This window comes from Triticum aestivum, chromosome 6D (assembly GCF_018294505.1).
Source record: "Triticum aestivum cultivar Chinese Spring chromosome 6D, IWGSC CS RefSeq v2.1, whole genome shotgun sequence".
In the NCBI taxonomy this organism is placed as follows: domain Eukaryota; kingdom Viridiplantae; phylum Streptophyta; class Magnoliopsida; order Poales; family Poaceae; genus Triticum; species Triticum aestivum.
In genome coordinates, this window is record NC_057811.1 from 22,832,584 (window position 1) to 22,976,762 (window position 144,179).

Here is a 144,179-nt window from a genome sequence, read left to right on the forward strand (position 1 = left end):
CTTGCTCTCCACGGATCATTATGTCCGGTAGACCACATCGGTTGTCATGCTCCAGATTGACAGCTGCACAAAGCTAGCCAGATCGGTTCCAATTAATAGGCAAGATGCCCGCATACACAAAGCTAGCTAGATCAATAGAAAATTAGCAATACACACGTACACATCAAGGAAAGCTAGCCTTGCTAGCTACACAAAGCTAGCTAGATCAATAGAAAATTGGCAATACACACGTACACATCAAGGAAAGCTAGCCTTTGCTAGCTAATAAACTTGCGGCCGGCCGGAAACGCAAACTAATCGCACGAATTGCACACAGGGAGAGTTGATTTGATTTAATAAATCATGAAACCTAGATGTGCATTACCTATATGCTGGCGGTGGCTTCAGCTAATGGTTGTCCAGCTAGCTGTGAGACGATCCCACGGTGGTGAAGCCTGTAGGGAAGTAGAGGCGGTCGCGGCGTGAGGATGGAGCCTGATTGCTCAATAGAGAAGATATTGGAAACCTTCTTTAGGGTAAAATAACCTACGGGGAATTAATCAATATAAAAGGCCCATGAAAAATTTGTCCATGGCATAGGTGGGTAATTCCCATCAACTCTAATCTACCGGCTGTGGTTATTTAATCTGATAATGAAAGGTCGGATGTTTCTATTATTGTGGGATTTTTAAGTTAATTATCTTTATTTTGGTGACCGCGTCAAGTACTTTTTAATATAAATAGATACACAGATCAAAGTAATTGTTCTTTGACAAAAAATAATACGTGCTAATAAAATAGACTTTAGATGGATAGCACCTAATTCGTTTAGGCCGGAAATATCCTGCCATGAAGTTGATTATCACTAGGTGAAACTGAAATCACTCACGGGTGAGTCGGCCGCGGGAGCAGACAGATGAGTCGGCCCGGTGTTGTAAGCCGGTGCGGACGAGCAAGTTGTCCTCCGAGTTGTAAGCCGGCGCGGATGCGTGAACCGGCCGCGAGGGCGGACGGGCGAGTCGTCCGTGGCGTTGTAAGGCGGTACAGACAGGCGAGTCGGCCGGCGCGTTGATGTAAACCGGACCGTGATATGCGTGTCCGTGAAGCTGCGCGGCACAGCCGAACGTGCCTCCGCGGTATAATACCACCTCTTTTTCTTTTAATAGTTGTCCTGCATAAAAATATTACAGGCCAGAGTAACTGTTGTCGGATGAATTAACATGTACTGATAAAATACATTGAAAAAATAACACCGGGTAATTTGTTGGATAATCTCAGATGAAAAAGATAATCGGATGGATGCACGTCTAACGTGGCACCAGCACCCACACCCACGTGGGTCTTCATTTGTCTTTTCCTTCTTTTTTTTGAGTAATGATTGCCTCTTTTCTTTTATACGAAGACAAATCAGCGGTCAGGTACGTAGCAGATGCAAGATTGTCCATTGGGATTCAGTCAAACTTTGACCGCTGGTATCTTTGAGTATCAATTTTAGAACCTCTGGACAATACCTCGGCTCCTTGGACTTCACGTATGGCCATCCATTAGGCCTAGTGTTTGTCAAACCTTGATTCCTGTGCCAATAAACAATATGCTAAAGCTGTTTTTTTCTTTCCTGTCTTCCGTGCATGCGCTTGACCGAAGCGCTCTTTGTTTTTCTCTTCCAACTGCATCCATCAGCCAACTCAAAAGCAAGGGCACGCGGGCCACACGAGCGCGCGGTGACCCGGTAGAGGCGGGCGCAGAGGATAAATGCCAGGCCGGAGCAGAGGCAGCAGCTCAGCGCAACCATGGCGCGAGGCCTCAGGGAGACGCGAGGCGAGCCGCGGCCAGAAAAGCGCCGGGCGGGGCTGCGCGGAAGCCGGCCACAGGTGAAGGGCAGCCAGGCAGCTAGCGGCTCTCCCCGACTGCAGTTTTGAGGCGAGCGTCCGCGGTGGCTCAGACGCGGCAGTTGAGGTGAAGGGCAGAGGCGGCTCAGAGCGGAGAAAAGCGGAGACCGGCCACGGCTGGGAGGCGGGCGAGGCAAGACTGCACCCGTGACCCAAACTGGGTCGTGGTTGACCTGCTCTTTCCTTCTGGTGCACAGAGTAGTACTCGGACTAGTGCAGCGGAATTTCTTGATCGTCTCTGATTGCCGGCTTGCAGCGGTTCTTCAAAACGATCTAGCCAGGCGGATCACTACGGCGCCTGCGGCGGCCTACACAACCCTAGCTCCCAAATCTTGTGTATGCCGTTTCGACTGCTCATCGCTGATGTAGATCTGATCACGCCGGTTCTTCTTCATCCGGTTAATTGCGAGCTTCTCGATCCCTAGAGAGTTCCCTCCAAGAACTCAACACCACCGTGCACGGCCCCATGGTGGACGCCAACTGTCGTGGAATTATCATGTCAGATGTCCTAGTGTGAGGACTTAGTCGTGAGGCCAACGCATCTATGCGGTAGCTTGAAGGGGTTGGTCGGAATTAAGAGATGCACGGCGGATCAACACACAAGACAAAGATTTAGATAGCTTCGGGCCCCGAGAAACATCATCCGGTAATAGCCCTACATGCTGTTTGTGGCTAGATCTCATTATGCTCATGAGAGAGTCGTCGCATAAGCTGCCTCCCTCTTTGTGTCTAGCCCTAGAGATTGTTTCTTCTTGCTTGTCCCCTTTGGGCTGCCCTGCCGGCTCACTACAAGGAACATACTGTACTACTATCATACTCCCTCCGTTCCAAAATATAAGTCTTGGTAGAGATTTCCACTATGGATCACATACAGATGTATCCAGATACATTTTAGAGTGTAGATTCACTCATTTTGCTCCATATGTTGTCCATGGTGGAATCTATACAAAGACTTGTATTTAGGAACGGAGAGAGTACTTATTAAAGAAGAACAAAAGAGGAACATGCTAAAGAAGAGCAAGCAGATTTTGGATAATAAAATGTTCGTTGCGCAGTGCCCACATATGATGAACCAGAGCGCATTAAGAAAGCAACTCCCTGTAGTCTCTCTATATGTGGTGCATGTGCTTTTTCGAAAGTAAAGTAGGAATATTAGCTGACCAATTAAATGTTATCTGTTTTAGTAATATCAGCATCATATCAGATTGGTACTTGAGCAACAAGTTTGGAATTGTGAGTGGCACGTTGTTTAGCTTGATGGATTCAGGAGCAGTGCTAAGCAGGTACGATGATGGTACTGAATATAAAGGCATGTCTGCATGCAAGTCGCGTGACTTTTGTCATTTGGGTCAGTCGACCATTTCAGGCGGTTGGATGAAGATCCTACATCTCCTAACCCTTCTTCTTCCTCGTCTCTGACTCTTCCCAGACAGAACACCGCACGGGCCGCCGCCGGACCATCGGCCCCCACCGCCTATGTTCCTCCGTCACCCCCACCCCCCACCCGCATCAAGTTTTCTTCGTTCGGCGAGGCCCCACCACCCCCCCACAACCAAAGTCCCCACCCGAGCCCCTTCGTTCGCACCGGCGAACTCCGACGAGCTCTAAAAAATCGACTGACCCAATTTTGAAATTTAGTCTATTGTGATTTAACTAGTGTGGAATATAAAAGGCGAAAACCATAAGCATTGGGAGTATAGTGTTGAGCGTGCCATGGCGGATCTGAAGGTGCAAACCGGACAAAGGCAACTTCGCAACCAATGTTTGCTTTCAACTAGCAAGTAAGTGATGGACAAGAAATCAGAGTAAAGCAGTGGCGATCTATTTTTTAACTGCGATAAATAAGTTGAGGAGATACGAAAGAGTACCGCCTCTGGTGCGGCGCCGTGTATGCATCTGCTGAGAATTTGACGGTGCTGCGGTAGCGATGGCTGTTGGCGACGTGGAAGCAGATATAGGAGGGTAGACGGTGGCGACGGGGCGCGGTGGACGAGACGGTCGTAGGAGCGGCGCCGGCAAGGTGGACGACGGCAGGGATGAAGCGAGAGGACGGGATGCAAGGATCCCGGTCCGAAGCTGTGGATGAGAGAGGTCGATCTCTTGTAATGGACGACGACATCGGGGTATCAGCTCCGGCATGGTGGAGGAGGACGGCGGTGGATGGGGTGGCGGACGGAGGAGGCTGGGGTGGAGAGGGTGTTTTGGCGCCCACGGAGTACAAATGTGGAAATGGAGGTGGAGAGGAAGGGGGAACCATGTCTTCAGGGCGCGCTTGTCTCAAATGCGAGGAAATTTACAAACTTAGCCCCTGTTTCAAATTTCCTACATCACAGCAATATGAGTCGGTTGGGGATAGGACGGTAATCTTGCATACACCGAATATTTGCCGACGAGAGTTTGTTTTTGGCGCCCACCGTGTATGAATCGGGAAGGGAGTCGATTTCGGCCAAGGACACACTGTGTTTTGGCGCCCACCGTGTATGATCCGGGTGAGAGGCGGTTATGTCATGTTTGAGTGAAATTACAAACCTACCCCTATCGAAACCTATAGAAATCGAGCAGATAGGCCTTGCGTGGCAGGGATAGGCAGTAGTAATTTCCATCTCGCGGATTTTGGTTTCGGGCGGTTACTGCGACTTTCCCCGCTTCGTTCAAATTTTGCAGAGTGCATGTTTACCGTGCCAACTTAATTCGAATCCCGTTTGTATTCTATTTTTTTCGGGCGGGATCCATTTTCGATTGGAATAAAATTCTATGTACATCATTTTATATATATATACTTTCAAAAGCACAACACACTTTATACATAAATATGGTTTACAAATGGCATGATCTCAGATTCATAAGATTGTATCCATCAATTTGGATTTTCAAATATTTGAATTCACTTTATGTTGAAGTCCAATGTATGCATTCCTCGCTAACTGTCTTCAATTAATGTGTGTTTCATGCGGTTTTTTTTACTTCTCAAACATGTATAATGTGTTTCACACACGCAACATATAGTGTAATCCCGTTTAGACATTAATTGCATATAAACCATGCATTGTTTCTAATTAAAGAATCTATGGATCACCAATATTGATAAACTATATAACATTACACGTGTCCCCAAATTCAAATGAATATTCATGTTTGATACACCAATTTGCGTTATGATATTATCGATGTCATGATCTCCAGTTTAAATATTTGAATCCCATTTAATCCAGATATTCGTCTCATATAACTATCACTCATGCTTATATAGGACTATCTCTCTAGACCTATACGCGTTCATCGTCTCTCGGGTATCTCTCGTGCTACCTGTATGTCGACAATGATCTTTTATCTTCGTAACACACTGACGGTACTCTCTCCCTCGACCTTCATCACTCTATATCTCTCTAGGTATATCTCGCTCCCTGCTATGTGTCTCTAACTATGATTCTCCATGTGGAATCTCTTTCTCTCACACAAACACAAAACTTTGTCTTCCGGGGTCTCATTTCTCTCTACTATTCCCCTGTGTGCCACTCGCACACCCCTCATACAGAGATGTCTTTCGCTCCTTAGGTATGAGAACCTACGACTCTTCCTCTTAAATATCTCTTTCTCACACACAAACACAAACTCTGTCTCCCAGGGTCTCATATTTCTCCACTGTTCTCTTGTATGTCGCTCACACACACTCTCTCTCCCTAGAGATATCTTGCGTTCCCTCATATGTTTCTCTAGCTATCACTCTCGTTTTGAAATATCTTTCTCTCTCGCAGACACAAAACTCCGTCTCTCGGGATCTCATTTCTCTCTGATATTTGTTTGTATGTGAGTCAGATGCACCCTTTCTTCATCTCTCTCACACCCACACCCATAACTCAACCTTCTGATCCACTCGACTCCTATCTCTAACGCACACTAGCTAGCATCTTTATCTTTCTATTTATCTGTTTCTTCATCAACCTTCTTTCATTTAGAGGTTGATCTCTTTTGCACAATCGTTGTTCCTCACTCCCTCTGCTCGCCATAGATGCATGCTCCAGCCCACGCCACTATCTCTTAAAGACAAAAACACATGCTCAATTGTCGGGCCTTCTTCCCTGCATTCTCGCATGCATGCATATTGTCATACCGATCCGTCTCTCCCATGTCATTGATCTTAGCTTATGACTTATGTCTTCTTTCTTTTATCTCGATCATGCACGCGCATACACACACATCTCACGTATACATGTATACCTCTCACACATGCACGTTGAAGGTCTCTATGTCTCCATACGTAGTTAATTACTCTCAACCCTAACGCCGCATCGAATCGTTCTCTTCTTGTGTGCACATAACTTCCGCCTGGATGGGTAAAACACACACGCACACTTAACAATCTCCTTGTAGCTACCCCCCTCTCACTCTTCCCCTATATCCCCGAAACCAATAAGACCATCCCTTCGTTTAATTCCCGCCTACATGCACCATCGATATATAGTAGTCTTCCTCGGTGTCTCTCGAACAAACACGTTCTCTCGATGTCGACTACTCTCACGCGCACACACCTTCTCTTCTCTCTCTACGGGCATTTTCTCTCTCGCACCCCATCGTTGGTGGCCTCTGCCATACACATCACCTCTCTATGATGAAGCCATGCACACTTAAATTACATCTGCCACCGAGGACCCCGCAACACACACACACACACCCACACAAAAACAAACACACACACGCACGCACGCACGCACCCACCCACCCACCCACCCACACACACACACAGTAAGACTCCATCACACACACACGCACACACACACACTAAGACTCCATCTCTCTCTCTCTCTCTCACACACACACTAAGACTCCATCTCACACACACATGCTCTAGGCGGAGCATTTGTTCCTACCACCCTTCATCCACCCTTACCCGTATGATAAACAATCACCTTAATTTACTTGAATAACATGGACAAATTCCACTTTACTTTAGTAGTTAGCAAACTTATCATCTGTACCCTTATAAAAAACCGAGTTGGTGATGATGGTGTGCCTGCCATCTTGTAATATAGACCGTCTGATCTATATCTGACGGATAGAAAGCAAACTATGATAATTTTACAAAAGATAGCCGCACCTCTCTCCACATCCTTATCTCCCACACCTCATTGCTGAGCAATTAAAAAAGAAAGTCTCCGGAACAATCTAGCATGGTGGATGTCGGTGTCAAAACCGGTGGATCTCGGGTAGGGGGTCCCGAACTGTGCGTCTAAGGCGGATGGTAACAGGAGGCGGGGGACACAATGTTTACCCAGGTTTGGGCCCTCACGATGGAGGTAATAACCTACTTCCTGCTTGATTGATCTTGATGATATGAGTATTACAAGAGTTGATCTAGCACGAGATCGTAGAGGCTAAACCCTAGAAGCTAGCCTATGATTATGATTGTTGTTGTCCTACGGACTAACCCTCCGGTTTATATAGACACCGGAGGGGGCTAGGGTTACACAAAGTCGGTTACGAGGGAGGAGATCTACATATCCGAATTGCCAAGCTTGCCTTCCACGCAAAGGAGAGTCCCACCCGGACACGGGACGAAGTCTTCAATTTGTATCTTAATAGTCCAACAGTTCGGCCCAAGGATATAGTCCGGCTGTCCGAGGACCCCCTAATCCAGGACTCCCTCAGTAGCCCCTGAACCAGGCTTCAATGACAATGAGTCCGGCGCGCAGATTGTCTTCGGCATTGCAAGGCGTGTTCTTCCTCCGAATACTCCATAGAAGATTTCGAACACAAGGATCGTGTCCGGCTCTGCAAAACAAATTCCACATACCACCGTAGAGAGTATAATATTTCCACAAATCTAATTTGCTAACACATTTTGTAGCGTGACATCACGCCATGGCCCAGTCATTATTCGAACCATTTTTCTCAACCAGCTACTACACATATTGCGAGGCGGTTTTCTTGGCACGTCTTGTCGAAGCAGAGACCGTGTCCCCCTTATCAGGGGATTCTCATCAATACGGGTGTGGGTAACCCAATCGTGCCCGCTGGTATGACTCCTCGATTTTAGGCAAGTTCCAAACGGCCACGCGGAGGACGCTTGATATTCACCCTCTTTATAAAGAGGCCAAGGCCTGTCCTTTTCTTCTCGCGCTCGATCCTTCCCTTCCCCCACCTTGAATTCCAACACCCAAGGCTCAGGCTAAGCGTTTTGGACCTTCAATCATGTCCGGATCAAACCTTCAAGGCCGGTGGATGGCCTCCTCTGTCACAAAGGAGGACATCAAGAAGCTAAGAGAAGCCAGGTATCTGACCGCCGAAATCTTGCACAGGCTGCCTGCTCAAGGGCAGGTCATCCCCACTCCCGAACCCAACGAGAGTGTCGTATTTGTCTCTCACTTCCTCCGAGGGCTAGGCTTTACTCTTGATCCCTTTGTTAGAGGGTTATGTTCTAATACGGGCTCGATTTCCATGATCTGGCTCCGGATTCCATCCTTCACATCTCGTCGTTCATCGTCGTGTGTGAGGCCTTCCTCCGCATCACCCCGCACTTCGGCTTATGGCTCAAGACCTTCAATGTGAAGCTGAAGATTATCGATGGGCGACACGCAGAATGCGGAGGTGCCATAATAAGCAAAGGCGTCGATGCTCCATGGCCAAAGGGATCCTTCCCGGAGATGTCCAACTTATGGCAGCGGGAGTGGTTTTATATCACGGCTCCCCGAAGTACTAAGTGGGTAGCTGCCCCCACCTTCCGTTCGGGCCCCCCGCCAAAACTGGCGTCATGGGTCAACAAGGGGCTGGATTGGGGGCCGGTTAATGACGTGCCGACGTTGCAGAGTCGCATCCGAGATCTCCTCAAGAGAGATGTCAGCCTTGTCAAGGTAATGCAAGTCATGCTAGTTCATCGGGTCCTGCCATGCCAACGTCGACCTCTCCGTATGTGGGAGTTCAACCTGGAAGGACCGCGAACTATTCAACAATTCTTCGGCGTGACGCTCGAAGAGATGTATAGATTGTTCTTCAGATCACGAATAAAGTGTCCGGATTCCACCGAGGATGCGGGTCTAAACTGCAATCGTGCAGACACCCAAGTAAGTAATTCTTCGGCCGAACATGTTGTCTCTTTATTTATCACAACATCATTCTGAAAAGTCGCTCTTTGACCAGGACTGGATAAAAATGGCAAAGATGATCAGGTGTTCGGCCCCCCTTCCCGAAGGCTCAACGGATCCAGTACTAGCTAGAATGCTTGAGCTCGCGCCTTATCAAGTGCCATCAGGGGAAGATAAAGGGAGGAATAAAGAAGTCGAAAGCGGGCCTCACTCATTACTCATCCAAACCGGGGGAATTAGTGTCTCCGCGAAGGAGGATAACCGGGGAGAAGAATCTAAAATTCCCTCTCCCCAAGGAAGGAAGAGGACCGCCTCTGAAGACTTGGAAACAATGGTTTCCAAATGAGGGAAGAAACCTTCGCCAGGGGGCCCTGCCCCAGAGGGCATCCTTACCGCACAGTGCCCGCAAGGGGCTCAGCCCTCCACCGAGTTGTAAGTAAACAAAAGTACTTTTGGTAAATATATCCTGCTTCATTTCTGAGGACAATAACCAAGACGTATGTCTTGTAGTTCGGATCGTAGCCCTTCTCAACAGAGTTCGTCTTCGGGGGATTTTCTTCCGGAGATGATGGAGAGTGAAATGACTCCCCGTGCCTCCCCGCCTCATGAGGCGGACGACCCTGAGGTGTCGTCACGGAGGATTTCTCCTGATCCACCAAGGCCAGAAGGTAACCCTTCGGCCACCCGAAGTCCGGAGTATTCGGCTCGTAAGGAGAGCAATAGAAAGAGTCCGGGACTGTCCGGTGCACGACCGGACGCACTGATGAGTCTTCCGGAGCGAGCGGCTATCTCAGAGGCGCATCGTACTTTAATGGGTCCGGTGGTTGAGAGGATTTCATCTGCCGAAAGTGGGTTGCATGGAGCTTTTATGAGCCTCCTAAGAGGCTTTGAGGTACGCAAAGTAATATATATATATATATATATATATTTGATAGTACCGCACACGCTAGGTGTGCCCTATGCAGATAGTAGCCCCTGAGACTCTGGTTGCTGTCGAAAAGGCGGCAAATAGAGGATCATAGTCCCAGGTAATGATCATGCCGCTTTCATGTTCAAGCAGCTGAGGGTCCGGTGGCTAGCCGGACTGATTAGTTTGCTGAACTGAGGCGGCAACTTGATGCGGCAGATGCCGACATCGTGCTTGTAAACAAGCGGCTTGGCGAGGCATAGGGTATGTATTCTCCGGTGGTTAATAGGTATTAAGAGGAGCATGACGCTAGTATCTATAATATTCTGTGACTGCAGATGGAGCTGCCGCCGTGGAGACCCTTCGGGCGGAGCTTGCCCGAGCCAAGGAACAAGCCAGGAGAAGTGATGCAGCCGCCCTAAAGGCGGTCGAAGAGTTAAGAGCCAAAAAGGCTGCTCATCGCCAGAGCGAAGATAAAATAGCCAAGATGGCTATTGAGCTAAAGGATGCCGCCGACCGGTATGAGCTTCTTGAAAGGGAAAGCCAAACAAAAACGGCGGACATGGAGAAAGCCATGGTAGCAGCCAAGGAAACCCGCTCTAAAATCAGAGCGGCGAAGGAGGAGCTACGTCAAGCCGGAGATATCACGGCTGGGAAGCCCTTTTTGTTGCGGACGAAGTTCGGAGATCCAAAGTATGCCCTTCTGGATCAATTATGGAGTTCTGCAGACGCGTACTTGGATTTGGCAGCGAGTGCTGCTGATGCGACCGAGTGTTTCAAAGATAAAAAAGAACACGAAGTGGAGAAGTTGTTCTGGTCGCAGTTCAGTGCTCCAATGTGTCCGCTGCTGTTAAATAAGCAAATGGCCGAGTGGGCTGAGCTCCATAGGTTGTCCGGGCTTGCCATGAGGTCTGTTGTTGATCATCTTTGGCCAGAAGGACCAAGTCCGAATAGTTATTTTGGTTTAGTGCAACGATTTCTTGGTGCTGTGCCGCATATTGACGCTGTAAAGAGGTCGGCGTGCATAGAGGGTGCGCGGATGGCTCTTGCCCGTGTCAAGACATACTGGACAAAGATGGAGGCCACCGCTATTGCAACCCAGAATCCGGCCGTAGGCCAGGTTTCGGCCGAGCACTATTTTGAAGAAGTCCTAGAAGGTGCTCGTTCAATAGAGGCTCAGTGCTCGAAGAGTATCATGTTTGAGTGACATGTATCCCAATTGTAAAAACAATGCTATTTGGATTATAAAGGCTATGTTTATACTTTTGCCTCAAAGTATTATGATGCCTCCTGTGCGGCCGTTTATGTATGTATATAACCTGAAAGTTTGCAGTCGTTGGCTTCAGCCCCCACGCATATAATGCGGGGGTGTTCGAAAAAGTATGTGTTCGCACTTGATCCAACGTCTTGGTCCATTAAGGAGGTGATAGCGCGGCGAACAAGGCAATCGGACTATATTGCTTTAACACTTTCACTTAGCCATAGGAGTTTGATAGTGGGGCTACTATATAGCCCCTGGTACTTCCGCGCTCGTCCGAGTACGGGGCGTGTACATACATGACCGGGAAAACCGACCCTTCGTTAATGCGGAGGAATCGCGAGGATTCCGCTGAGTCATCGAGTGGTTGACCAGTCTCGTGCTTTATCATGACAGTCAGTTTTCGGCTTTCTCTACTGAGGTGCTCATCTGGATGAACCAGGGCACAATCGCAGTAGTTCTCCCGGTGCTACCTTAGCCGATATAACGGAATGTAAGGTACCAAAACACGGGAGCCGGGCAAACCCAACTATTGACCAAAGACATGATTCGGAGCTGATGCATATAAGGCCAAACTCGCGACGCCGAACACTCCCTAAGGTATTCAGACTTTACCAAATATACCGGGCGGAGTAACGCCCTTAATAATGAGCCCTGAATTTCTAGGTACGTGCATTAGTCTGACGTGGCGAAATGCCAATAACGCCAGCATCCCTCTCGGTTGTGTTGAGTATCCGGGGGGTGTAAAGCAACAAGAGACAGTAAGAAAGGTTTACACAGGGTCTTAATCTAAAAAGAAACCTTTGAGCGGGGCCCTGCCGCACGTCTGCGCCTGTGTCTCCGTTGTGCCGTATCCTGGAAGGGTGTAGCACGATTATCATCTGTAAAAGAGAAAAACTTAGGTGAAAGTCTTTGTGCGAAAAATTGATTATTCTTAATAGACCATTAAAATTCAATCTAAATAAGGTCAAGCCGAACTGTAGTTCTTTTTACATGCGGGAAGCCCTTAGCACCACCTATGGGGGTATATCCATATATCCAGTCTCTGGTTTATCTGAGCTATTACAGCCAGTGGTGTGCCGGACTCGTCTAACCGTGTCCACGGTCTTGACGACCGATCATTTATTCTGGTTGAAGAGGCCGTTCAGTGTTCGGCTGCTAAAGCCGCCACACATTCTTCCACACGTAAGGAACATGTTGTGTTTCCGCTAACTATGATGATGCCACGTGGACCGGGCATCTTAAGCTTAAGATAAGCGTAATGCGGTACTGCGTTAAAATGAGCGAAGGCCGTTCTTCTGAGTAGTGCTTGATAGCCGCTTCGGAATGGAGCGATGTCGAAGGTTAACTTTTTACTTCAGAAGTTGTCGGGAGAACCGAATACAACTTCTAGTACTAGAGAGCCCGTGTAGCGGGCCTCTTTGCCCGGTATTACTCCTTTAAAGGTAGTATTGCTTTGGCTAATTCTTGTCGGGTCTATCCCCATTTTGCGGACTGTGTCCTGATATATCAGATTAAGACTACTGCCGCCGTCCATAAGGACTCGGGTGAGATGGTATCCGTCGATTATTGGGTCTAGCACCAAGGCAGCCAATCCTCCATGCCGGATACTAGTCGGGTAATCCCTGCGATCGAAAGTGATCGGGCAGGCCGACCAAGGGTTGAACTTGGGGGTGACAGGCTCCACGGCGCATCCGTCTCGGAGTGCGCATTTGCTCTTCGTTACGTGAATCATGTTCACTGTTTTGACTTTTGGTGGGAATTTTTCTGTCCCCTAGTGTTTTGCTGGCGAGGCTCATCCTCGTCTGCACTTGGTGTCTCCCTCCCCTCGTGTTCGTCATTTAGCTTGCCGGCCTGCTTGAAGAGCCAGCATTCTCTGTTGGTGTGATTTGCAGGTTTGTCGGGGGTGCCATGAATCTGGCATAATCTGTCTAGAATCTTGTTTAGGCTGGACGGTCCATCTCTGATGCCTTTGAATGGCTTTTTTCGTTGACCGGATCGTGAGCCCCTGAATCCGGCATTCACCGCCGTGTTGTCTGGGCTGTCTTCATTGTTTCGACGCTTGCTTTTGTTGCGTCGTGGTTTTCTATTGCCATCCCTGACTTCGGATGTGCTTGGGTCGCTGGTGCCGCTACGGGCCAGCCAACTATCCTCGCCCGCGCAAAAGCGGGTCATAAGGCTTGTTAGGGCTGCCATTGTCCTTGGTTTTTCCTGGCCGAGGTGTCTGGCGAGCCATTCGTCCCGGACACTGTGTTTGAAAGCCGCTAAGGCTTCGGCGTCCGAGCAGTCGACGATTTGATTCTTCTTAGTGAGGAATCTGTTCCAAAGCTTTCGGGCTGACTCTCCAGGCTGTTGAATTATGTGACTTAAATCATCTGCATTCGGAGGTCGGACATAGGTCCCTTGAAGATTAGCCCTAAAAGCATCCTCAAGCTCTTCCCAACTTCCAATTGAGTTTTCGGGGAAGCTCTTCAGCCAATGCCGAGCTGGTCCTTTCAACTTGAGGGGAAAGTATTTGATGGCGTGGAGATCATCTCCGCGAGCCATATGTATATGAAGGATGAAGTCCTCAATCTAGACCCTAGGGTCTGTCGTTCCATCATACGCCTCTATGTTCACGGGTTTGAATCCCTCTGGGAATTCGTGATCCAGCACCTCATCGGTGAAGCATAGGGGGTGCGCGGCACCCCTGTATTTGGATGTGTCATGGCGTTCTGACGGTTGTAATGTTCGGTTTTGATTCTGTGCCGGAGCGCGCTTCCTAGATTCGTAGATGGACCTGGTCATATCGGCTTTTTGATGCAAGTCCTCATGTGAATCGTGTGCTGACTTATCTGAGACATCGATAGCCGCCCTATCGCGGCCACGGGGTGGTCGATCTGGCTGATCGGCCGTTTTATTTTTGGCTATATAGGCTCTAAAGCCCCGTCGTCGAATTCAGGCAGCAGCTTGCGCTCTGGATAGCTCTTTGTGTGGCGACTGTCACCGTACTTTTCTTCAGTGTCGAGCACTTTGTTCCATCTATTGTTGAGTGTGTTTTGCGCGGCCTTGAGCCTTTGCTTCTTCTTCTTTAGACTCCTTGCCGTGGCAATAAGCCTTCTATGGAGGTTCTCTTGCTCCAAGTGCCTTTCCGGGATGATGTGTGCATCGTCATCCGGACTGTTCTCCTCTCCAGAGACAGGTTGATTAGCTTTATCCTCGGCGTCGCCGTGATCGGACAGCGGCTCCGTACTATGTTCGCCGTCCTCTAGCTCGTCCTGCTCTGTCGCTGGGTCCATGTGGTCGTCGTTTCCTCTGGAGTCGACCGGGGTATTATTCTTTTTTGCGCTGTTATCGTTGTTTTTGCCGAGGCGGGATTTGGAGCAGCGCCTACGTCGTCGCTTTGGTTGCTTCTCGAGGGGATTATCCTTTGCCGCGTCCTTCCATTCCTTGTCATTGTTTTCATTAGGTGTATCCACCATATATATATATATATATATTGTGCGATGAAGTGGTTGTCCAGCGCCCTGTGGGCGGTGGTTCCTGTTCTTTTCCTGCGTCATCGTCCATCCCGTCGATGTCTTCGGAGTCGAAATCAAGCATGTCGGTTAAATCGTCGACAGTGGCTATTAAGTGAGTGGTGGGTGGGGAACGAATTTCTTCGTCATCCGCTTCCCACTCCAGCCGGACACAGTTCGGCCAAGGGCCTCCTGACAAGGAGAGAGACCTTAATGAATTTAGCACATCGCCCAAGGGCGAGTGCTGAAAGATATCCACGGAGGAAAACTCCATGATCGGTGCCCAATCAGATTTGATAGGCACTGACGCAGGCGGTTCGGAGCCCGTGGCCGGGGACGAATCCAAGGATCCAGCAACACAAGTCTCGTTGGAAGTGAAGTCAGTATTCGGCTCTATCGCCGCTGAGTGTGCGGCCTCCGTGGCGGAGTCCATCCACCCATCCTCGGATGGCGCGATCTGCTCCGGATCAAGGGCCGGAGTTGCCATAGGGGTGATCTTCCGAACACTGTCCGTCAGCAGAGCTAAGTCGTGCTCGTCGTGACTGTGCGGCGCACCTGACATGGGCTCGAATCCGTCGAAGATCGAGTCTCCGCGGAAGTCGGCAGTATAGTTTAAGTTTCCACACCTGGCCTGACGGCCGGGGGCGTAGCTTTCGAGCTGCTCCAGATGGCCAAGCGAGTTGGCCTGTAGTGCGAAGCCGCCGAATACGAAGATCTATCCGGGGGGAAAAAACCTCACCCTGGATCGCATCGTTGCCGATGATCGAAGGAGCCATCAAGCCTTATGATGACGACACAGTGGAACTCTCAATGAAAGCACCAATGTCGGTGTCAAAACCGGCGGATCTAGGGTAGGGGGTCCCAAACTGTGTGTCTAAGGCGGCTGGTAATAGGAGGCGCGGGACACAATGTTTACCCAGGTTCGGGCCCTCTCGATGGAGGTAATACCCTACTTCCTGCTTGATTGATCTTGATGATATGAGTATTACAAGAGTTGATCTACCACGAGATCGTAGAGGCTAAACCCTAGAAGCTAGCCTATGATTATGATTGTTGTTGTCCTACGGACTAAACCCTCCGGTTTATATAGACAGCGGAGGGGGCTAGGGTTACACAGAGTCGGTTACAAGGGAGGAGATCTACATATCCGAATTGCCAAGCTTGCCTTCCATGCAAAGGAGAGTCCCACCCGGACACTGGCTTCAATTTGTATCTTCATAGTCCAACAGTTCGGCCCAAGGATCTAGTCCGGCTGTCCGAGGACCCCCTAATCCAGGACTCCCTCAGTGGCCGCTGCCGCCTGCCGGCACCGTCCATCCCCATGCCTCCGCCCATTCTGACCACCAGTCACCACCACGCTCCACTCCTCCTCACCTTATCTCTCACCTTTCATTTTTTCGATGACATTCTCGAGATACCAGTTTTCCGATAAAATTCTCGAAATATCATTAGTTTTTACACATGGGATTACTCCTGCATGGGTAAATCACAACATGTGTTTTGTAAAAAAATGCATATTGATGTTCCGTGCAATGCACGAGCATCTTGCTTGTAATTATATAACGCAAATCACGAGCAGGAAGTGACATTTTTTACACAACCAAGGTAACATGGCCACGTAAATCACTAGCTAAAGTAAATACCATTATACTTATATCCCGATGCAAAAGGTTGAGTACATGTCCGAAGAGTAGAGTCGCACACACGCACTCTGTCTCTCAGAATCTCACACACACACACACACCAGTTACGTGACGGCCACTTAAGCAGACACGTATCTTACAATTTGTGCACCCGCGGGTACACGTGATGCTGCGCATTTATTTAAGCCGGAGGGCGAACCCAAATTGTAGCTGCATTCATTCCCCTCCCGCCGCCTCTTCTCTTGTCGCCGTCACCCGGATGAGGATCCCCTGACATGAACAATCCTACCATTCTATCACTGACATGTGGGACCCCCAAGTGTGGGTCCCACCAGTCAGCGAAGGAAAGGCAGGGTAAGGCAGTGATAGCCACATCAGAGGATCCATGTCCCGCCCGGTAGCCATGGCCCGGACGAAGGTAACAACATACACCATACTCCCGCCGGAGCGGCTCTTTAATCTGGAAATTTTAGTGGTCATGCATGCATCTTTTTGTGCTAGCACTCCTATATAAGGGTTGACCGGTTGCTTCCCGTGGACGTGTGCGGGTGGTGGAAGAGGAAGGAGAAGGGAAGCGGGTTTTTACCACAATTTCTTAGGAAACTGAGTGCAATAATTGAGTAGTTTTGCAAACTACCAGTACTACACCTGAAACGGTTCAAAACCTATACTCCCTTGCCAGCGCGCGCTTCCCGCGTGAAACGGTCAGCGTCGCCCTGGAGCGTTAGTGCCGCATTAATGCCCAGCCAGAGCGGAGGTGACCTCTCACTAGCGCCGCCTTTGAAGCGGTGCGACGGTCGAGAGAGCGCCGCTTCCCGGTGCACCGACTGCTCCGCGTCGAGGCTGGCCATAGGCCCCGTTTGGATCCATGGTTAGAGTTAGTTTGAGCTAGTTGGGGTTCAAATAGCCCTAAAGTATCCAAGCATGAGGGTTTAAATTGGAGCAAGTTGCACCGAACCCACCAAAAAAAACTATCCCACCCAAGAGGTGCTAACTAGAGATAGTTCTCATTGGGACCACTGAAAAATCACTTCTCTCTCTCCATCAAGTGCATTTATTGTCAATCTAACCCTGTCACCCAAACACCTCTTTAGCTACAGTTAGTTCAGGGTTAGTCATGAGTTAGTCTAACCTCTAGCTAAGTTAGAGTATCCAAACAGGAGCGGTATAGGACATGCAAGTTGCTCAAAGCATACAGTACGTGAAAGGATTTTTTTTCTTTTTGAAAACGGAATGTGAAAGGAATTTTTTTTAGAATGCTCTTGGTATGTCGCTAACATGTGATGAGTTAACCGACCTCAATAGACGGCAAAAATGCCAGCCCGCCGCACGTTGAGAGAGACGAGGAGGGACAACCGATACGGGCTGCTGGATTACTAGAGATAGGTGTCGCACGGAAGGCAAGAAATATGGTGATAGCGTGGGTTAGCCATGTACTAGTATGATGTAACTACACTGGGCTGCCGTGTTTCGTACTCTTCCAGTCCACTTTGGAGATGATTGGTTGATTTTATAACGATGAATAATATAAAATATTATGAGTGCAGACGCTCAACCCCGAGGTTCCTTGCTCCTTCTCGGTCGTCGGGAATCTATGTTCTTCCACTCTATTTTTTTACGTGAGCTTTGTTCATCCTTTTGCCAACACGCGACACATCTAGCATCAAGGTGCACGTGTCATGCAAGGATCGTTCCATCTATATGAAGAACACGTGGGACTGGAACTACGAGACGGACATGTACCCAGGAGTGGACGTGCGAACCTGTGTAATGTAGCGTAGTAAGTGAAGTAGAAAGGCACAAATAGTATGAACATGCGTGGCATATAGACATTTGTCTCTTACTACCACTAAATGTTGTACATGCAATGCCCAGTGATGTTATGGAGTACGTGACTAAGGACTCTACTACTACTATATTAATTGGAGGCACATTTTAGGTTTTATATTTGTTTACGTGTATACCCCGAGACCTTCCAACTAGACGTGTCTTTCTCTCCGGGTCGCACTTTGTATCGTTCATACCACTAGTACAGTAGTACTACTACGTGTGGTCTCCGACCCAGAACTGGAGAGGCTCTACCACGCTGTTCATGTCCCACTCCTTTCGCTAACGTGTGCGACATCCAGCACGTGCCGTGTGTTTGGCACTCCTTCATCCTAAGAGTTGAAACGCTAGCATTCATTAGAAATAAAAAATAAATATAAATCACTAGTGATACTATACCACACAGTTTCCTTGCTCCTCGATATCGGAAATAATACTTCCGCTCGCCGACATGTGGGACGTCGACCATCCTGGTCCACTTGTCATGCCCGCAGAACTCCAAGGGAGAGTCACCCCGGTCGTCGCGCCGCAGTAATTACTAAGGAACCGTCAAATCACAGGCCCAACCTTACCCACTGTGAAGTTGCTCGGACGAAGGAACCATCATGACTTCGTTGAATTCCGCTTCTTGAAGAAAACTACTATACCAGCAGTACTGCTAGCTACGGTAGTTACTCCTGCAGAGGCCTCCTTTGGCTCATAGGATAGGAATTTTATAGGAATATGAAAATCATAGGAAGTGAGATGACATGCATCTCAATTCCTATAGAGAAAGAGATGCCATTTGATGCATAGGATAGGAATTTTTCCATTGAGTCTAGGCTAATGTACTGGTAATTTGCTCTAAAAACTACAGTAGTAACTAGTAGTACTATTACATGCTCGTAATTAATTAAACAAACGCACGGGTGACACAGACATACACACTAACTACTAGTACTACTACTTCTCACATGCTGGCCAGACGCCGTCGTTCTCCTTCCCGGCTTTGTTGGCGACACCCCACCGTGCTTGGATCTCTGTCGACCTCTCCGCAGCAGCGCGTGCGTCCTCTTCTTTCTTGTGGCGGCGGGCCTCTCTTTTCTTGAGTGCTTTCTGACTTTTCCGCTCCCTCTGTGCGGCTTTGGCCGCCTCTTGCTCTACTGCCCATTCGGCCTTGGTAGCTTCAAATTCCGCCCACATAGGTGTGAGGTCGCGATGGTGATGAACTCGGCACGGCGGGATGCCACTGCTTGCCTACCATTCTGTGTGCGGTCGTGGGCGGCGAGGAACTCGGCGCGGCGGGATGCCATCGCTTCCTTACCGGTTAGTGTGCAGCGCGGTGGCATGAACGACGCTTGGTGACAGCTCTGGGGTGGAGTGGCCGGACAACCGTAAAGTGCATTGGTTTGTCAAGAGCTCAAGGACAGAAGACGAAGGAAATTTGGATTCCCCTTCAATCCTGGTCATTTATTACCGAGTAAAATGCATTGGCGGTCATTGAACTTGTCTTGATATCTCACTTTTATCATTGTATACGAGATATGGTGATTATACGGTCACTGGCTCAGTGTATAGCTCCGTATTTGTCTGGTTGACCAGTCAAATAGTCTGCATGCGCCTCATCAGCTCGTGTTCTTTATCTATCTATCTATGCGGGCCTACCTGTCCGTGGAGAAAGAAATAAAAACCAAAATTATGCGTATGTGACATTACTGTTTAGACATTTGCTGGAGGGCTCCGCGAACACCGAGCATGTATTCACCTGGCTCAACACCAACGGTCATACTCGGGACTCGGCGCCTTGCTCATGTATATCGTCCATCACAACGACAATCTATAAAACAGTCTAGCTAGAGAGGGTACTATGGTGCGGAGTATGTACTATCGTGAGCAACCGATCATAGTGCCACTGCACACGAGTGTGTGTCTGATCGATTCATCCATTATTCGTAAGTTATGTATGGTTGTGTGGTGTCTAATGGTGGTTGTCGAATGCTAGCTGGCGACAAGAGCGGTTGCATGGACGCCTGGTTGTCAATACGTGCCGCATACGCTTCAAAGGATTGTCATCCATGAGTTCACATTTTACCACCACGCCAGCGTCTGACCGCCCTGGCCTACCGCAACCCCTTCCATCGCTAGCGCGCGCTTCCCGCCTGAAACGATCACCGTCTCTCTAGAACGTCAATGCCGCATTCACCGGCCTTAACTGCAAGTGCAGTTGGTGTGTCACTGACATGCGGGCCTGATGCCCGTTGGGCCCACATGTCAGTGAGACAACGCACCTATGGTTAAGTCACTGAAGCAGCGCCCGCATTCACGCCCGACGCGACCTCTCACTGGCGTCGGCATTGCAGCAGCGCGACGGCCGAGAGAGCGCCACCCGCGCGGCATCCCGATGCAAGTGACTGCTCCGCATTAATGACAGAACGGCTGCCGACGAACCTACTCCGGTTCGAGCTGTCCATCCGTCTGCAGCGGCTCATTGCCATTCGCCCGCTATATTAACTTCAGCCCCAGCTCCCAGCCATAGCCAAAGACCCACGCTCATATTGGAAATATGCCCTAGAGGCAATAATAAATAGTTATTATTATATTTCTTGTTCATGATAATAGTCTATTATTCATGCTATAATTGTATTGTCCGGAAATCGTAATACATGTGTGAATACATAGACCACAACGTGTTCCTAGTAAGCCTCTAATTGACTAGCTCGTTGATCAACAGATAGTCATGGTTTCCTGACTATGGACATTGGATGTCATTGATAACGGGATCACATCATTAGGAGAATGATGTGATGGACAAGACCCAATCCTAAGCATAGCATAAAAGATCGTGTAGTTTCGTTTGCTAGAGCTTTTCCAATGTCAAGTATCTTTTCCTTAGACCATGAGATCGTGCAACTCCCGGATACCGTAGGAGTGCTTTGGGTGTGCCAAACGTCACAACGTAACTGGGTGACTATAAAGGTGCACTACGGGTATCTCCGAAAGTGTCTGTTAGGTTGGCACGGATCGAGACTGGGATTTGTCACTCCGTGTGACGGAGAGGTATCTCTGGGCCCACTCGGTAATGCATCATCATAATGAGCTCAATGTGACTAAGGCGTTAGTCACGGGATCATGCATTACGGTACGAGTAAAGAGACTTTCCGGTAACGAGATTGAACAAGGTATTGGGATACCGACGATCGAATCTCGGGCAAGTAACATACTGATTGACAAAGGGAATTGCATACAGATTGATTGAATCCTCGACACCGTGGTTCATCCGATGAGATCATCGTGGAACATGTGGGAGCGAACATGCGTATCCAGATCCCGCTGTTGGTTATTGACCGGAGAGGCGTCTCGGTCATGTCTGCATGTCTCCCGAACCCGTAGGGTCTACACACTTAAGGTTCGGTGACGCTAGGGTTGTAGAGATATATGTATGCGGAAACCCGAAAGTTGTTCGGAGTCCTGGATGAGATCCCGGACGTCACGAGAGGTTCCGGAATGGTCCGGAGGTGAAGAATTATATATAGGAAGTCAAGTTTCGGCCGCCGGGAAAGTTTCGGGGGTTACCGGTATTGTACCGGGACCACCGGAAGGGTCCCGAGGGTCCACCGGGTGGGGCCACCTATCCCGGAGGGCCCCGTGGGCTGAAAGTGGAAGGGAACCAGCCCTTAGTGGGCTGGGGCGCCCCCGTTGGGCCTCCCCCCATGCGCCTAGGGTTGGGAACCCTAGGGGGGGGATCTTCCCCCTTGCCTTGGGGGGCAAGGCAACCCTTCCCCCTCTTTGGCCGCCGCCCCCCCTTGGAGATCCCATCTCCCTGGGACGGCGCCCCCCCAGGGGGCCTATATAAAGGGGGGGGAGGGAGGGCAGCAACCTACAGCCTTGGGCGCCTCCCTCCTCCCTTGCAACACCTCTCTCTCTCTCGCAGAAGCTCGGCGAAGACCTGCCGGAGACCCGCTGCATCCACCACCACGCCGTACGTGTGTTGAACGTGGAGGTGCCGTCCGTTCGGCACTCGGTCATCGGTGATTTGGATCACGGCGAGTACGACTCCGTCATCCATGTTCATTGGAACGCTTCCGCTCGCGATCTACAAGGGTATGTAGATGCACTCCTTTCCCCTCATTGCTAGTATACTCCATAGATGCATCTTGGTGAGCGTAGGAAAATTTTAAAAATTATGCTACGATTCCCAACAGTGGCGTCATGAGCCAGGCCTATGCGTAGTTACTATGCACGAGTAGAACACAAAGCAGTTGTGGGCGTTGAGTTTGCCAATTCTTCTTGCCGCTACTAGTCTTTTCTTGTTTCGGCGGCATTGTAGGATGAAGCGGCCCGGACCGACCTTACACGTACGCTTACGTGAGACAGGTTCCACCGACTGATATGCACTAGTTGCATAAGGTGGCTAGCGGGTGTCTGTCTCTCCTACTTTAGTCGGAACGGATTCGATGAAAAGGGTCCTTATGAAGGGTAAATAGAAATTGGCAAATCGCATTGTGGTCATACGTAGGTAAGAAAACGTTCTTGCTAGAAACCTACAAACCACTAAAAAAAACTTGCAACAACAATTAGAGGACGTCTAACTTGTTTTTGCAGCAAGTGCTATGTGATGTGATATGGCCAGAAGATGTGATGAATGATATATGTGATGTATGAGATTGATCATATTCTTGTAATAGGAATCACGACTTGCATGTCGATGAGTATGACAACCGGCAGGAGCCATAGGAGTTGTCTTTATTATTTTGCATGACCTGCGTGTCATTGAATAACGCCATGTAAATTACTTTACTTTGTTGCTAAACGAGTTAGCCATAGAAGTAGAAGTAATCGTTGGCGTGACGACTTCATGAAGACACAATGATGGAGATCATGATGATGGAATCATGGTGTCATGCCGGTGACGAAGATGATCATGGTGCCCCGAAGATGGAGATCAAAGGAGCATAATGATATTGGCCATATCATGTCACTATTTGATTGCATGTGATGTTTATCATGTTTTTGCATCTTATTTGCTTAGAACGACGGTAGCAAGTAGGATGATCCCTTATAATAATTTCAAGAAAGTGTTCACCCTAACTGTGCACCGTTGCGAAGGTTCGTTGTTTCGAAGCACCACATGATGATCGGGTGTGATAGATTCTAACGTTCGAATACAACGGGTGTTGACGAGCCTAGCATGTACAGACATGGCCTCGAAACGAGGAGGAACGAAAGGTCGAGCATGAGTCGTATAGAAGATACGATCAACATGGAGATGTTCACCGATCTTGACTAGTCCGTCTCACGTGATGATCGGACACGGCCTAGTTAAACTCGGATCATGTTTCACTTAGATGACTAGAGGGATGTCTATCTGAGTGGGAGTTCATTAAATAATTTGATTAGATGAACTCAATTATCATGAACTTAGTCTAAAATCTTTACACTATGTCTTGTAGATCAAATGGCCAACGTTGTCCTCAATTTCAACGCGTTCCTAGAGAAAACCAAGCTGAAAGATGATGGCAGCAACTATACGGACTGGGCCCGGAACCTGAGGCTCATCCTCATAGTAGCCAAGAAAGATTATGTCTTAGAAGCACCGCTGGGTGAAGCACCAATCCCAGAAAACCAAGACGTTATGAACGCTTGGCAGCAGCGTGCTGATGATTACTCCCTCGTTCAGTGCGGCATGCTTTACAGCTTAGAACCGGGTCTCCAAAAGCGTTTTGAGAAACATGGAACATATGAGATGTTCGAGGAGCTGAAATTGGTTTTCCAAGCTCATGCCCGGGTCGAGAGATATGATGTCTCCGACAAGTTCTTCAGCTGTAAAATGGAGGAGAATAGTTCTGTTAGTGAGCACATACTCAGAATGTCTGGGTTGCATAACCGCTTGTCTCAGCTGGGAGTCAATCTCCCGGATGACGCGGTCATTGACAGAATCCTCCAGTCGCTTCCACCAAGCTACAAGAGCTTTGTGATGAACTTCATATGCAGGGGATGGAAAAGACCATTCCTGAGGTATATTCAATGTTGAAATCAGCTGAGGTAGAGATCAGAAAAGAACATCAAGTGTTGATGGTGAATAAAACCACTAAGTTCAAGAAGGGCAAGGGTAAGAAGAACTTCAAGAAGGACGGCAAGGGAGTTGCCGCGCCTGGTAAACCAGTTACTGGGAAGAAGTCAAAGAATGGACCCAAGCCTGAGACTGAGTGCTTTTATTGCAAGGGAAGTGGTCACTGGAAGCGGAACTGCCCCAAATACATAGCGGACAAGAAGAAGGCCGGCAACACCAAAGGTATATGTGATATACATGTAATTGATGTGTACCTTACCAGTACTCGTAGTAGCTCCTAGGTATTTGATACCGGTGCGGTTGCTCATATTTGTAACTCAAAACAGGAACTACGGAATAAACGGAGACTGGCGAAGGACGAGGTGACGATGCGCGTCGGGAATGGTTCCAAGGTCGATGTGATCGCCGTCGGCACGCTACCTCTGCATCTACCCACGGGATTAGTTTTAAACCTCAATAATTTTTATTTAGTGCCAGCTTTGAGCATGAACATTGTATCTGGATCTCGTTTAATTCGAGATGGCTACTCATTTAAATCCGAGAATAATGGTTGTTCTGTTTATTTGAGAGATATGTTTTATGGTCATGCCTCGCTGGTCAATGGTTTATTTTTGATGAATCTCGAACGTGATGTTACACATATTCATAGTGTGAATACCAAAAGATGTAAAGTTGATAACGATAGTCCCACATACTTGTGGCACTGCCGCCTTGGTCACATTGGTGTCAAGCGCATGAAGAAGCTCCATGCAGATGGACTTTTGGAGTCTCTTGATTACGAATCATTTGACACGTGCGAACCATGCCTCATGGGTAAGATGACCAAGACTCCGTTCTCCGGAACAATGGAGCGAGCAACCAACTTATTGGAAATCATACATACTGATGTGTGCGGTCCAATGAGTGTTGAGGCTCGCGGAGGATATCGTTATGTTCTCACTCTCACGGATGATTTAAGTAGATATGGGTATGTCTACCTAATGAAACACAAGTCTGAAACCTTTGAAAAGTTCAAGGAATTTCAGAGTGAAGTCGAGAATCAACGTGACAGGAAAATAAAATTCTTACGATCAGATCGTGGTGGAGAATATTTAAGTCACGAATTTGGTACACACTTAAGGAAATGTGGAATAGTTTCACAACTCACGCCGCCTGGAACACCTCAGAGAAATGGTGTGTCCGAACGTCGTAATCGCACTCTATTGGATATGGTGCGATCTATGATGTCTCTTACCGATTTACCGCTCTCATTTTGGGGCTATGCTTTAGAGACTGCCACATTCACTTTAAATAGGGCTCCATCGAAATCCGTTGAGATGACACCGTATGAATTATGGTTTGGGAAGAAACCTAAGTTGTTGTTTCTAAAAGTTTGGGGATGCGATGCTTATGTCAAGAAACTTCAACCTGAAAAGCTCGAACCCAAGTCGGAAAAATGCGTCTTCATAGGATATCCTAAGGAAACTATTGGGTATACCTTCTACCTCAGATCCGAAGGCAAGATCTTCGTTGCCAAGAACGGGTCCTTTCTAGAGAAGGAGTTTCTCTCGAAAGAATTGAGTGGGAGGAAAGTGGAACTTGATGAGGTGATAGTCACCCCTTCCGAACTGGAAAGTAGCACAGCGCGGGAAAATGTTCCTGTGGTGCCTACACCGACTGGGGAGGAAGTTAATGATGATGATCATGAAGCTTCGGATCAAGTTACTACTGAACTTCGTAGGTCCACAAGGACACGTTCCGCACCAGAGTGGTACGGCAACCCTGTCCTGGAAATCATGTTGTTAGACAACGGTGAACCTTCGAACTATGAAGAAGCGATGGCGGGCCCGGATTCCGACAAATGGCTAGAAGCCATGAAATCCGAGATAGGATCCATGTATGAAAACGAAGTATGGACTTTGACTGACTTGCCCGATGATCGGCGAGCCATAGAAAACAAATGGATCTTTAAGAAGAAGACGGACGCGGATGGTAATGTGACCATATACAAAGCTCGGCTTGTCGCTAAGGGTTATCGACAAGTTCAAGGGGTTGACTACGATGAGACTTTCTCACCCGTAGCGAAGCTGAAGTCCGTCCGAATCATGTTAGCAATTGCCGCATACTATGATTATGAGATATGGCAGATGGACGTCAAAACGGCATTCCTTAACGGCTTCCTTAAGGAAGAGTTGTATATGATGCAGCCGGAAGGTTTTGTCGATCCTAAGAATGCTAACAAAGTATGCAAGCTCCAGCGCTCAATCTATGGGCTGGTGCAAGCATCTCGGAGTTGGAACATTCGCTTTGATGAGATGATCAAAGCGTTTGGGTTTACACAGACTTATGAAGAAGCCTGTGTTTACAAGAAAGTGAGTGGGAGTTCTGTAGCATTTCTCATATTATATGTGGATGACATACTGTTGATGGGAAATGATATAGAATTCTTGGAGAGTATAAAGGCCTATTTGAATAAGTCTTTTTCAATGAAGGACCTTGGAGAAGCTGCTTATATATTAGGCATCAAGATCTATAGAGATAGATCAAGACGCCTCATTGGTCTTTCACAGAGTACATACCTTGACAAGATATTGAAGAAGTTCAATATGGATCAGTCCAAGAAGGGATTCTTGCCTGTATTGCAAGGTGTGCAGTTGAGCACGGCTCAATGCCCGACCACAGCAGAAGATAGAGAAAAGATGAGTGTCATCCCCTATGCCTCGGCCATAGGGTCTATTATGTATGCCATGCTGTGTACCAGACCTGATGTAAACCTTGCCGTAAGTTTGGTAGGAAGGTACCAAAGTAATCCCGGCATGGAACACTGGACAGCGGTCAAGAATATCCTGAAGTACCTGAAAAGGACTAAGGATATGTTTCTCGTTTATGGAGGTGACGAAGAGCTCGTCGTAAAGGGTTACGTCGACGCTAGCTTCGACACAGATCTGGATGACTCAAAGTCTCAAACCGGATACGTGTATATTTTGAATGGAGGAGCAGTAAGCTGGTGCAGTTGCAAGCAAAGCGTCGTGGCGGGATCTACATGTGAAGCGGAATACATGGCAGCCTCGGAGGCAGCACATGAAGCAGTCTGGATGAAGGAGTTCATTACCGACCTAGGGGAGATTCCCAATGCGTCAGGCCCGATGACTCTCTTCTGTGACAACACTGGAGCTATTGCCCTTGCGAAGGAGCCCAGGTTTCACAGGAAGACCAGGCATATCAAGCGTCGCTTCAAATCCATTCGTGAAAGTGTTCAAAATGGAGACATAGATATTTGTAAAGTACATACGGACCTGAATGTAGCAGATCCGTTGACTAAACCTCTCCCTAGGGCAAAACATGATCAACACCAGGACGCAATGGGTGTTCGATTCATCACAATGTAACTAGATTATTGACTCTAGTGCAAGTGGGAGACTGTTGGAAATATGCCCTAGAGGCAATAATAAATAGTTATTATTATATTTCTTTGTTCATGATAATAGTCTATTATTCATGCTATAATTGTATTGTCCGGAAATCGTAATACATGTGTGAATACATAGACCACAACGTGTTCCTAGTAAGCCTCTAATTGACTAGCTCGTTGATCAACAGATAGTCATGGTTTCCTGACTATGGACATTGGATGTCATTGATAACGGGATCACATCATTAGGAGAATGATGTGATGGACAAGACCCAATCCTAAGCATAGCATAGAAGATCGTGTAGTTTCGTTTGCTAGAGATTTTCCAATGTCAAGTATCTTTTCCTTAGACCATGATATCGTGCAACTCCCGGATACCGTAGGAGTGCTTTGGGTGTGCCAAACGTCACAACGTAACTGGGTGACTATAAAGGTGCACTACGGGTATCTCCGAAAGTGTCTGTTGGGTTGGCACGGATCGAGACTGGGATTTGTCACTCCGTATGACGGAGAGGTATCTCTGGGCCCACTCGGTAATGCATCATCATAATGAGCTCAATGTGACTAAGGCGTTAGTCACGGGATCATGCATTGCGGTACGAGTAAAGAGACTTGCCGGTAACGAGATTGAACAAGGTATTGGGATACCGACGATCGAATCTCGGGCAAGTAACATACCGATTGACAAAGGGAATTGCATACGGATTGATTGAACCCTCGACACCGTGGTTCATCCGATGAGATCATCGTGGAAAATGTGGGAGCCAACATGGGTATCCAGATCCCGCTGTTGGTTATTGACCGGAGAGGCGTCTCGGTCATGTCTGCATGTCTCCTGAACCCGTAGGGTCTACACACTTAAGGTTCGGTGACGCTAGGGTTGTAGACATATATGTATGCGGAAACCCGAAAGTTGTTCGGAGTCCCGGATGAGATCCCGGACGTCACGAGAGGTTCCAGAATGGTCCGGAGGTGAAGAATTATATATAGGAAGTCAAGTTTCAGCCACCGGGAAAGTTTCGGGGGTTACCGGTATTGTACCGGGACCACCGGAAGGGTCCCGAGGGTCCACCGAGTGGGGCCACCTATCCCGGAGGGCCCCGTGGGCTGAAAGTGGAAGGGAACCAGCCCTTAGTGGGTTGGGGCGCCCCCCTTGGGCCTCCCCCCATGCGCCTAGGGTTGGGAACCCTAGGGAGGGGGGATCTTCCCCCTTGCCTTGGGGGGCAAGGCAACCCTTCCCCCTCTTTGGCCGCCGCCCCCCCTTGGAGATCCCATCTCCCTGGGCCGGCGCCCCCCCAGGGGGCCTATATAAAGGGGGGGGAGGGAGGGCAGCAACCTACAGCCTTGGGCGCCTCCCTCCTCCCCTGCAACACCTCTCTCTCTCTCGCAGAAGCTCGGCGAAGCCCTGCCGGAGACCCGCTGCATCCACCACCACGCCGTCGTGCTGTTGGATCTCCATCAACCTCTCCTTCCCCCTTGCTGGATCAAGAAGGAGGAGACGTCGCTGCACCGTACGTGTGTTGAACGCGGAGGTGCCGTCCGTTCGGCACTCGGTCATCGGTGATTTGGATCACGGCGAGTACGACTCCGTCATCCACGTTCATTGGAACGCTTCCGCTCGCAATCTACAAGGGTTAGTAGATGCACTCCTTTCCCCTCGTTGCTAGTATACTCCATAGATGCATCTTGGTGAGCGTAGGAAAATTTTAAAAATTATGCTACGATTCCCAACAGCTCATTCTCCTCCGGTCCCTTCCTTCTGTTGGCACCACTCCAACCATGGCCTCCAGGCACTCCAAAGCTCTCTTGGATGTACTGTCGCAGGAGCAGACGAAGGACATCGGTGGCTCCGCTCTGGGCGTGCTCCAAAGCTCTCTTGGGCGTACTCTCGCAGGGGCAAACGAAGGAGATCGCCGGCTCCCCCCCGGCCGCCCTCCGCCGCCACGACCACGAAGCTGGCGCAGCCGACAGTGAGGAAGAGTAGTACATGGTAGGTCGCCACCGCTCTGGTCCCAGGAAGGCCACCGCTCCTCCACTCAGTCGACGCCAAGCTTGGTGGGATAAAAATCGGCGGTCGATTAGCCGCTTGACGGTGATGTGGAGGCGGAAATCTTCATAACCTTGTGCTCCGGAGGAGGAGGTTATCGAGGCGGATAAGGAGGAGGCAAAGGCAATGGCCGACTTTCTCGGGTTCATGGCCGGACATGGTGGTCGGGGCCCGGCGATCATTTAGATTAGGTTTACAGTAGGTTTTAGTACGGTTTGTGCGAAATATGTAATGAATTTCGTCCAGTTTATAGGAAAAGTTCTCAAAATGTAATGAATTTCATCCGGTCAATTTGAAATTTGCTTTGTTTGCACGAATTTCGTCCGGTTAGTTCATATAGTTGTCCAAAGGTACGCGGGCAGCATTGGATGGTATCCATCAGTGTCCTCGGACAGATGCCGGTGTAAATTTGAGGGCCAACGCTGGAGATGCCCTAACTATCATGCTATAATCGCTAACAATGCTCCATTATTTCGCAGGGAACATTTATCCCTCGATCAAAATCAGATCCGTCGTGTTTCGCACTCCTCCCACGTAAGAGTGTAGACTCTTGCTTACATAAAAATGGAGCAAGTGGACGGCACTGTAGCACGTCATATCACTCAAACTAGCCCGCCTAACGCGCGGGAAAGCACCGCCCTCGTCATTTTGTTCTGGATTTCTATCAATCGATCGCACGAAAATGTTACGCTTTGCAAGTTCAAAAGGAAAAGGCGGCACACTTACAACTCGTACGCGTCGCATTCACGTCGCACCCCCGACAGTCCGGCCCGCACGCCGCTCGCCAGAGGGGACACACGTTCTCTTGCATTTTCACTGACATGTGGGACCGCAATTGAATAAACCGTCGATAGCCAAAATCTAATCGCTCGGCGGGCATCGGCTGAGAGGAGAGAGACGGGGGAGGGAGAAGAGATCGCCGGCCCGCCGTGCATGGACTCCAAGAAATATGTGGTGATAATGTGAGGTGGGCCATGCGGGAGTCCGCACCGCTTCCAAGCCCGCTTCTTACCGCCCTGGCCCACCAGAACCCCTCCCCCACCCCACCACCTCCCTGCGCGCGCTCCCCCCTAAGAGGCCAACTGCCCACATTCATAGCAAGTAGTACCAGTAAAATTCTGGGCTATAAAGGGCATGTACAATGGTTGATAAGATGGTCTTATCATAAGTCTTGCATGTAATTTAGAGATGATAAAAAAACATGTGTACAATGGATCATCTCTTAGCCTTATCTTCAATAACTAGTTATTCCTAAAACCATGGTGAAACATATTGTGCTAAGAGATCATCTCTTGTCTTCTCGACAAGCCCGCTTATGTGGAGGAGAGAGAGGCATTGACAAAGTCAAGGAGTGGGATCTGCAGGAGCCCGTCTCTACACGTGCTCCTAGGTATAAAAAAACTAATTCTAAAAAAAGAGGCATAAAAAACAATTGTGTCTAAAAAAAGAAAGGTAAAAAACATTCGAGAGGAAATAGATAGAGAGAGAGTGAGAAAAAGTTGTATTACATGAGGAAGGAGGGAGTGGTGCACATGCCAAGTTCACTGGGCTGCCGTGTTTCACACTCCTCCGCCGTAACAATGGAGACAATAGGTTTCATCAAAAATAAACAATGAATACTCATTGCTCGTCCACTATATCGGAAAGAATACTTTCATTCGCCGACATGTGGGACGTCGACCATCCTGGTCCACCTGCCATGCACAAAATTATCCCGGTCCACCTGCCATGCACAAAGTTAGTCGGATGAAGGAACCATCATGACTTCATTGAATTCCGCTTCTTCATGAAAACTTACTCTACCCACAGTACTGCTACCACACGCGGAGACTGGACGGCACTGTACCACGTCATATCACTAAAACCCACTAGGCCAAACTAGCCCGCCTAGGATTTGTACTCCCTCCGTTTCAAAGTTAGTAGTACAAAGTTGACTCATCTATTTTGGAACGGAGGGACGTCTCTGTACTACTATGATTTTGTGTTGTACGTCTCTGTACTTTCGCTACGATTTTCCTACCCTATGAACCAAATGAGGTCTGAATGTATCCGTGTCGACTATTGTCTGATCGATCGCTAAGCCTACAATTTTAGGAGCTTGGGCTATTGGCCGATCAACGACGGATCAGTATAAGCGTACCACGAGCTCATCAGCCCCAACATTTCTCTTCGGTGAGTGTTTTGCAAGTACTATAGCTCGCACAGTAGCTAGCCTACTAACACCAAGAATCATCAAATAAGCCCTGCGTATATGATAAACAGTTCAAACTTACATCTAAGCATGCCATATATTACATCAAAAGCTGGTGAGGATACATCTGTTTCCATAACTCGGAGAGGGTTCGCATGATTCACTATCAAACAAAAGTAGCAAGTACCGCCCACACAAGACAGTGCACTAGCCCTAAGATGGTTTGATAACACGCATCGTTCTGGTAATTAAACACAGGGCAATGCAAACTACCCTGAAGGATTAGCGCGACCAACTATTTCTTGTCATCGATCTCTCGGGCAATGACCACAGCACGGACAGCGGCATGGGAATCGATCTCTGGGGCGATGTCCACTGGACTGACCGTGACATCGGAATCGATCTCTGGGGCTATGTCCACAGGATGGACAGTGGCATCGGAATCGATCTCCGGGGTGATGCCAACAGGACGGACCGCGACATCGAAATAATCTCTGGGGCGTTGTCCATAGGACGGGCCGCGACATCGGAATCATCAAGGACGTCCACCGGGACCTGCACAACCCTAACATATTAGCAAGCACATTGCAAATAATCAAAAACCACAACTTTCGGTAATAAGCCATTATTTTTACATTGTGCAGCTCACCGGGGGATCCCATCCCTCTGGGGCCATCTCCTCGTCCTCGATGGGGGCCATCACCTTGCCAGGGGAATACTGCTTCTCAATGGCGACTATCTCCTCAAACTCGGCCATGAGCCTCGCATAGGTGGCCATCGGAGTTTCTGGGGTAGGCACGGTGGGGCCCTTGATGTTCTTCCAACTTTCTTTGAGGAGCTCGTCCGCCAACGTCGTCAACTCTTTGGCCAGTGCTTGTTTCTTGGAGTTCTTCGTCTCCATGGGTTGGCCCGCCAACATGGTCAACTCGTTGGTCGGTGCTTGCTTCCTGGAGATCGCTGTCTCGAGTGGGTTGTTCGCCCGCAACTCTTTGCCTAGTGCTCCAGGATCCATCAATGAACTGACAAACAAAAAGCAATCGAAAGGAAACTACAATTGTAATGAAAACAGGAAAAGAATAGGCTATGAGAATCGGTCGGTGCTTCGCAAAAAGAAGATTCTTGGAATGAAAATATAGCAGCATCACTGATTCGCCCACCTTTCCTTCGTTGGTACAGAAGAAAAATGACAGAAGTGAGTAGCCTGGAGTGAGGTTTTCTTCAAGAAAGGGGAGAAAGGGCTTCAACGAGCATTCCAGTGAAATGATGGTTGCTTCGTCCAGTCCAACTTCGAGGCCACTTTACCACTTCTGGTAAAGGTGTGGGTTTTGTGATATGATGGGTCATGACGGCCACACCGGGGTGACCGGTGAGTTTCGACTGTAGCACCTCGCTGTGATTTGGTGGATGGCATGCGGGCCCGGATGCTTTGATGTCCCGCATGTAGATAGAGTGGCTAGTCATATAGGAGTGGTCAATATTGTGCACCACGACCAAGGTGGAGAGGAAAATGAGAGAACTACATAATTAATGCATGAGTTTAATTAGGGTAGTTTTGAAAAGTACGAGATACATTCCTCCAATCGCAAAATGCCTTGGTTGATGAGATTTGAGATTTGAGCCCTATAAACCAGAAGGGAGATTTGAGATTTGAGATACTGCACGCGGTGTAGTCTAGTCACTTGTTGGAATCTCTAGAAAGACTTATACCGCATGATTCTTTTTTTTGAAAATTTAGACTGTAGGAGAGTTTCCTACTGCATATATATATATAAATGGGTGGTGGTGTTACATGGTATTTACATGAAAGGGGGAAGGGGGGTTACATAGGGGGGTACAAGGGGGTGGAGGTGGCTAGAGAAGAGCAGCAAGAATCGTGGCCACTAAATGTTTCTTATGTGGTGGTAGCCTATGGCTAATATTAGAGAAATCTTTTTTGAAGTGTGTCCTCCAGGAGGCGACCGTTGGGGTCACGTGTCGAAAATAGTTGTTGTTGCATTCCTTCCACAGACTCCAGGCAGCCACCAGAAAGATGTCCATGATCATCTTGCGCCCGTGCCTCATTTTTAGGTGTGAAATCATATCCAACCTATTGCCCTGCGGTGGCCAATGGATCCCCAAGAGGTGCCAGCATGATCTAGTAAAGGTGCTGCGAAAGAACAGATGTTCCACAGTCTCCTCAACGTGTTGGTTGCAAAGAAGACAATCTAGGTTGTCCCCAATATTGTAGTGTCGTCTGCTCAACATGTTGCGTGTATTGAGTCTGTCAGAGAGCAGAAACCAGCCAAACACTTTGATTTTTGGGATGGATTTGGCCTTCCAAAGCCATTTGAACCCCTCATGGGCCGGAAGACAAAGGTGTAATAGGCAGAGGTCTTGAAAGTCCGGGCTCCCCATGCACAAATCCACTAATCTCTTGAGCCATCCAGAGTGAAATGAGAGACCTCCCGCTGAATTTGACGTAGCTCGTCATGGGCTTGCATGGAGAGCGGTAGGTGAAAGGTTGCAGCCAAATCCATGGTTGCCAGAAACTCTTGAACTGAAATATCTTCATTGGCAGCAAAGGAGAATGCTCGAGGGAAGGATGTGGTGTAGATGGAGTTATTCCACATGTCCTTCCAGAACAGAGCCGTAGAGCCAGAGTTGACTTGAACAGTTGTAACCCCACGGTATGTAGGCATGAGTTTAATGAGGTCTTTCCACCAGAATGATCCAGAGGGTTCAGCTGCGTGTGGGACAATGCCATTGTAATAAGTGTGCCAGATGAGGTTTACCCATGGAATGTCATGACGGTTGTAGAACTTGTGTAGCATTTTGAGCAGAAGGACATCATTTTGGATACGTAAGTTTAGCACGCTAAGCCCACCACATTTCTTGGGTCAGCAAATCATGTCCCATGCAGCCAGGGGTGTGCACTTCTCCCCATTTTCGGTCTTATTTTTCCACAAATAATACCTTCTGATTTTATCCAGATGTTCTATTATCTTAGGGGGGATTCTTAGGGTCCCCATGGGATAGATAGCAAGTGCCGTGATGAGGGAGTTCACAAGAGCCAATTTTCCGGCATATGACATTAAGGACATAGCTGCGGTAATTCTGCGTTCAGCTTTGCAAACCATAGGGGCCATATCAAGGACCGTCGGTTTGGTCATGCCAAGTGGCAGGCCTAGATAGGTGAATGGCATGCTGGCAATGGCACAACCAAAGAGGTTTGCGAGGGTTTTGCACTTTTCGTGAGGTGTGTGGATCGGAATCATGGTTGACTTATGGAAATTGATTTTGAGTCCGATCGAGGTAGCGTAATCTGTCAGAATTTGCTTCATGCGAATGATCTGCTCCTGGCATGCCGGCATGACAATGATGGTGTCGTCCGCGTATTGAATTACCGGAAAATTGTCGTCAGATGTGGGTGGGATTGGGTGTTGCAAGAGATTGTTAGCCAGAGCATCATTCATGGCCATTTGAAGCAAGTCAGCGGCCAACACAAAAATCAAGGGCGACAAAGGATCACCTTGTTGGACTCCACACCTGCATTGGAATTGGCTGCCCGAGGTCCCATTGAGAAGGACTGAGGATTTCCCAAAGGCAAAGATGCATTCTATCCACTGGAGCCATTGCTTGTTAAATCCCATTTTCTTCATAATTTGCAGCATAGCCGAGTGTTCTATAGTGTCGAATGCCTTGGCAAAATCCAACTTCAGTAAGATAATTTCCCGTTTGGAGGCATGACATTGGTGTATGTATTCGAAGGCCCAGGCCAAACAATCATGTATGGATCTACCATGTAGGAAGCCATATTGGTTGCCGTGGACAATTTGAAGGATGATTTTCTGGAGCCTATTAGCAAGAATTTTGGTAATCATCTTGAGGCAGCAGTGAAGGAGCGTATGGGCCTATAATCATTAACTGTCTCGGGGGCATTTTTCTTAGGTATCAGAGTGATGAATCCATAGTTGAGGCTTTCCAAATTTAGTTTGCCCGAATGAAATTCCTCACAGAGCTGATAAAAATCTGTTTTGATGATCGGCTAACACGCTTTTAAAAAAGCCCCGTTGAAACCGTCAGGCCTAGGGGCGCGATCCGCCGGCATTTCCTTGATAACTGCATCTATTTCAGCATGTGTGAAAGGAGTGGTGAGGCTATCAAAATCCACCTGTGATCTAAAGAGCTTGGACAGGTTGAATCACATAGGTTGAGGGTTAGATTTGCCTAGGCGATCTTTGAAGGCCTCAAAAAGAATTGACTCCTTGCCCACATGATCGTCAACTGACGTGCCATTCGTCGTTTGTAGGGTTGAGATACAATTTCTTCTGTAGCTTTCCGTTGCCACCGCCTGGAAAAACTTTGAGTTTTCATCGCCAAACTTAATCCATATGATAGTGCATCGTTTTTTCCAATATTCCTTCTGGTATTGCAATAGTCGGTGAAGGTGTTTTTTGAGAATGGCCAGGAAATTCTTTTCGGGTATTGTGAGACTGCAGCGGTCCGCAATGGAGTCCAATTCAAGGATGGCTTTGTTGGTGTTATCAATGGCAACTTTGAGGCGGGAAATCTTTTTACTCCACTGAGAGAGCGCATGACGAACAGACTTAAGCTTTTGACATAGTCTAGATGCAGCATTCGAATTTTTCCCATGGCGAATAGGTTTGTTCCAAGCCTGCTCAACGACATCCATAAACCCAGGGTGCGCGATCCAGTATGTTTCGAACCTAAAGATTTTGCTTTTAGGAATCGTGGTCTGGATAACCACCGAGCAAGGGATATGATCTGAAACCGGTCTACCCAGTGGATTGACAATCGTATTGGGGAAGGAGGCAGTCCAATTTAGAGAGGTGAAAACCCAGTCGACCTGTTCAAGCAGTGGGTTCTGTTGCATGTTTGACCATGTATAACTTCTGCCTTTGCTAGGAATTTCACCGAGGAAGATCCTGTAAGTGCATCTAGTGCCCCTTAGTGATTTTGGTGTATTGAAGATTTATAGGTTAAGGGACTAATGTGTTTATGAGTGTACACAGGTCTATAAGTCTATGAGGAGTTTGATATTTACAGAGAAAGTCGACCCCTAAAAATGAAGTTCTTCGACTGAAGACTTTGGATTTCTGAAGACTTTGAAAGTGAAGAAATTAGTGTGACCTTGAAGACTTCGTATTCATTTGAGGAACATGAAGCGTGAAGACTTTTGTTTTCGTAGTTTCATTTTCTCTTTCTTGAGTCATAGGAAACACCGTACTGTTAAAGGGGGTCGAGGAAATACTAAGGAAAAATTTCCATGTGATGCTCAACTAAAAATCCTACACCTACCAATCCCTTCGAGTGAAGCCATTGGAAATCTCATACAGTTCAGTCATATTCTTCAGTGACAGAGACGAAGTTCTTCTGGTCTCTGAGGAATTTGTTCTGACTGAGGAGTTAGGAATTCACCAGTGCGGATTGCCTACACAGTGAGGAACATGATAGCCCTGAGGAATTTGATACTCAAATTTCCGACCGTTGCTGTGCTATGCGCCAGCTGTCCCAGAATATCTACCCACCTAACAGTCATATCATTGAAGGGCATTTATGTCTTATCATGACGGGCTGCTCCCTAGGCTATAAATAGCCGCCCCCTACAACCACTAGCTGGTTGGCTGCTCCGAGAGAAACTGACACTTGTCATTTGAGAGCATCCCATCCTCCGAGGACTTTGAGCGAAAATCATCGAGTGAGTAAAAACCCAAACCCAAACACCTACAAACCCAATGTGATTGAGCATCACTGAAGAGATTGATCTTGCGTGGATCCAACGCTTGTTACCTTTGAAGACTGTGCTTCTTCCAGACGGTTAGGCGTCATGGTCTAGAGCATCCAAGAGGAAATTGTGGATCGCCGAGTGACCGAGTTTGTGAAGGTTTGGAAGTCACCTAAAGACTTACCACGAGTGATTGGACGAGGTTTGTGTGACCTTAGTTCAAGGAGAATACGGTGAGGACTGTGTGTCCTCAGGTTTAAATACCTAGCCGCTCCAACCAGACGTACAACTGAGACAGCAGTTGGAACTGGTCTACCAAATCATTGTCTTCACCAAGCCAAATGGTTCTATTTCCTCATCTTTCATTTCCTCATTACTGTGTGGTATGCTTGTTCATATCTATGTTTGAAGACTTTGACTGAAGACTTTCTCAATTTCCTCAGTTCAATTTCTTCAGTCTGTTTGTCTTCATCCTGTGTTATCCTGTGTTTACGCTTTCTGTACTCTGTGCTTGTCTTCATTTCATCATGATGACTATGCTTGTGTTTTGCTATGCATACTTTTGAGTACTTATTCCGCTGCAGGTAGTTCTTCGCTAAGGAATTTCCTCACCCACAAATTCCTTAGTGAATAATTCATAAAAATCGCCTATTTACCCCCCCTCTAGTCGATATAACGCACTTTCAATTGGTATCAGAGCAAGGTACTCCCTTGTTCTGTGTGATTTTGGTTTAACCGCCTAGAGTTTTAGTTATGTCTACCGCAGGTATGAAGAAAGTGACATGCCCCATCTTTGACGGTCATGATTATACCAAGTGGAAGGCCATGATGAGGAAGCGCCTCATGGCGATGAATAGCGATCTGTGGACCGTCACTGAGATTGGTCTTACTGATCTATGCAAAATTGCGGACGCTGATGATATTCGCAAGTACACTCGACTTGACATCATGGCGAAGGATATCATCTGTTCCTGCCTATCTAGAGATGAATTCAGGCGCATTATGCATCTTTGCAATGCAAAGCTTATCTGGGACCGCATCTCTGACGTCTATGAAGGTCATCAAACTTGTCATGATCCCTGGTTTGAGGATTTCAAGGAATCACTCAAAACGATGACACTCGAACCAGAATCATCATCCTCCTCACCATGCCTTATGGCAGATGGTGAAAAGGTAACTGAATGCTATCTGTCTGAATCTAGTGATGATGAATCTGATGATGAATTTGGACCCAGTTATGTCAAACTTGCTTCCCTTGCCGCTAAACAACAAAGAGCTTTGGAAAAAGTTCATAACATGCTTAGTAAGAGTGATGATATGTTGGGTGAAGAAATGGATCAGTCAAAAGCTTTGGCTGAAAGTCTTCAGAGACTTCATACTAAGTATGACACCCTTCAAGATCAACATAACACTCTCTTATCTGATCATGAGAAGCTTTCTTATGAATTTTTTCAAAGAAAGCAATATCTTGAAAATCTAAGAGTGAGTTATGAAGATCTTCAGAAGGAGCGCGATTCATTACTTGCTCAACAAATCAGCGCTGCTCAGGAAGAATTTGTTCCTCCATGTTTGAAATGCATTGAACGTGAATCTGCTAATTCTTCACCTGAATGTTCAAATGCTTCTAATGCTACAAATTCTTCAACTGTCTCTGCTATCACTAATTCCTCATTTGAGGACATTGCTAGTATCACTGACGATGCAGGGCTGAAGGAATTGTACATGACAGGCATGTACAAAAGCCTCAAAGGGCATCAGACTCTTTGTGATGTGCTTAAAAGGCAGATCCTCAACAGGAACCCTAGGAAAGAGGGTATTGCCTTTGAGAGGAAACACAATGCTGATGGTACATATTGGAAGCCTGAGCAGTACCCCAAAACCTCACGGGTTGTTGCAAAGGGACCTCCAGTTGATCCATCTAATTTATCTGGCTTTACATGTGAATCTTCTTATTCTTCTGATGAGTCATTTGACTCCAACTATAAACTGTTCAAAAATCAGAATGGTGAAGTATTTGCTAGATATGTTGGCACTAACTACAGGAACAGTTCTCCTATGAAGAAAATCTGGGTTCCCAAAAGGTACCTTGAAAGTCTTCAGGTGAATGTCCTCATGACACCACCTGTGAAGAATAAGGACCCCAGATCAAATTCTTCATATGGACCAAATTCTTCATATGGATCCAAGTCCTCATACGGATGAAATTCCTCAAAATGATCAAAGTCATCATATGAACATCATCGTGTTAACAACTCTGTTTCGCAGGGAAGAGCCAAGGGCTATGAATATGAGCATTATTATTCTAATCATTATGTTCATAAGTCCTCGAAGAATTTCTCTGCTTATTCATATGCTTACCCTAACTCCTCTTTTGTGAAACGAAATGGATTGGCTTCTATGCCACCTTTCTCATATGGAGCTCGCAGAGTTATGAACTCTTTGCCACCCCTTCAGATGTGGGTGGTGAGGAAAAAGAACTAATCTCTTCTGCAGGGTCAGGTCTCCAGACGTGCTTAAACGTCTGAAGAATTTGCTGGAGACCTGAAGAGTGCCTGAAAGGACGCAGGCTAATCATGAAGAAATGAACTTTCATTTCTCACGTCCTCATACTGTTTTAACTGTTGCATTGCTTGATGAAATTCGTCTGATGAATTGTGATGTCATATTCTTCACTGATGAAGTATATGAAGTTCGTAAGCTGCACTAATTCATCTGCAGGATGATCAACCCAAAGCCACTGAGTGGGTCCTCGATAGTGGATGTAGAAATCACATGACTGGTGACAAGAATCTATTGATGGATGCACCTTTGTCACCATCGCATCTGAAACATATCATCTTCGCTGACAAATGCAAAAGTCTGGTATTGGGGCTAGGTAAGGTTGCGATAACAAAGGATCGACACATGGACAAAGTCATGCTTGTCGAGTCCTTAGGATACAATCTTATGTCTGTCTCAATGCTTTGTGATCTTGATATGGTAGTTGTCTTTGGCAAGTATCGTTGTGTTGTGGTTATGGAAGCTGACAATTCCAAAGTCTCCGAACGCTTTAGGAGAGGAGACTTGTATATTGTTGATTTCTCTACAGGACTGCAACCAGCCGTGTGCCTACTTGCAAAAGCTTCAGAAGGGTGGCTATGGCATCAACGACTTGGTCATGCAGGCATGAGGAATTTGCACACGCTTGCGAAGAATAAGCATGTCATTGGCATTGAGAATGTCAAATTCCTCAAGGATCACCTGTGTGGAGCTTGTGAAGCTGGAAAGATGACCAAGGCTAAGCATCCAGCGAAGACTATTATGACCACTACTCGACCATTCGAATTGCTTCACATGGACCTCTTTGGTCCTAACCATTACTCAGCTGTCACAAATGACGCATCTCTCTATGGTCTTGTTATTGTTGATGATTACTCTCGTTACACATGGGTACACATTGTTACTTACAAACATGAAGTGCAGGACGTCTTCAAACGATTTTCCTTGAGGGCTTCAACCAACTTTGGTGTGAAGATCAAGCACATCAGAAGTGACAATGGAACTGAGTTCAAGAATTCTGGTCTTGATGACTATCTTGATGAACTTGGTATTACTCATGAGTTATCTGCTCCTTACACTCCTCAGCAGAATGGCGTCGTGGAGCGCAAGAACAGGACTCTTGTTGAGATGGCTCGCACTATGCTTGATGAGTACAAGCCGCCTCGTCACTTTTGGATTGAGGCAATTTATACTGCGTGCCACATCATCAACAGGGTATATCTTCACAAATTCTTCAAGAAGACTGCCTATGAACTCCTCACTGACAAGAAACCCAATGTGAGTTATTTCAAAGTCTTCGGTGCTAAATGTTGGATTAGAGATCCTCATCACAATGCTAAATTTGCACCGAAAGCACGTGAAGGTTTTATGCTTGGTTACGGAAAGGACTCGCACACCTACAAAGTCTTCAACAACGTTCTTCACAATGTTGTTGAAACTGTAGATGTGTGGTTCGATGAAACTAATGGCTCGCAAAGAGAGCACCTACCCTCTTTGATAGATGAACCAGCACCTGAGGAAACTATCAAGTTCAAGGCTACTGAGGATGTCATTCCTACCGAAGAAAATGTTGAAGAATTCATTCTAGTACGAGAAGAACGTCGAGCTAATGCACCTGAAGAAAATGCTGAAGAAAATGGTGCTGAAGAAAATGCTGATCAAATTCCTCGACGACAACCAACTCATCCTCGCGTTGCAAAAGAAGTGTAAGTTGAAAAGATCATCGATGACATTGAAGCACCAGGTCCTCTCACACGCTCAAAAGCTTCACATTTATCTAACTTTTGTGGGCACTATGATTTTGTGTCTATCACAGAGCCCACTAAGGTAGATGAAGCATTTCTGTAGCCTGAGTGGATTCAGGCCATGCTAGAAGAGTTACATCAGTTCGAGCTCAACAACGTTTGGGAACTGGTCGATCGTCCAGATCCTCGCAAACACAATATCATTGGCACAAAGTGGATCTACCGCAACAAGCAAGATGAAAATGGCCTTGTGGTGAGGAATAAGGCACGGCTAGTAGCTCAAGGCTACACACAAGTTGAAGGAATTGATTTCGATGAAATTTTTGCACCTGTTGCTAGACTTGAAGCTATTCGCATATTACTTGCTTATGCTAACCATCATGATATCACTTTATATCAAATGGATGTGAAAAGTGCATTCCTCAATGGTAAGCTTGATGAAGAAGTATATGTTGCTCAACCCCCAGGTTTTGAAGATCCTAAGCATCCTGACAAAGTCTTCAGACTAAATAAGGCTCTCTATGGCCTCAAGCAAGCCCCTCGGGCGTGGTATGATACTTTGAAGGAATTCCTCATGAAGAAAGGCTTCAAACCCGGTTCAATCGACCCTACTCTTTTCACTAAATCATATGATGATGAATTGTTTGTGTGCCAAATATATGTTGATGACATCATCTTTGGCTGTACTGACCAACGTTATAGTGATGAATTTGCCTATATGATGAGTGAAGAATATCAAATATCTATGATGAGAGAGTTGAAATTCTTCTTAGGTCTTCAAATTCGTCAACAGTGCAATGGCATATTCATATCTCAAGAGAAATACCTCAAGGATGTACTGAGGAAATTCGGCATGCAAGATTGCAAAGGCGTCAAAATTCCTATGCCCACAAATGGCCATCCGTGCACTGATGAAAATGGTATTGACTTCAATCAAAAGGTATACCGCTCCATGATTGGTTCTTTATTGTATTTATGTGCATCTAGGCCAGATATTATGCTTAGTGTTTGCATGTGTGCCCGATTTCAAGCTGCACCGAAGGAATCACACCATAAGGCTGTGAAGCATATTCTTTGATATCTAGCTCACACACCAACACTAGGATTATGGTACCCCAAGGGCTCGGTTTTTGATCTCATTGGATATTCTGACTCTGACTATGCTGGTGATCGTGTGGATCGCAAGTCAACATCTGGTACATGTCATTTCCTCGGACGATCATTGGTCTGTTGGTCCTCGAAGAAACAGAACTGTGTATCACTGTCTACTACTGAAGCTGAGTACATTGCAGCTGGCTCTTGCTGTGCTCAATTGATGTGGATGAAGCAAACTCTCAAGGACTACGACGTCAACGTGAAGAATGTGCCACTCTTCTATGACAATGAGAGTGCCATCAAGATTGCTCACAACCCAGTTCAGCACTCGAAGACAAAGCATATTCATATTCGTCATCATTTTCTTCGCGAACATGTGTTGAAGGGCGACATTTCCATTGAGCATGTGAAGACTAAAGAACAGCTAGCCGATATCTTCACAAAGCCCTTGGATGAGAAGAGATTTGGCAAGTTGCGGTGTGAGCTAAATATCTTAGAATCTTTGAATGTTCTTTGAAAAGGACACTCATCCTAACACTTATGCAAAATTGATGACTTAGATGTGCAACACATGAAGAAACGTTTTTCTTCAAGCAACGAAGAATAACACTCTAAGTGTGAAGAAATTAATGAAGAAATTGATTCTCAGAACCCTACGACAATTGTACGCGTTGTCTGAAATCATCATTCTTATACGGTGGGTCACGACACCACCAAAAGTTGAAAATCTTCAATTTGAGTTTTTCCTCAGTTTTGAAATTCCTCAGTTGTTCAAATTCCTCACTTTGCAAAATCTTCACTGTTTCCGTTGTTTTTCTTCATTGGCTATATATATATATGAGTTTATGTCCTCTACAGCATTCACTTATGGATATTTCTTCAAGTTGGTTTTTCTGCTAAGTGAATGTGATCGGACCCTTCCCCCTCTATGCTATACTCAACCCAATCTCTTCACAAATTCTTCATGTGCGTTCTATTTGAAACTCGTTCAAAATCTTCACTGTGTCCTTGTCAGCTGAAGAATTTGCGAACGAAACTTTTAACTTATCTTATCCAAAATTTTCGGCTTTGCCGCTCAAACCGTTCCGCATCCCACGATATACTTATCTATTCACCCACGATCTAACACGATCTCCACTTCTCAGTACGTGGGTGACACATGTCAAGCGAATGAGAAGGGTCAGGGGCATGTTCGTCCAATTTCTTCGGGCGAACAATTTTTCACCGTGGCTATAAATACCCCCTCTTCCCTTCCTCACTTCTTTTACTCCGCTCGACCTCTCTCCAGCTCAAGCTTCCCAAACCCTAGCACCGCCGCTACTTCATCGTCGCCGGTGAGGAAGAGCTTCACTGCCTCGAGCTCGTCGCCGCCGTACTCGCGCCGGCCGCGGAAATCTTCACTCCGCCGCCGCCGTAGCCATCTTCCTCCGCCGAGTTAGGGCGTGGAAGATCTGCACAGAAGAACTTCACTTCTCCACCTCTCAGTTCGTCGTGTTCTTCGTCCAGGGTAATTAAAAGTTACTTTTACTGCCCCTTTTGATTAAAATGATTCCTACAAAATCCTCAAAGGTGTTTATTCTTCAAATTTTTCACACACTAAACACCTCACATCTCATCTGTTCTTGATTCGTTTCCCTAAGCATCATTTTTCTTCAAGATTCCTCAATTGTGTGGATCTTCGATCTATACAAATCTGGAACCTAAGACAAAGAACGCTTAGTGAAATTCTTCAAGACTCAACTGGTCAAATTCCTCAAACTTGTTCTTTTTGAAAAACCTTCTGAGAACGCATATGACCTCTCCCAATTCCTCGCAACTATACTCTGTTCACAGGTACTCATGTCCGCTGCTGAATCACTAGGTTCTCATCAACTTAACTCATTTGCAGCGTTCCTCGAAGAAAAGTTGCATACTTCTTCAGAAAGTTCAATTGTTCAAATTCCTCAACTGAAGAAAATGGCAGATGGAAAGAGGCCTGAAATTAATACTGCCTTTGAAATCCCTGAGGACATTTATGCTGGGTACTGCACACCCCCTGAGGAAGATAAAAATCAGCGCAAGGTGCGCATTCAGAGGATAGAAAGGATATGGGCAAAAGAGTGGAGGGAGTACAGGTATGTGACTCCAAAATACATGAAGAAATTCGTTGTTACTCCTCCATGCTCAAGACCACCATTGGCACCTGGCCAAGAGGCAGATCCCACTAGCATCAAGCGCGGTGAGGATTTTCCTGAAGAATGGGCCAAGTGCCAGGCCAAGTTGGCCAAACAGGCAAAAGATGCAGTGAAGAAATTCAACGAAGACTCTACTGCTGCTGCTGCTGAGGCCTCTGTAAGGCCAAAGAAATCCATGGCAAACAAGCCTGCGCACAAGCCAAGTGCCTCTTCTTCAATGCCCTCACGGCCAATTTCCTTAGCTAAGCCCTCGCGGCCAATTCCTCAAGCCGCTCCTGCTCCTCCAAAGTCCTCAGTTGCTCCATCAAAATCCTCAGCACCTGTGCATCTCGCCACGTGCCAAAGGACTACAGGCATCTCCATTGCCTCAGGAGTTTCAGCTAGTTCCTCAGCTGCACCAAATTCTTCAACAGGACCATCTCTGCTGAAGATAAAGACCACTGCTGGACGAGGCTCTTGCCCAAGTCCTCATAAGAGGCAGGTCGCCTTCCAAGTACCGTCTGAAGAAGACGAAGCTGACGATGAAGAACTTGCTGAAATCATCAGAGACAGGCAAGTCAGGGCCGCTAGAGCCAAGGGCACAGATGTGCCACTGCTTTTGGATCCAAAGTTGATCCTCGACTACGTTGACCTCTGGCACAAGGACCCAAACACTCCTATGCTTGACTTCAAGCTGACTCCTGGTCAAAGTCATATGCTGACTGCCTTCATCCAAGAAGAAAAATGGAAATTTGAGAAGGCCAGACAACTCAAGAAAGCTCAGTACAGGAAGGAAAAATTCCTGAAGAACAACGTTGTCTCTATGACAACTGATGAACTTGTGAAGATCCAATCTGAAATGAAAGTCCTCAGCGATGATTTCAACGCTTACTATGCTGATTGGAAAGGAGCCAAGGTCAGGTTTGTCAAACTGACTAAGATGTTCACGTCAAATGTTGCAGCCCCATCGCAACAAGAAATTCCTCAGGCTGAAGCATCTGCTTAGCCAACTGAAGAACATGCCAGCACTGCTGATGACAATCAGGCTACTGAAGAAAATGTGAGTTATAGGGCTGATGACTGCATTCCAGCCGCTGAAGAAATTGCCAGGGCACCCACTAGTGGTGCGCCTAAAGAAAATGAAGAGGTCAGGGCAACTGCATCAGTTGCGCCTGAAGAAAATCAACCACATTCCTCTGCTCCTCCTGCGCCTACTCCAACACCAATCCTTCCATCTGCATCAGATGTGAAGAAGACCAAGGCTGCAGAGCGTGCAGCAGTGAAGAAAAGGAAAGCATCAGCTCCTTCAGATTCTTCAGCACCGAAGAAGATGAAGAAATTGACAAGCTCATTTGCTCATCCAATTGATGCTGTTCCAGTTTCCTCCATGCCATCAAAGGAAATCATCCCTTTTGATGAAGAATATGTGATCCCTAGCGGATCTGATGAAGAAAATCCTTCTGCTGCTACGTCAGAGCAGATGGATGAAGAAATTGAGGTGGATAAAATCCCTTCAACCCCCACAGTTTCCTCGCCTATGCCTCAGTTTACTGCTGAAGAGGCTGGCGTTGAAGAAATTGAAGAAGATGTGGACATTGGCTGTACCACACCAGTGATGAATGATGACTTTTGGGAAAGTCAGCACCCCAATTCTCCATTCTTCACTCCACTGCAGCAAATTCCTCAGTCCCAAGCAACTACAGTTCAAATGGGATCTGATGAAGCTCATGAACACATTCCAGCCGCTAGTGCTGAAGAAAATGAGAATGAAGAATTGAAGAACCAGGCTGCCATTGAAGAGGAACCAGAAATTCCTCAGCCTGAAGAACCTGAGATTGCGATTCCTGAGGTCATCATGCAACTGACTGACACTCCACTTCCCAAGCCAAAGGATCCATTCTCAAGGAAGCAAAAATTCAAGGCTGATGCCTTCTTTGGCGAGCACGTATTCTTCACTGATTACAACCCTTATGACTCTGCTCGCATAAGGAAGAGGCATTTCTGGATTGCCAGCCAGGCAAATTTCTATTCCTCAGTGCTGTTCAACAAAGACAAAGTCTTCGATCATGAGCACATTCCTCACGTAGATATGGAATCTCTGCCATGCTTCGGGCCAGTCCTCAGTGTTCTCTACGACGCTGGACTGTTAAATTTCTGAACTGACATATGTGATTGGAATGAAGAGCTAATTCTTCAATTTTATGCAACTCTGCACATCACCGACAACTCTGAAGACGTGAATTCATGGGTGCTGGACTGGATGTCTGAAAACACTCACTACAAAGCACCAACTACTGAATTGCTTCGTGCTTTGCCTCTCAGTCCGCCCCTTGAAGGTGCTTGTTACGTCCATAATGAACCTGAGCTTACCGATCACTATATGCAAGTGCTGATGAAGCCTTTGAAGCTAGGTCAGGCCCCAAGAACAAAATTCCTTGTGAAGGAATTGCTGTATGTGCCTCGGACTGTCTATCGCATTCTGACGAAGACATTGAGTCCTATCAAGGGCCACGACTCGAATGAAGAAGTCGTTGGCATCATGAAGAATCTGCTTTTCAATATCATTCATGGCGTTCCCGTCAAGTTCCATGATTTCTTCATGAGGACTCTGGCCAATGTCGCAATGTCACCATTTGAGTTGAAGCCTTATGCACCGTGGATTATGAGATTCATCAGAACAAGGTCTTCACTCAACTACAAAGCTGATACACTGAACCATTGCAGCTACTTGCCCCAGATTGAAGTCCTCAAAAGGACATTTTCCTCAGCTGATGAAAAGGGCAAGGCTACTGCTGTAATTGATGAAGGCATTCGTCCATTGGATGGTCAATTTCGCAAGGCTGCATCCTACTCCACCAATGATGACTCTGCCACCCATGACTCTGCTGCCAACGCACCCAAGCAAAATCCTCAAGGCACAGCACCCAGGGTGATGACTGACCGTGAGCTTCTCCTCAGTCTTCACCAGAAGGTTGATCGCAATCATAAATGGGTCAAGCGTCAGTTTGGTTCAATTCTTCACAACATGACTGCTACCCATAATGCAGTGAAGAAAAACCATTACTACCTTCATTAAACCCTCAACCGCACCTGGGCTATTCTGTCGCACATATATGGTGAAGAAGGTCTAAAGAAAATGGGTCTCAAGGAAGATCTTGACTGGGCTGCACCTCCTCCGAAGAAGTACAAGAAGGTCAAGGTTCCTTCCTTGGTGGCCAGCTCCTATTCTTCATCACGTGACACTGATGAACATGAAGACTTGGACGACACTACGGCATGCCCTACTACAACAAACGACCCCAACAACGCTGACACTCCTTCATCACCTTGATATTCTTCAGGGGCGTTAGTCCTCATTTTCGACCCTTTTGGTCATTTGATGACAAAGGGGGAGAAATTTGAGTTAGTCTTCAAGCGGGTCTCTCTTATATGGGCGTTTTTTTTCTAAAGTTACAACTCTCGTTCTTCTGATGACTTTGTTGGATCGAGTTGTAAACTTAAACTCTATGGTGGCCTGATACTTTTGCTGTTTCTTCTGCATGCTTATTCCTCGTTAATGTTATTACACGCATGCTGAATTACATCAGTCACCATATTTCATCATGCATTTCAAATTCTTCATATATTATGTCAAATGCGTGTATGAATTACAAGATATAGGGGGAGATCTCCATGATTAAACTCTTCAAGTGTGCACTGCTTCAAAAGCAAATTCCTCACTATGCACATCTTCAGGGGGGGTTCTTCTATATCTTGCAATCAAATTCCTCAATATCAGTATTTACACTTCATATGTTTATCCGCATTGAAAACTTAACCTATATTGTCATCAATCACCAAAAAGGGGGAGATTGTAAGTGCATCTAGTGCCCCTTAGTGATTTTGGTGTATTGAAGACTTAAAGGTTAAGGGACTAATGTGTTTATGAGTGTACACGGGTCTATAAGTCTATGAGGAGTTTGATATTTACAGAGAAAGTCGACCCCTAAAAATGAAGTTCTTCGACTGAAGACTTTGGATTTCTGAAGACTTTCTGAAGACTTTGAAAGTGAAGAAATTGGTGTGACCTTGAAGACTTGGTATTCATTTGAGGAACATGAAGCGTGAAGACTTTTGTTTTCGTAGTTTCATTTTCTGTTTCTTGAGTCATAGGAAACACCGTACTGTTAAAGTGGGTCGAGGAAATACTAAGGAAATATTTACATATGGTGCTCAACTCAAAATCCTACACCTACCAATCCCTTCGAGTGAAGCCATTGGAAATCTCATACAGTTCAGTCATATTCTTCAGTGACAAAGACGAAGTTCTTCTGGTCTCTGAGGAATTTGTTCTGACTGAGGAGTTAGGAATTCGCCAGTGCGGATTGCCTACATAGTGAGGAACATGATAGCCCTGAGGAATTTGATACTCAGATTTCCGACCGTTGCTGAGCTATGCGCCAGCTGTCCCAAAATATCTACCCACCTAATAGTCATATCATTGAAGGGCATTTATGTCTTATCATGACGGGCTGCTCCCTAGGCTATAAATAGCCGCCCCCTACAACCACTAGCTGGTTGGCTGCTCTGAGAGAAACTGACACTTGTCATTTGAGAGCATCCCATCCTCCGAGGACTTTGAGCGAAAATCGTCGAGTGAGGAAAAACCCAAACCCAAACACCTACAAACCCAAAGTGATTGAGCATCGCTAAAGAGATTGATCCTACGTGGATCCGACGCTTGTTACCTTTGAAGACTGTGCTTCTTCCAGACGATTAGGCATCATGGTCTAGAGCATCCAAGAGGAAATTGTGGATCACCGAATGACCGAGTTTGTGAAGGTTTGGAAGTCACCTGAAGACTTACCACGAGTGATTGGACGAGGTCTGTGTGACCTTAGTTCAAGGAGAATACGGTGAGGACTGTGTGTCCGGGACTGTGTGTCCTCAGGTTTAAATACCTAGCCGCTCCAACCAGACGTACAACTGAAGCAGCAGTTGGAACTGGTCTACCAAATCATTGTCTTCACCAAGCCAACTGGTTCTATTTCCTCAACTCTTTCATTTCCTCATTACTGTGTTGTATGCTTGTTCATATCTGTGTTTGAAGACTTTGACTGAAGACTTTCTCAATTTCCTCAGTTCAATTTCTTCAGTCTGTTTGTCTTCATCCTTTGTTATCCTGTGTTTACGCTTTCTGTACTCTGTGCTTGTCTTCATTTCATCATGATGACTATGCTTGTGTTTTGCTATGCATACTTTTGAGTACTTATTCCGCTGCAAGTAGTTCTTCGCTAAGGAATTCCCTCACCCACAAATTCCTCAGTGAAGAATTTATAAAAATCGCTTATTCACCCCCTCTAGTCGATATAGCGCACTTTCAGAGCCAGTCCTCAGAAGGTGGGATATCAATATCAAAGAGCCATTGAGTAAACTTGTCACGTTGTTCCCCCTGGCACGGACCATAAACATTAATCAATTTCCACCGATGCGCTGACTGAGTGGAAGTAAATTCTATGCCGAGAGCAAAGGGTTCTGATAAAAAGACATCGCCTGAAAACATGCTACTAATCCAAATCGTTATTATGCCGCCCGAGGCTCCTTGCGATGGTATAAAAGAAAACTTATCAAAATGTCGAGGGCATAAAACTTTGAGCATAGCGGCATCAAAAGAAGGCATTTTGGACTCCTAGAGACAAATAACGGTGCAGCCACTAGCATTAATCGCGTTTGAAAGAGCTAAATGTTTATCGGGGGAATTAAGACTGCGAATATTCCAACAGAGCACATTCCAACTCTGCAAAAGTAATATCGATTGAAGAAGCAAAAGAAAAGTACGCAGATAGATTAGGCGGAGGAGGTGGAGTCCTCGGACCCCTTGGTGAGAGCTGCATCAGACAGCTCCTCAGCTGGGATGGCGCACAGTTGGGTACCCACTGCCTGCATAGTAGCTAGTGGAGTAGGAGGTGGGACTGCAAGATCTTGGGCGTCAGATGCCTATACTGCAGAGGTGTGCTGTGAAGTGTCAGTTGCAGCCGAGGGGATCAGACGAGGTTTAACCTTGGACTTCGGCTGGCGAGAATCAGAAGGCTGTGGTACCCTGAAGCCATCGTATTTGGTGGATCTGTTGCTACGTCAGAGATTGGATGTATTAATGGGCACATACATCTTTCCTTTGCGGTGCTTCTGAGTGTTGGTGTTCATGGTGGAACTCTCTGAAATCAAGCTGGTCTCAGACAGCGCGCTGATCAGCGTATCTATTTCAGAAGAAAAGGATTCAGGCATCACATCAGTACTGGCGGGGGAGATCTGATCATCAGACTGACCTGCGACAGGTTTGACAGTTTCAGTTATCTGAATACCTTCAGACTGCACAGCAGCAGGCTCAACAGAATCAATTGGATAAATATCGACCGCCTGTATCACTCCAGGAGCAGGCAACTGTAAAAAGCTTAGGCTAGGCAGAGGGCTCATTCAGCTCATTGAGGACCACAGAAGAGCCAGTGGTTGTGTTGGGCACTTGCCTGAACTGCAACCCACCCGAGTTGACAGAAACCTGAACTTCCACCTGCAAGTTGGATCTCAAACCGTAGCCACTGCTCCAAGGGCCCCAGGTGGCCAGAACCGAACGAATTGCGGAGAACAGAGCATTGTTGAGCAGTTGGTGAGGAGTTGGGTCAGCAAGTAAGAGATTCATGAGCATTTCTCCATGGGTGGAGATTCCAAATCGCAGCCCTTCATTGTGCATTTTGACAATGACAATAAGAGATTCTTCAGGAAACACTGGCATCATCTCCTGATGGGCTGGGTTGTCCACAATCACCAAGGCAAAAGCAGACTCCGAGTGATCCGAGCTGCCCTCATCAGAGACAGTGATCGAGTCATTCCAGGCCCGAGTAGCAGTGTCTTCCAGGTTGTTCTCAAGAACCAAACCATGTTGCACTGTCAGCCCCTGCGCGGCCAGCCAAGCTTGAAAGTTCATCAGGTAGGGTGGCATTTGGACAACTGGTGGAGCTGGTGGCGCCTGCGATTCACCCCAACCATTGTGGCCTTGCTGACCACCATTGGCCGGAGCTTCATTCTGAATAAGCCAATTATGCACTTGTTGTTGATAAAGCTGCTCCGCAGTGAGCTCTGGACCGAACTGGGGATGCGGATTGCCGTCCGGAGGAGGTGGTTCTTCGCCTGCAGGTGGAACTTCAGGGAGGAGCGCATTCCAATCATTGCTGCGCAAGATAGTGATTTGGACTGTCCAGCAATCCCGTGCACCACCCAGTTGCCACACTACAAAGCTTTTAGGGACTAGCCGCAGACTGATAACTCTAGCTTTGATCAACATAAACCTTCTATCCTGATGAGGGTTATACCAAGACACCAAGGATCCAAATCCCCCTAAAGACTTACTAATGTAGTAGTCTGTTTGATAGTCACAGGGGAAACCAAAAAACATCAACCAAATCTCAGGACCGAAGGTAGTGGTGCACCTATTGAGAGCCTCATGATGCAGCACAAAAGTAATGAGCAGATCTTCTTCCTCTAATTCCAGAGGGGTGGCAACAGCAGTATCTCGGAGGAAGGAATCCGCAAATCCAAAAATCCCAATACCCAGAGGATGATCACTGGATTCAGTGGTGAAAAGTTGGGCTTCATGAAGCAAACCTTGGATAGCAGTGCGGATGGCGGCCCGGCGGTGCAGAGGAACATATTGACTGGTTTCAGCAATGGCGAGGTAGTCGTGATTCAACGAAGGAATCGGGCCGACCACCATCCCACTCCGGACGACGCGATCTGCAGGCCCTGGCTCGACGGCGAAGCCCGGCTGTGACACCCAAAATTTTTTATTTGGCTTTTTCAAACTTTTATTTGATTTGAGGGAGGTTATTTAAAATTTTCTTCTAAAGAACCCTCCCTCTCAAAACCTTTCTTTTATGACAAGTATTTGGTTTAAATTCACCCAAGACTTGATTTTTGGTCTTGGAGGTTTTTCCATCTTATGTTGACTAATCACAAATGTTTTTCATTTGGAAAGAGTTTTTGAAAATCTTTTTAAATAGCCCTATGGCTTTTGGAGTGATCTTTTCCCCTTTCAAAAATCCACTCTTGCCATGACATGAGTGGAAATCCCCTCCCAAAAGCCGTCCCCCTTCTTTGTGTCAAGATATACTTCAAATCCAGCAAGTTGAACCTCCCCATGATTCTTCTTCCATTTTTTTTCTTATCAAAAATAATTTCTGCCTTCTACTTTGGCTCTTGGAGATTTGCAAAGGAACTACCTTTTCTCCTTTGAGTTTTGCCTCCAAACCCTTTTCCCTGGCTAGTCCTTAGAGCCCTCAACCAAGATCCATGATGATCCACTGATCTCCAGTTCAAAAATTTCAAATTGTGCTTGCTGCAAGTTTGGACCATATTTGCCAAATTTGATGAAATTCAATTGTTTTCTCCTCCTAAAAATCTGAGAAAATTCAGGAAGCCTCTGGATACATTGAGAGGTCACCTCACCAAGCCCCAGCTCCAGAAATTTTTTTCTTCCTGCCAAATCATTTCGTCGAACACCTGAAGGGCACTGTTACTGTCAATGTTCAGAAATTCAGTGATACAATTTCAGTGAGCACTGTCGTTTTCTTCAGAACCCGTTATCGATCTCGCCAGTAGCCGCGGTGGCGCCGTGCGCCTCGTGCTTCCTTCTTATCCCTGCGCCGCACGATCGCCTGGAGGTTTGCGGGCGTCGGCGACGAGCAGGAGGAGGTGCACCACCCCGTGAGCGACGGCAGCAGCGGCCTTTGCGGCTGCCAGAGAGAGGCGCAGCGTTGGACGGCGCCGTCCAGCGCCGCCCAAGCCACCAGAGGCCACCGCGTGGCCATCCACTCACCCATGCACGCTGCAGTCCGTCGTCGTGAACTGGTAGGCGCGGAGCGCGCTCCCTGCCGCCGCCGTGCCCGTACGGCCATCCCGTCGAGGATCGGCGCATTACGCCTAGCCCGACCGAGGTTTAGCGGGGGAACGGCACCAGTGATCCTCCCTGATGGTGCCTAGCCTCCTAGACCCCCTGCCCAACCTCTGCCTCGCCGTAATCGCTCGCCGGAGCTATCCCGTTCACGGCCACCCCCTCGGATTGCCTATAAAAGGAGGCCTCGAGCTCGAACTCGAACCCACACCACCTCTACACACAACCAATACCACGCCAAGCCACTGGAAGAGCCCCGAGGGAGCCTTCTTCCCCAACTCCGGCCGCCTCGACCCGCCACGGGATCCAGCGCGATTCACTCCCATGCGTGCACCCCCACCCCTCAACTCTTGCCAGTAGTCTCCTGATGCTTCCACTCTTCTGACCCGCGCATCAATTTGAAGCTTGCTGCACCCACCGGAGTACTCCACCATCGCCCGAACCACCGTCCGCCGGAGAAAGTGTCGCCGTCGACGTGGTGCTCTCCGACGGCCAAGTCCACCACCCACCGATGCGGAAGATCAACCTGAACCTGTTGGTACCCTCCGATCTCTCTGCCTCGCAGTAGTTCAACGCCAGCGACCACCGCAGCCTTCGGGCGCCGGCGAGCTTCGTTGGGAGTTTTAAACCAGACGGGTGGGACCCCCCCCGTCAGCCTCTCTTCTTTACCCCCCTCGAACCGTTTTCTGATAGCGCCTTCGGGCAAAATGCGTTTTCTCTTTGGGCTGGCGCATTTCTTTCCGAACCGTTTTCTGTTTTCTCAAACAAGTCCCTGGATCTTTTCTGTTTCATCACAGATCAGTCCTTGGACTAAAACCCTTATATCTTTTTAATAAAAGATGATTTTTGATTGATTCTTTGTCTGTCAGTCTTGTATTTTTGTCTAGTTTTTTATAGTATTTATTTGGAAATTTTTTGGAACAATTTTTATGCACGCGACGATTTTCACGTTAGTGTACGGTTTCGTTATACCGTAGGTTCCGGAGGAGGTGACGGAGCCGCGAACTTCGCCGAGCTAGACTCCGACTTCTCCGAACCAGGCAAGCATGTTTGAACCTTTGATATGATAGGTGTTTTGCATGTTTGCTTGAATGGTTTGTGCATGGCATATGAGCATCGGTGAGTATTACGTTGCATGCAAGGCAACCAACCATGTGTTTCGAAGTTACTGTGATCTTTGATGAGAGATGACCTAATCATGTGGTGACATGAAAGGTAGTAAGATGGTAGTGTTGTAGCATGCCAGTCTTACGTCATCCGATAAACTCCGACGTTAACGTGGACTGAGCCATGTTACCGTTCTTCCCCTTTCGTGCTGCCACATGTTTTCTACAAAGAATACGGTTTAGTAAGTTGTTAACCTCTTTCCTTGTACACACCAAATAGAAGGGCCGGGATGAGGGTTCCATGGCCCTGGATTAAAGCCAGTCATCCGGTCAGGGGGCATGGGTGTTTCCGGTTGGGACCGAGAGGGGGGCACCCCTTAGAGCGCGCGGTATAAATTTGATCCCATGCTACGCGAGGTTGTAGCCTCCCCGTCTCAAAGTTTTTCTTGAACGTTGCCGAGGGTGATTCCTGGCATTGGAATGTTGAATGGGTGTGTACTGGTTAGATGTGTTTCTCCTAAAACACCGTAAACGGAACTAGTCCCTTGTGACTACTGAAATCCGTTGGCTGTGGTTAAATAGTACAAACTCTGCAGAGTCAAATCCTTCCAAATCATCGTGTCCATGGTCAAGGACCATGGCCAGTATATCCATATCTATGTCAGTCCTCGTGGTAAATCCCCGGTGAACAAGCTTGAGTGGTAAACCCGGTTGAATTGTTATTCCTGTGGATGGACTAACCTTTTATTTATCTCGTACCTGAATATTCCCTTGAAATGAATTAAATTCATGAGCTACTGAGATATTAAGTCATGAAATATAAGCCCTTTATGTGATGTCGCTCAGACGTCCGACTGTGGCGCTCTTGTCATTTACTTTCAATATAAGCCCTTTATGTGATGTCGCTCAGACGTCCGACTGTGGCATGCTCGTTATTTACTTTTGATATAAGCCCTTTATGTGATGTCGCTCAGACGTCCGACTGTGGCACGCTCGTTGTTTACTTTTGATATAAGCCCTTTACGTGATGTCGCTCAGACGTCCGACTGTGGCACGCACCGTCATTTATTTTCCATTATAAGCCCTTTATGTGGTGTCGACTTGACGCCCGACTGCGGCATTGTTATTTCATTTGTATCCTTTCGAGGAGTCATTCAGACACTCGATTGGCCTTCACTACTACTTTGGGATTTTCGGGAGGACTACCGCCCGACTCCCCTTTCATTTCCCATGCATTGCTATCTCATTCTTTGAGTGCGCTTTGTTAATCTGTTCATATGCATCATGTTTACATCCGTTATATCTTATGTCCGAACTGTCTTGCGAGTACTTTCATAGTACTCACCTGGCTTGTTGATTTGGCCAGATGTTGACGAAGGCGATCTCATGGATGAAGAGTTTGATAGTGAGTCCGACGCCTAGAGGAGTCCCAGTAAGTCCCGTGCGATCCTGGATATTGGTCACTTGTATTATATATGCTTCCGCCACCCACAATAAGTATCCTCGAGCCTCACTCCGACGCTCGAAGAGCTGTTAGATTCAGGAGTCATGTCACCCACTTCACTGTGATATATCCACCACCGCTTTTATTGCGAGTCAGTAGTTATGCCTCCCTATCCGCCTTTATGTATTATCGGCGTGCTTGTAATAAATTGTTGAGCAGTCTCCGCTCAACCTTGTATTATATTTAGTACTCCTGGTTTTTCTTCTGTGATCAAGAAATTGTCTACCAGTGAGGAGGATTCTTCTCCACTGGTCCGTAAAAGGGATCGGTTTCTCAATAAATATTTTTGTTGGAAAACCGGTCGTGACACCGGCGGTAGGAACGGCACCGGGTTCAGGGGATAGTTCGCCATGGTGGAGAGGGGGGGCGAGGATGGGAGCGATGATGGTGACTGCGGTCGAGTGACAGAGCAGAGCGGGGGCGTATCAGTATTCGAGGCAGAAGTTGGAACATGAGGGGTAGGAATGGAAAGAGTAGATTTTTGGGGCACCCATTTCCATTGCCTCGCTCTGCGGCGTTTAAGGCAAAATCGAGCCACGTGGCCATAGAAGCCGCAGCTATTGCATCAGATGGTGGTCGAGGGTTTGGTAGTTGTGGAAGTGGTAGAAGTAATAGGCATTGAAAATCCTGGTTGATTGATATGATTCTCGATACTTGTGGATTTCAAGCTCAAATGGGACGGCGGATTAGCGCGTAATGGGCAGAGGGTTACCTTATGATCAGGTGCAGAACAATTAATGCAAATAATCCTGGCGTGGCAGGCAATCTTTTTGTGACCCCATTGTAGGCATCGTCCACACAGGTTTGCCCAATTAGCAGATAAATCCGAAATCTCCTCTTCTGTGTATGCGGCCTGGGCCAAGTCTGCCTTGTGTTGGGCCGAAAGAATCGGGGGCCAATGCTCATGGGCCGGTGCATATTTGAATGCCGAAGAGAGGAAACTTTGCGGGAGAGTGGGATATGCCATGTTGACTCTGCATTTAAAGGCGCCCAAATGGAGAAAGACCGGGATTTGTGATTCCTCTAATCTCGCTAATTGGAGAAATTTGTCCAATAAGGAAATAGGTTGATCAGTTGCCACAATTGTGGGTGTGGCACGAAAAGATCCAAAATTGAGTTGTTCGTCCTGATCAGGAACAGTAGCATGAACAGATGAATCCGGTCGTTGATCATTCCCAATAGCAGAGGTACAAGCTTCACCCGAATCCTTATTGGAAAACCGCATAAAATTGAGCGGAACCAAATTAAACTTTGCAAGCTGCTGCATGGAGTTGGAGACAGACTGGGGTTCGTAGAGCCCAACTTGGACTGAATAGCAATAGGTCTCCGACCAGATAACTCTGGTAATTCCTCATGAGCATGCCAACAGGATGCAGCACCGGAGCACGGTTAAAACGACCATTGAATAAGTGAAAGTGGCAAACGAAATCAGGTCAAACCCGGTCCTGAAGACTGTATATGAAGTGGCCAACTTTGTTATTAGCAACAAAAAACCGAAATGCTCGAGGAGAGATTTGGACCATGTTGAGACCAACACGATAGCCCCCAGTGCAGCATTGAAGAGCAATACAAACGGATTCCACCGTGAGAGGGAACGAGGCAGAAGAAAACGAAGCCACGAAAAAGAATTCCTTGACGTCTCGAGAGGGGGAGAAATGCACTGTAGATCCAAACTTGCGTCTCACCTGATCGGCCAGGGCAAGGCCCAGGGCAAAATCCCAATGGAGTAAACCCTCCATCATCCAGAACTAGAAGGATCGCAATGGGGCTTGGTGGGAGGAGGAGAGGAGGTGGGAGGTGGGAGAGCCATTTTGTTTACCTCCCGTTTTTTCTTTTTGATCATTCACCGCATGATTCTTTGATTCTTTGCTTCTTCTTACTACTACTTACTACTACTTCGCTGACATGTGGGACAGCCAGCAGCATCCGGGTCGATGTAATACATGTCATGCACCAGATTAGAGTGAGGAACGGAAGGGGGCATCACCCTGGTCGTACCGCCTGGCCCCTGTTTGGATACTCTAACTCGGTTAAAGGTTAGAGTTAGATTCTAATCCTAACCCTGAAGTAACTCTAGCGAAAGAGGTGTTTGGATGACAGGGTTAGATGGAGCACGGATACAGTGAGGTGCCTTCATGGGCGGTGCGAGAGGGAGGGAGGGACAGGACGAGAAGCTTCGAGGAAGTGGGGAGGGACCTGCTGCGGGGAGAGCAAGAGAATATTGTGTGTTTTAGGGGCTGTTTGGTTTGTGACTAACTTTGCCAAAGGTTGCCACATCTAAGGTTAGGCAAGTTTGACTAACTTAGGTGAGTGTTTGGTTCAAGCCACACCTTAGTCAAGCCACACTTGAACCCCACATGGCATACACACAAAAAGTGTGGCAAAGATTCCCTTAGGCTTGCCAACTTTTGGCTCTCATTTTGATGAACTAAGCTTAGGCAAGGTTGGCAAAAATGTGTTGCAAAGTGTGGCCATGTTAGGACTAGAACCAGACAACCCCTTAGTGTCCCGAGAAGAACTAACCCAAATAAGCACCTCTTGGGTGGGTTAGATTTTTTTTGGGTTAGTTGAGTTCAAACTAACCCAAACTAACTCTAACACATGGATCCAAACAGTAACCCAAACTAACCCTCCTGTTTGGATATTTTTGGGTTAGTTGAGTTCAAACTAACCCAAACTAACTCTAACACATGGATACAAATAGTAACGCACTGTCAAATCGCACAGCCCGAGCTTTCCAGCAGTAAGTAAGTTGAATCCGCTACTCCCTCACCCTCCTCGCCTCTCTGTCAAACCGCCTACCCGAAAACTGGCGCGCGTACTGCCTTGGAAAAGCCCCGCCCTCAACTTTTAACTACGCGAAAATAGTTTGAGGTTGTTCGTTCTATATAAATACTAGTACTGTATGTTTATTCACCCATGGGGTTGTTCAATGAATGGAGGGCCGGGGAGCACAAGTGAACAATACTACTACTAGTAGTAGTAAGTAGGAGTCGTATGGGTAGTCACCTTAAATAGAGAGTTTCTTTTCTTTAATGCCACGTACACAAATTGAAACGCTTGTTGTGGAGAGAAAAATATAATCACTCCACTATATATGTACGCAGGGGCCTGAGCGCTTGCTTTACTAGGGTTGCTCTCTTCATTCTCTCATCCTCTCCAGATATAAACAAGACAGCGGTAGCAACATTTTCTCTCTGCTCACCGCTGGTCCCAGATCCGGTCGGATCCCTTCGGCTGGTGTGTGTACAGGACTAGGTGCATCGTTCACGCGGTCATCACCGGCAAGGGAGGAAACCCATAGCTGCCGGAGGGGCCCGATCCTCTGCCCAAGCCGTTCTCTCAGACACAGCGCCGGCTCGGGAGGTCCTCCGACCCTTCTTCCTCCCTGCCGTATTGTCCGCAGATCCGACCTGCCGCCGCCGACATCCCGACGACCCTCAGGTATAAGTTCTTCGAAAGAGGCCTTGCTCTATTGCACCGGCTCCCCACGTGTCTGCATGTGCATCTTTTTCTACTCCCATCAGCTCTTCCAAAGCCACCTAAATTTTTAGTATTATTAGAGGTAAAGCTACTTCATGCATTCGAATCTAGGGCTTTGTTCAAACAACGAAGAAAGGGGGGAAAGTTGTAGCATGAATCTAGGACTTGATTCAAAGAGGAAATAATATGGTGAAAGTAGTAGAGACCGGATACCCAACCGGTCTCTTGGTTGAAAAGGTAAATAATGGGAAAACGCAATACAAACTGGATAAGGAACATATCTATTATTTGTTGAAAAAAGGATAGAAAGTGGCGGCTGGTGGACAAGTTAACAGAGTATGTCCAGGATTAGATTTGTTGCCCTCACATAGTAAAAGGTCTCCAGGATTAGAATTGCTGCCCTCACATAGTAAAAGGTCTCAGGATTAGATTTGCTACACTCACATAGTAAAAGGTCTCCAGGATTAGATTTGCTGCCCTCACATAGTAAAAGGTCTCCAGGATTAGATTTGCTGCCCTCACATAGTACAAGGTCTCCAGGATTAGGTCTGCTGCCCTCACATAGTAAAAGGTCTCCAGGATTAGATTTGCTGCCCTCACATAGCATGAACAAACTTGGCATCACCACTTTATGCCTCCTTGTAGGTACATTGTGCTGATGCGTCCACTGTCGCATGTCCTTATACCAACCTTTTGCTGTTGTTAATGTAAGGGCGCATGTAAAATGAAGCGATCACACTGTTACCTTAGGGACATGTCTAACCGGTGTTATTGTTAATCTAATGCCTCCAGTGATAAGATGCAATTAAACTGTGTTACAAATGGCACCCCTCTATTTTCCCCAGTATGATAAGTAAGTTGCTCCTTTACGCTGCTGAGTGTCCTGGTGTCCCCACGGTCCCATTCCCTTAAACCAACTCTTTAGCTGCTGTTGATTTACTATATCTGGTAAACAAGCAATGCCACCATTAAAGTAATCCCATATTTGAGGAATCTCATTGTTGATCGTAATGCTTCTGGTAACATGAAGCATTGCTGACGTTTTAAAATTTCTACTGTCCTTGCGTGATTGCCATGAACATAATTAAGATGCTTCTTTTCATTTCGTATATGTTTTGTATATTCTTATTGACCAGCAACTGTTTACTTTCTATCTTTTTGTGCAGATAGGGATATCCATTTCACCTTGTTGCTATTGTGACCTTTTGGTGAACTGCACAAAACACTTTTTTTGGAATGAGTGTCTTGTGCAACTCAACTAAAATCTCACTTGGGCAACCTCTCTCAATTTTGGTGGAACTGCACAAAATGGTGATTGGAGTTTCCAAAATCTTCGTCAAGTTCTGCTGGTAATCTCGTGCAACATTTTATTAGCCTTTGCAAGATGAGCCGTCACTGTCACCACAATGGCACTTTATTTTAGTGGAACTGCACAAAACGATAAGAAAATTATAGTTGCACCTTACATGAGCCGGACAGCCAACCTTAATGTTCCTCAATTTTAGTGCAACTACTAAAGAAGAACCTGCCAGCTCACGAGAGCAAGTACTTCTTGCTAGCTGAATGATGCAATCTTTGCTTCATTTCAGGTGAACTGCAGAAAAAGGCGCATGAATTGAATCATGGAACTCCAGGCAGGCCTCATCCGAGTGGAGCTGCAGGTTGAGTTCAAGGAGGCCACTATTAAAGTGAAATCATGCTCTTCTTGTTTGTGCTGTGCAAACAGGAATACTCAACTACATATGTTGTGACGGTCAAGAGCATTCGGCAAGTTCTTCGATTGTATGACATGGCTAGCCAAGATGGATTTAATCCCGATATTCACTTTATCAAAAGGCTCTAATGGGTTGGTTCTGAATCTTGCAAGCTGGGAATCAATGAGATGTGTAGGCATCTTTGTTGTACTTATTATTTGAATATTATTTGTTGGTTCTGAATCTTGCAAGCTGGGAATCAATGAGATGTGTAGGCATCTTTGTTGTACTTATTATTTGGATCTTATTTGTTGGTTCTAAATCTTGCAAGCTGGGAATTAATGAGATGTGTAGGCATCTTTGTTGTACTTATTATTCGGATCTTATTTGTTGGTTCTGAATCTTGTAAGCTGGGAAACACGGCATGATGATGCAGAGGACAACAACCATAACAAACAGTTCAAACTTGGTAGTATTATCTTTGTGAAAGTGCGACAAATGTGCTGATCGTGTGCGTCCTGAGAATACTAATTCTAATTGTTGTGCATGTTGATCCTGTGGCACTGATAGAACGAGCCAATGCATTGATTGTTTTAAGTATAAATTTCTATTAAAGCTAATTAAATTTAAGTAAAGTGACCACTAACTCCTGTTATTACAGTACCAATACAGACCCGCTCGTGAACCGACGTGTGGCCGGAGTAGGTTTCTTAATGGAGGCGTTTGAATGCGCCGAGGGTGCATCTTTTGCCGGGCGTGCAGCGGACGAGGGAGGGGTAGTAACTGTTGTCGCCTGTATACACTCAGTTTACTGTTGAATCCAGTCCCCCAAGAGCTGAAAAACGAACTATTTTCGCCGCCTACACACTCGTTCACTTGAAGAGACTCCAATGGCGATCCGAAGGGTGAGCCGGCTGGATATGGACTTCAGCAAGGAGTTCCCCTTTGAGTTCGCCGTTCAGTCCTATGGCTGCACCAAGTTGAATGTGATGTACACCAACGATCCGGACTCGGTGAAGCTCTGCCTCGCCGAGTTCAAGCAGTACCTACAGGACGAGAAAGCACAAGGTTGCAGGACTAGACCTTGTGTCCATCCATTCGTCTCCTGACAGGGACCAGCGGATCGCCGACGCCCAGGTATGTGTGCGGGACGAGGTTCTCATCTACCACTTCTGTAGGGCCATCAGAGGTTCTGAAGCATTCGCCCGTTTCATCAGCAGCGCTGACTGCACCTTCGCTACGGTGGAGAGAAGGAAGAATGCGATGATTCGGCCATCTGGTGCAACAAGCTTGTCGACATCCAGAAGCAATACAAGATCATCAACAATGGGCAGGAGAAGGACTCTGTGGTTGACCTCACTGAGACCATCATCGACCCCTGATACGCCAACATGAAAGAAGACAATGATACCAAGGACCTGAACATGTGGGACGTACCTCTGAATCTAGCCTACATAACCTACGCGGCCAAGGACGCATACGCATGCTACGACATGTACAGGCAGATCTTGGACATGAGGGCGTGTCTGCTTCCCGTAACCGACGAATACACGGACAGCCGCAGCGTCATGATCAAGCGTGCCAGGAAGGTCTAGATGTTGTACTTTATCTGTTTATAAGCACCTTTATCATCTGAGTGTTTCATGCATTAGCCTATGTGTCGTAATTATCTGTTTTGTCCGAAATATTTCTTGTAAGAACCCATTAACCTGTTTGCTTTTTAGTGGCTATTTGCTTATATATGTAACTAGTTCACTTGTTCGTCAAAAAACTAGTTCACTCGGCTGCCATGCTTTGAATCTCCTTCCTCCCAACATATTCCCCTCCTCAGGTGGACCCAGCAGGTCTCGTACACAGACATATGGGACCAACCACCTATCCATTTGTATTTCTTTATTTTGTTCAATCTTTCGTCCTCTTCCTATACAGCGGCTTGCCATCATAGCCTATGGCGTTGGCCATGCCATCCCTCTACTACCACACATTGTCCGGCAACGGCAGCTCCACCGGCCCACCCTACACTCGAACAAGTCAACCCTCGTAGTCCCCTCCGCCTACGTCTTCCCCCGCTCCGGTTCGTTCGGTCCGAGGTCTCGACGTCGTCCTCCGCCTTGGTGCTCTACCCGCGGCGCCGCCGTCTGTCATTCCCAACATGGTCAGCAAAACAAGAGGAATCGGGAGACAACTGTTCGTCGAGAGGCTGACAGGCCCGGGTCCACCAGGTCCATGGCCTAGGTTTTGTTGTTTAACATGGGCAGCCCACGACATGTTTCAACATTTTTTGGATCCAGCAGGTATCAAGCGGCCTCTAGGCCTCCCAACCTAGCTTGTCTATAACATTAGCAGCCCAAGTTATGTTTATTTTTTCAAGACCACGCACAGCTCAGTTCTATTTTTCTATAAGAATGCAAAACTGAACCTATATATATATATATATATATATATATATATATATATATATATATATATATATATATATATATATATATATATATATATACAGATAAGAAACAACATAATTTTCCGTTAAACCTGTCGTTCGTCCAACCATTTTATAGACCTTCCCACTTCCTTTATTTTTCGTTTTCATTAGTCCTATATCTGAATTTTCTCCCACTTTCTTTTTCGATGTAAACTGAGTTTTCTCCCAGTAACTTTCCCTAGAACCAACTCAACTGTCCCACGTCTAGCCTAAAAAATGATAATACCCCACGTACTATTAACTCATCAAATTTAAATGATATTTTATTTCGTAAGTTGAAAGTTCTTATAAAATAATAATAATAATTGTTTATATATAACTTGGCAAGTTAACTCCTAGTGATTGCGTACATAAGCTTGCAAAGATTTTACTGACCTATGCAGTAATAGACGTGCAATCATGTGTTTATGTTTTTATAAGATTTCTCCGTCTAGCCCAACATGATATTTTCACCCAGCTCAGCAAGTCCACGCATTTTGAGAAAAATGAAAATGGGCTTTAAATTCTACCATATATATAAACGGGCTGCATAGATGCTACATCATTATTTCACTCAGCCCACCAAATGGACTAAAAAAACAAATGGAATGGCTGACATGTGGGCCAGTAGGTCGAAGCCTAAGAAGGTGTTGGATTTACATCCAACGGCCGGCATTCTTCTTCAATATCTCGTCTTCTTCCCCCAGCGCTGCCGGGACCGCCTGCTCCAGCCTCCTGCGTCCAGCGGCTTTGTTTTGTGCTCCTCAGCGAAACGCTACCCCACCGACGGCCAGGCCATCCCTCCACTCCCACCTCCTGTTATTCTCTGCCGAGTGTAGGCCCACCCCGCAACCGAACCAGTCAAGTTTCCCACACCTCTCCGTTTGCGACTCCACTGCCGCGTCCTCCCCATCTTCGGGTCGTTCCATTCTGGGGCCTCGCCGTCGTCCATCGCCTCGGTGGGCTCGGCGCGGCGTGGTCAACATACGAGAGTCATCGAAAGAGGACTGTACGTGGAGAGCCTGACGGCTGGGACCCACGAGGTCCATGGTCGCACGCAAAGAAAGTTTGTCCTTATTATGCACTGTACGTGGACTGTACGTGGGAAGGGCTTTTGTATTTCGCAAAAAAAAACGTTCCCCCCGCTGACAGGTCGGACCCACCAGCTATATCTTCGCACGCAAGGAAGTGCCTCCTTATTACGCACAAAAAAATGAATACCCCCTGCTAGCTGGGAACCACCATAGTGGGTGGCTGACTTGTGGGCCTACTAAGTTGACGGGGATGGAGGGCTTTGTCAACTTAGTCAATATAAACGATTCTAGCTCCAGTGACCGTACGATGTCAATCCAACGGCCATAGTGCTTCTTCAACCTCTGGTCTTCTTGCTCCAGGCGCCCAAAGCAGCGCCGGTCGTGCCGCCTGCTCCTGCCTCCCGTGGCCGGCTGTGATACCGCGGAGGCCTCACCGCCCCCTACTACTCCCACCGCTGGCCAGGGCATCCCTCTACTCACCACACCCCCTGTTATTCTGCGGCGACGGCAGCCTCACGCCGCAGCCGAACCAGTGAACCCTCGTACTCCTCTCCGCGTGGGCATCCATTGCCGCGTCTTCCCCAGCTCCGCGTCGTCCCCTTCCTAGGCATCGCCGTCGTCCACCGCCTTGGTGCTCTCGGCGCAGCGTGGTCAATGTGGTCAACGACCGAATTCCATCGGAAGAGTACTGTACGTGGAGAGGCTGACAGCTGGGTCCACGGCCGCAGCTGGGTCCACGGCCACAGCCCAGTTTTTTTGTGATTTGCCAAGTAAGTCGCTTTGTCAAGACGAGGAGAGCTTCATTCGGCTGGCCGAGAAAATGGCCGATCAGTAATGAGAAATGGGCTGTAAATTTTTAAAACACATCAAACCGACAATTAGTTTCAATTTTTTTTCATTTCGAGATTTTAAATTGCATTGATTTTTATGCGTGGACAATTTGTTGGATTTTATATTGATATACATTTAATTTTAAAATCATTTTGAATGTGACTCAAAATTTTGGGATTAAAAACAGTTCGGACCACACCGAAATATGCAAAATTTCGTATAATTTATTAACCGTGGCCACAATATGGGCTGTAATGCTAACAAAAAGAATATGCGCTCCAAAAAAAACCTTATGAATTAGCAAATGGGCTGCAAATTATTAGAAATAATGGCAGATGGGCCGTATGATGTTTTCCACAGATTTGAGACTTTCCTAAAAAAAGGTTGACGCACAAGCAGTGACTGTTTGATTTCCATCCAACGGCCGTCGTGCTTCTTCAATCTCTGCTCTTCCTGCTCCAGCCGATCAAACAAGCGCCGGCGGGACTGCCTGCTCCCTCCTCCCCACGGCCGGCTATGCTGTCACGCAGGCCTCACCGCCCCCCCGTACTCCCATTGCTGGCCTATCCATCCCTCTACTCACCCACACCTGTTCTTATTCTCCAGCGACGGCAGACGAACCAGTAAACCCTCGTACACTAGAAGAAATATGTCAACTTGTGACATTCTCTCAGTGACCCCGACTGAATTGGTCGTAAATCCACGACCATTTCGCTTGGAAGGGCTCAAACAAATGGTCATGAAGCAGACAAGAGTGGTCAACGACCTTATTTCTACCTGATTACGACCAATATAAATGGTCATGAGGTTGTGAACGTGGATGCATTGGTACTTCAGGTGTCGCTCAAGGTGGGCTTGGGCCTCGGTGGAATGAGGCCACCTTCCTTTTTTTTAAATTGTGTGCCATGTAGGCCTCGGCCCATCCAGGAAGAAATGTGGGATGCCCTCATATTACTCGAAAAAACATATATTCGACCCAACGAAAATGGGAAAATAACAAGTTTTTTATGTATTAAAATTTTTCTAACCAATATCAAGAATGTTTTATATGTATACAAAAATGTACAATGTGTAAAAACAAATATAGACATCAAAACGTGTGTATGAAAATATGTTAATCATTTATTTGAAAAAAGTTAAACATATATAAACAATATGTACAATGTGTCTTCAAAAATGTAGACATGATATTAGACATCAAAATATTTATTAAAAATCTTAATGAAATAACTAAATAGTTTAATATCTATAAAAAATGTTTCTAGTGTACACAAATTTGTTCATAAAATGTGGTGTGATATTCTTGAAAAATGGAGAAGTTTTTTTACAAAAAAAATTTGTTAGGTTCTTCACAAAAAATTCATTTTGGGTACTCGAAAAATGGAAAATGAATATGTGGAAATTTGTCTTTTTTAGGAGAGGTGGATCAAAAACTTTTTACACCCAACCATTTGGTCTATTGTACATTAAATATGGCCTAGTATTTTAGAAATTTGATTTGGTCCAATTTTGCAACAAATATATGGTAGGTTCTTCACACAAAAAAACCTCATTTTGGGCACTAGAAATGGAAAATTGATTTTTGTCCAAAGAAACTAAAAAATCCCTTAGGAAAAATTGTTTGTCATTGCAAGATGCACCCTTGTGCACTATATGAGATCATTTGAACAAAGTATGCCATGAATTTTTTATGCCCGTTTCAAAAAGCAGTCAAAACGACGGGCTTGACCGTTCCAAGCTAGTAGTTGATTCTTGGAAACTTTTGATGTTTCTATAATTAAATAAATACTTATGTACCTATAAATAATTTTCGGAAAAAATAAAGAGCAAACTATGAGGCCGCTGCAGTTCAAATTTGACCCGCTTCCTACTGAATCGGCAGAAATTTGTCTTTTCACCAGAGGTGGATTAAGACTTTTGACACCCAACCATTTGGTCAATTGTGCATTAAATATGGCTTACTATTTTAGAAAATTTATTTGGTCCAATTTTGAAACAAATATATGGTAGGTCCTTCACAAAAAAACTCATTTTAGGCATTCATAAAATAGAAAATGAATTTTTCATCCAAAGAAAATGAAAACTTCCTTAGGCATTCCAAAATGCACCCTTGTGCATGATATGAGATCATTTGAACAAACTATGCCATGAATGTAGCCATAATATTGATCATTTGACTTGAAAAACCATGAATTTTCACACATGATAGCTCATTTCTGAGAACACTTTTTAAAAATAATTGCCGTATTACAAGTTTATTATTTTTACTAGTAACTTGGCCACATATAATGACACAATGCGAAGGTTTTCCATTTTTAGAATGTTTTTGAATTTTTTATGCCCGTTTAAAAATGTGGTCAAAACGACGGGCAAGACCGTTCGTCGCTAGTGGTTGAATCTTGGATTTTTTGTGTTTATTTGATTAAATATATACTTAGGTACCTAGAAATAATTCTTGAAAAAAATAAAGAACAAACTATAAGGCAGCTGCAGTTCAAATTTGACCCGCTTCCATATGAATCGGCGGGAATATGTCTTTTTCATGAGAGGTGGGTCGAAACTTCCGACACCCAACTATTTGGTCAGTTGTGCATTAAACATGGTCTAATATTTTAGAAAAATGATTTGGTACAATTTTGCAACAAATATATGGTAGATCCTTCACAAAAAAACTCATTTTAGACACTGGAAAAAATGGAAAATGAATTTTTCGTTCAAAGAAAATGATATTTCCTTAGGCAACATTATTTTCCATTCCAAGATGCACCATTGTGCATGATATGGGATCATTTGAACAAACTATGTCATGAATGTGGCCATAAGATTGATCATTTGACTTGAAAGCATGAATATTCACACATGATAGCTCACTTGTGAGAACACTTTTTTAAAATAATACCATATTACACGTTTATTATTTTTCTCGTAACTTGGTCACATATAATGACATAATGTGAAGGTTTCTCAATTTTTTGATTTTTTTTGAATATTTTATGCCCGTTTTAAAATGCGGTCAAAACGGCAAACATGACCGTTCCTAGCTAGTGGTTGAATTTTGGAAAAAATTCGGTGTTTCTCTGATTAAATGGATACTTATGTACCTAAAAATGATTTTTGGAAAAAATAAATAGCAAACAATTGGGCAGCTACAGTTCAAACTTGACCCGCTTCCACCTGGATCGTCGGAAATTTGTCTTTTTCACGAGAGGTGGATAAAAACTTTTGACACCCAACCATTTGGTCAATTGTGCATTAAACATGGCCTGATATTTTATAAAATTGATTTGGTCTAATTTTGCAACAAATATATGGTAGGTCCTTCACAAAAAACTCATTTTGGGCACTAAAAAAATGGACAATGAATTTTTCGTCCAAAGAAAACGGAAACTTCTTAGACAACATTGTTTGCCATCCCAATATGCACCCTTGTTCACAATATGAGATTATTTGAACAAACTATGCCATGAATGTGGCCATAAGATTGATCATTTGGCTTAAAAGCCATTGATCTCCACACATGATAGCTCGTTTCTGAGAACCTTTTTTAAAAGAATTGTCGTATTACAAGTTTATTATTTTTCCTGATAGCTTGGTCACATATAATGACACAATGCGAAGGTTTCCCAATTTTTTGATGTTTTTTGATTTTTTTATGCCCGTTTCAAAATGCGGTCAAAACGGCGGGCATGACCGCTGCTAGTGGTAGAATCTTCGATTTTTTTTTGTTTCTATGATTAAATAGATACTTATGTACATAGAAATGATTTTTGGAAAAAATAAAGAGCCAACTATGAGGCAGCTGCAGTTCAAATTTGACCCGCTTCCACCTGAATCGACAGAAATTTGTCTTTTTCACCAGAGGTGTATAAAAACTTTTGACAACCAACCATTTTGTCAATTGTGCATTATATATGGCCTAGTATTTTATAAAAATGACCTGGTCCCATTTTGCAACAAATATATGGTAGGTCCTTCACAAAAAAACTCATGTTGGGCACTCAAAAAATAGAAAATGAATTTTTCGTCCAAAGAAAATGAAAACTTTCTTAGACAACATTGTTTGCCATCCCAAGATGCACCCTTGTGCACAATATGAGATCATTTGAACAAACTATGCCATGAATGTGGCCATAAGATTGATCATTTGGCTTGAAAGCCATGAATCTTCCCGGGATCCGTCATCACCGCTGTGTTGCATCACAGGATCCGTCGTCACCGCTGCGTCCTTCATCGCAGCACCCGTCGCCCTCACGTTGCGCTATAGTGAAACTTCAATGGCAACCATTGGATGCTGCAGTGGAGCTTCGACGGGGCAGCCAATGCTGCTATGGAGCACCGCCATGCAGCGGGGGCGCTGCAGTGAAGTGTCACCGGCGGCCGGCGAGAGTGCTACCGAAGTTTCAATGAAGCACCCGTGGAGCTACAGTGAAGCACCGCCGCAGTTGCAGTGAAGCATCGCCGGAGCTGCAGTGAAGTGCCGCCCGGTTCGTTGAAGCTCTGACGAGGGCGGAGCTACAACGAAGCGCCACCGGGGTCGTTGAAGTTCCGTTGCGCGGTGCTGCCATGTAGCTGCTGCGTGCTGCTGCCATCGGAGTTGCTCGATTCGGTGGCTACGGTGCGTCTGATGAAGCGGCTCTTCAGGCGGCTTATTTTTAGTCAATTGCGACCAATTTAGATGGTCATAACGTCGTACTGCATTCTGATTGGTCCGCGAACGTCTCACGCGGATCATGCATCAAACACCGTCGGATGCTCGCGGATCCAACGGCAGTCATCAACTCGTCCACACCAACCCCGAAACCCTAGCTATGTTCTCGTGGTCATTTTCCATCCACCCCCCGGGCTCCCTTCTTTCCCTCTCCTCCTCTCCACTTCCAGATCCGGCGGAGCTCCTCTCCATCGCGCCCTTCCTCACCGCATCGCCACCCGACCCCCTCCCCTTCCTCCCCGCCGTCTTCTCTCTCGCGATGCCGCACCCTCCCCGCCAGCCCCTTGCTTCCTTCTCCATCTTCTCACGCTCCCTCCCCAACCGATTCAAGAGACAGAAACAATCCTCCTCTCCCCCCCTCGATCGATCGATCCCGACCGGCCGCGGCGGCGATGGATCTCCCCGGCGGGGCCGGCGGCGGCGCGACGCTGTCGGAGATGTACCAGAGCACGCGGCGGCTGTAGGGCAATGGAGCCGTCGCGACCCAGCACCGGCGGGCTCCCACCGCTCTCCGAGCTGGGAGGTAGTCTGCTTCTCCACGGTCGCGCGCTCGCGCCGGCAGAGGAGCCACCCTGCTTCTTCTCCTGCGACGACGCGGCCATGCCCTCCGACGCCTCTCGTCCGCGTCTGGTGCCGTAGAAGAGACGCTGACTGCTGTCCAAGGATTACGAGTCGACGAGTCGACGAGTCGTTCCGAGGTTGAGACTCATAGACTAATCGGACTAGTCTTAGACTAGTGCTAGACTAGTCGACATAGTACTGTAGTACTCAACTATTAATACCTAGTAGTAGTATGTAGTAAACTGTACAGCACATTACAGTATATACATAATAAAACCAGCAGTGCTAGTCAACACTTGTCAGGCCCAGCCCAGCTCAGCACCGTGCAGCACGCCCCCCACCCACCAGCTGGCCCATTTGGCCCAAGTGGCCAGCCTACTTAGTCCCCCAACCACTGGAACCCTAGCTCTCGATCTACCCAATCGCCGCCGCCAGCACCATCATGCACAGAGCATGCGCGCACGCGACCCACGCCTCCTGCCGCCTTCCGCCGGCGAGCCCGCCGACCACCGCCATGCCTCCTCCTTTCCTCTCCCCTCTCTCTCTCTTCCTCCTCTCTCGTCTCAAGGCCGCGCGCGCCTACGGGTCACGGCCATGGCCGTCGCCTGAGCACGAGCTCCGGCCGGCTGCCGCACTTGGCTGCGCCATCCGCCGTCCCAGCGGTGGGTGGCGGCGGCAATGGCAGGCCAGTGGGTGCTGGCGGCGCCTCGTCCCAGCTGAGGCAGCTCTGTCTGTAGCAAGCCTGGATTTTTTTTTTGAGTCGAACGACTCAAGATGCACGACTAGTCCAGACTAGTCGTCGATTAGTCCTTCGACGGCTCGACTCGTATTTGTAGTCTACACGAGCAAAGGAGTCGACAGCTGGAGTGCGACTCGTAGACTAGTCGAGCCTAGTCGTTCGACTCGTAATCCATGCTGCTGTCGTCCTCCGCTCCTACTGGCCGCAGCCGCCCCGCCCCCGCCTCCGAGGTCAAGGTCGACGCGGTGGAGAACGAGGAGGTCATCGCGCACGCCCTGCAGGAGGAGCTCGCGCAGGTCGCCATGGCCTACGGCGGGGAGGCCGAGCGCCGTGCCACCGTCCTCGCGCAGTAGTGGTTCCGTCCCGAGGTCGTCAGCTATCTGCCCTTAGGTACTACTAATTTCAGTTACCAACACAGACGCAACACACAGTAAATTCAGACATGCCGATCCTTAAACAAATGCTGGTGCAGCTCCACCGTATGTAAAAGAAGCATACGATCTTTCCTTCTTATTAGCTAGAATGCTCCAAATTCTTTAACTGTGTTTGGATGAACTCTCTCCTGTCATATAGCACATATGCCGATTGAAGGATTTGGTACACCTGCACGTGTAGTAGAACTGGTTCAGATATGATAGCAGAGAGCAGGTCCTTTTTTAGTTGGACATTGAACTGAATTCTCTGTCTTTCGTGCATGATTTCAGTTATCTTCAGACATGGTTTGTGTACCTGGCTGACATAGTTTTTTTGGGTTCAGATATGGTATAGCAATGTTCCTCATACAAAGCTGGTGGAGTACAAGGGGCACCAGAACTGGGTTAATGTGTCGGGGAGCACCTGGTCTTTCCGGGAGGCGGAACTCAGTTCAAGCATGGTGCTCTGCATTACATTGGTTTCATTCAGGAGGTAACACTCAAACACGCTACCATTCGCAAGTTTGTTTATAATTCCATAGGGTTGTGAAAATAGTTATCACAACAATTTGTTCACAGTAAGTTACTATAGGCATGCTATGGTCTGATAATGTGAATGACTTGTCGAGTAGGTGCCGTGCACAAATTTCTGTAGAATTAAATTATGCATAACTATGGTTGCGTACATACTGTCTAAGGTTTCAGACCAAGTGTAATTGAACAGGATAGGATTGTTCTTTCCTTCTGAAAAAAAGATTATGCACTGGATTTAGGAATTCAATGTGGTTTAAACTGAGGTTCTTCATTTAACGTGTCTAATGTTACTACGCAGGCAAAGAAAGATGTGGCATGGGGAAAACTGACCTATGTAGTTTTAGACGCAGGCAAAGAAAGATGTGGCATGAGGCCAGAGGTGGCCGGATCTGGCAAAGGTAAGCCCCTCCCCTCCTTCTTCGTGCACCATCTCCTCCTCACCTCACCTTGTCTCGTGTTCCTTTTTGACAGGTCCTCCCCTCCTCACCATCTCCGTTGCCGGGCCAAGGTTCCGCCGATCCCCCAAGGTGCAGCTCCCGGCCATGGGGAAGCGCCAGCAGCCGGAGGCGCCGAGCAGCCCATGGCGCCGGTGCGAGGCCCTCCCCTCCTCACCATCTCGTGAATGGTGCAGGCCCCGAAGCGAGGCGGCAAGGCGCCGGTGTCGGTGAAGAAGAAGGCGGCGGTACTGCACCCAGCCCTCTGCTCCTGCTTGGAGTCTCCCGGTCCCGGCGCGTGTGTTCTGACTGGGTTGCGTTGGTGTGTGGTTGCAGTACAAGGTGGTGAACCCGCTGTTCGAGAAGAGAGGCCGAAGCAGTTTGGAATCGGTGGCGCCCTGCCGCCCAAGAAGGCCCAAGAAGGACCTCCACTGGTTCGTCAAGTGGCCCGAGGTCGTGCGCATCCAGCGCCAGCGCCGCATCCTCAAGCAGCGCCTCAAGGTGCCCTGGCACTCCACTAGTTCACCCGCACCCTCGACAAGAACCTCTGTATATATGAAACATGCCTGTTCATTCGTCGCTGGACTCGGAATCCACAATGCCTGAGGTCGTTTAGTTGTTGTGCTGTATTATTTTGAGCGAGTATTAACTTGGCCAAGATAATGAAAAGAGTTGATGGATGTGTTTTAAGATTCCTGCTGGTAGATACATTGGGAGCCTCTTCTTGCGTGATAAGGGCAATGCACTACATACCTACTACTATATTTATTTTACTGAATATATTTACATGCCATCACACTATGAAGTAATAGACTGGTTAGAAGAAGCTTTCACTTCTAAGAATGCCAACAGTAGGAAGAATCGTTGTAGTTAAGTGATTGCATGGCTGTTGTGGACATGCTATGTTTGTGTACCTGAAGTCACACCTCTATAATTGCTTTTCCTTTATGTTGGAACATGCCTAGTTAATGATCGGTATTGGCAGATTTTGGTGGTTATTTATGCTTATTGTGTATCACATTGAAAAAGAAAATGCACAATGAGCTTACCTTTTATGTCAGGATTTTTTCTTTATCTGTTACCCTTCCTTTGGCTGTAGTTTATCTTCGTACAGAATCCAGTCTTGGTGTTCTTCCTATTTGCATTTGATTATGTTTTTAAAATTCCCTAGCACAACTATATATAACAATGTGGGTATGTGTTTACCTCTCTTCTGTTTTTCCTATTAAAGGTGTCCAACTTGGTTCTGTTGCTATGTTGAAACTTCTGAATTTGAGCAGTTGTTCTTGTTCTGAGTTCCTTCACGGAGATGAATCTGAATTGGTGTTTACTCTTTGTCTCAATTCAGTTTAACTGCATGGACATGTACACATGCGATCAGAATTTTCTGTAGATCATTGGTGACTGTTTCCCATGTCGAAATTGATTGGCAGTGGACGACTAGTCATTCTTTTGCTATGACATAGTATTCACATATTTGCATATGTGCAACCACAATTATCCTGTTTTCTCGTTGGATCCAATGAGAGAGAACAAGATTAGATTAACATTTATGTCCTTCCTTTCATGTGCTGCTTGTGCCTATCTTTACCTGGTCACTTTATTATGTTTCTAACTTTCCATAATTTATTATTTGCAGATGCACAGGAGCTCTAGGAAGAAGAACCCCGAAGAAAAACCACACCCAGCAATGCGTTTTAGCTCACTGGAGCTAGGTATGTGTATATTTAGTTGTATTTTATAGCTGAATACCGGATCTGTATTATGTATGATTGTAATGTACTTTGCTTGGCTGTTGTATAAAATATTATGCCTTATTAGCTCTTTTTTAATCAAATTATATAATTGCACAAATATAGAACTGATGTGTCGTACCCAAACAGCAATTCTGGTAATTGGTTCCCATTTGACTATTGGGACCTACTTTAAAATGGAAAAGAAACAAAAGAAAACTAACAAGTGGGCTGGAAAAAGGCCGAGGCCTAAAAAAATATGACTGTAAAAAATTGTGGCCCAAAAAATAGAAGTCTGTTGGGCTTGGCCTATGTAGTTGACCCAAATTGAAAGAAAAAAAACAAATAGGCTGAATTAATGGGCTCGTCCCATGTAAAACACCGAATTGGACCTGGCTGATTCTTATCCACGTCAGCTTGCCACGCTGGATCCTATGTGGCCTGGGGAGGTTGCTAGTGACCAAAGATTTGGCCATGGAACCAACGACCTTTTACATACACAAGAAGGTCGCTAATTTCAGTTTACGACCGCCAGCTTTTGACCATCTATTTTTGGTCGCAAAAAGGTCGCAAATGAAAAACAATGACCATTCAGCGACCAATAGTGATGGTCGCAAGTTGACATATTTCTTGTAGTGGTACAGTCGTACTCCCCTCCGTGTGGGAAACAACTGCCGAGCCTTCCTTGCCTCCATGTCGTTCCCTTCCTAGGCCTCGCCTTCGTCCACCGCCCTGGTGCTCTTGGCGCGGCCTGGTCAACGACCGACATGCATCTGAAGTGGACTGTATGTGGAGAGGCTGACAGCTGGGTCCACGGCCGCACGCAAGGAAGTGCCTCCTTATTACGCACAAAAAATGAATACTCCCCCTGCTAGCTGGGACCCAGTATAGTGGCAGGCTGACTTGTGGGCCTACTAAGTTGACGGGGACGGAGGGCTTTGTCAACTTAGTCAATATGCACGATTCTACCTCCAGTGACCGTACGATGTCCATCGAACGGCCATAGTGCTTATTCAACCTCTAGTCTTCTTGCTCCAGCCGCCCAAACCAGCGTCGGTCGTGCCTCGTGCTCCTGCCTCCCATGGCCGGCTGCGATGCGGCGGAGGCCTCACCAACCCCTACTACTCCCACCGCTGGCCAGGCCATCCCTCTACTCATCCACACCCCCTGTTATTCTGCGGCGACGGCAGCCTCACACCGCAGCGAACCAGTGAACCCTCATACTCCTCTACGCGTGGGCATCCACTGTTGCGTCTTCCTCGGCTCCGCGTCGTCCCCTTCCTAGGCCTCGCCGTCGTCCACCGCCCTGGTGCTCTCTGCGCGGCGTGGTCAACGTGGCCAAGGAACGGCTTCCATCGGACGTGGACTGTACGTGGAGAGGCTGACAGCTGGGTCCACGGCCGCAGCAAGGAAATGTCTCCTTATTACGCGCAAAATAATTATTCCTCCACCTGACAACGGGGACCCACCGAACGGGCCACCGTATTTTGCGAAAAAAATGTTTCCCCCTGACTGCTGGGACCCACCAGCTACATCTTCGCACGCAAGGAAGTGCGTCCGGGCAAAAAAAAAACGATTCGCCCCCCTGACTGCTGGGACCCACCAGCTACATCTTCGCACGCAAGGAAGTGCCTGACAGTCGGGACCCACCTGGTCGAAGCATACGTAGCGTTGTCATTCTGGTTGCGAACATGTACGTACATACTGGTCGATGTAGAGGCGCGCACGTGTCGTAGTAGAGGCGCGCACGTAGCATGTACACGTACGTACAGCGACCAGTGTGCAAGAAAGAAAATACGGGGCAGGGTCTCGAACGCCTACTCGCGCATACGTACGGCCAGGGCTCGTGTACATGGCTGGGTCGGAATGGAGAAACATCGTCGTCTTCGTGTTCATGGGGAGCCAACCGGCTGGGTCGGAACGGAATGCGTCGTCGTGTTCATCGGGAGGGCTTGGACGGAACAGCCGATGGAAACGAGGCCTGGCGTACCGCAGAACGGAGGAAACGGCCTTGTGTTCGACCGACCACGTTCGAAACGGGATCCTGTTCATCGGGAGGGGTCTGGTGTACCGCAAAATGGAGGAAACGGACCTCCTACGGTCGAAACGAGGGTCCTGTTGATCGGGAGGGGTGTGGTGTACCGCAAAACGGAGGAAAGGGACTTTGTGTTGGAGCGCTACGGTCGAAACGGGGGTCCTGTTCATTGGGAGGGGTGTGGCGTACCATAAAACGGGACTCCACGGGATACTGGTCATCTCCACCGTCGACCCCTTCCACCCTCCACGGGCTACTGTTCATCCACCGTCGACCTCCTCCAGCCTCCACCTGCGACTGTTCATCTAGCCTCCACCGCGCGCTACTCCACCGGCTACTGTTCAACCAGCCCTCTCCACGGGCTCCTGTTCAACCACCCCTCCATGGTCTACTGTTCATCCAGCCCTCCATCGTCTACTATTCATCCTGCCCTCCGGGGTGGTCCTGTTCATCCAGCCCCAACCGGCTCGATCGATCGGGGTCCTGTTCATCCAGAGGCAACACCACGGGGTCCTGTTCATCCACCCCCAGTGTCGTGGAATTGTCACGGCAGATGTCCAAGTGTGAGGACTTAGTCGTGAGGCCGCGCATCTATGTGGTAGCTTGAGAGGGGTTGATCGGAATAGAGAAACGCAACACAAGACAAGGGTTTAGACAGCTTCGGGCCTCGAGAAACATCATCCGGTAATAACCCTACATGTTGTTTGAGGCTAGGTCTCATTATCATCACGAGGGAGTCGCCGTAAACCGGCCCTCCCAGTTATATCTAGCCCTAAGATTATTTTCTCTTCTTGCCCTGTCCCTCTTTGGGGAGCCCCTCCTTATATAAGTTGAAGGGGCGGGTTACATGTAGAGTCCAACTCGGACTTAAGACTTAACTATTCTGACTTCTCTTCATGGGCTTCTTAACATCTTGGGCTTCATAACGTCTCGGGCTTCATAACCCCTGGCAACCCAGTTATCACTGTATGCCGGGTTATGACTGGTGCCGGTTTACGATGGTCTGCCGGTTTATGATGGTTTGCCGGTTTATGATGGTCTGTCGGTTTATGATGGTCTGCCGGTTTATGATTGTCTGCCGGGTTATCATCTGATTTAACTCCTACTGGGTTATCATCTGACTTAACTCATGCCGGGTTATCATCTGACTTAACTCCTGCCGGGTTATCATCTCACTTAACTCCTGCCGGGTTATCATCTGACTTACTCTTGCCGGTTTACCAAGTACCAGACGGGTTATAACTCTGGTCGGGTCATACCGCGGGGTATATCCCCGACATTAGCCCCAGTTTAATTTGGATTTATCCATGTTAAACTGATCCTGATCATCCTTAAATCCTTGTCATTTCCTTCTTCTAGAAAATCCGGATCAATAGGCCAACTTCATAATCAATTTGCTGACATTCGTTTGTCATAAAGAAATATTGTAAAGACTAACCCTTTGAAATGCTCATCTGATCTTCAGCCAGTTTAAGAATGCAGAACTTGTCGGTTTATCATTGCCAAAATTACCGGTTTATGAATATTGATGGCACCGGGTCATAACTGTTTGTTAACACCAACATTGAAAATATACCTCGTTTATGCCTATCACTTGTAGCCCCCAAGTCTTAAGAAGGCAACGTAGTAACAGCTTAAGATTTGCTTCAATATGAATGTCACAAGCTTGAAGAAATCCAGGTTGTTCATCTCAATCACTAGTCAGAACTGAGTATTCCACATATGTAGCCCCCAAGTGCCGGCTTAGTAAGATAATACTGAGCTGGGACTTTATGTATACTTCATTGAAAATAACATCATATGATGTAACTCTCATCACGGGCTTGAACCCACGTCCACAAGGTTAAGAGCTTTGTGCTTTACCAACTGAGCAATGAATCTTTCAATATAATGGATTAAAACTTGTGTACCTTAAATTTTGACAGGAGCAATTGGTATCCCCCAAGGGCCGACTCATTACAATGTGATGAGTCGGGTCTTCAATAAGGTGATGAAAAAAAATGACTTTGCATTAGCCCCCAAGTGTCATGGTGCATGCCTGCAGCGACATGAGACTTGCATATTTGATATAATCTCAACTTAAATAATGTAGCCCCCAAGTGCCGGGTCGTAAGCCTGCAGCGACTCGGGACTACTCCCACCATTGTAGAATAAATCATATCCATTGATAAAATAATAACCATTGCACTAAAAGCGACTTTGAAAACCTCAATCATAATATTGGTTATTGATAACCATAATAAAAAACCCAGCCATGTTGGCTATTAAAGTTTTGAATAATATAACCTGGTTTGAAAACCGGTCCCTGCAATATAAACCAGTATATCTATGCAGATATGATGTATGCTATGATGATGTAATGATGATGCAATGTATGATGCAATATATGATGATGTATGTGTATGATAACAGAATACTTCAATGAAAGTAGCATATAGCCACTGGAGTATCCTCGCTCTCTGTAAACCGGCTCTCACATGACCCAATCGATGTTTTAACCTGGATAAGCTCAGGGTCTTGTTTAAAGATTGACTTATCGAGAGTACACGAGGTCGGAGTAGCATCATGCAAACAGGCAGGTTTAACCAAGTTTCAATGAAGGTGACTTAATAGCCTGGGTTCATCCTCGCTATGTGTAAGCCGTGCCCTCACATGAAAAACCAGCCTTTTAACCTTAACGAGTTCAGGGTCTTGTTTTATGATGGTCTGTCGGTTTATGATGGTCTGCCGGTTTATGATTGTCTGCCGGGTTATCATCTGATTTAACTCCTGCCGGGTTATCATCTGACTTAACTCCTGCCGGGTTATCATTTGACTTAACTCCTGCCGGGTTATCATTTGACTTACTCCTGCCGGTTTACCAAGTACCAGCCGGGTTATAACTCCGGTCGGGTCATACCGCGGGGTATATCCCCGACACGCACCGGGAACTGTTCATCCAAACCCCCCCAGCAGCGCTCACTGTTCATCCAGAGGCAGCATCGATCGACTTCAGTTAGCGGCAGTAGCAAAGGAATCGCTCGATCGGGTTCTGTCGTGGTTTTGTCACGGCAGATGTCCTAGAGAATGGACTTAGTCGTGGAGCCATCGCTACGGGTTAACTTAAAGGGGTTAAAGCGGACAAGGGACGCAAGAGAGTTTTATACTAGTTCGGCCTCTTACGATGAAGGTAAAAGCCTACGTCTAGTTGTGATGGAATTGCTGGGGTTTCGATGACCAGGGAGCGAATACGCTTTGCCTGAGTCTCGAGTTGTTGTCTGTTGTCCTTGAACCGCCGCCGGGTCGTCCCCTTATATACATGGGTTGACGCCCGTCGGTTTACAGAATCCCGAGGCCGGCTCATAATCGTGTCCGGCTCGGTCTCTGCTACTTCTATCTTACAACACAAGTTTACATATCAATGCCGGTTTATGTCTACATGCCTTAAACCGGCTTTGGGCCCTGGGCCTTCATAAAGCGTCACCGTCTGTCTTCATGGACTTCAGATACGAATGAACTACTTATGGAGTTAACCCGGCCTCTCCTGGCCGGTTTACGCCCAGTGGTAATATCCCCAACATTAGGCCCCAGATTGATTTGAACTGGTTCATGTCAATCCTCAATACTTAAGAAAATTTCTTCTTCAACATCTTCACATAATCTTATAAACCGTCGTGACATCATCTTCTAGGACCATGGTAAACCATCGTGACATCACCTGTTATTTAAAACTGTGTATAATCCACCTTCATTAATGAGCCTCCGACAATCGAGGCGACAGCTCCGCCTCATATCCAAAAAATTTAGGCTCCTCGATTTTCGCGCCTGACGCTTATCTTTCTGCCCTTATAAATAGGGCCAGGGGGTCTTTCCATTTTCCCCCTCATGCCTCTTCGCGTCGTCGTCTTCCTCGCGCCGACCGACCCTCCAGCTCTGCCGCCGCCATCGTCCTTCGCCTCTGCTTCGACAAAGGCCGCTGCATCAACCTGATTGTATCAGAGAAAAGCGGTGATCCTCCGCTGCTTCCTCCTGGACCGGTAAGTCCCTCTTCTTCTCGCCCTAGATCCGCCATTAGGGTTCGATGTTCTTCATAGCTTGAAGTTGTTCTTCCTTCGGTAGCACCAACGGCCGGTTAGATCTGACTATTTTCAGCACCTTTTGTAATTTAGAATCCTTTCTTCTTGTTAAGGCACCTGCTTGATATCCAACTCATCTGAACTTACTGAACTTTTTGAGCGCTTGATATTAGACCAGATTATATTTTGATTATCCAACACACGGCAGATCTGTAATTCCCTTGCCAAACTGTGAAACTTGTTTTTTCCCTTACTTATACATCTTTATACTTATACCTTTAATGCCAGATTAGGCGGTTTAACTTCACAGAAAAAATGATGACCCGGTAGATACCATTACTCCCCTGTTGAACCGCCATTGCATTACACTGTTTCCATTGTCAGACTCCGGTTTACGAATAACCAAATCCGGTTTATCAATATGCTTGTATCCTTATACCGATGTATAGTTGTCCACTGTAAATCTTAAACCGGCAATAATCATGTTTCAGATCTTTCATTGCCATGGCCAAGCAAGTCTATGAATGCAACTGGGCTCCTTCTCGAGTAACCGAAGAATAGTTAAACAATCTTGTTAAAACGGGCGCTTTAGCCAAAAAAGATGTCATCCACTGGAGGGTCCCTGGCCCGGAAAGTCCTACACCCAAGGACGGAGAGGTAGTCGTGTTTGCTGATCATCTCGGACGAGGTTTTAGCCCTCCCGGTTCAAAAAATTTCCGGGATGTACTGGCCAGTTTTCAACTGCGCCCTCAAGACATCGGTCCCAATTCTGTGACCAACATCTGCCACTTCCAAGTCTTCTGTGCGGCTTATCTGCAAGAGGAACCTACAGTCGAACTGTTTAGAGATTTCTTTCACTTAAACCGTCGCACAGAGTTCTCGGATGGACCTAATATGGAACTGGGCGGAATGGCGATTCAGAAAAGCAACGAAACCACTTTCCCTCACCCCGAGCTCCACAGTCACCCAAAGAATGGAACATGTCCTGGTTTTATTGCAAGGATACATCTCCACCTGATGAAAACCCCCTGCCGGGTTACCGCCCTGAACGCCTGAGCAACACACATCCTTTTCCTCAGAGGTTGACTGCAAAAGAAAGGGCCAACTATGCTCCTCAATTATCAAAGCTTAGAGCCTTCATGGCAAACGGTTTGACAGGAGTTGATCTTGCTCGTTGCTGGATAAGCTGGAGTATTCTACCCTTAAGCCGGCGCTCCGATTTGATGTGTGAGTATACGGGGAGTTTGAAGGATGCTCAGCGACACATTGACATTCAGCTTACAGATGCAGAAGTCACTGAGGCTGTAAAGAAAATGTTGAACGAACCAGAGGCTGTCTGTGCCCAAAGCGGACTACTCCCTTTCTGCGCTTTCAACAAACCGCCAGCTGTAAGAATCATATAACCTTTTTATCTGAAGTTGCTTTTGTCCAAATATTCTCTGAAAGTGTGATTATTTTCTGACAGGGTGATGATCCATTCTGGAACAAGAAACCACCACAAGACAAACCGGTCAAGCCGCAAGATAAACCGATCAAGCCAGTTCGTCCAAAAACCAAGGTTATCAAAAAGCCTGCCAAGAAAAGGACCACTACATCCTCCGAGCTACCAGCTGATGACGATGTGGGTAATCCGGAATCAGAGGTAGAACTTGACTCTCTTGGTTCATTTTTCGTACATCTCATTGACAATGATTATTATCAGGACGACGCTGAAGGCAGTCATGCTGATGACGTAGAGGTAACCATTCTTTCCTCCAATTCAGATCCTCTGCCAACATCAAAAATCCGTCAAGCAAACCGGAAAGTAAAATTTTCTCACCCCCTTGCTTACTTGGACCCAAACTTTCTTTTGAAGACGCAGCAGCACGAGGCTCGCCGCACAACCCGGCGCAACGGCCAGGTAGTTACCTCCGCCGGTTTACCGAACAGTCCAGTTCGGAAACGCCGATCAGAGGTCTCTTATCCCATTGATACTTTATGCCCCACAGTAGGTTGTTTCCGCCAGCCTCTTAACTCGTCTGATTCAAATTATCAGGGTACTTCTCACTCATCTTCTGGCGAGTCGTCGGCCACAAAACTTCCACCCCTCAAAACGGTTCTTGGGTGAGCTATACACTTGTTGTTATCCTTGATGTTGCTATTTTGATATACTTTACTGATCCTCATGTTTATTTTTCTCAGCGCCAAGTCCAGACCCAGCAAGAAAGCTCGGTTGAATAAACCGGCTGATGAAGACGTGGCTATTGAACCGGAGAAAACTCCAGATCCTGAAGAGACCAACATTGATGCCATGCTGAATGACCCACCGCCTCAAGATCATGACTTCGTTGCTGAGCAGGCAGAAGTTGACACCACAAGCCATGTTGATCAGCCAACCAACCCTGGCCGGACTGATGACAAACCGGTCAGTCCGATGAAAAATACTGACAAACCGCCATCCCCAGTAACGGCTGCTAATGACAAAGATGATGATATTATGATTACTGGCACTGGCCATACCACTCCTGGCAATCCAGTCGCTTTGTCAAAGCATAGTGCCAAAGATGAGCTCTCTTCAATTGGCAAAGGCAAATGGAACGCCGATTTGTCCAATTATGCCCATCTGAATGCTCAAGACCTTCACTCCGGCTTCTTGAACCGTCTATACACCAGCCGTGACTATGAAGCCAGTTTGGTAAATATGATGAAGGAGCGATATGAGGTAACTTCATAAGTGTTTCTCTCTTATATTTAATTGCAGCTTATCAACTACAGTAGCCCCCAAGTGACGGTTTAAGATACTAATTTAAACCGGGACTTAGTAATAATTTCATGTTTGCAACAATGCATCTTAACTTCACTGATGTAGCCCCCAAGGGCCGGTTTAACTTTATGGAGATGAACCGGGACTTTGTAGAAGAACTCCCATATCAGCATTTTATGAGCAAATACACATTAGCCCCCAAGTGCCAAGCTTAATACTTGTATTGTGCTTGGGACTTGTAAAAATTTCTGATAAAGAGCAAATATGCATTAGCCCCCAAGTACTAAGGGAATAACTTGTTATGTGCTTGGTACTTCAAATATGTACTATCAACTCATTATATATCTGTCTCTTTATAGGCTGAACTGAGCAAGAAGGAAAGCCAAACCGCTGATCTGCAAGAGAACCTCAAATCCCAGCAAGCTGAAACCTCCAAAGCGAAGGAAGGATTGACCAGCGGTCTAGGTGCTATGGAGAAACTGAAAGAGGGCTTCAACAAAGAGCGGGCAGATTGGGAGACTGAAAAATCCGCTTTGATAAAAAGGGCTGAAAAAGCAGAAGCCGCTCTTAAATCGGTGGTTGATGAACTAACCGTCGTAAAGCGGCAGATTCATGCCATGACTGCTGTTGTGTTCGGTAAAACATCTTTTCCTTAATACTTTCAACATATCTCTCCCATGTGTTGTCGGTTTACTGATGTGTACAATGGTGCAGGAACTCGCATTAGCCATCTGGGCTCTAATGTACAGAAGAAGTTGAAAGCTGCCTACACTCTGATAGAGCAACTGTATACCGGTGCACAGCGGATCATCTGCACCGCTTCACACAATAAACCTCCTCCAACATTGATCAAGGACACCTTAGAAAGGCTATCCATGCTGCCTGCCCGGGTTGAAGAACTAAAGAAAGCTGCGGCAAGGGCTGGAGCTCTGACCACTCTAACCCGGGCAAAGGCGTGGGTGTCTGATCTTGATCCAGTGGACGTGGCTAAAGGCTTCCCAAGCTTAAAAGAGGACGGATCAGAATTTGTCCAGGACGATCTCCGCGCCATAAACCGGGAAGTACGTCCACTGGCTTGTCAATTGGCTGAAGAAGCTGATCTCTCATATTATCAGGCAAGTTATGATGACAAGAACAGACGGGTTGCTGCACCAATTCCGGAAGCGCAAAATCTGATCCCTCCAATCCGTAAGCACACTTATGCCCCTGATATTGAACCGTCCACCCTTATAAGCGACGAAGCTATGTTCCAAGCGTTAACTGGAATCGACTGGACAACTATTGACTTCCAGCCGCTGGGTAGAGACGAAGAGGATGAATCGGTGCAAGATGATCCGCAGCCGTCAGGTCAAGCTGGTGTCCAATCATAAACCGGAGGCCGGTTTAGCCTTTTACATACTGCAACACGTATTTGAGAAAACAATTATCCTTTGGGCACTGAAACGCCTTGTAATAGGCTACTTAAAACACTTGGTCTGTTATGCCTTCGTGCATATTTATCTGCGACTGATGCTTGCTTAATCCGACATGCGTAAGATATGATGTTCATAATCCATAGCCATTTATTCAAGCTGCTCCTGCAGATAAGAAGCTTAAAACACCCTGGCGGTTTACCGCTGGGCGGGTCATGATACCCAAATACATATATATGACCAAGGTTTATAACCAAGATTGTAAAGATAACCAAATATGGAAATATATGATACCTTTGACTTTTAGGCATAATGTTGGCTGACCAACTTTGTAGTGAGGGCCATAACCCTACTCTGGAGGGTAAGTAACTCCTGATATATGATGCCTGTTTACAATCAAACCGTTCCGGGTTGTGATAAACACCGGTTTATTCCATACTGGTGACTTTGAGTCAAAACCAGACCGGGCTGATAGTCTCCGGATTATAATTTGATCGTGTACTGACAACTTGTAGTTGACAGCCTAACCGGGTTGATAAACACCGGTTTATTCCATACTGGTGACTTTGAGTCAAAACCAGACCGGGCTAATAGTCTACGGATTATAATTTGATCATGTACTGACAACTTGTAGTTGACAGCCTAACCGGGTTGATAAACACCGGTTTAAGAAACATCACAAATCTTATGAAAACAAAGAAAACTTAGCAAAAGGCAAATGAAAACTGTTGTAGTCGAGGCTTTTCACGGGCTGCCAGGCCCCAAATTCGAGGCTTTTCATGGGCTGCCAGGCCACTGAGTTAAACCATTTTTGCAAAGCCTTTTAAGATGGTCCTCAATCCTTAACCAATCATCGTTTTAACTTGACAAGTTCAGGGTCTTCATTTTAGAGTAACTTGTCAAAGTTCGAAGGGTCATACCAGGTTTACCTGGGCGGAGTGACTTACTTAAATAGGCAGGTTAACCCGGGGTTTTAGGTGTATACACCAGGCTTCCAAGCCATGGCTTGATAGCCTGTTACAAGTGTAGATTCTTAGTTCATTTCGACAGCAAAGAATTCCCAAGCAACATTGTGAGCTGTGCTCAGTGGGTGCCTATGTTTGCGCTGTTTTATTACAACACTCTCTTTGGCCCCGGATTGATGTGGCTTTGAGCCGATCAAGAGGTGTGACTGTGGTTCGGATGCGACCAAGCCCCCAAGTGATGCTGTGGAATTACGCCGATCAAGAGGTGTAGCTATGGTTCGGATACGACCAAGCCCCAAGTGATGTTGTGGCATTGCGCCGATCAAGAGGTGTAGCTATGGTTCAGATACGACCAAGCCCCCAAGTGATGCTGTGGCATTGCGCCGATCAAGATGTGTAGCTATGGTTCGGATACGACCAAGCCCCCAAGTGATGTAATATAAAGCTTTGGGAAGCTAAATCAAGGCGTAAACCGGACGTCGCTTTGTAAGCTCCATGTAACCCACATGATGTAAGAAAAACAACAGATACCCCGCTTTAGCTGAGGTTCCAGTTTATTATATTGATCATAATATATAAAATGTCATAATATGTACATGAGCAGAGCCTATAGCTTCAAGTATAGTAGGGCCGAAGATGAGCAATATTCCATGGCCGGTTGGTCTCCTCCTCCGATTTGCGTGAGTCTTTGTGCTCTCGAACATCGATTAGGTAGTATGACCCGTTGTGTAGATTCTTGCTGACCACAAAGGGTCCTTCCCAACGGGGGATAGCTTATATGCATATCCGTCTGATCCTGGATGAGTCGAAGCACCAAATCTCCTTCTTGAAAGGTTCTGGTTCTAACCCGGCGGCTATGATAACGACCCAGATCTTGCTGATAAATCACCGAACGGGCTGCCGCCATGTCACGCTCCTCATCTAACAGGTCAAGAACTTCCTGCCGTGCCTTCTCGTTGTCAGCTTCAACGTATGCCGCTACACGAGGCGAGTCATGACGGATGTCAATAGGAAGAACCGCTTCCGCTCCATAAACCATGAAGAACGGTGTGTATCATGTTGATCTGTTGGGTGTGGTATTGATGCTCCATAACACTAAAGGTAGCTCCTCAACCCAACAACCCGGCGTCCGTTGCAAAGGAACCATAAGCCGGGGTTTGATGCCTCTCAAGATCTCTTGATTGGCCCTCTCCGCTTGACCATTGGACTGGGGGTGAGCCACTGATGATACGTCAAGCCGGATGTGCTCACGTTGACAAACTCCTTCATGGCACCTTTTGACAGATTGGTACCATTGTCTGTTATAATGTTGTGTGGAAAGCCGAACCGGAAGATCACATTTTTGTTGAATTGAACCGCCGTGGCTGCGTCACACTTACTAACTGGCTCTGCCTCCACCCACTTCGTGAACTTATCAACCGCCACCAAAAGGTGGGTCTTCTTGTCCTTGGACCTCTTGAAAGGCCCAACCATATCCAGCCCCCAAGTTGCAAACGGACAGGTGATTGGAATCATCCTCAATTCACGAGCCGGTACATGAGCGCACCTTGAGAATTTCTGACAGCCATCACATCTTTTGACCAAGTCCTCGATCGGCATCAGCATGAGCTGTCAACCAATAGAAACCATGACGAAACGCCTTGGCCACCAAATACTTTGAACCGGCGTGGTGACCACAATCTCCTTCGTGGATCTCACGCAAAATTTCACGGCCTTCCTCAGGAGACACACAGCGTTGAAACGCCCCTGTCACACTGCAATGATGTAACTCTCCATTGATAATAGTCATGGACTTGGACCGCCGGATTATCTGCCTGGCCAAAGTTTCATCCTCTGGTAACTCGCCCCGGTTCATATACGCCAGATATGGAACCGTCCAATCCGGGATAACATGAAGAGCCGCCACCAACTGAGCCTCCGGATCAGGAACAGCCAAATCCTCTTCACCAGGGAGCTTGACGGACGGATTATGCAAAACATCCAGGAAGAAATTAGGTGGGACCGGTTTACGTTGGGAACCCAGGCGGCTTAAAGTGTCTGTCGCTTCATTCTTCCGCCGGTGCACATGATCCGCCTGATAACCTTTAAAGTGACCTGCAACAATAACCACCTCATGACGATATGCTGCCATTAGTGGGTCCTTGGAATCCCAAGTGCCGGACACTTGTTGAGCCACCAGATCCGAGTCACCAAAGCACTTAACTCGGCTTAGGTTCATCTCCTTAGCCATCCGAAGACCATGGAGTAAAGCCTCATATTCAGCTGCATTGTTAGTGCAAGGGAACATTAAACGGAGAACATAACAAAACTTATCACCTCGTGGGGAAGTTAATTCGACTCCAGCACCCGAGCCCTCCAATTGCCTGGACCCATCAAAATGAATAGTCCAATAAGTATGATCCTGCTTCTCCTCTGGCGCTTGTAATTCTATCCAATCATTGATCAAATCCACAAGTGCCAGAGATTTGATCGCCGTTCGGGGTATGTATTTCAACCCGTGAGGCCCGAGCTCTATAGCCCACTTAGCAATCCGGCCAGTTGCTTCTCTGTTCTGAATTATATCTCCCAACGGAGCAGAGCTGACCACCGTGACGGGATGACCTTGGAAATACTGCTTAAGCTTCCGGCTTGCCATAAAAACCCCATACACCATTTTTTGCCAATGCGGGTACCTCTGCTTGGATTCAATAAGTACCTCACTGATATAGTAGACCGGCCGTTGAACCAGATATTCCTTTCCGGCCTCCTTGCGCTCCACCACAATAGCCACACTAACGGCCCGAGCATTAGCTGCCACATATAGCAACAATGGTTCTTTTTCATCCGGAGCAGCAAGAACCGGCGGCTTAGCCAGCTGCCGTTTAAGTCCTCAAATGCTTCATTAGCGGCGTCACCCCAGACGAAGTTATCCGTTTTCTTCAGCATTTGATACAAAGGGATGGCCTTCTCGCCAAGGCGACTGATAAACCGGCTCAACGCGGCAATCCGGCCTGCCAGGCGTTGAACATCATTGATACACTTCGGTTTGGCCAAGGAGGTAATGGCCTTGATCTTTTCCGGATTAGCTTCAATACCCCAGTTAGACACCAAAAAACCCAAGAGCTTGCCTGCAGGTACACCAAAGATGCACTTGGCCGGATTAAGCATCATTTTGTAAACCCGCAGGTTATCAAAGGTTTCCTTCAAGTCATCAATCAATGTCTCCTTCTTCCTTGATTTCACCACAATATCATCCACATAGGCGTGAACATTGTGGCCGATCTGTTTATGAAGACAATTCTGCACACACCGTTGATAAGTCGCCTGGGCGCTCTTGAGTCCAAAGGGCATGGACACATAGCAGAAGGCTCCAAAGGGAGTTATGAAGGCTATCTTCTCCTGGTCCTTAACTGCCATTTTGATCTGATGATAACCAGAATATGCATCCAAAAAGCTTAAACGCTCGCAACCCGCCGTAGCATCAATAATTTGATCAATACGGGGAAGGGCAAAAGGATCTGCTGGACAAGCTTTGTTGAGATCTGTGTATTCCACACACATACACCAAGTGCCATTCTTCTTGAGGACCAGCACCGGATTAGCCAACCACTCAGGATGGAATACTTCAATGATAAATCCAGCCGCCAAGAGCCTGGCTACTTCTTCTCCAATAGGTTTGCGTCTTTCTTCGTTGAACCGGCGGAGAAACTGCTTGACCGGTTTATACTTGGGATCAACATTGAGAGTGTGCTCAGCGAGTTCTCTCGGTACACCAGGCTTGTCAGAAGGCTTCCATGCAAAGATGTCCCGATTCTCACGGATGAACTCGATGAGCGCGCTTTCCTATTTCGGATCCAAGTTAGCGCTGATGCTAAACTGCTTGGATGAATCACCAGGCATGAAGTCAACAAGTTTAGTCTCATCAGCCGATTTAAACTTCAGGGCCGAATCATGCTCTGTAGTTGGTTTCTTCAACGAAGTCATATCTGCCGGATCAACATTGTCCTTGTAAAACTTCAACTCTTCTGTTGCACAAACCGACTCAGCATAAGCCGCATCACCTTCTTCACACTCCAGAGCAATCTTGCGGCTCCCATGCACGGTTATAGTTCCCTTGTTACCCGGCATCTTGAGCTGCAGATAGACATAACAAGGCCATGCCATAAACTTAGCATAAGCTGGACGTCCAAATAGGGCATGATACGGGCTTATGATATTCACCACTTCAAAGGTCAAGGTTTCTGATCTCGAGTCATGCTCATCTCCAAAAGCCACCTCCAGAGCTATCTTACCAACAGGATATGCCGACTTACCAGGCACCACACCATGGAACACCGTATTTGACGGTTTAAAATTTTTAACTGTTAACCCCATGCGACGGAAAGTTTCATAATAAAGGATATTGATACTACTCCCTCCATCCATGAGTACCTTAGTGAACTTATAACTTCCCACCTGAGGTGCCACCACCAGAGCCAGATGACCCGGATTGTCAACCCGGGGTGGATGATCTTCTCTACTCCACACAATCGGCTGCTCGGACCAGCGCAAATAACGGGGCTCCGTCGGTTCAACGGCATTCACCGCCCTTTTATGAAGCTTCTGATCGCGCTTGTCCAAGCTAGTGGTGAAGACATGATCTACTGTCCGCTATTCAACTGCTTCGGGTTGCTCTGGTAACCCGACTGCTGTTGCTACTGATTGCCCTGATGATTATAGCCACCTTGGTTACCCTGATTACTTTGATTGTTATGTCCACCCTGATTACCGTGGAAGCCTGAACTGGAATTTCCTCCACCATAACCCGGCCCATGAGACCCGGGGCCTGAACCGCCTCCTGGTCCATGATCATACCGGAAAGAATCAGAATTTTTGAACTCTTGCATGATGTAACAATCTTTCCAGAGGTGCGTGGATGGGATCTCCTTCGTCCCATGCTTTGGACAGGGCTGGTTCAACAGATAAGACAAACGGTCCGGATTAGGACTTGGCCCTCCACCATGCTGGGGCGGTTTACCCTTACGCCACTGGCCCTTGTCATGTGTATTAGTATTAGCCACGAAGTCTAAACCGTGGTCCGCCTTACGCTTGCCACCATTTCCATGACCCCTCGGGTTGTGGTGCTGCCCCTTGGCGTTGCCGCTCTTTTTTCCCTTCCCTGTCTTATCATCGCCGGACTCGGGATCCTTGGTACTATCAGAGTCGGCATAATTCACTAGTGCAGCCATGAGGGTTCCCATGTCATTACAATGACGTTTGAGCCGTCCCAACTTCAACTTCAAGGGTTCAAACCGGCAATTGTCTTCCAATGTTAAAACTGCGGTGTCAGCGTTGATGCGGTCCGATGAATGCAAAATCTCCGAAACCCGGCGCACCCAATGGGTTGTTGACTCTCCTTCCTCCCGGATACAGGCAGCTAAGTCCACAATTGACATGGGCTGCTTGCATGTATCCTTGAAATTCTGAATAAACCGGGCTCTCAACTCGGCCCATGACCTGATAGAATTAGCCGGTAAGCTCTTTAGCCAAGTGCGGGCCGTCCCTTCTAGCATCATGGTGAAGTATTTCGCACATGCCGCATCATCCACATCCAGCATCTCCATGGCCATCTCATAGCTTTTGACCCATGTTTCAGGGGATAAATCGGCGGTGTAATTCGGCACCTTGCGCGGGCCCTTGAAATCCTTGGGCAGACGCACATTGCGCAACGCCGGGACGAGACACAGCACTCCCAAAGAACTAGAGGTAACTCCTAGTTCCACCGATGTGGTTGGACGAACCAGATTAAGCTGACGGGCTTCATGTTGTGCCGCTAACTCGGCCTCTCTGCGTGCTCGAGCCCGGTCCACCACCTCCTGAGCGTCACCAGCACCACCCGCCGGGTTATTACCACGGGGCGGATCACGGTTCCGCACATTGCTTGACACTGCCGGTTCATCCATACGCCTGCTGTAACTCCGGCTTGGACGGGGAGTGGAATGAATCCGATCATGACTATATGAGTAAGTCTCCTGTTGAACCAAGGCTGTCCGAAGAAGCTCCTTAACCCGACGCGTCTCGACCGCCGCCGGAGAATCGCCTTCGATCGGGATGCCCGCCAGCCGTGAAGCGGCAGCGACAATGTTGTCCATCGGGTTAGAGTAATGACCCGGTGGTGTGGGGACATGCGGTGTTACAATGTTGTTCTGACGAGGCGGATCCACCAAACATGGCTGAACCGGCGCCCCTGCTCCAGGTGCCTCCGCCCGGTTTACCACCGGCGGATTACTGGTCCCTGCTCCTGGGGTGTTAAAGAGATTTCTAGCGTTATAAACCGGCGGCAGGCGAGACCGGTATCTTCTCTTTAGGACTTCATTCGACGCACTCTGATCCAGCATAATCCAGTAAGCTTGTGCATCCAAAGCGGCCCGCTCCGCGGCCATCCTGGTATCCTCAGCTGCTAAGTCGGCTTTAGCCTGGGTGATCTGATCTTTCACTTTTGTGATTTCCGCATTTTGTGCATCGTGATCCGCCGGGTTAGCCTCTGCCATCAGCGTTGCCAACGCGTCAAACAAATCAGATAGAACCTGAGCTGGCGGTCGCATAGGGCCTCCTGACCCGGCCGCTGTTGCCGCTGCCGATCCGGAAATCATCGCCGCTGCAATCGAAGAGTGGAGCGCAGGTTGCGTACCGGCCATGAAGATCGCAACCCGGTTTGGCAGATCAAAGGGGTCCGGAATACTGTCGCCATCGGAATAGCCCCCAATCCGGCCATCTTGTAACTGATATAACGACTCGATCTCTCCGGTCGATGACTCGTCGCTGGAATAAACGACAGTCTCACCACCAGATTCCGATCTATCCTCAGATTCCCCTCCACGGATAACTCCCACGAAGGCACGCTTCATGACAGGCTTGACCCGGGAAGATCTCGCACGCTGAGCCGTTTCAACGAGGTCGGTGCAGATGTCCGGCTCAGGGCCCGGTTCGCCGATCTTGCCAATGAAAACGTGTATGCCACCAAAGGGGACCCGGTACCCGTACTCGATTGAGCCGGCCTCGGGGCCCCAGCCTGCATCGTCGATGTAAAGCTTGTCGCGACGACTCTTGGTCATCCGGCCCACAGCGTAACCCTTGAGTCCTTTGAAGTTGCCCTCCAAGAACTTGAAACCATCGTGCGATAGCCCCACGATGGGCGCCAACTGTCGTGGTTTTGTCATGGCAGATGTCCTAGAGAAAGGACTTAGTCGTGGAGCCATCGCTACGGGTTAACTTAAAGGGGTTAAAGCGGACAAGGGACGCAAGAGAGTTTTATACTAGTTCGGCCCCTTACGATGAAGGTAAAAGCCTACGTCTAGTTGTGATGGAATTGCTGGTGTTTCGATGACCAGGGAGCGAATACGCTTTGCCTGAGTCTCGAGTTCTTGTATGTTGTCCTTGAACCACCGCCGGGTCGTCCCCTTATATACATGGGTTGACGCCCGTCGGTTTACAGAATCCCGAGGCCGGCTCATAATTGTGTCCGGCTCGGTCTCTGCTACTTCTATCTTACAACACAAGTTTACATATCAATGCCGGTTTATGTCTACAAGCCTTAAACCGGCTTTGGGCCCTTGGCCTTAATAAAGCGTCACCGTCTGTCTTCATGGACTTCAGATACGAATGAACTACTTATGGAGTTAACCCGGCCTCTCCTAGCCTGTTTACGCCCAGTGGTAATATCCCCAAAAGGTTCAGTTAACAGTCATCGATCGATCGCTCGGGTTCAGTAACACGTAGCCTGCCGTGCAATCGCTCGGGTTCAGTTAGAGCCCACCACCTCGCTCGGGTTCAGTTAGAGCCCAATGCCTCGCACCCACGCACGTGCGTGTATGAGAGAAACGCGCATCGCTTGGCCCCGACCACCCACAGTAACCGGGAACATCGCGATATTTTCCTCGCCCTCGCTTCTACCATGGTTTTTTCCGTCATGGACGGCCCAAAGAATGTCATGCAGCTACGTCTCCGGCCCACCCAGGACGAAAAGCCCATTTTCTGTCATAATTTTTTGTCATAGAAGTAGGACCCCACCACATCTATGAGGATACCGGGTTTTGTCACAATTATCGTCATAGAAGTGTCATAAGTATGACAGAAAATTTTTCGTTCGGCCCAAAATGTCACGGATGTGTCTTTTTTTTGTAGTGATGACAAAATGAACAAAGGTATATTGGATATACATGTTATTGATGTGTACTTTACTAGTGTTTATTGCAGCCCCTCGGCATTTGATACTGTTTCAGTTGCTAAGAGTAGTAACTCGAAACAGGAGTTGCAGAATGAACAGAAACTAGTTAAGGGCGAGGTGACGATGTGTGTTGGAAGTAGTTCCAAGATTGATATGATCATCATCGCACACTCCCTATACTTTCGGGATTAGTGTTGAACCTAAATAAGTGTTATTTGGTGTTTGCGTTGAGCATGAATATGATTTGATCATGTTTATTGCAATACGGTTATTCATTTAAGTTAGAGAATAATTGTTGTTCTGTTTACATGAATAAAACCTTCTATGGTCATACACCCAATGAAAATGGTTTGTTGGATCTCGATCGTAGTGATACACATATTCATAATATTGAAGCCAAAAGATGCAAAGTTAATAATGATAGTGCAACTTATTTGTGGCACTGCCGTTTAGGTCATATTGGTGTAAAGCGCATGAAGAAACTCCATGCTGATGGGATTTTGGAATCACTTCATTATGAATCACTTGATGCTTGTGAACCATGCCTTATGGGCAAGATGACTAAGACTCCGTTCTCCGGAACAATGGAGCGAGAAACTGACTTATTGGAAATAATACATACTGATGTATGCGATCCGATGAGTGTTGAGGCTCGCCGCGGGTATTGTTATTTTCTGACCTTCACAGATGATTTGAGCAGATATGGGTATATCTACTTGATGAAACATAAGTCTGAAACATTTTAAAAGTTCATATAATTTCAGAGTGAAGTGGAAAATCATCGTAACAAGAAAATAAAGTTTCTACGATTTGATCGTGGAGGAGAATATTTGAGTTACGAGTTTGGTCTTCATTTGAAACATTGCGGAATAGTTGCGCAACTCACGCCACCTAGAACACCACGGCGTAATGGTGTGTCCGAACATCATAACCGTACTTTATTAGATATGGTGCAATCTATGATGTCTCTTACCGATTTACCACTATTGTTTTGGGGTTATGCATTAGAGACAGGTGCATTCACGTTAAATAGGGCACCATCTAAATCCGTTGCGACGACACCATATGAACTATGGTTTGGCAAAAAACCAAAGTTGTCGTTTCTTAAAGCTTCGGGTTGCGATGCTTATGTGAAAAAGTTTCATCCTGATAAGCTCAAACCCAAATCGGAGAAATGTGTCTTCATAGGATACCCAAAGGAGATAGTTGGGTACACCTTCTATCATAGATCCGAAGGCAAGACATTCGTTTCTAATAATGGATCCTTTCTAGAGAAGGATTTTCTCTCGAAAGAACTGAGTGGGAGGAAAGTAGAACTTGATGAGGTAACTGTACCTGCTCCCTTATTGGAAATTAGTTCATCACAAAAATCTGTTCCTGTGACTCCTACACCAATTAGTGAGGAAGCTAATGATGATGATCATGTAACTTCAGATCAAGTTACTACCAAACCTCGTAGGTCAATCAGAGTGAGATCCGCACCAGATTGGTACGGTAATCCTGTTCTAGAGGTCATGTTGCTTGACCATGATGAGCCTACGAACTATGAGGAAGCGTTGATGAGCCCAGATTCCGCGAAATGGCTTGAGGCCATGAAATCTGAGATGGGATCCATGTATGAGAACAAAGTGTGGACTTTGGTTGACTTGCCCGATGATCGGCAATCCATAGAAAATAAATGGATCTTCAAGAGGAAGACGGACGCTGATAGTAGTGTTACTATCTACAAAGCTAGACTTGTCGAAAAAGGTTTTTGACAAAGTTCAAGGTGTTGACTACGATGAGATTTTCTCACTTGTAGCGATGCTTAAGTCTGTCCGAATCATGTTAGGGAATTGCCACATTTTATGAAATCTCGCAAATGGATGTCAAAACTACATTCCTTAACAGATTTCTTAAAGAAGAGTTGTATATGATGCAACCAGAAGGTTTTGTCGATCCTAAAGGTGCTAACAAAATGTGCACGCTCCAGCGATCCATCTATGGACTGGTGCAAGCATCTCGGAGTTGGAATATACGCTTTGATGAGTTGATCAAAGCATATAGTTTTATATAGACTTGCGGTGAAGCCTGTATTTACAAAAAAGTGAGTGGGAGCACTACAACATTTCTAATAAGTATATGTGAATGACATATTGTTGATCGAAAATAATGTAGAATTTTTTGAAAGCATAAAGGAGTATTTGAAAGGAGTTTTTCAGAGAAAGACCTCGGTGAAGCTGCTTACATATTGAGCATCAAGATCTATAGAGATAAATCAAGACGCTTGATAAGTTTTTTCAATGAGTTTATACCTTGACAAGATTTTGAAGTAGTTCAAAATGGAACAGTCAAAGAAAGAGTTCTTGCCTTTGTTGCAAGGTGTGAAATTGAGTAATACTCAAAGCCCGACCACGACAGAAGAAAGAAAGAGAATGAAAGTAATTCCCTATGCCTCAGCCATAGGTTATATAAAGTATGACATGCTGTGTACAAGATCTATTGTACACCCTACTCTAAGTTTGGCAAGGGAGTACAATAGTGATCTAGGAGTAGATCACTGGACAGCGGTCAAAATTATCCTTAGTGGAATAAGGATATCTTTCTCGATTATGGAGGTGATAAAAGGTTCGTCATAAAGAGTTACGTCGATGCAAGCTTTGACACCGATCTGGATGACTCTAAGTCTCGATCTAGATACATATTGAAAGTGGGAGAAATTAGCTAGAGTAGCTCCGTGCAGAGCATTGTTGACATAGAAATTTACAAAATACATACGGATCTGAATATGGCAGACCCATTGACTAAACTGCTCTCACAAGCAAAACATGATCACACCTTAGTACTCTTTGGGTGTTAATCACATGGCGATGTGAACTAAGATTACTGACTCTAGTAAACCCTTTGAGTGTTGATCACATGGCGATGTGAACTATGGGTGTTAATCACATGGTGATATGAACTATTGGTGTTAAATCACATGGCGATGTGAACTAGATTATTGACTCTAGTGCAAGTGGGAGACTGAAGGAAATATGCCCTAGAGGCAATAATAAAGTTTTTATTTATATTTCCTTATATGATGATAAATGTTTATTATTCATGCTAGAATTGTATTAACCGGAAACTTAGTACATGTGTGAATACATAGACAAACAGCATGTCACTAGTATGCCTCTATTTGACTAGCTCGTTGAATCAAAGATGGTTAAGTTTCCTAGCCATAGACATGAGTGGTCATTTGATTAAGGGGATCATATCATTAGAGAATGATGTGATTGACTTGACCCATTCCGTTAGCTTAGCACTTGATCGTTTAGTATGTTGCTATTGCTTTCTTCATGACCTATACATGTTCCTATGACTATGAGATTGTGCAACTTCCGAATACCGGAGGAACACTTTGTGTGCTACCAAACGTCACAACATAACTGGGTGATTATAAAGGTTCTCTACAGGTGTCTCTGATGGTACTTGTTGAGTTGGCATAGATCGAGATTAGGATTTGTCACTCCGATTGTCGGAGAGGTATCTCTGGGCCCTCTCGGTAATGCACATCACTATAAGACTTGCAAACAATGCAACTAATGAGTTAGTGGCGGGATGATGTATTACAGAATGAGTAAAGAGACTTGCCGGCAACGAGATTGAACTAGGTATTGAGATACCGACGATCGAATCTCGGGCAAGTAACATACCGATGACAAAGGGAACAACGTATGTTGTTATGCGGTTTGAACGATAAAGATCTTCGTAGAATATGTGGGAGCCAATATGAGCATCCAGGTTCCGCTATTGGTTATTGACCGGAGACGTGTCTCGGTCATGTCTACATAGTTCTCAAACCCGTAGGGTCCGCACGCTTAACGTTCGGTGACGATCGGTATTATGAGTTTATGTGTTTTTATGTACCGAAGGTAGTCCGGAGGCCTGGATATGATCACGAACATGACGAGGAGTCTCGAAATGGTCGAGACATAAAGATCGATATATTGGAAGCCTATATTTGGACATCGGAATAGTTCCGGGTGAAATCGGGATTTTACCGGAGTACCGGGAGGTTACCGGAACCCCCCGGTAAGTGTATGGGCATTATTGGGCCATAGTGGAGAGATAGAGAGGAGACCAGGGCAGGCCGCGCGCCCCCTCTCCCTCTAGTCCGAATTGGACTAGGAGGGGGGCGGCGCCCCCCTTTCCTTCCTCCCTTTCTCCCCTTCCTCTCTCCTAGTCCAACTAGGGGAGGGGGGGAATCCTACTCCCGGTGGGAGTAGGACTCCTCCAGGGCGCGCCATAAGAGGGCCGGCCCTCCCCCTCCTCGACTCCTTTATATACGGGGGAGGGGGGCACCCCATGGACACACAAGTTGATCATTGATCTTTTAGCCGTGTGCGGTGCCCCCCTCCACCATAATCCACCTCAGTCATATCGTAGCGGTGCTTAGGCGAAGCCCTGCGTCGGTAGCTTCATCATCACCGCCATCACGCCTGTCGTGCTGACGGAACTCTCCCTTGAAGCTCTACTGGATCGTGAGTTCATGGGACGTCACCGAGCTGAACGTGTGTAGATCGCGGAGGTGCCGTACGTTCGGTACTAGGATCGGTCGATCGTGAAGACGTACGACTACATCAACCGCGTTGTCATAACACTTCCGCTTACGGTCTACAAGGGTACGTGGAAGACACTCTCCCCTTGTTGGCGAACGTAGTAATTTCAAAAAATTTCCTACGCACACGCAAGATCATGGTGATGCATAGCAACGAGAGGGGATAGTGTTGTCCACGTACCCTCGTAGACCGACAGCGGAAGCGTTATCACAACGCGGTTGATGTAGTCGTACGTCTTCACGATCCGACCGATCAAGTACCGAACGCACGGCACCTCCGAGTTCTACACACGTTCAGCTCGATGACGTCCCTCGAACTCCAATCCAGCCAAGTGTTGAGGGAGAGTTTCGTCAGCACGACGGCGTGGTGACGATGATGATGTTCCACCGGCGCAGGGCTTCGCCTAAGCTCCGCAACGGTATTATCGAGGTGTAATATGCTGGAGGGGGGCACCGCACACGGCTAAGAGATCTCAAGGATCAATTGTTGTGTATCTGGGGTGCCCCCCTGCCCCCGTATATAAAGGAGCAAGGGAGGAGGAGGCCGGCCCTAGGAGGGGCGGCACCAAGTGTGGAATCCTACTAGGACTCCCTAGTCCTAGTACGATTCCACCTCCCATATGGAATAGGAAAAGAGGAAGGGAAAAAGAGAAGGAAGGAAGGGGGCGCCCCCCTTCCCTAGTCCAATTCGGACCAGACCAAGGGGAGGGGTGCGGCCACCCTTGAGGCCCTTTTTCTTCTTTCCCGTATGGCCCAATAAGGCCCAATACGTATTCCCGTAACTCTGCGGTACTCCGAAAAATACCCGAATCACTCGGAACCTTTCCGAAGTCCGAATATAGTCGTCCAATATATCGATCTTTACGTCTCGACCATTTCGAGACTCCTCGTCATGTCCCTGATCTCATCCGGGACTCCGAACTCCTTCGGTACATCAACATACATAAACTCATAATAAAACTGTCATCGTAACTTTAAGCGTGCGGACCCTACGGGTTCGAGAACTATGTAGACATGACCGAGACACGTCTCCGGTCAATAACCAATAGCGGGACCTGGATGCCCATATTGGCTCCCACATATTCTACGAAGATCTTTATCGGTCAGACCGCATAACAACATACGTTGTTCCCTTTGTCATTGGTATGTTACTTGCCCGAGATTCGATCGTCGGTATCTCGATACCTAGTTCAATCTCGTTACCGGCAAGTCTCTTTACTCGTTCCGTAATACATCATCCCGCAACTAACTCATTAGTCACAATGCTTGCAAGGCTTATAGTGATGTGCATTACCGAGTGGGCCCAGAGATACCTCTCCGACAATCGGAGTGACAAATCCTAATCTCGAAATACGCCAACCCAACAAGTACCTTTGGAGACACCTGTAGAGCACCTTTATAATCACCCAGTTACGTTGTGACGTTTGGTAGCACACAAAGTGTTCCTCCGGTAAACGGGAGTTGCATAATCTCATAGTCATAGGAACATGTATAAGTCATGAAGAAAGCAATAGCAACATACTAAATGATCGGGTGCTAAGCTAACGGAATGGATCAAGTCAATCACGTCATTCTCCTAATGAGGTGATCTCGTTAATCAAATGACAACTCATGTCTATGGCTAGGGAACATAACCATCTTTGATTAATGAGCTAGTCAAGTAGAGGCATACTAGTGACACTCTGTTTGTCTATGTATTCACACATGTATTATGTTTCCGGTTAATACAATTCTAGCATGAATAATAAACATTTATCATTATATAAGGAAATATATAATACTTTATTATTGCCTCTAGGGCATATTTCCTTCAGTCTCCCACTTGCACTAGAGTCAGTAATCTAGTTCACATCGCCATGTCATTTAACATCAATAATTCACATCACCATGTGATTAACACCCATAGTTCACATCTCTATGTGACCAACTCTCAAAGGGTTTACTAGTCAATAATCTAGTTCACATCGCTATGTGATTAACACCCACAGAGTACTAAGGTGTGATCATGTTTTGATTGTGAGATAATTTTAGTCAACGGGTCTGTCACATTCAGATCCGTAAGTATTTTGCAAATATCTATGTCTACAATGCTCTTCACGGAGCTACTCTAGCTAATTGCTCCCACTTTCAATATGTATCTAGACCGAGACTTAGAGTCATCTAGATTTAGTGTCAAAACTTGCATCGACGTAACCCTTTACGACGAACCTTTTGTCACTTCCATAATCGAGAAACATTTCCTTATTCCACTAAGGATAATTTTGACCGCTGTCCAGTGATCTACTCCTAGATCACTATTGTACTCCCTTGCCAAAATCAGTGTAGGGTATACAATAGATCTGGTACACAGCATGGCATACTTTATAGAACCTATGGCCAAGGCATAGGGAATGACTTTCATTCTCTTTCTATCTTCTGCCGTGGTCGGGCTTTGAGTCTTACTCAATTTCACACCTTGTAACACAGGCAAGAACTCTTTTTTTGACTGTTCTATTTTGAACTACTTCAAAATCTTGTTAAGGTATGTACTCATTGAAAAAAACTTATCAAGCGTCTTGATCTATCTCTATAGATCTTGATGCTCAATATGTAAGCAGCTTTACCGAGGTCTATCTTTGAAAAACTTCTTTCAAACACTCCTTTATGCTTTGCAGAATAATTCTACATTATTTCCGATCAACAATATGTCATTCACATATACTTATCAGAAATGCTGTAGTGCTCCCACTCACTTTCTTTTAAATACAGGCTTCACCGCAAGTCTGTATAACACTATATTCTTTGATCAACTTATCAAAGTGTATATTCCAACTCCGAGATGCTTGCACCAGTCCATAGATGGATCGCTGGAGCTTGCATATTTTGTTAGCACCTTTAGGATTGACAAAACCTTCTGGTTGCATCATATACAACTTTTCTTTAATAAATCCATTAAGGAATGCAGTTTTGTTTATCCATTTGCCATATTTCATAAAATGCGGCAATTGCTAACATGATTTGGACAGACTTAAGCATAGATACGAGTGAGAAACTCTCATCGTAGTCAACACCTTGAACTTGTCGAAAACCTTTTTCGACAATTCTAGCTTTGTAGATAGTAACACTACTATCAGCGTCCGTCTTCCTCTTGAAGATCCATTTATTCTCAATGGCTTGCCGATCATCGGGCAAGTCAACCAAAGTCCACACTTTGTTCTCATACATGGATCTCATCTCAGATTTCATGGCCTCAAGCCATTTTGCGGAATCTGGGCTCATCATCGCTTCCTCATAGTTCGTAGGTTCGTCATGGTCAAGTAACATGACCTCCAGAACAGGATTACCGTACCACTCTGGTGCGGATCTTACTCTGGTTGACCTACGAGGTTCGGTAATAACTTGATCTGAAGTTTCATGATCATCATCATTAGCTTCCTCACTAATTGGTGTAGGTGTCACAGGAACAGATTTCTGTGATGAACTACTTTCCAATAAGGGAGCAGGTACAGTTACCTCATCAAGTTCTACTTTCCTCCCACTCACTTCTTTCGAGAGAAACTCCTTCTCTAGAAAGGATCCATTCTTAGCAACGAATGTCTTGCCTTCGGATCTGTGATAGAAGGTGTACCCAACTGTCTCCTTTGGGTATCCTATGAAGACACATTTCTCCGATTTGGGTTTGAGCTTATCAGGATGAAACTTTTTCACATAAGCATCGCAACCCCAAACTTTAAGAAACGACAACTTTGGTTTCTTGCCAAACCTCAGTTCATAAGGCGTCGTCTCAACGGATTTTGATGGTGCCCTATTTAACGTGAATGCAGCTGTCTCTAATGCATAACCCAAAACGATAGTGGTAGATCGGTAAGAGACATCATAATCGCACCATATCTAATAAAGTACGGTTACGACGTTCGGACACACCATTACACTGTGGTGTTCCAGGTGGCGTGAGTAGTGAAACTATTTCACATTGTTTTAACTGAAGGCCAAACTCGTAACTCAAATATCTTCTCTACGATCAGATCGTAGAAACTTTATTTTCTTGTTACGATGATTTTCCACTTCACTCTGAAATTCTTTGAACTTTTCAAATGTTTCAGACTTATGTTTCATCAAGTAGATATACCCATATCTGCTCAAATCATCTGTGAAGGTCAGAAAATAATGATACCTGCTACGAGCCTCAATATTCATCGGACCACATACATCTGTATGTATGATTTCCAACAAATCTGTTGCTCTCTCCATAGTTCCGGAGAACGGCGTTTTAGTCATCTTGCCCATGAGGCACGGTTCGCAAGCATCAAGTGATTCATAATCAAGTGATTCCAAAATCCCATCAGTATGGAGTTTCTTCATGCGCTTTACACCAATATGACCTAAACGGCAGTGCCACAAATAAGTTGCACTATCATTATTAACTTTGCATCTTTTGGCTTCAATATTATGAATATGTGTATCACTACGATCGAGATCCAACAAACCATTTTCGTTGGTGTGTATGACCATAAAGGTTTTTATTCATGTAAACAGAACAACAATTGTTCTCTAACTTAAATGAATAACCGTATTGCAATAAACATGATCAAATCATATTCATGCTCAACGCAAACACCAAATAACACTTATTTAGTTTCAACACTAATCCCGAAAGTATAGGGAGTGTGCGATGATGATCATATCAATCTTGGAACTACTTCCAACACACATCGTCACCTCGCCTTTTACTAGTCTCTGTTTATTCTGCAACTCCCGTTTCGAGTTACTACTCTTTAGCAACTGAACCAGTATCAAATACTGAGGGGTTGCTATAAACATTAGTAAGTACACATCAATAACATGTATATCCAATATACCTTTGTTCACTTTGCCATCCTTCTTATCCACCAAATACTTGGGGCAGTTCCGCTTCCAGTGACCAGTCCCTTTGCAGTAGAAGCACTTAGTCTCAGGCTTAGGTACAGACTTGGGCTTCTTCACTTGAGTAGCAACTTGCTTGCCATTCTTTTGAAGTTCCCCTTCTTCCCTTTGCCCTTTTCTTGAAACTAGTTGTCTTGTTAACCATCAACACTTGATGTTTTTCTTGATTTCTACCTTCGTCGATTTCAGCATCACGAAGAGCTCGGGAATTACTTTCGTCATCCCTTGCATATTATAGTTCATCACGAAGTTCTACTAACTTGGTGATGGTGACTAGAGAATTCTGTCAATCACTATTTTATCTGGAAGATTAACTCCCACTTGATTCAAGCGATTGTAGTACCCAGACAATCTGAGCACATGCTCACTAGTTGAGCGATTCTCCTCCATCTTTTAGCCATAGAACTTGTTGAGACTCATATCTCTCAACTCGGGTATTTGCTTGAAATATTAACTGCAACTCCTGGAACATCTTATATGGTCCATGACGTTCAAAACGTCTTTGAAGTCCCGATTCTAAGCCGTTAAGCATGGTGCACTAAACTATCAAGTAGTCATCATATTGAGCTAGCCAAATGTTCATAACGTCTGCATCTGCTCCTGCAATAGGTCTGTCACCTAGCGGTGCATCAAGGACATAATTTTGCTATGCAGCAATGAGGATAATCCTCAGATCACGGATCCAATCCGCATCTTTGCTACTAACATTTTCAACATAATTTTTCTCTAGGAACATATCAAAAATAAACACAGGGAAGCAACAACGCGAGCTATTGATCTACAACATAGATTTGCAAATACTATCAGGACTAAGTTCATGATAAATTTAAGTTCAATTAATCATATTACTTAAGAACTCCCACTTAGATAGACATCCCTCTAATCATCTAAGTGATTACGTGATCCAAATCAACTAAACCATGTCCGATCATCACGTGAGATGGAGTAGTTTCAATGGTGAACATCACTATGTTGATCATATCTACTATATGATTCACGCTCGACCTTTCGGTCTCTGTGTTCCGAGGCCATATCTGTCATATGCTAGGCTCGTCAAGTTTAACCTGAGTATTCCGCGTGTGCAACTGTTTTGCACCCGTTGTATTTGAACGTAGAGCCTATCACACCCGATCATCACGTGGTGTCTCAGCACGAAGAACTTTCGCAACGGTGCATACTCAGGGAGAACACTTTTATCTTGAAATTTTAGTGAGAGATCATCTTATAATGCTACCGTCAATCAAAGCAAGATAAGATGCATAAAGGATTAACATCACATGCAATCAATATAAGTGATATGATATGGCCATCATCATCTTGTGCTTGTGATCTCCATCTCCGAAGCACCGTGCTCGTGATCTCCATCTCCGAAGCACCGTCATGATCACCATCGTCACCGGCGCGACACCTTGATCTCCATCGTAGCATCGTTGTCGTCTCGCCAACTTATTGCTTTTACGACTATCGCTACCGCTTAGTGATAAAGTAAAACTATTACATGGCGATTGCATCTCATACAATAAAGCGACAACCATATGGCTCCTGCCAGTTGCCGATAACTCGGTTACAAAACATGATCATCTCATACAACACATTATATCACATCATGTCTTGACCATATCACATCACAACATGCCCTGCAAAAACAAGTTAGACGTCCTCTACTTTGTTGTTGCAAGTTTTACGTGGCTGCTACGGGCTTAGCAAGAACCGTTCTTACCTACGCATCAAAACCACAACGATAGTTTGTCAAGTTGGTGCTGTTTTAACCTTCGCAAGGACCGGGCGTAGCCACACTCGGTTCAACTAAAGTTGGAGAAACTGACACCCGCCAGCCACCTGTGTGCAAAGCACGTCGGTAGAACCAGTCTCGCGTAAGCGTACGCGTAATGTCGGTCCGGGCCGCTTCATCCAACAATACCGCCGAACCAAAGTATGACATGCTGGTAAGCAGTATGACTTGTATCGCCCACAACTCACTTGTGTTCTACTCGTGCATATAACATCTACGCATAAAACCTGGCTCGGATCCACTGTTGGGGAACGTAGTAATTTCAAAAAAAATTCCTACGCACACGCAAGATCATGGTGATGCATAGCAACGAGAGGGAGAGTGTTGTCCACGTACCCTCGTAGACCGAAAGCGGAAGCGTTAGCACAACGCGGTTGATGTAGTCGTACGTCTTCACGATCCGACCGATCAAGTACCGAACGCACGGCACCTCCGAGTTCAGCACACGTTCAGCTCGATGACGTCCCTCGAACTCCGATCCAGCCGAGCTTTGAGGGAGAGTTTCCGTCAGCACGACGGCGTGGTGACGATCTTGATGTTCTACCATCACAGGGCTTCGCCTAAGTACCGCTACAATATTACCGAGGATTTGGTGGAGGGGGCACCACACACGGCTTAAGAGATCAATGATCAATTATTGTGTCTATGGGGTGCCCCCTGCCCCCGTATATAAAGGAGCAAGGGGGGAGGCGGCCGTCCTAGGAGGAGGGCGCGCCAAGGGGGAGTCCTACTTCCCACCGGGAGTAGGACTCCTCCTTCCCTTGTTTGGAGTAGGAAGAGAAGGAAAGAGGGGGAGAGGAACAAGGAAAAGGGGCTGCACCCCTTGTCCAATTCAGACCAGAGGGGGGGCGCGCCTCCTTCCTTTTGGCCTCTCTCCTCTATTCCCGTATGGCCCAATAAGGCTCATATACTCCCCGGCGAATTCTCGTAACTCTCCGGTACTCCAAAAAATACCCGAATCACTCGGAACCTTTCCGATGTCCGAATACAGTCGTCTAATATATCAATCTTTACGTCTCGACCATTTCGAGACTCCTCGTCATGTCCCCGATCTCATCCGGGACTCCGAACTCCTTCGGTACATCAACATACATAAACTCATAATAAAACTGTCATCGTAACTTTAAGCGTGCGGACCCTACGGGTTCGAGAACTATGTAGACATGACCGAGACACGTCTCCGGTCAATAACCAATAGCGGGACCTGGATGCCCATATTGGCTCCCACATATTCTACGAAGATCTTTATCGGTCAGACCGCATAACAACATACGTTGTTCCCTTTGTCATCGGTATGTTACTTGCCCGAGATTCGATCGTCGGTATCTCGATACCTAGTTCAATCTCGTTACCGGCAAGTCTCTTTACTCGTTCCGTAATACATCATCCCGCAACTAACTCATTAGTCACAATGCTTGCAAGGCTTATAGTGATGTGCATTACCGAGTGGGCCCAGAGATACCTCTCCGACAATCGGAGTGACAAATCCTAATCTCGAAATACGCCAACCCAACAAGTACCTTTGGAGACACCTGTAGAGCACCTTTATAATCACCCAGTTACGTTGTGACGTTTGGTAGCACACAAAGTGTTCCTCCGGTAAACGGGAGTTGCATAATCTCATAGTCATAGGAACATGTATAAGTCATGAAGAAAGCAATAGCAACATACTAAACGATCGGGTGCTAAGCTAATGGAATTGGTCAAGTCAATCACGTCATTCTCCTAATGAGGTGATCTCGTTAATCAAATGACAACTCATGTCTATGGCTAGGAAACATAACCATCTTTGATTAACGAGCTAGTCAAGTAGAGGCATACTTGTGACACTCTGTTTGTCTATGTATTCACACATGTATTATGTTTCCGGTTAATACAATTCTAGCATGAATAATAAACATTTATCATGATATAAGGAAATATATAATACTTTATTATTGCCTCTAGGGCATATTTCCTTCACCCCTCTCGTTGCTATGCATCACCATGATCTTGCGTGTGCGTAGTAAATTTTTGAAATTACTACGTTTCCCAACAGTGGCATCCGTGCCGGGTTTATGCGTAGATGTTATATGCACGAGTAGAACACAAGTGATTTGTGGGCGAAACAAGTCATACTTCTTACCAGCATGTCATACCTTGATTCGGCGGTATTGTTGGATGAAGCGGCCCGGGCCGACATTACGCGTACGCTTACGCGAGACTGGTTCTACCGACGTGCTTCGCACACGGGTGGCTGGCGGGTGTTAGTTTCTCCAACTTTAGTTGAATCGAGTGTGGCTACGCCCGGTCCTTGTGAAGGTTAAAACAACACATACTTGACGAAATATCGTTGTGGTTTTGATGCGTTGGTGATACGTCTCCAACGTATCTATAATTTTTTATTGTTCCATGCTATATTATATTCTGTTTTGGACATTAATGGGCTTTATTTCATGCTTTTATATTATTTTTGGGACTAACCTATTAACCGGAGGCCCAGCCCAGAATTGCTGTTTTTTGCCTATTTCAGAGTTTCCCAGAAAAAGAATATCAAACGGAGTACAAACGGAATGAAACCTTCGGGAACGTGATTTTCGGAACGAACGTGATCCAGAGGAATTGGACCCTACGTCAAGACATCAACCAGGAGGGCACGAGGTAGGGGGGCGCGCCTACCCCCCTGGGCACGCCCTCGACCCTCATGGGACCCATGTTGCTCCACCGACGTACTTCTTCCTCCTATATATACCCACGTACCCCCAAACTACCAGATACGGAGCCAAAAACCTAATTCCACCGCCGCAACCTTCTGTACCCGTGAGATCCCATCCTGGGGCCTTTTCCGGAGCTCCGCCGGAGGGGGCATTCATCATGGAGGGCTTCTACATCAACACCATAGCCTCTCCGATGATGTGTGAGTAGTTTACCTCGGACCTTCGGGTCCATAGTTATTAGCTAGATGGCTTCTTCTCTCTTTTTGGATCTCAATACAATGTTCTCCCCCTCTCTTGTGGAGATCTATTCGATGTAATCTTCTTTTGCGGTGTGTTTGTTGAGACCGATGAATTGTGGGTTTATGATCAAGTTTATCTATGAACAAAATTTGAATCTTCTCTGAATTCTTTTATGTATGATTGGTTATCTTTGTAAGTCTCTTCGAATTATCAGTTTGGTTTGGCCTACTATATTGATCTTTCTTGCAATGGGAGAAGTGCTTAGCTTTGGGTTCAATCTTGCGGTGTCCTTTCCCAGTGACAGTAGGGGCACCAAGGCACGTATTGTATTTTTTGCCATCGAGGATAACAAGATGGGGTTTATATCATATTGCATGATTTTATCCCTCTACATCATGTCATCTTGCTTAAAGCGTTACTCTGTTCTTATGAACTTAATACTCTAGATGCATGCTGGATAGCGGTCGATGTGTGGAGTAATAGTAGTAGATGCAGGCAGGAGTCGGTCTACTTGTCTCGGACGTGATCCCTATATACATGATCATACCTAGATATTCTCATAACTATGCTCAATTCTGTCAATTGCTCAACAGTAATTTGTTCACCCACCGTAATACTTATGCTCTCGAGAGAAGCCTCTAGTGAAACCTATGGCCCCCGGGTCTATTTTCTATCATATTAATCTTCCAACACTTAGCTATTTTCATTGCCTTTTATTTTAGCTTGCATCTTTATCATAAAAATACCAAAAATATTATCCTATCATATCTAACAGATCTCACTCTCGTAAGTGACCGTGAAGGGATTGTCAACCCCTTTATTGCGTTGGTTGCGAGGATTTATTTGTTTGTGTAGGTGCGAGGGACTCGTGCGTGGCCTCCTATTGGATTGATACCTTGGTTCTCAAAAACTGAGGGAAATACTTACGCTACTTGCTGCATCACCCTTTCCTCTTCAAGGGAAAACCAACGTAGTGCTCAAGAGGTAGCAAGAAGGATTTCTGGCGCCGTTGCCGGGGAGTCTACGCAAAAGTCAACATACCAAGTACCCATCACAAACCCTTATCTCCTGCATTACATTATTTGCCATTTGCCTCTCATTTTCCTCTCCCCCACTTCACCCTTGACGTTTTATTTGCCCTCTCTTTTTCCGTTCGCCTCTTTTTTGCTTGCTTCTTGTTTGCTCGTGTGTTGGATTGCTTGCTTGTCACGATGGCTCTACCTAGAATTGGTGATCTTCACCTTAAAAGGTTAGAAGAGATCGAAAGCAACGTCAGGAGTTTTATGGTCTTACAATTTGATCATAATAATTTCTTTAGAAACTAGCTTAAGGAACAAAAATGCTGTATGGGTTATATGAATAAAGAGCTCGATAATATGTCTAAAGAATTTGATGGTTTGAAATCTCAGATTGCTCAGCTTGAGAAGTTAATAGCTGAAGTTTCGGACAAGCAAGCCAGCTTAGTTAATAAGATGGCCGCTAAACCGGAATTTTTTTGGGAGAATAAAGATGAAGATATAAAAGTTATTGATGTGTCCCCTATTAAATCTTTGTTTTGCAATATGAATCTTGATAATGATGGGACTGAATCTGATCCACCTTTACCTAGAAGGCATTCCAAAAATTCGGAGTTTTTAGATCTTGATGCAAAAATTGGTAAAAGTGGGATTGAAGAGAGCAAAACTTTAGATATTAAAGAACCCACTATTTTGGATTTCAAGGAATTTAATTATGATAATTGCTCTTTGATAGATTGTATTTCCTTGTTGCAATCCGTGCTAAATTCTGCTCACACTTATAGTCAAAATAAAGCTTTTACTAAACATATCGTTGATGCTTTGATGCAATCTTATGAAGAAAAACTTGAGTTGGAAGTTTCTATCCCTAGAAAACTTTATGATGAGTGGGAACCTACTATTAAAATTAAAATTAAAGATCATCAATGCTATGCTTTGTGTGATTAGGGTGCTAGTGTTTCCATGATTCCAAAGACTTTATGCGATTTGCTAGGTTTCCGTGATTTTGATGATTGCTCTTTAAACTTGCACCTTGCGGATTCCACCATTAAGAAACCTATGGGAAGAATTAATGATGTTCTTATTATTGCAAATAAGAATTATGTGCCCATAGATTTTATTGTTCTTGATATAGATGGCAATCCCTCATGTCCTATTATTCTTGGTAGACCTTTACTTAGAACGATCGGTGCAATTATTGATATGAAGGAAGGAAATATTAGATTCCAATTTCCATTAAGGAAAGGCATGGAACATTTTCCTAGAAAGAAAATAAAATTACCATATGAATTTATCATGAGAGCCACTTATGGATTGCCTACCAAAGATGGCAATACCTAGATCTATCCTTGCTTTTATGCCTAGCTATGGGTGTTAAACGATATCGCTTGTTGGGAGGCAACCCAATTACTACTGAGGGAGCACGTGTTGTCTCCCATGGTCGCCCTCTCCGGACCTATTCCAACACCCGTTGCAGGGTATTCGGGATGGATACTGGTGTGATAGCGCCAACACCTTCTCCCTGGTATAGTATTGATAGTCTTGGAGCAAACTCGCTCTTCCTTGGACCAAACTATCTAATGATGGTTAAAGACGATCCAGCTGCTGTTGACACAATGTTACTACCATTTATGAGAAGCAACTGTATCTATACCTCGCACATTGCGGTGGTTCCCTACCCTGCTCCTGATATATGCCGCTTCAGCCTGGATGCAGTCCTGCGTTGCTCTCGATATTGACAATAGCTGGCCCTTCCCAGAGCACCTATGGTTCAAAGCAAGCGTTTCCAACTACAAGGATTGGTTGAGTTGAAGTTCATTTCATTTCTTGTTATTTCTTGTGTGATGAAAACTTCAGTATTTACTAGAATGTTTTGTTGGAAATAATCTATAATCCAACATGTATCATTGTTGTCGTTGTGTGTTGATGACTTGTTGTATGTAATGAATGGTACATTTGCAAATGCATGTCATAGACTCAATTTATGAATGGTTTTCGAGTCACTTCTTGGAGTGTGAGTACCGTAGTAGTATAGCCAGCATCCGGTTAGTATATGAAGTTGCCACATCACATAGAGCCAACCTAATATTGGAGTACCAGATCTGAGATGCCACGTGTACCAGATGAATGACTCCAAGTTCAACCACCGTGATGCTAGGTGCGAGCCGAGGAACACTGTTGGAGAGACCCCCCTCATAATTTTCCTACATTGGTTGTTTGATTCATAGGATAGAATGCTATAGGATTTTTTCCCTATGTAATCATGTTTTAGTTAGCAATCTAGCATCCACTCCAACTTTTGTTTCACTTCCTTTGATCCTACGAAGAGAGTACTTGCTCTGAATGATGTGCCGCTGCAAGAGCCGCCTATATAAATTAACCATGCTCTAAAAATGTGGACCAACTTTGGCTATAGTAGTATTGTACTAGGTTAGTAGGTGACCTTGCGCTTGGCTCTTCTCCTCTTCCGGAAGTCGAACAATAATGATGGTACTACTTCTGGTAATCTGACACCAAATGAACTGCTGCACGTCCACCGCTTGTAAGCAAAAGTTTCTCCTCGTGCTGCGAGCCACCGCGCACGCGTTGGCGAGGGAGAAGGCGTAGTAAGCAAGCTTCTCGTCATTCTGCGAGTTGACGGGACAAATCAAAGTTACGTATTTATTAGTACTCTCTTCAAAAAGGGCCGACCATGTCCATGGCTACCATCCCGTGCTCTGTCATTGAGTACGTGCACTATTCACGTGCCATCAAGGAGAAAAAATATTGCATAGTACTAGGTGCCATCGAAGTGCACGACTCACTTACGCACTGCATATCTCCATTTTCTTGCATGACACGCCACCTTGATGCTAGATGTCCCGCGTGTCATGGAGGCATATAGTATGATTTTGTAAAATGGAGGAATATAGATGTCCCGCGTGACGGCAACAGGATGAACAAAGCTCATGTCTTAAACAAAAGAGTGGAAGAACATAGATTCCTGACGACCGAGAAGGAGCTACAAACCTCGGGGTGGAGCGTCTGCACTCATAATATTTTATATTATTTGGCGATATAAAATCAACCAAATCTCTCCACGTTCCTATACCATTCTATAGTACTATGAGAATAACTGTGAATGTAAGCCATTGATTCACTCTATCCAATGGTCATAGTTGGAAAATCCAAACAAAACCAAGCATTGGATCAACTCTTTTTTCGAGATCAACTCTTTTAGCACTTAGATTGTTGCCACCTGCCCACCTAGCCCACCTATATATCCGCTCACGTGTGATGACCACAGGAGCTATCCACTCAGATTGTATGTTAAAAAAATAAAGGTCGATAACTAATGCGGCACCTCGGGCCAACGCGGCCAGATCGCATTTTGCACGAGAAATTACACACCATGTTTCGTTGACATGTGGTCCCGTTCCAACATGTCAGTGAGACGACGGCGAGTCCTTTTGTACAATTTCCGAAAGGACGTGTAGGCCGGGGCGCCTCTTCGTGTACCGTGGCAAACTGGCAACCGTCCACCGACTCTTCGCCTTTCCCTCTCGATTTGGAACTGCTGTCGCACGCTCTTCCTCCCTCCTCCATTTTCCTTCACCCTTCCTTCTGCCATTGTTCGATCGTCTTCTCCATGGAGGGAACAAGCCGGAAACGACCCCGTTATTCTTGCCCTGATCTGAAAGATGATGTGGTGGGGGAACTCATTGATCGGTGCGACATCATCACCTCAGCTAGCATGGCAGGTTCATTCAAGAACATTCTCGAGAGAACTAATAACATCATTACAAGGAACCCAAAGGTCCGGGAGCGGTTTGATCTCCCCTATCTTCTTCGCCGTGACCCTGCTGACTGGCGCGGGGACGAGGGAAGCCTCGCCTTGTGCAAGTTGATGCCGCTTGATAATGATACATATGATGTTAAGATGCCATCGCTTGAGGGCAAGGCTTGGGAAGGCGCAAATGGAGATTGGGTTGTTTATATTGGGTACAATTGCGAGTGGGAACTTGTGAATGTGTACACTCGTCAGCGGATTCCACTTCCAAAAATCTCTGAGTGCCATGAGGTTAGGCACACAGATGATCTACGTACGTTCAAATATGATCATGGTGACTGTCGTCTATGGAAGATAGCAATTTCTCCAGTTCCCAACCGCTCTTGGAATTACAAGAACTATCAAGTTGTTGCTATCTTCGACAAGTTTGTTGCTGTCCTTCGTGGTTCGACTAGATGGATATTGCTCAAAAATCAGTTTCTATACACGGATGTGTACTGTGATGCAATTGAATACGAGGGTCTTGTGTTTGCTGCCACCACTCGTGGCACTATTTTTGCATGGGATCCTCGTAGTTTCGGTACGTTTGTCTTCCACCGTAATTATAATTGTTTCATCCACATGCATGCGAGTTAGCAAGTTTCCCTTCTCTACTAATTAACCTTCTTCTTGTGTTTCCAAGGTCCTGTGAACATTCCACCACCTATACTTGAAATTTTTTATAACCAAGGGGGAGATGACGATGGTGATGATCACGAGCATGAGGACGAGGAGGGCCCATATACTCAGTGGCGCCTGGCAACTTCCGATGGATCACCCCTTCTTGTCTGTATACAGCCCACTGCTGATGTTACTACTAAGGAAGCAGGTGTTGTCTCCCATGGTCGCACTCTCCGGACCTATTCCAACACCCGTTGCATGGTATTCGGGATGGATACTACTGTGCTAGCGCCAACACCTTCTCCTTGGTACAGTATTGATAGTCTTGGAGCAAACTCGCTCTTCCTTGGACAAAACTATCCAATGATGGTGAAAGGCGATCCAACTGCTGTTGACACAACGTTACTACCATTTATGAGAAGCAACTGTATCTATACGTCGGACATTGCGGTGGTTCCCTACCCTGGTCGTGATATAGTAGGTCGCTTCAGCCTGGATGATCAGTCCTGCGTTGGTCTCGAGATTGACAGTAGCTGGCCATTCCCAGAGAATCACTTGTGGTTCAAAGCAAGCGTTTCCAACGCCGAGGATTGGTTGAGTTGAAGTTCATTTCATTGCTTGTTATTTGTTGTGTGGTGAAAACTTTAGTATTTATAATGTATCCTCGTTGTCGTTGTGGGTTGATGACCTGTTGTATGTAATAAAATGATATGCCTGTGATAAACTTACTAAATTTATGAATGGCTTTCGAGTCGCTTCTCTGAGTGGGTGCTGCGACGAGGCAAAAAAATATTTTCCGAATACATAATTGTACGTGCATTGCAACAGGTTATCGGATGAGGCCAATCAACAATAGTACAGTATTTGTACTAGCTTCACATGCTGCACTATCTCTATGTCTACGTACGTAATACAACAAGTTTTAAACTTGAGACAAGCCACCCATCCTCACAAAGAACACTTTTTAACCTAGCAGAAACTCCAGGAAATTTGGCCACAGTATGAGGTGGGCCATATGTTAATGTGTTCGCTGTACGTAACCAGCACCTCGAATCCTCGATACTACTACTATAAGTAGTAGGAGTAGTAGGGTGGCATGGGCCAGAACAAGCATTCACGTCCAGGAGTACGGCACACGCCACCTGCACGACTTCCATCTGACACCATATTTGTTGGAGTCCATGCTACAGCAATCTCTTCAACCTCATCGTTTATCTAAATCAGCCATCACAGGGCGGGCGAGGTGGGGGTTTGCCGATAGTCGGTTTCCTCAACTGTGGTCCCACATGTAAGGCCAACTCCAACGCACGACCCCAAATGGACCTCCGTTTTGCCCGGATTCTGTCCGTTTGGGTAGGGCAATGGGGTCGTGTCCGGGCCATTTCTCGGATGCGGTGGCCGTGCGCCGAACGCGCGGACGCATCCCGGCCGCGTACATTTTTCTTTGCAAACACGTATCTTTTTTTCATCATTGATTTTTTGGTACATGGAAATACATCACCAAAATTTTGACTAGAAAAACAAGAACCACAAGAATACATTTTAGAAGATATCCAACTTCCATAACTGCTCCTGTAAGTTGGATTAGTGCCTTCTCGATGCATTCATTGTTGATCTGCGGAGGCTCGATCCTGCGTGCTTCTTTCTTCTTCGAGTGTAAAGAAGTAGACGTGTCTAGCCTCTATTCTATCAACAAGTGCACTAGTCTCATCTCTAGCCTCTATGCTAGCTAAAAGTGCTAGAACATCTACTAAATTGCACTCTATCAATATATCGTTGTACTCTTCTTCCCAATACCAAAACTTGCATCCATTCTACACAATAAAATTTAAGTTAGCACAACTAGTCTAATCCGAGAGCACAACCGAAGATTTGGTCGAGTTCTTCCTCCTTTTGCCGACACGTGGGACATCCAGCATCCAGGTCGTGTCATGCAAGAAAATAGAGTGGTAGTTGAAGCCATGTGATGTGCATCTTGGGTTAAACTGTAAATAGAATCTTACTACTCTTGAGTAACTCCAAAAGCGGCCACCGAAGATCTTTATTGGATTTGTTTTTCATCACCAGCACGTCGAGGTGAAAGATGTGCAGGTTCAGTGGGTCCTCTTGCATTTTCACTAACATGTGGGACCGCATATGAGCAAACAGACGATGGGCTCCGCACGTCTGTTGGCTGGCTGAGAAGAGAGATAGAGGAGGGCTGAGCACGGACTCCAGGAAATTTGTTCTACGTAACCAGCACCTCGATATAGTGGGGTGGCATGGGCCATAACTAGCATTCATGTCTAGCAGTACGGCACACGCCACCCACACGAGTCCCATCCGACACCAATTTTCTTGCAGTCCGTGCTACGACCATCTCTTCTCCCTACTGTTTTCTCAGCCATCACGCAGTGGGCGGGGTGGGGGTTTGCCGATAGTCGGTTTGCTCAACTGCGGTCCCACTTGTAAGTGAAAATGTAACACAGGACGCATTCCCCCTTGAGCGGCATGCCGGACCAACCGTGTGGGGGTGCGACGCGAACACGGCAGGCTTTTCCTTTTGAACTTGTAACTTGTAAAATTTGGTTCTGCTCCATGGCGCGACCGATAGATAGAAATAACAATTTTCCCTAGAGTTATGAGAAGTTTGGTTCTACCGCGGTTCATGCATGGAGTACGTAGGAAAATTATGAAGTTGATGCGAAAGGTAAGATAATTACTAGTAGTACCATATACTATTACATGGATTTGATGAAAATATAACGATACATACGGATCCATCAACGACATCCTCACGCCCTAGTGCACTGGGTCACCAACCGATGTGTGAGGAGTAGCGGCGTTGGCGGCAAGCTCAACGTTCTTCTGAACAATGCCGTCCAAGGTTGCCCTGCGGTCCAAGAAGGCCAGCATCCGATCATCCTCCTCTTGCATGTAGTAGTCCTTGTGGACGATTTGCGCATAGACGTGGGTGATTATGTCGATGCTGTCTTGCTGCGCCAGGCGCAGCGCGGCAAGCGCGACCTCGAGGTGGACATTCTCTGGCGCGCCGGCGGGCAGTCGCAGGGCCACCAGTGCGTCAAAGAGGTTGTCGCCATAGAGGCTGTTGAGGGTGGAAGGCATCGCAGAGCCTGGGCGCATGGGCTGGAGGTGTACGTCAAGGTCGTCTGCGAGCTTCTTGACGACGGTGAACTTGTCGAGGAAGCCGACGAGGACCTCATGAAACAAGGAGACGAAGTTGTCGTCCAAGCGGCCCCTCGCCCTGGCAGCCTCAAGCACTACCTGGAGACGTTCCTCGGTGCCGGGCTGCAGGCCGGTGTCGTGGACCATCTGGCACAACCGGCTGATGCTCGCGCTCATTGCCTCCATGGGTCTAGCTTCTAGTCAACTGATCTTGCGATTGGAGTGATCACTCTTGCCCTTGGGTGCGTATAGGTGCGTAGGATTTCGTAGATTGGACTGGCGGGAGCCTTTATATGAGAAGTGCAGACTGCGTTGAATTCATGTGCGTGTTGGCCATCTACTCCTCACCCCTCTACTGCACATGCATTTGGCTGTATGACAGGTTGGCCAGCCACCCGTTGGGCCCATGTGTCATACACCCAAAGGCAGGTGCAGTAAGTCAATGAAGCTGCGTCCCCCTCCGTGCCCGTGCATGCTTTCAATGACCTGAGACTACCAAACATCACATGTAGTGGTTAGTTCATTGCATGTAATCCTATTAAGTAGCAAAAAGACATTAAGTTATATAGCCGATAGGAATAAAACAATACGCCATGTATTTATTTACAAAGGGAGTAGTACATTTTTTGTGGCATGCGTTACTAGATATTGCTAGTCAAATACTAAATCCAGATGGACGTGGTAGTACTACTAAATCCAGACGGTGGTGCTAGTACTAGTAGTAGTAGTAGTACTACCAATGTAGTAGCACTGTACTACCCGTTGGTCAAATTATTACGTGCTGCTCCTCACAGTGAAGTGACAAGACCCTACGCCGGAGATGACACCTGAGTATAGGCGCCGTGTTCGGCATACCATAGTTAGCTTCACCCTCTGCAGTCACTATCATCATGGTTGTAGACCTAGCCTGCTTACAACTAGCCGTGTTCGACATAATTTCCCGTGCGTAGATGCCCGTGCATTGCACGGAACACCAAGATTGGGGGGTGGACAGCGCCGGCAGCGGCCATCGCGCCAGATTTTTCCATGGCCTTCTAGATGTGGTGGGGAGGAGATAAGGCTGATTGTGAGAGAAAAGGAGTTGTTTGTAAATAGGGAACAAGTGCGGGCATCTTTTTGAAAACTGGAGAATTTTGGTTTGTATGCGTCAGATCTAGATCCGACGGCTATTGGTGAAAGATGGCAGGCACAACATCATCACCAACTCAGGACCTGTTTGATACGCAGGATTTTGAAACGCAAAAATAGGACACGACAATATTACAAGTTTCAAACTGATATTACAAATGTTAGGAGTAATGCTGCACCTACGAAGAGGCAATTACTAGGAAGTTTACGTAAGAAATTTCGTTACTTTAGGTGGATGCATGTGACACCCAAAAATTTTATTTGGCTTTATCAAAATCTTTATTTGATTTGAAGGAGGTTATTTAAATTTTTCTTCTAAAGGACTCCCCTTCTCAAAAAATTTCTTTTATAACAAGGATTTTCCTTGAGTTCATCCAAAACTTGATCTTTGGTCTTGGAGGTTTTTCATCTTGTGTTGACTCAACACAAATGTTTTTCATTGGGGATGTTTTTGAAAATCTTTTCTTTTTAAAAAATAGCCCTATGGCATATGGAGTGATCCTTTCCCTTTCAAAATTTCCTCTTGCCATGACCTAAGTGGAAATCCCCCTCCCAAAAGCCATCTCCCCACTTTGTGTCAAGATAAACTTCAAATCCAGCAAGTTAAACTCCCCCATGATTTTATCTCCATTTATTCCTAATCAAAAACCTTTTCTGTCCTCTATTTTGACCCTTGGAGATTTACAAAGGAACCACTAGTTCTCCTTTGAGTTTTGCCTCCAAACAAATTTCCCTGGCTAGTCCTTAGAACCCTCAACCAAGATCCAGGAAGATCTACTGGTCTCCAGTTCAAAATTTTCAAAATGTGCTTGCTGCAAGTTTGGGCCATATTTGCAAAATTTGGTGAAATTCATTTGTTTTCTCCTCCTAAAAATCTGAGGAAATTCAGGCAGCCTCTAGATGCATCAAGAGGTCATTTCACCAAGTCACAGCTCCAGAAAAATTTTCCTCGTGCCCAAATCATATCATCGAACACCTAGAGGGCACTGTTACTGTCGAAGCTCAGAGTTTCAGAGAAACAGTTTCAGAGCCAGTGTCATTTTCTTCAAAACACCATGTCGATCTCGCCAGTAGCTGCAGTGGCACCTTGCGCCCTGTTCCTCCTTCTTATCCCCGCGCCGCACGGTCGCCTGGACGCTTGCGGGCGTCGGCGGCGAGCTGGCCGAGGTGCATCGCCCCATGCGCGGCGGCAGCAGCACCCGCTGCGGCTGCCAGAGAGGCGCAGCGTGGGACGGCGCCGTCCAGCACCGCCCAAGCCACCAGAGACCACCGCGTGGCCGTCCCCTCCTCTGTGCACGCTGCAGAGCCGTCGTCGTGGACTGGGAGGCACGGAGCGCGCTCCCTGCCGCCGTCTTGCCCGTACGACCGTTCCGTCGAGGACCGGAACATTACCCCAACCCGACCGAGGTTTTAGCGGAGAAACGGTGCCAGTGGACCACCACGGTGATGCCCAACCGCCTAAACCTCCTGCCCATCCTCTGCCTCGCCGTAATTGCTCGCCGGTGTTATCCCGTTCACGGCCACTTCCTCGGATTGCCTATAAAAGGATGTCCCGAGCTCGAACTCGAACACGCACCATCACTCCACCCCACAAGAACCACGCCAAGCCACTAGGAAGGCCTCGAGGAAGTCTTCTTCCCCAACTGCGGCCGCCTCGACCCGCTTCGGGATCCGGCAAGATTCGCTCCCGTGCGTGCACCCCCGCCTCTCAACTCATGCCAATAGCCTCCTAGTGCATCCACCTCTCTAACCCGCGCACCAATTTGGAGTTTGCAGCACCCACCGGAGAGTTCCACCCTCGCCCGAACCACCGTCCGCCGGAGATAAGGTCGCCGTCGACGTGGTGCTCACCGACGGCTAAGTCCACCACCCACCGACGCGGAAGGACACCCTAAACCCGTAGGTACCCTCCGATCACCCTACCTCGCCGTGGATCAACACCGGCGACCACCGCAGCCTTCGGGCGCCGGCGAGCCCCGTTCGGAGTTTGAACCTGACGGGTGGGACCCCCCGTCAGCCTCTCTTTCTTTTCCTTCGAATCATTTTCTGAAGGCGCCTTCGGGCTAAGTGTGTTTTCCTTCTGGGCTGGCGTATTTCGTACCGAAGCGTTTTCTGCTTTTTCAAACAAGCCCCTGGATCTTTTATGTTTCATCACAGATTAGTCCTTGGACTAAAACCCTTATATCTTTTAAACAAAAGATGATTTTTGATTGATTCTTTTTTTGTCAGTCTTATATTTTTGACTAGTTTTTTTTATAGTATTTATTTGGAATAAATTTTATACACACAACGGTATTCACGTTAGTATACGGTTTCTTTATACCGTAGATTCCGGAGGAGGTGACGGAGCCGCGAACTTCGCCGAGCTAGACTCCGACTTCTCCGAACCAGGCAAGCATGTTTGAACCTTTGATATGATGGGTGTTTTGCATGTTTGCTTGAATAGTTTGTGCATGGCATATGAGCATCGGTGAGTGTTTCGCTGCATGCAAGGCAACTACCCGTGTGCTTCATAGTTTGATGTGATCTTTTGATGGGAGATGACCTGATCATGTGGTGACATGAGAGGTAGTAAGATGGTATTGTTGTAGCATGCCAGTCTTATGTCAACCGTTAAACTCCGACGTTAACGTGGACCGAGCCACGTTACCATTTGTCCCCTTTTCGTACTGCCACATGTTTTCTGCAAAGAATACGGTTTAGTAAGCTGCAAACCTCTTTCCTTGTACACACCAAATAGAGGGGCTGGGATGAGGGTTCCATGGCCCTGGATTAATGCCAGTCATCCGGTCAGGGGGCATGGGTGTTTCCGGTTGGGACCGAGAGGGGGGCACCCCTTAGAGCCCGCGATATAAATTTGATCCCAAGCTACGTGAGGTTGTAGCCTGCCCGTCTCAAGGTTTTTCTTGAACGTTGCTTGGGGTGATTCCTGGCAACGGAATGTGGAATGGGTGTGTACTGGTTAGATATGTTTCTCCTAAAATACCATAAACGGAACTAGTCCCTTGTGACTACTGAAATCCGTTGGCTGTGGTTAAGAGTACAAACTCTGCAGAGTCAAAACCTTCCGAGTCATCGTGTCCATGGTCAAGGACCGGGGTCAATGTATCCAAACAGTATTCATATCTGTCCCAGTGTCAGTCCCTGTGTCAGCCTCCGTGGAAATCCCCGGTGAACAAGCTTGAGTGGTAAACCCGGTTGAATGTTATTCCTGTGGATGGACTAACCATTTTATTATTTCGTACCTGAGTATTTCCTTGAAATGATTTAACTTCATGAGCTACTGGAATATCGAGTTATGAAATATAAGCCCTTTATGTGATGTCGCTCAGACGTCCGACTGTGGCACTCTTGTTATTTACTTTTGATATAAGCCCTTTATGCGATGTCGCTCAGACGTCCGACTGTGGCAGTCTTGTTATTTACTTTCGATATAAGCCCTTTACGTGATGTCGCTCAGACGTCCGACTGTGGCACGCACTGTCGTTTATATTCCATTATAAGCCCTTTATGTGGTGTCGCCCTGACGCCCGACTGCGGCATTGTTAATTTATTTGTACCCTTTCGAGGAGTCATTTCAGACACTCGATTGGCCTTCAGTATTACATTGGGATTTCGGGAGGACTACCGCCCGACTTCCTTTTTATTTCCCATGCAGTCCAAGTTTATTTTCGGAGTGCGCACTATTAATCTGCTCATGTGCATCATGTTTGCATTTGTTATATCTTATGTCCAAACTGTCTTGCGAGTACTTTCATAGTACTCACCTGGCTTGTTGATTTGGCCAGATGTTGACGAAGGCGATCTCATGGATGATGAATTTGATAGCGAGTCCGACGCCTAGAGGAGTCCCAGTCAGTCCTGTGCGATCCTGGAATTGGTCACTTGTAGTATATACCCTTCCGCCACCCAAATAAAAGTCCTCAGGCCTCACTCCGACGCTCGATGGGCTGTAAGGTTTAGGAGTCATGTCACCCACTTCACCGTGACATATCCACACCCATTTTTTTACGAGTCAGTAGTTATGCCACCATACCCCCCCTTGTGTCATATCCGCCTTTACGTATAATATCGGCGTGCTTGTAATAAATTGTTGAGCAGCCTCCGCTCAACCTTGTATTATATTTAGTACTCCTGGATTTTTCTATAATCAAGAATTTGTCTACCAGTAAGAAGGATTCTTCTCTATTGGTCCGTTAAAGGGATCGGTTTCTCAATAAATGTTTTATTGGAAAACCGGTCGTGACAAACTTTGTATCAGAGCCAGGCTGACTGTAGGAAGCCACTAGGTGCGATCGCTAATCGGTTATTAGCATTTTTAGTGCTTTTGCAGCATTTTGCAAATGTAGCTATTTTCTGTTGGTCATCATAAATTTATGATTTGACTATTCAGAATTTTTGCCTACTTTTGCAGATGGCTGGCAACGACTGCAAGTCGCGGGTGTTCACCAATGTGCCTGAGGGGTTTGTCAAGCTTCTCGTCTCCATCACCAAGCTCACGATCGGGCCGTCGACTCGTCCAGAGTTCACACTTTACCAGCACAAGCTCAGCGATGACGTGTCTATGCACCAGGCCGTGGTGCAATTCAAGGGAGGACGTTCTGCGTCTCGCCACTTCCGCTTTGTGGGAAGGGCCATGCCTACGGAGAGGCATGCCATGTAGATGGCCGCCCGTGAGGCGATAGCTCGTCTTCGGGATGTTCTTCCTACGATGAAGACTCGTCGCTACCGCTACCTCCCATGCCATGTGCCATATACTTGTCACTATGCATTCGCTTGCCATAAGGGAGAGAGAGATGAAGCTATGGAGATGCTGGTTGAATATCTCAAAGCTCTGGAGGCAGCTTTCGACAACCTCGTGGACGACCTTGTGGCTGCCCGTATGGACTCAGTTCAGGGCTGTTCCGCCAACAGGAGGGAGGTTCTCCACATGGCACCGCCACTGACTTTCGTCTCGTCCTCGGCATCCTATGCACCTGCCATTTTAGCCACCGCTCGCCGTCTGCCTACCACTGAGGAGTTTGACCAAGTCATTGCTCCTACTCCAAGTAGAGCTGCACCGCCTGTCGCACCCGCACCAACTTCTCAACGCAGTGCTTCGCGCCTGGAGCCTATTAGGGAGGAGGAGGAGGTTGAGTCTCCTGCACCACTGGGTCTCACCCTCGGCAGACAGAAGGAAGTTTTCACCATGTCCGACTGAGTGCGCCTAGCAGCCGTGTGATGTACCCGCTTGTATAATATGTTTATATGTACATAGGTTTGGTGAGAAGTAGTTTGTGTGCGCATCATGTAGGAACTCGGAGAAGTGCACTAGCCTAAATAACATGTCAGGAATGTGTACGCACATCCTGAGTGATGTATTGTATAATTACGACTCGCGTATAAGATATGTACTGAGCAGTCCTTCTCCGTGCGCAATCAGGTATTTTTCTTGAAAAATCTTGAGGTCTTTTAAATTTTCGCCTTTGCAAAATTTTCCTTGTGCCACACAGTTCTTCTCATGAGTTTTGCAAAAAAAATACCCCAGAGTGGAAAATGCCTCGTCCCTGGACTCGTTCCATGCCAAATCCACCGGAAGAAGTTTATGGAACCCAGACAAGCAACAACTTCACACAGGGGCAGTCTAGTCAGCAGGGCAGCGAGGCAGCATTTTCTCAAGTATGCCGCCTTTTCGAACAAAGCCAGCAGCAGCACCAAGAAATGATGAATCACGTTATCAATATGGGAAATCACCGTGAGCCATACCAACCGCATTCCAAGTTGTCTGAACTACAGAAGACACGTCCTCCAATGTTCGCTCACACTGATAGGCCGCTTGAGGCCGATGATTGGCTTCGAGACATCGAAAGGAAGTTGATTATTGCACAATGTTCAGATCATGAGAAGGTGCTTTATGAACCTCACTACCTCACTGGAGCAGCTGCAGCATGGTGGGAAAATTTTCTACACATGCACCCCAATGAACATAACATCACCTGGGAAGAGTTTAAGGAAGGTTTTCATGGGGCGCACATCCCCAGGAGCATTATAAAGATCAAGAAAAGGGAGTTTGTTGACCTCAAGCAGAGAGGCATGACAGTGACTGAGTACAACAGTCAGTTTACTCAACTATCTCGTTATGCCTACGATGAGCATATGACTGTGAATAAAAGGATGGAAAAAATTTTGGATGGCCTGAGTAAGTGTGAAGGAGAATGAGTAAGTGTGCAAAAAGAGTATGTGTGTGAAAGAGAAAGTGACAACACACGATAAATTAGAGAGAGTGTGTGTTTTTTCGTTTCTTAGGCGAACATATCACGCATGCATCTCTGAGATAGAAAACCGAGGCGAGGAGATACACGAAGATGGCTAGTGTGTGATTGTTTGCAACGGAGAGGGACACCCCTATAGCACATGTCCAATAGAGGTCTGGCCAACAAGGAACAAAGGTCGAGAGGGACACATGGAGAACATGGACGCATGGGGAGGGCGAGAGGGTGTGTTTGTGATAGAGAGACCCCCTCGAGATCGTGAGGGGACTATATGGGTGGGAGATCGAGGGAGGTGCGTGCGCGATAGAAAGATGCCCCGAGAGAAATCAAGATAGACCATGCACATGTTTGTGATGGAGACTAAGATTAGCTAGTCATATACATATAGGGGGGATTGCGTGTGCCTACAATTGAGTGAGAGACCATCATACTTGGCTAGCTAGGCATGAGATTGTGTGTGTGTGTGCGTGTGAGATGGAGAGAGAATGAGGGAGAGAGATAGAGTTTTAGATGGGCCTATCGAGTGCGAGTGAGATATGCATGTGTATGTGTGACCCAGGTAGATGGAGAGTTTGAGAGAGAGGGGTAAGAGCTCCGAGACGATAGAGTGGTGCGTGAGAGAGTTACGGGAAATGAGCCAACGAATTTGTGTGCGTACAATGAGTGCACCCAACATATCTAGCTTGGACTAGACAATCATACATAGTGTTCAAGAGAGACCTATAGATGGAGTATATATGCATGCGAACTAGAAAGACCCCCCCCCCCACGCACACACACAAAGAGAGAGAGAGATGGAGAGAAAGAGAGAGGACCAACAAGGTTTGTGTGTTGGATGCGTGCGACAGAATTGAAGATTGTCAGCGAGAGAGAGAGAGAGAGTAGGAGTCCGGGAGAGGGGGAGGTCGCGTTGTATGCATCAAAGACTGATATGAACCATGTTTCGATATAAACTTGCATTCAAATATTAAATTGGAGAACATGTTGTCTGCAATCCACACATGAACGAATATATGCGTATATCAAACAAGTTCGTTAATTTGACTTTCAACATGTTCATGGAGTACTATAATACTGTACAACATGCTATTCGATTGAGGTGTTCAATTTTGGATTTAGTTCACTATTTTGACCTGGTGAACGAGCTATTTCATTGAATCGAGATATTTCATTTTGGGTTTGATTCCCTTTTTGAGTGGGTCAACTATTTGTCATATAGTAAATCGCTAGCAACGAGCATGTAAAAACACATTACTCCCGAGCATCATCTCTCCATCTAAAAAAGAAGTGGCAAGCTAATATTTCTAAATTTGATTCGAATCGACTTGGTAAGGTAGACGTGGATGCTCATTCTCCCAAATTTTGAACGAACCGTTAAACATCCTCTGCTCGGTGGAATTCGCCCGAGCAAATAAATGGGAGACGCGAAATTACTGTCCTATGTGGGAGACGCATTAATTGGCCCGTTGTGCATCGAGGGTGGGTTCGTAACTTCATCCAAGCACGCCTTCTCCTTGGCCGAAATGACATGTGCTGAATAATTCATAAACCATGGTCGGCAAAACACGCTCTCCTCGCCCGAAATAGCTCGCACCCACTATTTCAAAACATGCTCTCCTCGCCCAAAATCGCTCGCGCCCACTATATTTCAAAACACGCCCTCCTCGCCCGAAATCGCTCCCGCCCACTATTTGGGGAGAAGCAAAGTTACTCTACTATCCCCGACCCTCAATACACAGACCGAAGCCAAGAAGCCTAAAGGCAGGGGTAGAACTGTAACTCCCACTCGCATTTCAGAAAAATGTGTCCGTAAAACATGGTTCCACTCCCCTCCCTATTCCCCCCCCCATTCATACCTCGTAGGCGCAAAATCACCTTCCCCCCGGAAGCTCCCTTCTCCCGAGCCGCGAAACCTCAGCCCCTCCTCCATGGCGCCCCCCACCGCACCAATTTCATAGCCGCCCTCCTCCCTAATGCCAGAGACGCTGTCCATTTGCCGTCGTGCACTGGGCCGTGTGCCTCTTACTCCGTGCTGCTAGAGCTGCCTCGACGACGGCCGCGTGAACCGTACCGGAGCCGATTCACCCCCGCCGTTGTTCACGGCGCCGGAGCGGCTCCAACTTCGGATCCGTCTAGAGTCCCAGTGCTGCTTCCCCGTAGTCGTCGACCATCGCGACATTGCTGTTTCCCTGCCGCCGGTGGCCACCGCAACCGCTCCGGCCTCACCGACTCGGCAGCTGGACCTGCCTACTTCACCATGCCGCCAGATAGGTCGCACCCTTGATAATCCCTAAGTGCAGGGAATCATCGTAGCAATTTCCAAAGGTGGAAGTGATAAGTATGGAGTGTCGAACCCACGAGGAGCTAAAGGTAAGATCAATATTCTCTCAAGCCCTATCTACCACTGATACGACTCTACGTACACCAAACGTTTGCTTCCAACTAGAAACAAGAAATAAAACTATGTTGTGGGTATGAAGAGGATAACTTTGTATGATATCGGAGAGCTAAAATATAAAAGTAGGTGTTGTTATCATAAAGTTAGAATATATTACTAAATAATATAAATTGCGGGTGTGCAATAATGATGGATCGGTGTGCGGAATTGTCCTAGGCAATTGTTAACAAGACCGATAGTCGTCATTGCAATTTCATATGAGGGAGAGGCATAAGCTAACATACTTTCTCTACTTGGATCATATGCACTTATAATTGGAACTCTAGCAAGCATCCGCAACTACTAAAGATCATTAAGGTAAAACCCAACCATAGCATTAAAGCATCAAGTCCCCTTTATCCCATACGCAACAACCCCCTACTCGGGTTTATGCTTCTGTCACTCAAGCAACCCACTATAAGCGAATCATGAACGTATTGCAACACCCTACAGCGGGAATCCCTCACGCTTGCGCGACACGTAAGGCACAATAGGACAGCACCAAAATAAAACATACAACTCGTACCAATCTAGATCATCAATCAACCCAAAGACAAAGGGTATCTACTCAAAACATCATAGGATGGCAACACATCATTGGATCATAATATGTGACATAAAGCACCATGTTCAAGTAGGGATTACAGCGGGGTGCGGGAGAGTGGACCGCGTAAAATAGATGAGGATGGTGATGATGATGGTGATGTTGATAAAGACGGTCACCGCGGCGATGATTCCCCTCTCGATGGCACTCTGGTGCCACCAAGAGAGAGGAGGAGAGGTTCTCCCCCTTGTGCTTCCTCTTCCATGGCCTCCCCCCTAGATGGGGAAAGGTTCTCCCTCTGGTCCTTGGCCTTCATGGCGATGATGGCCTCTCTGGGATACTCCTCCATGGCCACCGGTGATGATGGCCCCCTCTGGCAGGGTGCCAGAGAGGGCCTAGAATGATTTCTCGTGGCTACAGAGGCTTGCGGCGACGGAACTTCCGATCTAGGTTGATTTTCCGAGGTTTCTGTATTTATAGGAATTTTTGGTGTCGGTCTCACGTCAAGGAGATGCCCGAGCTGTCCACGAGGCAGGCCCACGCGCCTAAGGGGGTGGGCGCGCCCCCCACCCTCGTGGGCAGCTCGGGACTCTTCTGGCCCAACTCCGATGCTCAGTGGTCTTCTTTTGGTCCATAAAAAATCATCAAAAATTGGCACGTCAATTGGACTCCGTTTGGTATTCCTTTTCTGCAAAACACAAAAACAAGGAGAAAACAGAAACTGGCACTAGGCTCTAGGTTAATAGGTTAGTCCCAAAAATCATATAAAATAGCATATAAATGCATATAAAACATCTAAGATGGATAATATAATAGCATGAATACTTCATAAATTATAGATACGTTGGAGACGTATCAGCATCCCCAAGCTTAATTCCTACTCGTCCTCGAGTAGGTAAATGATTAAAGAAATAATTTATGAAGTGTGAATGCTAGCAGGTGCACAAGCTTGATCAATGATAATTTCAATCACTTTTTCTAGCATCATTATATGTCATAACAGTAGCTCATCTCATAAGACTTTTCATGATCAAGTAACAAGCTATTCACATGTTAAATATAGATCATAAACTTTCTTGAAAACTAACAAACCGTGCTATCAGTCATCAAACAATTACAATTCATCTTATTTTCAGGAAGAGTCTATGTCAGAGCTTTGATTTAGCAAACTCCACATACTCAACTATCATTTAGTCTTTCACAATTGCTAACACTCACGCGATATTTATGGGTTCAACGTTTTAATCAGACACAGAGAAAGATAGGGGCTTATAGATTCGCCTCCCAACCTTTTACCTCAAGGGTAATGTCAACAATAATAGTTCATGATGCCTTACATCCAATTGGATATATATATATCAGAATCTTTCCAACACAATGTGCTTGCCAAAGGATAAAATGTAAAAAGGAAAGGTGAAAATCACCATGACTCTTGCATAAGGGTAAGAGATAAAAGTAAAAGATAGGCCCTTCGCAGAGGGAAGCAGAGGTTGCCATGCGCTTTTAGGGTTGATGTACAAAATCTTAATGTGAAAGAACGTCACTTTATATTGCCACTTGTGATATGGACCTTTATTATGTAGTCCGTCGCTTTTATTTCTTCCACATCACAAGATCGTATAAAGCTTATTTCCTCCACACTAATCAATCATACATATTTAGAGAGCAATTTTTATTGCTTGCACCCATGACAACTTATTTGAAGGATCTTACTCAATCCATAGGTAGGTATGGTGGACTCTCATGGCAAAACCGGGTTTAAGGGTATTTGGAAGCACAAGTAGTATCTCTACTTAGTGCAAAGAATTTGGCTAGCATGAGGGGGAAAGGCAAGCTCAACGTGTTGGGCGATCCATGGCAATATACTTTATTTCAGATATAAGAAACATAACCCATTACGTTGTCTTCCTTGTCCAACATCAAACTTTTAGCATGTCATATTTTAACGAGTGCTCACAATTATAAAAGATGTCCAAGATAGTATAATTATATGTGAAATCCCTCTTCCTTTAATATTCTTTCATGAATTGTTCAAGTGACCAATTCTACGTTTACTAACTTTCAATAAGTTTACTACCTATACTTATTATGTGTGAAGTCATTACTCCCCATGCTATAAGCATATGAAACATTTATAAATTCAGATTTATGACATTCAATTTATTCAACCATTTACTCATAGGATATACGTGAAGCACATGAGTAAATGACAAACTACTCCAAAAGATATGAGTGAAGAACACTGAGTAGTCAAATAATTAACTAGCCATGGGAGGATTCTTTTTCATTCAATATTTCAGATCCAATGATTTTATTCAAACATCAAGTAAAATTGAAAATACGCTCCAAGCAAAACACATATCATGTGACGAATAAAAATATAGCTCCGAGTAAGGTATACCGATAGTTTTGAAGACGAAAGAGGGGATGCCTTCCGGGGCATCCCCAAGCTTAGGCGCTTGATTCTTCCTTGAATATTACCTTGGGGTGCCTTGGGCATCCCCAAGCTTAGGGTCTTTCCAATCCTTATTCTCCTCATATCGATATCTCACCCAAAGCTTCAAAACTTCAATCACACAAAACTTAACAAAACTTCGTGAGATAGGTTAGTATGATAAAGAGTAGACCATTCACTTGGTACTGTCAAAGACAAGGTTCATAATTGTTCTCACACAATGCCTACTGTACCATATCATTTCTACAATTTATATTGATAAATATAAGTCATAGAAACTAGAAAACAAGCAAACTATGCAATGAAAACAGAATCTGTCAGGAACAGAACAGTCTGTAATGATCTGAACATAAACCGTAATTATGCTACTCCAAAAATTATTAAATAAATTTTTGGACGTGAGGAATTTGTCTATTAATATTATGCAAAAAGAATCAACTCAAAATCACTCTTCTATAAAAAATGAGAGCTAATCTCATGAGCGAAAAGTTTCTGTTTTTTACAGCAAGATCACATTAACTTTCTCCCAAGTCTTCCCAAAGGTCTTACTTGGCACTTTATTGAAACAAAAGCTATAAAACATGATTCATACAGTAGCTTAATCATGTAAACACACAAAAACACTAAGGGTAAGTATTGGGTTGTCTCCCAACAAGCGCTTTTCTTTAATGCCTTTTAGCTAGGCATGATGATTTCAATGATGCTCACATAAAAGATAGGAATTGAAGCACAAGGAGAGCATCTTGAAGAGTATGACTAGCACATTCAAATATAACCCACTTACTATGCCTAGGGATTTTGTGAGCACACAATTTATAAGAACAACAATCAACTAGCATAGGAAGGCAAAAGAAGTATAACTTCAAAACTTTAAGCACTTAGAGAGGAAACTTAATATTATTGCAACTCCTACGAGCATGTATTCCTCCCTCATAATAATTTTCAGTAGCATCATGATAGAAACTTTGTTCTCATACTCAATTGGAACTTCTTCGGAAATAGTGGAATCATTACTAGCTAAAGTTGACACTCTTCCAAATCCACTTTCATAAATATCATACTAAGATTCAACACCCTCCAAAATAGTGGGATCACTAATTCCTAAAGTTGACACTCTTCCAAACCCACTTTAAATGATGGTATTATTCATACTCCAAAATATATAAGTGAAGTTCATGGAGCTTTCTACATTTAATAGAGACTAACCAATATCCAAGCTCAAAATATATAAGTGAAGCACACGAAGCATTCTATAAAACCATACTCAAAAGATTTAAGTGAACCACAAAGAGCAATTCTATAAAATCATACTTAAAAGATATAAGTGAAGCACATGAAGTATTATATAAATTGATGAAGGGACATCTCACACTAGCATGGTTCTTAAATAAAAAGAAAAACACAAAGGACACAAATCATGTGAACAAAACAAAAACCGAGGTATACCGATAATTGTTGAAGAAGAAAGATGGGATGCCAACCGGGGCATCCCCAAGCTTAGATGCTTGCGTATCCTTGGAATATTTACTTGGGGTGCCTTGGGCATCCCCAAGATTTAACTCTTGCCTCTCTTTATTCTTCTCATATTGATAGCTCCTCGATCTTCGAACACTTCATCCACACAAAACTTTAACAAAAACATTGTGAGATCCGTTAGTATAATAAAGCAAATCACTACCTTTAGGTACTGTAATGAACTCATTATTTATTTATATTGGTGCTAAACCTACTGTATTCCAACTTCTCTATGGTTCATACCCCCCGATACTAGCCATAGATTCATCGAAATAAGCAAACAACCCACGCAAAACAGAATCTGTTAAAAATAGAACAGTCTGTAGTAATCTGGAAGTTTGGCAAACTTATGTAACTCATAAAATTATGAAATAAATATGAAAATTTGAAAACTCTGTACAGAAGTAATGTCAAAAAAATTTCAGACCCATTTGACTTTCCAGTAAAAAATGTAAATTCATGCACTACAGCCAAAGTTTCTATTTTTGTTCTGCACATAGTAAACAAGAAATCTAATCATCCTAAAACCAAAGCTTGGCACATTATTTTTATAATACAATGGATATATACAAGGGGATAATTATTTACAGAGAAACTTCCATGAAAAATTCTACATTGTTTCCGTGAGCATGAACACAAGTGCTCAAGGTCGACCCTCACTTCTTCAATGCATAACTTTCCAACCACTTCTCTTTTTGAAAAACTTTTTAGGCATGAGAGGCAAGTAATAATTTTTTTGTATATTCATTTTTATTTTTATTTTGTATGTTTCACCCACAACTAAACAGAAACAAAAAAATAAAAACAAAATCTACTTAGTGAAGAAAGCAAACAAGCACACACGAGAATATCAACCCCACGCTATTGCTCCCCGGCAACGGCGCCAGAAAAGAACTTGATAATCCCCAAGTGCAGGGAATCACCGTAGCAATTTCCAAAGGTGGAAGTGATAAGTATGGAGTGTCGAACCCACAAGGAGCTAAAGGTAAGATCAATATTCTCTCAAGCCCTATCTGCCACTGATACGACTCTACGTACACCGAACGTTTGCTTCCAACTAGAAACGAGAAATAAAACTACGTTGTGGGTATGAAGAGGATAACTTTGTATGATATCGGAGAGCTAAAATATAAAAGTAGGTGCTGTTATCATAAAGTTAGAATGTATTACTAAATAATATAAATAGCGAGTGTGGAATAATGATGGATCGGTGTGCGGAATTGTCCTAGGCAATTGTTAACAAGACCAATAGTCGTCATTGCAATTTCATATGAGGGAGAGGCATAAGCTAACATACTTTCTCTACTTGGATCATATGCACTTATGATTGGAACTCTAGCAAGCATCCGCAACTACTAAAGATCATTAAGGTAAAACCCAACCATAGCATTAAAGCATCAAGTCCCCTTTATCCCATACGCAACAACCCCTTACTCGGGTTTATGCTTCTGTCACTCAAGCAACCCACTATAAGCGAATCATGAACGTATTGCAACACCCTACAGCGGGAATCCCTCACGCTTGCGCGACACGGAGGGCACAATAGGACAGCACCAAAATAAAACATACAACTCGTACCAATCTAGATCATCAATCAACCCAAAGACAAAGGATATCTACTCAAAACATCATAGGATGGCAACACATCATTGGATCATAATATGTGGCATAAAGCACCATGTTCAAGTAGGGATTACAGCGGGGTGCGGGAGAGTTAACCGCATAAAATAGATGAGGATGGTGATGATGATGGTGATGTTGATGAAGACGATCACCGCGGCGATGATTCCCCTCTCGATGGCACTCCGGTGCCACCAAGAGAGAGGAGGCGAGGTTCTCCCCCTTGTGCTTCCTCTTTCATGGCCTCCCCCTAGATGGGGAAAGGTTCTCCCTCTGGTCCTTGGCCTTCATGGCGATGATGGCCTCTCCAGGATACTCATCCATGGCCACCGGGGATGATGGCCCCCTCCGGCAGGGTGCCTGAGAGGGCCTAGATAGATTTCTCGTGGCTACAGAGGCTTGCGGCGGCGGAACTTCCGATCTAGGTTAATTTTCCGAGGTTTCTGTATTTATAGGAATTTTTGGTGTCGGTCTCACGTCAAGGAGATGCCCAAGCTGTCCACGAGGCAGGCCCACGCGCCCAGGCGGGGTGGGCGCGCCCCCCACCCTCGTGGGCAGCTCGGGACTCTTTTGGCCCAACTCCGATGTTCCGTGGTCTTCTTTTGGTCCATAAAAAATCATAAAAAATTGGCACGTCAATTGGACTCCGTTTGGTATTCCTTTTCTGCAGAACTCAAAAAGAAGGAGAAAACAGAAACTGGCATTGGGCTCTAGGTTAATAGGTTAGTCCCAAAAATCATATAAAATAGCATATAAATGCATATAAAACATCTAAGATGGATAATATAATAGCATGAATACTTCATAAATTATAGATACGTTGGAGACGTATCAACCCTCATCTCAAATCACTTTATTTAGGCGTCAGTTGTCTGAATTTTTATTCTGGGCCAATCGATTCCCAATGGGAAGCAGCACCCCTCGAGGCGGCGGAGCTCCTAGGCTGCCGGTTGGCTGATGTCTAACGTAAGGGTGCGGGGCCGCAAGTTCGCCGCGGAAGCAGCGCTTAGATGGCTATCTTACAGTTGTGTGGGTTCAAGGTACTGCCGCCGGCGGATCTGGATGACGGGGAGTCTTTGTGGATTGGCCCGGGGGCGGCGCAACCACGGCAGTGCGGTGGGGCGGGGAGCGGGGTTTTGGCCGGGGCCACGGATGGCGGAGGCAAGCTGCTCTGCCATTGGTCGCTGGCTCTTCAGGGAAGATTCCTAACAGTGTCAGCCGGGAGGCACAAGACGGCCATCAAGCCATCCAGCGTAGATCGGACAGTACCAAAATAAAATAAAATCATGTGACCCCAATTTAGTCTCAGTCAACAGACGTGTGACCACTCTCGTACCTTGCTGTTGATCTCTTAGTGTATTTCTTCAGATCAAAGAGATGTGTCGTACTTAACATTATGCGTTATCTGCATCTTCAGCCACTCCGTCTTCCGACTCACCGCAGCTACTCCAACAAGGGAAGCACACACCAGAAGGGAGCTATAGTCCCCACTCAACAGTTCCCTGCATTGAATGCGCGTGCCCGACATGGACAGCCACAACAACTGCAGGGCCATCGACAAGTCAGCACATGATGCTCACTCCTATGGATGGCAGCCAGATAGGTTGTACCCTCATCTTACTTGTGTGCAACATTTATGGCTTTGTTATTCATCTAAGCATGGAAAATAGATTATCACATTTCACTGTATATTCATGCTGATCTCTTACAGGTCTTGTTCAGGAGTTAACGCTAATCCATAGTTCAGCTAAGATACTTGTTCTTTAGGTAACGCTGTTCCATAGTTATCATCCATTAGCCAATGCTATCCCACGGGCTGGTGATTATAGTATTATACCACTTCTAGTATTACCTATGTTGTTATTTAATACTTTTGTGTGCCATCTAGTTAATCTCGAGTACAAACGATACATATTCTGTAGCTTTCATCTGTGTTCTCCCTTTAGTTTTTGAGACCTGTTGCTGCTAGTTAACCCCAGTCCTACTATTTATGTCGTCTCCTACAGGCACTCATTACATAAATCTAACTACTAGTTGTCTTCCATGCATGTCAGATATAATTGCACACACTGATATATCCACAAGAACCTCACGGAGCAATGTAAAGGCCAATAAACTTGATGTCAATGATACCCAATATGATGGAACATGTAAAGGCAGTTCTTCAGAAGACTTGCAGAAAGATGTTGAATCCTCTTCACCCGACAAGGTCCTTGCTCTAACTTGGCCCGTGATATGGGTACAACATGCATATAATGTCCTGGAATGTATCTACTCTGTTGCAATGCCATGTGCTTAGCATGCTGATCATGCATGTAAATATGTCATGCCTTCCTGTTTTTCAGTACCTATTCCATTCATGATAACATGTTTTCAAATTCAAGTATTGTCATTCTACTCTATCGCAATGCCATCTGCTTAATTTGGACATCATGCTTCTGAATATCTTATGCATTGTTATTCATTAGTATGTACTTCATCTGTCTACCATACCATGTTTTTTTACATTGAAGTGTTGTTCTAGTGCTCTGCTGCAATGCCATCTTAGTTTCCCAATCATACACGTGTATGTTGCCTTAGTTTTTTCTTTACGTATTCCGCTAGCATACAGTTTTACATTCAACTAGTGTTTTTTTTACTATGTTGTCCTGTCGTATCCCTAGCTCTTACACCATACTCCCTCCGTCCGGATTACATGTTGCCGACATGGATAAAAAAGGATGTATCTAGAACTGAAATACGCCTAGACCCATCCATTTTTTTAAGGATGGAGGGAATATGATACGTCTCCAACGTATCTATAATTTTTGATTGTTCCATGCTATTATATATTCTGTTTTGGATGTTTAATGGGCTTATTTATACACTTTTATACTATTTTTTGGGACTAACCTATTAACCGGAGGCCCAGCCCAAATTGCTGTTTTCTTGCCTATTTTAGTGGTTCGAAGAAAAGGAATATCAAATGGAGTCCAAACGGAATGAAACCTTCGGGAGAGTTATTTTTGGAACGGAAGCAATCCAGGAGACTTGGAGTAGACGTCAGGGAAGCTTCAAGGTGGCCACGAGGCAGGGAGGCGCGCCTGCCCCCCTGGGCGCGCCCCCCACCCTCATGGGCCCCTCGTGGCTCCCCTGACCGACTTCTTTCGCCTATATATATATATATCCATATACCCTTAAAACATCAGGGAACACAATAGACCGGGAGTTCCGCCGCCGCAAGCCTCTGTAGCCACCAAAAACCAATCGGGACCCTGTTCCGGTACCCTTTCGGAGGGGGGAACCCTCACCGGTGGCCATCTTCATCATCCCGGCGCTCTCCATGATGAGGAGGGAGTAGTTCACCCTCGGGGTTGAGGGTATGTACCAGTAGCTATGTGTTTGATCTCTCTCTCTCTCATGTTCTTGAGGTGGTACGATCTTGATGTATCGCGAGCTTTGCTATTATAGTTGGATCTTATGATGTTTCTCCCCTTCTACTCTCTTGTAATGGATTGAGTTTTCCCCTTGAAGTTGTCTTGTCGGATTGAGTCTTTAAGGATTTGAGAACACTTGATGTATGTCTTGCCGTGCTTATCTATGGTGACAATGGGATATTCACGTGATCTACTTGATGTATGTTTTGGTGATCAACTTCCGGGTTCAATGAATTTATGCATAGGGGTTGGCACACGTTTTCGTCTTGACTCTCCGGTAGAAACTTTGGGGCACTCTTTGAAGTACTTTGTGTTGGTTGAATAGATGAATCTGAGATTGTGTGATGCATATTGTATAATCATACCCACGGATACTTGAGGTGACATTGGAGTATCTAGGTGACGTTAGGGTTTTGGTTGATTTGTGTCTTAAGGTGTTATTCTAGTACGAACTCTATGATAGATCGAACGGAAAGAATAGCTTCATGTTATTTTACTACGGACTCTTGAATAGATCGATCAGAAAGGATAACTTTGAGGTGGTTTCGTACCCTACAATAATCTCTTCATTTGTTCTCCGCTATTAGTGACTTTGGAGTGACTCTTTGTTGCATGTTGAGGGATAGTTATATGATCCAATTATGTTATTATTGTTGAGAGAACTTGCACTAGTGAAAGTATGAACCCTAGGCCTTGTTTCCTAGCATTGCAATACCGTTTACGCTCACTTTTACCACTTGTTACCTTGCTGTTTTTATATTTTCAGATTACAAAAACCTATATCTACCATCCATATTGCACTTGTATCACCATCTCTTCGCTGAACTAGTGCACCTATACAATTTACCATTGTATTGGGTGTGTTGGGGACACAAGAGACTCTTTTTTATTTGGTTGCAGGGTTGTTTGAGAGAGACCATCTTCATCCTACGCCTCCCACGGATTGATAAACCTTAGGTCATCCACTTGAGGGAAATTTGCTACTGTCCTACAAACCTCTGCATTTGGAGGCCCAACAACGTCTACAAGAAGAAGGTTGTGTAGTAGACATCAAGCTCGTTTCTGGCGCCGTTGCCAGGGAGGTGAGTGCTTGAAGGTATATCTTTAGATCTTGCAATCAAATCTTTTAGTTTCTTGTTTTATCACTAGTTTAGTTTATAAAAGAAAACTACAAAAAGAATGGAATTGAGTTTGTCTCATACGCTTCATATTTTTAATATCTTTCGTGAGAATGATGGAAAGGAAAATTGTGCTCAAGTGCTAGAAGAAGAATGCATTAAAATGTTTGGCACTAAATCTTTGAATGATGAGCATGATTGCAATGTTGTTAGTATGAACTCATTGAATATCCATAGTACTAATGATGATTGCACTAGTCATGATGAAAATATCTCTTATAAGCATGTCGATTTTTGTGGAGTGCATAGAGTTTGCAAGTACATACCAAACAGGGAAGATAGATTTTGCAAGAGGCATAAGTATTTGGAAACTAAATGGTTGCAAGAAAGGCTAGATGTTTGTGCTGAAAATTTAAACTTTCTTAGCTGTACTTGTGAACTTTACAATGAATGTGGTCATTTCAGTACCCAATGCAAATTGTTTCATGATCGTATCGTGTCCAAAAATTGTGATGACTTGATTTCCCTCGAACATCATAATGAACTTAGTTTGCTCTTGGGTTATGAAGAAATGAAACGTATAACTAAGGTTATTCCAGAATTTTCCCTTGATAGAGTTCTTAATTTTGATCTAGAGGAAATTTAGATGTATTGTGCGGTGAATTGCATTGAAAATCCCTATATGTCCAATTACATAAAGAAAAGAAAGCAAATAGAAGATGAAGATAATACTAATGAAAGGGAAGAGACTTCCCAATATCCTCCTATCATTTCTTATGATGAATCAGGTAACGAGGAGGAGCCTTCTATTCAACCAGTCTCATTAATAAGGAGCTCAAAAAAGAGGGTTAAACCCACACATGATGTGAAGAAGAAAAAGAAAAGACGGAGAAGCAAAGGTAGAAAGGTATCCCTTTCAAATGATGTTGCTCCTATTACTCATTGTGATGATGATAATTGCTATACTATTGGTGCTATCCATACTATTAATGATGAGAGTGATTATGCTTATGATATGAAAAGGCCCAAGCTTGGGGATGCTATGTTTGATGAAGATGATGTTTTTGAGAATATATTTGCTGCAATTAATGTTTGTCCCAAGCTTGGGGATGCTACGTTTAATGAAGATGATATTTTTAGTCTCCCAAGTTTTGATATGCAAATTTATTATGATGAGAACAAAGTTGCTACTTATGATGATTATTGTGATGAAACTTATGCTATAAAAAGTAGTGATGATTATATTTATAAAACTTGTCATGATTATGTTTACCCTTTTTCTAAACATTACTCTTTTAATATGGAAACAATTTATAGTATTCAAGTTTCTTATGATACCCCCACTATTCCGAATGAGAAGAATTTTGCTTGTGTGGAGAGTAGTAAATTTTCTATGCTTGTAGATCATGAAAAGAATGCTTTAGGTACTAGTTATATTGTTGAATTCATTCATGATGCTACTGAAAATTATTATGAGGGAGGAATATACGCTTGTAGGAATTGCAATAATACCAAGTTTCCTCTCTATGTGCTTAAAGTTTTGAAGTTATGCTTGTTTTGGCTTCCTATGCTAGTTGATTATTGTTCCCATAAGTTGTTCGCTCACAAAATCCCTATGCATAGGAAATGTGTTAGAATTAAATGTGCTAGTCATATTCTTTATGATGCTCTCTTTATGTTTCAATTCCTATCTTTTATGTGAGCATCATTGAAATCATAATGCCTAGCTAGAGGCGTTAAACGTTAGCGCTTGTTGGGAGCAACCCAATTTTTATTTTAGTTCTTTGCTTTTTGGTTCTTTTTAGTAATAAATAATCCATCTATCTTCTGTTTAGATGTGGTTTTATGTTTTAATTAGTGTTTGTGCTAGGTTAAACCTATAGGATCTTCTTGGATGATAGTTATTTGATCTTGCTGAAAATTCCAGAAACTTTCTGTTCACGAAAACAATTGTTAAAAATTACCAGAACGTAATAAAATATTGATTCCAATTCCAGAAGATCAATAAACAAATTTTTCAGGTCTTCCTATTTTGGTAGATTTTTCTGAGTTCCAGAAGTTTGCGTTAGTTACAGATTACTACAGACTGTTCTGTTTTTGACAGATTCTGTTTTTCGTGTGTTGTTTGCTTATTTTGATGAATCTATGGCTAGTAAAATAGTTTATAAACCATAGAGAAGTTGGAATACAGTAGATTTAAAACCAATACAAATAAATAATTAGTTCATTACAGTACCTTGAAGTGGTGTTTTGTTTTCTTTCGCTAACGGAGCTCACGAGATTTTCTGTGAAGTTTTGTGTTGTGAAGTTTTCAAGTTTTGGGTAAAGATTTGATGGGCTATGGAATAAGGAGTGGCAAGAGCCTAAGCTTGGGGATGCCCAAGGCACCCCAAGGTAATATTCAAGGACAACCAAGAGCCTAAGATTGGGGATGCCCCGGATGGCATCCCCTCTTTCGTCTTCGTACATCGGTAACTTTACTTGGAGCTATATTTTTATTCACCACATGATATGTGTTTTGCTTGGAGTGTCATTTTATTTTCTTTTGTTTTGCTTGTTGTATGAATAAAATACCAAGATCTGAAATTCTTAAATGTTAGAGGGTCTTCACATAGATGCACAATTATTCGACTACTCATTGATCTTCACTTATATCTTTCGGAGTAGTTTGTTGTTTGCTCTAGTGCTTCACTTATATCTTTTAGAGCACGGCGGTGGTTTTATTTTGAAGAAATAGATGAACTCTCATGCTTCACTTATATTATTTTGAGAGTCTTTAGAACAGCATGGTAATTTGCTTTGGTTATGAATTTAGTCCTAATATGATAGGCATCCAAGAGGGATATAATAAAAACTTTCATATAAAATGCATTGAATACTATGACAAATTGGATTCCTTATGATTGTTTTGAGATATGAAGATGGTGATATTAGAGTCATGCTAGTTGAGTAGTTGTGAAATTGAGAAATACTTGTGTTAAAGTTTGTGATTCCCGTAGCATGCACGTATGGTGAACCGTTATGTGATGAAGTCGGAGCATGATTTATTTATTTATTGATTGTCTTCCTTATAAGTGGCGGTCGGGGACGAGCGATGGTCTTTTCCTACCAATCTATCCCCCTAGGAGCATGAGCGTAATACTTTGTTTCGATAATTAATAGATTTTTGCAATAAGTATGTGAGTTCTTTATGACTAATGTTGAGTCCATGGATTATACGCACTCTCACCCTTCCACCATTGCTAGCCTCTCTAATACCACGCACTTTTCCCCGGTATCATACAGCCACCATACCTACCTATTATGGCATTTCCATAGACATTCCGACATATATTGCCATGCAACTTTCCACCATTCCGTTTATTATTACATGTTCCATCATTGTCATATTGCTTTGCATGATCATGTAGTTGACATCGTATTTGTGGCAAAGCCACCGTTCATAATTCTTTCATACATGTCACTCATGAGTCATTGCACATTCCGGTACACCACCGGAGGCATTCATATAGAGTCATATCTTGTTTTAAGTATTGAGTTGTAATTCTTGAGTTGCAAGTAAATAAAACTATGATGATCATCATTATTAGAGCATTGTCCCAGTGAGGAAAGGATGATGGAGACTATGATTCCCCCACAAGTCGGGATGAGACTCCGGAAAAAAAAATAAAAAAAATAAAAGAAAGAAAAGGAGGCCATAAAAAAAGAGAAGTCCCAAAAAAAGGAGAAGAAAAAAACAAAAAATGAGAGAAAAAGGGAGAAGGGGCAATGCTACTATCCTTTTACCAGACTTGTGCTTCAAAGTAGCACCATGATCTTCATGATAGAGAGTCTTATATGTTGTCACTTTCATATACTAGTGGGAATCTTTCATTATAGAACTTGGCTTGTATATTCCAATGATGGGCTTCCTCAAAATGCCCTAGGTCTTCGTGAGCAAGCGAGTTGGATGCACACCCACTTAGTTTACTTTGTTGAGCTTTCATACACTTATAGCTCTAGTCCATCCGTTGCATGGCAATCCCTACTCACTCACATAGACATCTATTGATGGGCATCTCCATAGCCCGTTGATACGCCTAGTTGATGTGAGACTATCTTCTCCTTTTTGTCTTCTCCACAACCACCATTCTATTCCACCTATAGTGCTATGAACATGGCTCACGCTCATGTATTGCGTGAAGATTGAAAAAGTTTGAGAACATAAAAAGTACGAAACAATTGCTTGGCTTGTCATCGGGGTTGTGCATGATTTAAATATTTTGTGTGGTTAAGATAGAACATAGCCAGACTATATGATTTTTTAGGGATAACTTTCTTTGGCCATGTTATTTTGAGAAGACATGATTGGTTTGTTAGTATACTTGAAGTATTATTATTTTTATGTCAATATAAACTTTTATCTTGAATCTTTCGGATATGAACATTCATGACACAATAAAGAGATTACATTGATAAATATGTTAGGTAGCATTCCACATCAAAAATTCTGTTTTTATCATTTATCTACTCGAGGACGAGCAGGAATTAAGCTTGGGCATGCTTGATACGTCTCCAACGTATCTATAATTTTTGATTGTTCCATGCTATTATATATTCTGTTTTGGATGTTTAATGGGCTTATTTATAAACTTTTATATTATTTTTTGGGACTAACCTATTAACCGGAGGCCCAGCCCAAATTGTTGTTTTCTTGCCTATTTCAGTGTTTCGAAGAAAAGGAATATCAAACAAAGTCCAAACGGAATGAAACCTTCGGGAGAGTTATTTTTGGAACGGAAGCAATCCAGGAGACTTGGAGTAGACGTCAGGGAAGCTTCGAGGTGGCCATGAGGCAGGGAGGCGCGCCTGCCCCCCTGGGCGCGCCCCCACCCTCGTGGCTCCCCTGACCGACTTCTTTCGCCTATATATATCCATATACCCTAAAAACATAAGGGAACACAATAGATCGGGAGTTCCGCCGCCGCAAGCCTCTGTAGCCACCAAAAACCAATTGGGACCCTGTTCCGGTACCCTGCCGGAGGGGGGGAACCCTCACCGGTGGCCATCTTCATCATCTCGGGGCTCTCCATGACGAGGAGGGAGTAGTTCACCCTCGGGGCTGAGGGTATGTACCAGTAGCTATGTGTTTGATCTCTCTCTCTCGTGTTCTTGAGGTGGGACGATCTTGATGTATCACGAGCTTTGCTATTATAGTTGGATCTTATGATGTTTCTCCCCCTCTACTCTCTTGTAATGGATTGAGCTTCCCCTTGAAGTTGTCTTGTCGGATTGAGTCTTTAAGGATTTGAGAACACTTGATGTATGTCTTGCCGTGCTTATCTGTGGTGACAATGGGATATTCACGTGATCTACTTGATGTATGTTTTGGTGATCAACTTGCAGGTTCAATGAACTTATGCATAGGGGTTGGCACACGTTTTCGTCTTGACTCTCCAGTAGAAGCCTTGGGGCACTCTTTGAAGTACTTTGTGTTGGTTGAATAGATGAATCTGAGATTGTGTGATGCATATCGTATAATCATACCCACGGATACTTGAGGTGACATTGGAGTATCTAGGTGACATTAGGGTTTTCGTTGATTTGTGTCTTAAGGTGTTATTCTAGTACGAACTCTACGATAGATCGAACGGAAAGAATAGCTTCATGTTATTTTACTACGGACTCTTGAATAGATCGATTAGAAAGGATAACTTTGAGGTGGTTTCGTACCCTACAATAATCTCTTCGTTTGTTCTCCGCTATTAGTGACTTTGGAGTGAATCTTTGTTGCATATTGAGGGATAGTTATATGATCCAATTATGTTATTATTGTTGAGAGAACTTGCACTAGTGAAAGTATGAACCCTAGGCCTTGTTTCCTAGCATTGCAATACCGTTTACGCTCACTTTTACCACTTGTTACCTTGTTGTTTTTATATTTTTCTGATTACAAAAACCTATATCTACCATCCATATTGCACTTGTATCACCATCTCTTCGCCGAACTAGTGCACCTATACAATTTACCATTGTACTGGGTGTGTTGGGGACACAAGAGACTCTTTGATATTTGGTTGCAGGGTTGTTTGAGAGAGACCATCTTCATCCTACGCCTCCCACGGATTGATAAACCTTAGGTCATCCACTTGAGGGAAATTTGCTACTGTCCTACAAACCTCTGCACTTGGAGGCCCAACAACGTCTACAAGAAGAAGGTTGTGTAGTAGACATCAGAATACATGTCAATATGTCATGCCTTTCTATTCTTCAGTACCTATTCCATCTCTCTGTTGTAGCATGTTTTATAATTGAAGCACCATTCTTC